Below are 116,441 nucleotides of genomic sequence, written 5' to 3'. Positions count from 1 at the left end.
TGGAGAATCCCCAATAAGCTCTGTTTTTTGGCCAACATCACACAGAATTAGTTCACACTGTGTGTGAAACATCTGACTTCCAGTTAGTAAAGCTCTTCTGTTCTGTTGTTAGGATACTCAGCTTCTTACCTGCAGCATGCAAAGGAACGCCAGGTCAGTTCAGCCCTTATTATTACTTACATTAATTTTTTCAGAAACACCAAAGGAAGCCAGTCATCATGTGTGACCATCTGATAGAGAAAATAAACGTATTGAAAACAATACATAAACGTGTAATATGAATGCAATCCCAATGGGGAAAAAATATGTTTCAAGCTGTGCCTTGTGAGGCAGTCATTGAGATAAGCGTGCCTTTCTGAGCATGCCTGATGAAGTCTCTGCTTTTAAGTCAGGTCATTCGATCAAATCCCACAGATGAACCCAAGTAAACTAGTGGATTTAAAACCAGGCATGGACATAAGCACTCTAAAGCAAAGGATGGTCTTTTTACATACATTGTGGTGTCCAGCAGAGATGCACTGAGACAGGGAAACATTAAAAACAATCAAAGCCCAACTGGAATACGCCAGTAAGGTTCTCATCTTGGTACATTTCTGACTTATTTTTCTGCTTTAGTTTAAAAGTTCAGGTCGTTCAATCAAAGCTGTGACAACAGCAATAACCAGCCTTGTGGTAATGGAAAAACTAGCTATTAGTTTGCTGACTGATTTCACTGAGCATTTTTGCCTCACTGTGCCACTGAGCCTTGCCTGAGACTGATTCGGACAGGGCTACTTCCACATCGTGTCCTTGGGCCCAGAGCTCCAGTATAATAGGCAGTAGAATTTAGGCACCTACGGCTGCAGAAACATGGAAGATTTCACTGTGGATTCAAGATCAGGCAAACATTTAAATCCCTTTCTTGTTTTAAGATATGAATACATATTTGTGGGATTCACTTCTTCTCTGAACTCAGTTGCCTACATAACTCAGAAATGGTTCTTTTTTCTTTTCCTGTAAGTTCAAGGAATCAAAATGCATTTTCTTGGCAAGTTTAACTTCAGATCTCTCTTCTGCATACACAGATTCTTCTCTAAAGAAATGAATACCTCTTCAGCAGATCAGAACAAAACCCAAGCCCCTCTTTGGATTCCAAATCCAGAAGTATTTGATTCTGTGATTCTGGGTCTTCCCATTTTGAGCGCTCCTTGTTCACGCTCATTTCATTCATTCATGTGTGCAATCTCCACGTTCTTGATTTGTACTGGAGCATGTTAGAAGAAATTCCTCATTTACAATACAAACAAATAACCACAACCCAGCCCAACAACAAATAGAAACAATTTTCAAAATCCACTATAGTACAGATTAATTCATTAGTACAAATTAGCATTCAGTGTAAATTGTGTCAGGCTCTTGAATTTCAGTGGAAGGAAGAATAGAAAAGACTTCCAGAAATCCAATGAATCCAGCAGATCTGCCTTCTTGCTCTCTATGCATTTTCTTTCCTATTTATCTGGTTAAAAGTAAGTCTTCATATCCAGATTTGATGAATCATTCTAGGTGAAAGCAATTCTAGGTCACGTTTTCCCTAAAGAACAAAACCCAACTGTTCAGACTGAGCTCACACACAGCTACTGATGGCACACTACCAATGCGCAGTCACAACAGAACCCAAAAAATGCTCCATTGTGAAAATGCTTTGACTCCAAGAACTTCCAACATTTTGCTACAGAAGTTATGCACACCTTCAAAGAAAAAAGCAGCTCCAGCAATCTGGTTGTACTTGTGTTTTTATTTTAAATAAATTCAAAAAATATAGCAATATTCACATATTTTATCAGATTACTCATCATCAAATACTTCTAAGTAGTAAAAAACAAAATATTCTTATAGCAATTATCAAAAGTTCTTACAATGCAGCATTTCTACATTTGAAAAAGCATTCAAATATCTGATGAACATCGAATCAGCATTCCCAAATCCACACAAGAGAACACTGTCTCTCCAGCATGGTATTCCTCTGTCTCCCCAAATGCAGCAGCATTTTCCAGATATTGGCAGCACTTTGCCATGGGTAAAGGATATCTTAGAAATACAGCAAATCGGAATGTCAGCTTTAAAGACACATTTTGTCTTCAATCACATCACTTTGCAGTTCTCTGAAAACATAACTGGAGAACTCCTAGTCCTGTCAAAGACAGGATTTCCAGGTAGACAGCATTTCCAGGTAAATTCACTTTATGTCTTTAAAGCCACACAAAGCACGTGTATAAAATGCTTTAAATTCAAATCTCATCTCTTCTTCCAAATGCTGCTACTCTTTCTGTGTCTCTTTTCCCAATCAGTCACGTCTTCTGAATTAAGAAGAATATTCTTATTCTTCTTATTCTGCTGCATCCTCACTAGAACCAACACAATCTGTATTTTCAGGTAAATACACCCCCATGCTCTGTAAAATGTTAGAGGTGGGTCCTGCCAGTCCAGCTTGAGCACTGTAAGATTCGAGCAGGTTAGTTACTAGGTTCATATCCACATCAACTGGTGTCAACTCAGCATCCTCCTCTTCAGAATCCAGGCCAGCATTTTGAGATGTAGTTGCTTTAGCAGAATATGCCTGTAGTAAGCACAAGGAAAAAGTTTCATCAAGACAAATCGTATACAAAAAAGAAAAAATAAAAAGAGAGAAAAAAAGAAAACAATTCTGTCACCAACAAAGTTCAGTATGTTCTAATCTGCCTTGAGAGAGAGGAATGTGGTCACCAAATACTCATGCCAGTTAGAAATCATCACTTTCCATTATGTGGATGATGTTCCAAGAGAAAGACACAGAGGGTTAGTGAGTCTTGGCTCAGTTTCCTACAGGAGCGACCCACAGTCGAAACACAAGACATGAAACCAAGTCTTGGCATCAACGTGCACGTTAAACCTGAGTTATGTTTTGGTTTCAAAAAAACACGGTGGTGCACCTGCAGTACATTTTGCCTGCGCACAGGATTCTTGTTTTCAGTAATCAGTACATGGCTAGAGGACAAACACTGCTGATCACATTGCTCAGGATGACTTCTTTTAGCATATTTCTTCTTTCATAACAAATCTCTCAAAACGATTATGCCACAAACTAATATTCAAGGCACACTTACCCCTTTCTTTTGAGTGGTAAAACTTTTCCCAACATTGGTTTGTGCCAGTTCATGGTCCATTTCATCCATATATGACTTAAGACTGCCTATAAGTTCCTTAGGTGATACCTCCTCGTCTTCCCTTTGATATTCGGCATCTAGGTCATCATCATCCTCATCTGAGAAGTTAAACTCCTCCTCTTCATCCAGATCATCAGAATCCAGCTCTTCTGAGTCTGCCCCTATGTGTTTTCATGTAAGCACAGACAGCAAGGAAATCAGCACAGTGCATGTGGATCAACAGAAAACCCACAGACATTAAATAAGCATGAGAAATTCCGACAAAAAAAGCAAGCAGTCTCACCCAAAATTCTGTCTAACGCTTTTGTAAAAGAATCTACATCAAAGGTAACGTTGGTTTCATCAGATGACCTGAAATAAAAAGTGTTTTCAATAAGCAAAGCTCCTATGCTTGCACAAGCCTAACACAGACAAGGACTGGGTGCCACACTGCTAAACGAAACAAAACAAGCCACAAAGCTAAGTAGCAGCTCTGGAAGATAAAGCATCCTCCACCACTTTTACCTGCACCAGAGCATGAGTGGTCACAGAGCCAGTTTAGAACCTATTCACTACTAATACAGATGTTTGCTTCAGGCCTCTACTAAAGAGAATACTTCCCAAATTTGAAAGATCACAGAATCACTGAGAGTGCTGTAAGTGAATGAAATCACATTCCACACTCGACTCCAAAAAATACCAGTACCATGGCATTTCTGCTCCTTTGTGCGTTGAGACTTTGGACACAAAAGCCTTCATACTTTCAGCAACTGCTTCCAAGTCGTATTTCTGCTCTTCTTCATTTGTGGAACGGTGGGATTCACCTGTTGCCTCCTTCAGCATCAGATCCAGAGCATCAGGAGAAATCTCCAGCCAACTGTCATCTAGAAGAATTTAGGACATATTTCCTATTTGAGCCCCAGCCTGTTAGCCCACAAGTCCCAATCTAGATGGCTGAGAGCACTGTTAGCATTTTGTAGCTCACTTCATTTGCACAATTAAGTTTTCAAGATGATACTTGATAACACAAGGTGCAAAGCAGGCGAGGAGCTGAGATAAACAGAAAACATTTTGTTTTAGTGCTTAAAAAATCATCCAGAAATACAGATGTGACCCATACTGAACACTGGCAACAGCTACAAGTCAGAAAGTATTAGAACAAAATTTATGCTGGTTTCATATAGGCCATTATAACGGACCATATACTGGTTAAGCTTTGCACTGTCAGTACTGGAATTGGTTTCATGACATAATCAAAGCTTTCTGTCTGGTGGACAGCTGACACAAAATACTTGACCTGGTGTGTGTGTATATGGTGCTCCTGACCTACTGCTATCAAATCAGAAACTGGATTGCATGTCTTGCAAATTAACAACATCAGACGCTGTGGTTTCTATAAATGAACTGGTTTTGCCAATCTAAAATGACTGCCCGTGAGTAACAACTCTAACAGCCACAGGACACAACAGAAGCAGGCAAAGAGATCGTACAGTTGTCCCTCCCTCACCACAAATAACTGTTTGTGATTGGAAGAATCCACCCCCCATCATCCTGCTCACCATCCTCTGCAGGAAGACAACTTGCTTCTGTCTCAAACTCTTTCACATCAAACGTTGTTGTCCGTAGCAGTGTCAAGATTTCATCGCCGGGACTCATTTCAACAGAGCTAAAAGGAAAAAATTTACTGCAATGGATTTTTGTTTGCATTGCCATGCTAATAGCACCTGACACTCCATACACATTTCCAGTGAAATTCCACATTATTCCTTCCATGCAAATAAGTAAAAAGATAACCAAAGTGTGGGGAACTACCAGCATACTACACAGACAGTACTAGCCAAAATAAGACAGAGTTAATTAGTGACATTCCTTGTTGTTGTCTCCAAAGCTCATTTCTCTTCTACTTCCTTTGTTCTTAGTGCTTATTTTGTCTTGGTAAATGTTCAGATAGGCAGACCCTAACAATGCATACAGGAACTTCAAGCAACTAACAGTCAAGATATTCTGAACACGTAAATCCTCAGATATTTTTCAATGATTTGGTTTTTTTGGATTGGATCTTTTGGAGATATTCATAGTCAGCTGTCCCATTGAGTAAAGGAGACAGATTACTTCTTATTTGCTATTCACTGAGATTGAATCATAGAATGGCCAGGATTGAAAGGGACCATAACAACCATCTGGTTCCAACCCCCTGCTATGCGCAGGGTCGCCAACCAGCAGACCAGGCTGCCCAGAGCCACATCCAGCCTGGCCTTGAATGCCTGCAGGGATGGGGCATCCACAACCTCCTTGGGCAACCTGTTCCAGAGCCTCACCACCCTCTGGGTGAAAAACTTCCTCCTAATATCTAACCTAAACCTGCCCTGTCTCAGTTTAAAATCATTCCCCCTTGTCCTGTCGTGATCTCCATAGCCAACCAACCAAGTGAATAACACTTTTTAGCCACCTCTTAACCCACTTGAAATAGCTTAATACTTTACAAAACCAAGATAAATAGTTACTCAAGCAATAACTTTTACTAATTGAGAGCATACTAGAGGAATTAATACTCACATGCCAGAGCCACAGCACCAATATTAAATGCACAAAGGAAAACGGCTTCAGACTTTTTTGAGAAAGTCTTAAAAACCAAACCAAACACACAAACTTAGTTGCAATGCTTGCAGGTGCTATGTATTCACCAAATATACACAGTTCTTACCTTTCTGGCTTGTTAACAGATTGCTGGAAGTAATGTTCTGCCATACGCAACAGTTCCAAGTACTTTGCAGAGCCTTCCATTTCTCCCTGTTTAATCCAGCACACAAGCAGAAATGTAAGCAATTCTCCCTCCACTTGCTTTTCACAGCCAGGTTTCAAAATGACAACTTCAAATAATTACTCAAATCCATTTTAATTTCCAAAAATAAATAGATTAATTTAGAAGGGGGACAAACCACACATGCCTCCTTTGAAGACATTCATGGATTTTCCATGGGTGGAAGCATTAGATTTCATGCCCTGCTAGAAATACTTACACAAGTTCAAGAGCTAAAAGATGTGCTGTTTTTTCTTCTGGATCATGTAAAATATACACACAGACACAACACTTCACCTTAAAATAATCTTTTTCCTTCAGGCTGCGGAGGTACCTCTCCCACAGGGAACCCCTGAACTCATTTCTCTTCACATCTGGAGACACTTTACTGCATTTGGAGCACAAAATTTCAAAGCCATGAGCCTGTAAATAAGAGACGCAACAAGAAGATATTCTCAAGATGTGACAAATTTAAGCACAGCTCTAAATGACTGCATCAACAACTCCTTATCACTGAGCACTCAATTCTGCCACTTAGGAAAGAGAAAGCAAAACTGATTGTGAGATCAAAATGGTTTATTACTGCTGGAGGAAGAGAGATTGCAACTTCCAGAGCAAGATACTGCAATCTGACATACAAAGTTTGTCTACAGGGAAAGCTGCTGAAAAAGCAAACTATAAGAGAGATCTATAACTCACCAACTCCTGCTCGCATAAGCACCAATACTTCAACTGTATTTATATTCTGTGCTGACCTGCAAAGCTGTGCAGTTCAGACAAAAATGCTGCAGTGAGGCGCAAACCTCAGGACAGGCAATTTCAGAAGAGAAAACTTGCTCTCAGATGTGGCTGTATTTCTGCTTGGAGCAGAGACCCAAGGGCACACTGAGCCTTCTGTACTTCCAAGAGACAAATCCCACCCTGTTCCCATCTCAGCTTTTGCCTGTGTTTTCTCTGTGCTGCAAGTTCTACATGTTTCATGCCAAATTTGAGGTGCAGGACAGCACCACCTGTTGTACCAGCCTTGAGGCTTCAATCCTGGTTAAAATGGTTTCTAGAGGTGGAAGCACAGGAGTGCTCTATTCTGTAAGTATCCCCCACAATACTGCATTTACAAAAAAGTCGCTGCCTGTTTGCTCATGCTTCTCTGTGCAAGCAGGCCACCTACAGGCAAAGAGTCACTTCTGAGATCAAACACCAAACAGAACAATCTGAGTACAAAATCCATACAAAGTAATTACCAGCTTCATGCCCAGCTCATGGGCTTTGTACTGTGGGTGGGATGGAGGGGGCAGTGTGTATCCACTGCGCCTGTCTGGGGCAAACTTCTGCTGCACGAGCTGTGCATACAAGCACTTGGTGAATGTAACCTGAAAAGGCCAAAGCAAGAGAAAAACACTCATTGTGGTATAACTGTGCTCTGCATGGGCATCAACTTTCCCGTAATTCCATTTAAATTTGGTTTTGAAGCATCAATATTACTGACCTTATCTGAGATAGTATTTTATATATATATATATAGATATAGATATAGATATAGATATTTGCCTAAGATCACAGAATCATGGAATGGCCTGGGTTGAAAAGGACCACAATGATCATCTGGTTCCAACCCCCTGCTATGCGCAGGGTCACCAACCAGCAGACCAGGCTGCCCAGGGCCACATCCAGCCTGGCCTTGAATGCCTCCAGGGATGGGGCATCCACAACCTCCTTGGGCAACCTGTTCCAGTGCCTCACCACCCTCTGGGTGAAAATCCCCTACCACCCTCTGAGTGAAGATGGGTCACTTTTCAGATTTCACAAAGAATACTCCAAGTTCCCAGCACCTCTAAACAAACATGAACTTAAATTAGAGGGATCACTTACCACAGTCATCACACGCTCCTCGGGAGGGAAGGTGTGAAAAGAGCGACATGCCCTCAGGTCGGTGGGATCCCGCAGGTAGAAGGCCTCGACTGCTGCAGCCACCAACGATGGGCGCTGCTTCAGCACTGCCACGATGCCTGCTGGGAGGTAGCAGTGTGCTCGGTGATAAGAGGCCTGGATTTTCTCAGGATATCTGTGTTCACACAATTGTAACGCTGTGTTCAGTGCACTGCAAGCCTCAAACGCTCCTTTTTAACTACTGCTGTCATCTACATCAGAGTATTAAAGAAGGACGGGAAGGAAGGTGATTCCTGCCATGGGTAGGGGTAGCATCCCAGCAGTGAACCACCACCAGAGTCCCCACATAACACAACAGCTCACAGGACAGAGGTCCCCCATTTGCACAATGCCCCAGGAAAACTGCTAGCTAAAAGAGAACCAGCTCTACTGCAGCTAACAAGAAAATGACTGAATACAATGAAATTCCCCAGACAGCCCAGAATCAGCACTCTCTGTCACAGAACACCAAATAAACCACACACATACCCATCGATACGTTTATACACAGCTCTTCGAATGGGTTCTGCAGCCAGGAACTCCTCCGAATGGGCAGATAACAATGCCAATGCTTCTGAGATGGTGAGGCTTTCAGCAGGCAGCTCCTCCCACTCCTGCTCTTCTGTCTCTGACAGCGGAATGATGTGCAACTCTCCCTTGTAAAAGAACACCTGGCAAACAGTAACATTTGCATCAGGTGGGAAAAGCACAGTCACACAAGCAATGCAAGGTTTTGTTTTGTACATCAGATAGCCACAGAATGGCTTAGGTTGGAAGGGACCTCAAAGCCTGTAAGTTCCAACTCCCTGCTGTGGACTGGCTGCCTCCCCAGCAGCTCAGGCTGCCCAGAGGCTCATCAACAGAATCATAGAATGTCCTGGGTTGAAAAGGACTACAATCACCATCTAGTTCCAACCCCCTGCTATGTGCAGGGTCACCAACCAGCAGACCAGGCTGCCCAGAGCCACATCCAGCCTAGCCTTGAATGCCTGCAGGGATGGGGCATCCACAACCTCCTTGGGCAACCTGTTCCAGTGCCTCACCACCCTCTGGGTGAACAATTACCTCCTAAAATCTAACCTAAACCTCCCCTGTCTCAGTTTAAGACCATTCCCCCTTGTCCTATCACTATCTACCCTTGTACACAGCCGTTCCCCCTCCTGTTTACGAGCTCCCTTCAAATACTGGAAGGCCACAATAAGGTCTTCCCAGAATTTCCAGGTTTGGCCAAATGTTTTCTTTACACCAGACAACACTGAAAGCTTCCCTTCAGCTGGAAATGTGCCTGAGAAGAAGCCTCCAGCAGACCCAAGGCTGCAGGCTGCAAACTCCCACATGTGAGCACTGAAGTACGCAGCAAAAAGAAGCGCAGTTTTCAGCAGCCGGAGTTGTGAGAGGGATCGAAAGTGGTGCCCAACACGCTCACCCTGTTCTCGCTGTTCTCAGGACTCAGCCACTTTGGGAGGAAATCGGCTGCCTCGATCAGCAGGAACTCCCCATCGTTGTCATCGATCCTGCTCAAGGAAAAGCCAGTTTTGTACACAGCGCAAGGCAGGGAGCTGCTGAAGGCACCCACTGGGTGCAGCCCGGCGCTGTGGGATAAGGCAGGACCCCACCTGGCCACCAGCTCCGGGAAGGTGCGGCTGATCTCCCGCACGAGGTACACGATGAACCACTCATCTTCCACGTTGTCCCCGAACAGCGTGGTGCCGCCGATGTGCTCCGGAGTGTCTCCTGCCGGAACAGAATCGCACAATTGTTCCTGATAGGGAAAGTCCTTCAGTTTGCCCATCCCATCCCATCCCATCCCATCCCATCCCATCCCATCCCATCCCATCCCATCCCATCCCAATCCATCCCATCCCATCCTGAAAGGTGAGAAGGACCCCATAAGCGAAAGTTAAAAGGCAAGAAGGCTTCACAGTGACTGAGAATAAGGGGGGTGAAGGAGAATAGTTAGAGATTGTTTACAGAAGCAAGAAGGTAGAGCTTGTTAGAAAATAAGGGATGGCAGACCACTGGGTCTGGGATAGCGAGGGGGATGAAGGCCATAAAGATAAACGTTTGAGAACAGCCTGAGGACATTTGGCAGGGAGGTGATTAGATGTCCACAGGGCAAGAAGAAACTGGTATGGGGGGATGCTCCCCGAAAGGTCAGAAGCCTTCACGAGGAAAACAACAAATCTTCATCCCATGACCCACTATGCAGGCGCAAGAGGGGTGGGTCTGCATGTGAATGAGCTCTCGGGCATGTAATGAATATGTATCTGAATTCCAGGAAAACTATTGATTATATATTAGTTTGGCCTATATCTGTAGTATGGCCTAAATCTGTAGCATTTTCCAGACGGTGAGCAAGTTAGGAGGAATGATCCCCCATGCACCCGGTATCTGTGCAGCATTGATTAAAACATAACTGCTTTTATAACTACTTTGTGGTTATAGAGTTTGATTCCGCATGTCAATCCCATCCCAATGCACCCTATCCCATCCCACCCCATGCCACGCCATCCCATGCCACGCCGTCCCATTCCACCCTACCCTACCCTACCCCACCCCACGCCATCCCATTCCATTCCACCCCACCCCACCCCACGCCATCCCATCCCATCCCATCCCATCCCATCCCATCCCATCCCATCCCATCCCATCCCATCCCATCCCATCCCCACACCATCCCATGCCGTCCCATGCCATGCCGTCCCATCCTATGCCATCCCATCCCATCCCATCCCATCCCACCCCACCCCATCCCATCCCATCCCATCCCTTCCCACCCCATCCCATTCCACCCCACGCCACCCCATCCCTGTCCCGCTCACCGCACGGCGGCACGTATCTCAGCCGGAAGCGCTGTCGCTGCCAGATGTAAGCGGCCAGCAGCGGCGCCAGGCGCACTGCGATGCCGTCGGCGCAGCGCCGCAGCCGCTCCTCGCCTCCCGCCCCCGGCACGGCGAACAGGCGGTAGCGCACGGCGTCCTCGGCCGCCGCGGCCTTCCCGCGGTTCTGCATCGCGCCGTGCGGTGCCGCGCGCGGCGCTCCGCCTCCCCGGGGCGCCGTGATGGCGGCGGGCCGTTCGGCGCGGCGCTAAGCGGCGCCCGGGAGGGCGGAGGATGATCTCGCGATACGCCAGGAAAGCGGTGCCCGCCGGCGCTCTGCAGCCGTGAGTGGCCGCCGCCGCTCGGGACGCGGGTGGGGCCGGGACGGGAGGGCGGCGCGGGCCAGGGAGTGCTTTCCCGTCTCTCTGAGGCCGCGCTCAGGGCTAGAAAATGCCAGCTCCGGCTGGAGGCCGCTCTCGTCCCGTTGGAGCGTGAGGCCCCGCGGGGCACGGCTGTGTCACGGCCGCTCTCGGGGCTCAGCCCCTCGCTGCGGGGTTTGGCCTTACGGGATGATGCTGGTTTCCAAACGGAGGCCTCTAATGCTGAGCCCAGCCTGGAGTTTGTCCTGGTATCTTAATTCGAACGTGAATGAGCCTAACAGGAATAAATGAGTTCGGAAAAAAACCCAAGAATAAATGAGTTCAGAAAAAACCCAGAAGTTCTGTTATGCAAGCTGGGGCATTCCTCAAAAACCAGAACACACATACAGCTTGGGAGCGACGCGCTCCCCACAGTAACGTCAGGCTCTGCTCTTGCTTGCAGACAAGGGCTGACGCAGCATGCCGTGCGGCACCACCCGCTGCCAGAACCCAGCCCTGTCACAGCTGCCTCTGAGAGATGCCCAGGGACTGCCAGGTACGTGGCACTGCAGAAGGCAGATCTCGCTCTGGAGACCAGGCCGGGTTGGATGGGGCTCTGGGCAGCCTGGTCTGGTATTAAATCGGGAGGTTGGTGGCCTTGCCTGTGGCAGGGGGGTTGGAGATTCATGATCCTTGAGGTCCCTTCCAGCCTGGGCCATTCTGTGATTCTGTGTGAGACCATGGGAAAAGCCATCAGCTTTGTGTTGAGTTGTACTGATGGCAGTCATGTGGTCAGTAGCTTGGGCTTCACTGCAGAACGGCATAATTTCAGAACACAGCCTCTGTATCTGCTTTTCTGTGACTGTTGTTGGCTTGTGTTTTCTTCCCCCTCCCCCCTATAACACGTGCATTTCAGTGCGTCTGGAATCTCAAAGGAATCAGATTACCCTTCTGTTACTTCAGCTGATGATGGGAATTCATGGTCTGCTAGTCCAAGTTATGCAGGCACCTCCACTGAGGACAGCTCCATCTTCTCTTGGGGCTATGATGTGAGTAGAACATCATCACCCCAAACAAACCTACCACTGTGAGTCAGAAGATGTTTGAAATACTATTGTAAACACATTGCAAGATAAAGGGGAGAACTGGCTCAAATCATGATGTTGGGGACAGAAAAAACATCCTGTTGGCCTTTTCCCCATCTTTACGTTATATCAAAACACAGTAGGCTTATTGCATTTCTGGTCTAAAACTTTGGAAATACAAATCCCTTAATGTGTAAAAATACTACAACATAGTAAATGCTGTTGTTGTGGAGTCCAAAACAGGAGTGGATGACTTTCAGATACGTGGTGTGAGTTTATTGGACTGCATTGAAAATATGTTACTAACATGCAGTAAGCTTCTCCATCACTTCTTCTTTGTTTCTTATTTCCTGTTTACCAAAACGAAGTGTGTTACTGCTTTCAGTGGAGTGAAAATGGAAACTGATTAGATTTAAAATACCCAAGAACTAGCCTAATTTTTTAGCTGTATGAGAACTTGTTATCTCACAATGTGAGAAGGTCACTTTCCTCGTCTTTCAGACCAGACTCATGTTGGGCACATGCAACAAGACACGTTCCATTAAAATATGTTCCACAAAAATATTGCTTTGAATTATCATTCGTGTTGTGGTTTATTTTACATAAATCACTGTCATTAAGTTTATATAATAATGCAGGCACTTCAAAACATTTTAACAGCTTTTCTTTTGTAAGCCTAAGTCCTACCATGAGTCCTAACAGCAGCCTGCATCATCTCCAGGGAACAGATTATTTAAATATAATGTCTTTCCATGCAAAAGATTGTATAAATCAGTCCTGCTAAGCTTTCAACAAACAGATGATCTTTTACAACTGAAAAAAATAAGTTTTAAATGATCTTTGAATGCTTTTTACTAGGTATTTGATGGATGGCTTTCCTTTCTAGGAATTTGATAAAGCTGCCACGCAACAAGTTCAGAACATGTTCAGGCAACTCGATGAGCTACTCTATGAACAAAAAGAAAATGTCCATGTTGAGGGACTGCAGGAGGAATGCCAACAGTGGACATCCAACTTTCCTCATCTCAGGTATTTCATTAACAGATTAATGTCAATAGCAACACAGTTACAAAGGGTAGGAATGGTAACAGTTGCTTTTAAAACAACTGCAGGGTGGTTTTATGCAATTATATAGCAAATAAAGAGATGACTCTGTTGGTCTGCCTGCTGTTGTCATTAAAAACATGCTGCTGGTGGAGTGGAAGCAGGAACGCGTTACCTGGGAGGACTACAAAGAAGCTGTTCCAGTAGCCAAGGATGGGTTAGGAAAGCTAAAACCCAGACAGAATGAAATCTAGACAGGGTCATAAAGGGGAACAAGAAGAAGTTCTACAGGTTTATCAGTGATAAAAGGAAGGCTGGGGAGGATGTGGGCCCTCTCTGGAAGGAAAATGGAGACCTTGTCACAAGGGATATGGAGGAAGCTGAAGTGCTCAATGACTTCTTTGCCTCAGTCTTCACCAGCATGGGCTCTAGCTGCGTTGCCCAGGCAGCAGAAAGCAAAGGTGAGAACTTAGAGAAGGTAGATCTGCCTGCTGTACATGAAGATCAGGCTCAAGACCATCTAAAGAACGTGAAGGAGCACAAACCTGACGAGATCCATTCTCAAGTTCTGAGGGCACTCCATCATATCCATTATCACTGGAACAGGCTGCCCAGGGAGGTGGTGGTCTCCTTCTCTGGAGATGTTCAAGACTGCCTGGATGCCTACCTGTGCGACCTGCTGTAGGGAACCTGCTTTGGCAGGGGGGTTGGACTCGATGATCTCTGGAGGTCCCTTCCAACCCCTACAATTCTGTGACTCTGTGATTCTGTGATATTTGAAATGTCATGGCAGTCTGGTGAGGTTCCTGCTGATTGGAAATGAGGAAACAGCCCCCATTTTTTCCCCCAAGGGAAAAAAAGAAGACCCACGGATCTGCAGGCCAGTCAGTCTTCTCACCTCTGTGCCTGGCAAGATTATGGAGCAGATCCTCCTGAAGGGCCTACTATGGCAGGTGGAAAATAAAGATGAGGTGATTGGTGGTAACCAACATGGCTTCACCAAAGGCAAGTCATGCCTGACACACTTGGTGACCTTTTATGATGGAATTACAGTGTGAGTGGGTAAAGGTAGACATCATCTGCTTGGACTTGTGCAAAGTGTTTCACACTGTCCCACATGACATCCTGGTTGCCAAATTGGAGAAAAAAGCGGATTTGATGGATGGAGCAGTCACTGGATAAGGAACTGTCTGGATGGTCACCCTCACAGAGTAGTGGTCAATGGCTCAGTGTCCAAGTGGAGACTGGTGATGAGTGGCATTCTTCAGGGATTGGTGCTGGGAGTGGTGTTTAACGTCTTTGTCAGTGACATAAGCAATGGGATCAAATGTACTCTCAGAATGTTTGCAGACGACACCAAGCTCCCTTCCAACCCAAACCATTTGATGATTATGATTCTATGGTCTCACATTCGATTCCTTGCCTGAGGTTTAGCGCTATTTGCAACTGATTTAGCTTCAACATAGCAAAATTTTCTTAGAAAAGATATATAGTATAGTTAAAATCCAGCTTAAAAATAATTTAAGAAATCCTCCCTAGCTCCACCAGTCCTTATGGCTTGAATGTTTTAAATCTTCATTACATGTACACAAACGGTTTTGTCTGTATTCAAGTCTTAGAATTAGCAGTGCCTGACAAAAATCAACAATATTCTTCTTAATGGATTTACCTGACACAAAGCAGTGTATAGTAGGGTAAACAACTAATACCATGCTTAACTATTACTAAGAAAATAGCATAGCTTCCCAATAGAATTTTTAAGATTTGCTTTTGCATGTTCTAATATTCTTCCATAATCCCACTTGGAACACTTTTTGATTTATTTATCCTCTGCTTTTGCCCTCGCAGGGTTGTGGGGAAACAGATAGTGATCCCCAAAGATGAAGGGTATGAATGGTATTCAAGTTCACCTTCTGCAAGTTTAGGTTCATCAGATGTAAGTCCATCACAGGAAGGAGGCTCTAATGAGTAAGTACCAACAGTTGATCCAGACTGTACCAGGGTGGGAAGGTGGTTTTTCCTTCAGTGGACTGCAGTAGTTGGCTTCTTAAATAGTGAGCAATATATGGAGTTATTGTTTAGCTTTTTGGTTATGCTGAGTTTTGAACATAGCATGTTATTTTCTTGTTGTTGTTTCTTTCTTTTTCATTTTTAACTGAAGAAAACTCCATTCAGAATAGCAAGGGCATCCAGCTGTCCTTGCTGCTCCCTGCAGTAAGCCAGTCAGTAAGTAGAAATACTCTTGCTACTGCTGATTTCTAAAGGACATATAGATATTGTGGCTGGTTTTATTGTTAGTCATTTATTAACTGGACACAAATTGACTGGCTCCCTAATATCTGATCTTACCTACAGTGTTGTTCCTCAGCTAACTCAGTGCTGCTATTGGAAGTGGAATAACAACTTCTTTTTCTTTCTGCTTTCTGAAAACTGTCACCTGTTCAGATTTAGTGTTTTTGGCAAGAAGGTGCCTCTTTCTGTTTCTCCTGTTCTCAAGAAGGCCGACCGTTCCAAGTCTCCGACCTTGTGTTCTCCAGACAGCGAAGAAGAAGATGGAGTAATTGTCTCTGAAGGCATAATGGAGGAATATTTTGCTTTTGACTGCAGAGATGTGTAAGTCTTGAGCATTAAGATAGTACCAGCATCCCACTTTTTTGGGGATTTTTTTCTTTGGGGATTTGTCTTCTTAAGATACAGGTATATTTGGTTTTGCTATTGATTGATTTTTAAAATGCTTTTTCCTCTAAAGAATTTTCAAAAGCCTGGGCTTGGTGGGGCATTGGAAATATTTCTTTATCCATCTTTTGTAATGATGTATTTTGCTCTATTTTTCTGAATTTAAGTAATTTCTCACAATAGCTCTTTTTGTTTGTGGCTTATATGAAGTCAATTGTGCTGTAACTAAGATCCTGCTACACATTGGTGTATTTAAGACTTATTTAAATGCTATGCATCTGTTGCACTAAGTCAAATTCATAGTTGTTTGTTATACACTAGCAGAGTGCTTTTCTGCTTTGTACTGCAGTGTACAGACAAACACCTTGGATAGAATTGTGCCTTCCCAGGTTTTTAGTGGTAAGTTAACGATCAGTGCTTGCTTATAAATAGAACCACTGTTTTTATCTTAAGAAGAAGGGATTGAGAGTGGCATAAAGAGGATTCCTTTTGTCTCTTTGCTTTATTCAACTGAACAGTATGAACATATGGCCTGGCTAAGAGCTCTGGGTGATAATGTCATTTACTGTCTGTTCATTGGTTTTAATAAATGAAGCCCCTTAGTTGCCTGGACCACGAGATTCAAGTCAGTAGGTGGCACGCTTTGACCAGGTCAAAGATACTGTTGCAGCAAACAATATCGCTGCATCTGTGAAATAGTGGTAAAATAGAGGTTATTTTATTTTTTCCAGCATTTTTATCTTTTTGATGGTAAGTACTAATTCAGGGAACAGATCCAAAAGCCTTAACGACTGTGCTCACATCAGTATTTTTTTCTCCCTTTTACAAAAGGTATTTTAGCAGATGAACACACACTTTTTGAAGCAATCATTTCGCATTCCTTCCACTCAACAATGCAGTGAAGAAGTATTACTGTAACTCTAATTTATTTCTAAATGCAACTTTGATCTCTGTTATAAAAGAGTAGCATATATAATTTATAGTGATTCTGTATGGGGGAACTAAGGCGTGTAGTTGAGAAGGTGATTGTCTCGGTCATTTCACATTTCAGTCAACAGTAAATTCTGGAAGGAATACAAATTCATGTACTCAAGCACTGGAAAAAGATTGCTTCTTTCAGTGTTGGACTAAATCATTTGATATTGCTATTTATCACACTGTCAGCTCTTGGAAAACAGACTGTGTGATACTGCGTGATGGTGGATGCACCATCCCTGGAGACATTCAAGGTCAGGCTGGATGAGGCTCTGAGCTCTGATGGAGCTGTGGGTGCCCCTGCTCATTGCAGAGGAGTTGGAAGAGATGACTTTTAAAAGTCACTTGCAACTGCTGCCTTGACTTGTTTCAGATTAGTAGAACATAGGGCAGAAGTGAAACAAAAATGCAGGAGACAAAGAATGTGTGTTTGTGATACATCTAACGCCCCTGTTTTTACAGGGAGGAGGAACTGCATGAGGGGAAAATTGGACTCTGCTCTGGTAGACGAAAATTGGGGTTTCCTCCTATCTCTCCATATTCCTGCATGAAGGATTCTGTGCTCACATTTGTGTTTGATGATGTGTGGAGTGAAGTGCTAGGCTGCATGGAAGAACTCATCAGCAGACACTGGGAAGTGTCAGCCTCTGGTAAGGATGGCAGTTAGACTGAAGATTCAGAGGGGTTTTAGTTACTGAGTTCTGCAAGGATGCAATGAGAGATGCATTTGGGAATAATCTCTTCAGGGCTGAAAAAGGTTATTTGCTAACAGTGTGATGTGCCTTTAAAAGATTTAACAGAGCTTCACGTTTAAGATGAGTCTCGTAGTACTGTGCACAAATAAGAGTGTCAGTAATCTGTACTGACAGGGATTCTCTCTTGCTTTATGAAGATGATGAGAAAAATATCATAAAAGTAGAAGCAATCCGAGCAGATTCTGGGAGCCCCCAGCAGTTTGATCCTCTTCCAGTGCTATTACCTCGTGTGCCACAAACTAAAATGCCCTCAGTAACATCAAATCTGGTAAGTACTTCTAGCCAGCTGGTTTGTGAAGGGTTGACTCGCTACAATACTACAGAAGTGAAGATTCAAAAGTCAGAAACTCTTCAGCTGCATGACTAGTGTGGATTGTGCATGGATGCTGACTGTCCTTGCTAACCGGTGAAGTCCTGTGCAATCCTCAGCTGCAAGTTTTCTTATTTTTCTCTTTAATATTAAAATCGACTGTTTTACATGTGTATTGGGATGCCTCGTGGTGACTGCTCATTAATGATGCAGCTCTTTCCACATTTAGCAGCTTTGGAACTAAATTGTAAGATGCAGGATTGTGTGTGAGATCCCGCTCTCACTAGCCTATTTGTAATTTGCTGATGAGGGAAGAGAGAATAAGTCTTGGTGAATTTGTACAACAGTTGTTTTTTTTTCCCCCCAGACTCTGAATTTGACTGCTTTAGATTATATGCTCCTAGAGTGGTGAGCACCAAGCGTTATCTCTGTTCATTCCATTTTAATTCAACTCTTTTATTTCTTTTTACTTCTCCTTTATTTCTACCCCCTGCATCTTCCTCACATTCCTGTTACTGTATGTGTAGTGCCCAAAACCCAGATGTGGCCGCAAAACCAAAAAGAGGAGAAAACCACCTCAAGTATGTATGCTGGAGAGATTTAAGCTCTTTTCTTTTCTGTTTGCTGTTGTTATGGTGGGAAGAATGTCATGTTTTTCAAGATCAATCTGTATTCCAGGAGAGGAGTATCCAGGTCTGTCCTTGACATAAAGTAAATGCCAACATACACTGAAAAAAATAGTTGTGTACAACTCCCAGTTACAGCCGCTGTTGTAAGATCACGTTGTGCAAACAAGAGGCTCAGTTGGGAATTACTAAAGGTCACATAGCAGCATCTGAGACTGTCTAAGCACTGCCATTTGCAAGAAGAATGAAATGCTATCTTAGATGGAGGAAATTGTATAAATGAGGATATATGTATATGGATTTCTTGGATGAAATAGGTTTCTTTCCTTCAAAAGATTTAGAGAGGACAAAACGTACAAATATGGGTGCATGTCATTGCCAAACAGTAATTTTTTTTTTTTTTTTTTAAATTCATCTTTTAGGTAAATCAAGGGTCAAACAGTGGGTCTCAACGTAACCTAAATGGCTTGATAGTGATACACGGGATCCACTTACAGCAAAGGAATCTGCCTGTAATGGAGAAAACACTGTAAGGGCTATAGATTCTGTCTGTTTTAAAGCAGAGCACTCTCACAGTGAAAGGGTTCAATCCAAAACAGTACGAGATAATTTTCTACCCCAGTGAAATTAATTCTCATTTATTTTCTTGCTTGTTTGTGTATTGTCCCTTATCAAATGTTATACTTCTAGTGTGGTCTTTATATTTAATTACTGCTGATGTGCCCTCTAGTGAATGGCACGAGGGTGGATAGTGATAGGACAAGGGGGAATGGTTGTAAACTGAGACAGGGAAGGTTCAGGTTGGATATTAGGAGGAAGTTTTTCACCCAGAGGGTGGTGAGGCTCTGGAGCAGGTTGCCCAAGGAGGTTGTGGATGCCCCATCCCTGCAGGCATTCAAGGCCAGGCTGGATGTGGCTCTGGGCAGCCTGGTCTGCTGGTTGGCGACCCTGCACATAGCAGGGGGTTGGAAGCAGATGATCATTGTGGTCCTTTTCAACCCAGGCCATTCTATGATTCTGTAATGTTGTGAAAAGAGCTGAAGCTCAGAGTGGGATGCAGACCCACTCTGCATTTGCTCACTTCCTAGAAATGGACTTCTGTTACATCTAGGCAAAGGCTATGAGAACTGCTGGTCGCAGTGTTTTTACATATATGCCATGGAGAATTACAACTTTCATGCTGACATGTTCAATCAAAAAGTTAATAGTTCAGTAAATACATATATGTGTGTGTATGTGCATATGCACATGTTATAAATAGGCTTGTTTCTTTCTTACTTATTATCGTTTTCTAATTTCAAAGTACGGTACTGAGAACCAGAAAAAGACCCCAGATCACCTCTACGTTACTAACATCACACACAGATGAATAATGCAGTGACAAGGTGGCTATCAGTCACGGCAAAATTATCTCCTTTTGTTCTGTGATTCTTTTCTTAGGGACCTGGATGACAAACGCCCAGGCTCCAGTTCCATCCTCTCAAACAAAGCACGGCCAAATTGTCCTCCTCTGGAGCTCAGCACATCACCTCTGTCTCACAACTCCAAGAGGCGAAACCCACCACCACGTACCCTGCATCCCATCGGCACCAGTCAGTCCCGCACCGCGACCCCGCGCTCTGTGGACGATGTCTTCAGGGGAACCCGACTGTATGTTTCCAAACCAGTTTCTCATGGCAAATTACCACAACTAGAGAACCCATCTTACACAAGGAGCATTCAGTTGAATTGAAAGAATGTGAATTTTTTCATTTAAGAAAAAATGGATAGTATTTTTTTATATTTATCAAGAGAAGTTGTTAGTTTACTGTCCTACAATCTATGATTCAGTTTACCTATAATCTCATCTTGTCTGTCACATTAATGGACAGGAACAAGTGTCTAAACAGTACAAGTTATGCTTCTACGTTCGTCCAGTCTGTCATAAACATTTCTGTCCCTTTTCCTTACACTTCCATCCATTTAGCAGTTCTTACCATCTCCCCTTCATACTAGCAAATGTGTTTAAATGCATGTAGAAAAGCATGAGGAAATTCTTTTTTAAAATGCTAACTGTGGTTTGAAGCTTTTCTAATACATTTTTAAAGAACAGCTTTCCTTCAGTCAGTGTGCATAGAACTATGGCCTCCTGATCATAGAATGGCCTGAGTTGAAAAGGACCACAATGATCATCCAGTTCCAAACCCTGCTATGTGCAGGGTTGCCAACCAGCAGACCAGGCTGCCCAGAGCCACATCCAGCCTGGCCTTGAATGCCTCCAGGGATGGGGCATCCACAACCTCCTTGGGCAACCTGTTCCAGTGCCTCACCACCCTCTGGGTGAAAAACTTCCTCCTAATATCCAACCTGAACCTTCCCTGTCTCAGTTTAAAATCATTCCCCCTTGTCCTAAATTAAAACAAAACAAAACAAAAAACAACCTAGATTATTTCCATCACTTCTCAAATGGAAAACGCACAGTAATAACACGGATAACTTTCAGGTGAAAGGAGTCTAGCTATAAAGACTTTATAATATGGACGGTGGCTGCTTTCTAGACTTTGTGCAGCAGTGGTCCATAGAGACACCTTTATATAGCTTTCATTCTGCTGTACCAGCCACACAACATGCCCCTTCAAACTGTGCTACGTGATGTGCAGTTCATCTACCACCTGGTCTGCGTACACTCCCACCACCAGAGTATTCATTCTGAGACTTGCTTTTACCCGCAAGCTGAATATTAAACACCCTAACAAGTAGAAAGTCTTAAAGAGTTTTCTGCCAAACTTCACCTCACTTTTTAAAGTCAGTCTCCACAGTTAGCCCTAAAGCCAGCATTTCACAGCAGATGTTCTGCACCCATTGCTCTTATTTAACATTGTTAGCTTACACAATGCCAAACAAACTTACAATACTGTATGTCTACACACTGTCAAGCATACCGACTCTGTTTTCCTATCCTTCCCTGTACTTTGCAGCCTGACTGCACACGAGCAGCTGACCTCACCCTCCCCACTGCTGCTAAACCGAAATCACCTCCTACCACCGATTGGTAGCACTGATGTGGCAGAACACACGAGCACCGCAGGATCGCAGAGGCAAACGGTAACAGGCAGAACCATTTGATTTTCCTACTGGACATGCTAAAATTGTAGTTAGTGCTGATGAAATTACCAAGCACAGGAGTTGCAGTTTGTTTATCTTGTGACAGCAGCTGAAATAGATGCGCTAAAATTCTGCACGTTTTTTGACCAACAGCATCATCCAGAGTTGAATGCTGCAAGTCCAATAAGTGCCAAAATTTTCTTCCTCCCAAAAAGAAGGTGTGGAACGTTTTGTCTTGGAAAACTAGCTTTAATTCCTAGGGTAATTAAATTCAATGTACTGCTGCAATAAGGAAAAGTAATAATGCTATTATTCTTTCACGCAGAAATCTCGAGGAAACTCAAGTCGAGCTCACAGCGTAACAACACACGAAGATACTCACCAGCACCTACACGAGAGGCTCTTCTTACCTGATCATTTCTCCAGGCCTAAAACAACCAGCATATTCTTGGTAAAGCATATGATACCAACTCATCCTCTGTTACTGACTACGGGGCTTTGACAGTTATCACAGACAGTGATTGGCCATCTGGTTTGTTAGTTTCCGTGTAAACTTCAACATCCTTGGCTCTCCAGATACCAACGGACAAACTTTCTATAAACCCATTTTGAAAGAGAACAATTTTCAGAAGTGTTAAGAACCCCTCTAAATTGTCCCACAGTCTATCTAAGGGTGTAAGAAGAGTATTTTCTTCTCCTGAAATTGATCTAACTCTCCTTAAACACATAAAATCTCTACTTAGAACATCACAGCATCTTGCAAATTTGCTCTTTTAGGAAATAAGTACAATCAAGTTGTTTTTAGGTGCTTTATAGTCTTGTTAGCCTTTTTTTTCTTGCAAACATAAAGATCTTGAACTGTCTTTTCAGCCAGATCCACAGCATCGCCGTTCTTGCACTGTTATTGATTATGGCAATCATCCTTGGACAAGCAGAGCATCAACAGGTTCAGGTAAGCTCATCAGGAAATCAAGGGAGAAGAAGGCTTTTCACCACTGTGTTTTGGGGCCCTCAATTGAGTTATGAGGATTTCTCACATAAGAAGAGTATGTATAGTAAAAAGATGGAATTAAAGCTGCAAAAGATAACAGCAGCTGCAAAGGATAAGGGGTAACAAGCGTTTAAGTGCTGATGAGGAGACTGCAGGGGACTTCTAGCTTGTTTAACAGCTGAATGACCTACATTAATGTTAATAGAGATGTATTAGAGGCAGCCAGAGTTTTATTTAATAAAAGTACTAAATTGAAATAACTTCTTTTTAATTGAAGAAAGGAGGATTTCCAATTAGTGCAGAATTGAGTTCCTCCTCCTTTCTCCCCTCCAGCCAGCATATTTAAATAGGAGTTTTATGACTGTTGTGTTGACAGAAAAAACATTGAAATTACAAAAGCTTTGTAGACATAAATGATGTGTAGACAGAAGATCAAGAAGCAGAGTAGATCCCAGCAATGAAGTGGTCCTACCTTTCACCCCTTTGAGAAGGACAGTCATATCTAAAACTTAAGGTTCCAGCTGATGACATGGTTTGATAACTGATTACTTTCCTCTTAAGAAGGCCTCAGGCTGAAAGAAACAGCAAATTACCTTGAAAGTTACATGAAATAGTTTTCAAGTTACTGATGAACTGACTGACAGCTGGAATAAGAAGCAAGAAAACCCCACCATCTTAGTATTAAGCGAAAGGAGCTGCATTTAAGTACTTAGCTTCAGTAACTTCTAAAAGTCTTAATGTTGTCTGCAATGTCTTTCTCAGGTCTGCAGCCACACGGTTCTGTGAAAGGCCAAAGTCGAAGTGGATCAGTCACAAAAAACAAACAGGGCTTCTAATGTGTCATGAGAAGCAGTGTACAGCCACCTCCAGAAAAGTCACGGGCGACCTCTCAGCAACGTCAGGGCTGTTTACAGAGAGTCTTCAAGCACCCTTCCTTACGAACAATCTTATTTTTATACAGTCAAAGAAGCAACTGCCAAAGATTAGGAGGGATATACTTGCACATTCCATTTTCTACCAATACAAAAGGCTATCCTCCAACGCCTACGAAACCTAGCAAGTACTTTAAATCACTGCTGTTTTCTATTAATTATTACTGTTTTGTGACTGGTTCATGTTACAGGCTTGTACTGCAGGACCTGCTGATTTTTCCATCAGCTCTACAAAAGGTTAATCACACATTCCATAGCAGTAGTTTTGAAAATTACCTTTAAAGCTCTATTTATACACTTAAAGCAATATTATACTATCAAAAGGAAGCTTTGTATATGATACTGCTTCTACAACTCTGTAGAAGTTTCTGTAGTAGTTGCAGCAGATGTTAACACAGTTGTGTAAAAATAAGGTAGCAAAACAGATGAAGGGAACTGACAGCTTTAAGGGTAGCATACCACTGAACCCTCCTGTGTTATATGCTTACATATAAACCTCCTTCTGTGTCTGAAGAAAGTTTAAGGGACAAAAAGGACTCTTACTACAAGCAGTTCCAGAGAATATTCCAAGGAAGTATGTTGTCTTCCTGGCAAAATGTTTTATGTAATTTCACAGAACAGGTCAGTCTCATTTCCCAAAAACAAAAACCAAACAATGGCACAAGAAACTCGCACTGCAATTCTGTAGGTATTTCTACACTCCATCCTGAAGGTCCCCACTCACACCATGTGGGAGACGTGGTGGAGGGACCAGCTTAGCTGCTCTTGTGGCTCCCAGTGAAATGAAAACACAGAATACAGACTTTTCAACATAAATGATTAGTTGAAGGTCTTGCTCCCAAGCAGTAAGCAACAGATGACTAGCAAGTGTAAAGACAAGCTGAAGATAACAACATTCCTGCATTTTCCTGCAAGAAAACAGTTGATCCTTTATAATTCCATTTAAAAACATTTTTTGTAAGTTCCCTTACTCTTAGTATTTTCCAAGTTACAATTCAGAATGGAAACAACTTGTCAGGATTTTTTAATGAAGTGGCTCCTGTACTTTCCACTGTAAGCTATGCAATCTACTAAGTGTTAGCAGTACCTACACAACAACTAATGATTTTTGAACTAGACTGAAGTTCTGCTGATCAAAGCATGCAGTTGATTCAAGCATGCTCTGATCAAAAAGAATGGAAAACAAAGCAAAGCAGAAATGTACAAATGGAAGGTTAACTCCTTCCTTTGCATTTCCAGACGAAAAAGCAGCTTTGGACTCAATCAACATCTCTTTAAGTTAGGATAGAGATAAGTGGATGCCTAAAAGCAGCCAGTGATCACTAAACTGTTTCAAAATACAGTTTCTCTAATGGTTAAGACTAGCAGAACGCCGTGCAGTGTATCATTTAGTTATCTCAAGCAGCCTGGAGATAAGCATCCTCTTTAAAACAGTGCCATTCCTCAGGGACCAACACAGTGCTTACAAGTACAAAACTACACAAACTTGAACAGGCTTTTCTAGAACCATAACGCAGTATTTTGTAGCCTAGGGGAGGAAACAAGGCATTAAAAAAAATGAAAGCCATCTGGTCATAAGGTAACTTTTGATTTCTATACAAATGGTTGAGAGATTTGTCTATACTGTTTGATATCTGTTTTGTATAGCAAGAGTTATGTTCAAGTCCCGTGTGTTAACCAACACGGTGACCTACTGAACTCTTTCTGAATCAGGATAACTGTTCAAAGCAGCTAAAAGGGAACTCATTTCCCATTCTACCTCTGGCTTCCCCTTAGGAAGCTCTAGTAAATAGTTGCTGAATTCTATCACTGAAGTGGTAGGGACCTTCAACTCACAAGTAGGTGTTAGTCATGTGGCCTTTGAAGAATGATCCATAAATAAAGGCAGCCTCATTTCTTTCAGCTACAGCAAGTTACCCTTCAAATTCATACCCTGAATATACACTACATAAAGCAGTTTTAAAAGAGCAGCAATAATAAAAAAAAAAAAAACAAGTTATGTATACTTACACATATTAGAAGAGCACTTCTGAAATAACAGAGCTGTTGACAAACACGGAGCACACTAAAGCAGGAGTCAGAAGTAATCCCTATCATCCTATAGCAGGAGTGTGATGCCACTAAAATAAGTGTTTTGCTAGGCTTTGGAAGTCCTCATCATGGGACATCACCAATCCTAGACACACACAAAGCCAGTGTTCTGTGGGTTTACTAGTTTATTGCATCACATCTGCACGTTAGAAGGTGTTAGGAGATTTACTGCCAAGTCACTCACCTACTTGCTGCAGTCTCATTTTCTTAAGGCAACTGCTTACACGCCACTGTGAAAGATCAGTTTATAAATACGTGGTCCTTTTGTTTAACTCCATAACACCAGCACATTTACCAGTGCAAATGTCTTCTCAGCTGCTAAAAAAGTATGCAGTATTTACTTCAATAAAAATAAGTACCAACATGATCAGTGTGTTTTGAATGATTAGATAACATAGAGGACGTGGGGAAGCAAGATACCACAAAGTTCTGCAAAATCATTTATTAAATTTTCTGTTATCGTAAGTTTTTATAAAACCCGTGGAATCTCTGAAAAATACCTGTGGTGCAGAGATCTCTAAAAACTGCACGAGATTGGTTAGAAAAGTGAACAACATAAGGATAAGGTTTCTAACTCAAAAGCGACAGGAATGAGTGGCAAAGACTCAGGTGCAGGACCACATTCTTTCACCATCAGCAGTACTGATAGTCCTGAGCGTGAATCAGCACAGGTTGAATAAACAGGCAGCCATCCCAGGCGTCTCAGCACTTCCTTACCGTAACAAAACTTCTAAACTAGAATTGGTTTGACCTTAACTAAAAACCACCCAAAAGATTTTAAACAGTAGCACTAGAATGCTTTGTCTTTCTTGTTTGCAATGCGCCATGCTCCTCAGTCACATCAAGTCGATGCACACACACTCTGAAACTCCTCAATCCATGTGTTCCCAACTAAAAAGATACCTGACACTTTAGCATACACAGTCCTTTATTTCTTTCCTTTCTTGGCTGCAGTCTTCTTTCCTCCCTTTTTAGCGTTACTCCCGTATTTTGCTTCCATTTGGGCCAAAAAGTCATCCATCTGCTTTTTTCGGGCTTTATTTCTGCTCTGGAGAAGGAAAAACAAAACAAAACCAACTTTTCTTACTGCTCAATATGGAATATTCTAGTGAAGTTAGGTAGCTGATTCTAACTCTGGAATATATTCAGTAGGAAATACAAGCTACAGAAGGTAGAGTTCTGAAAAGTCAAAGCCTACCTTCTACTCTAGACTCCATACTTCTGTGAAGTATTGAGACAGAGGTGAAGAGGGGCATTGAAAATTCACAACATACAGCTATGAAAACAACCAATTTATTGTTTAGACCCAAAACTCTAATACAATCTGAGGAATCATTTAATTTTAACATCCCATTTTAAGCCCACTGGACATTAAGAAAGGCAAGACTGAAAAACAGAACCTAGATAGACTATTTTCTTCCTCACTGCCCAAAACACAAAAGCAGAATACTAAGACTGATCAAGTTTTACATTCTTGTGGAATCCCTCAGAAAGAAATAAGCATTAACACTTCCTGTCCAACCGCCTAAAACTAGAAAAGTTAAAAGAGTTGAAATGTGTATGAAGTAAAAAAATTATAACAACTCATTTAAAAAAGATACAGGTAATAAAATCTATACTCTGAATATTAACTAAGTAGAGAAGCTGCTTTGGCAGGGGGGTTGGTCTCGACGATCTCTAGAGGTCCCTTCCAACCCCTACAACTCTGTGATTCCCTACCATCAGGAAGCTTTTACGGAAGAAGAGCTGCAAAGATCCTACATGTAAAGATGCTCAGGGATAACACGATTTGAAGTGAGGAACAATTATCTTCAATGGATGCTTAAGGCCTTACTTGAATCAGTGCTTTCAGGTCATCTTCTCCATCACCAAGGCCCAGTTCTTTTCTGCTCTCTTCTGCCTCCTTAGCTTCTTTTTCAGCCTGAAGTAGCAAATTAGCCTTTAGAAAAGTATTTTGCATGCGTCCACATCTTAGAATAGTTACTAAACACTTAACTTTTGCATTGATACACTAAGAGCCACAATGAAATGCAGTTTCCAAGTTTGGCCACCAATGAATAATCACAGAGAGACAGTTTGGTAGAGTGGGGCAGCTCCTTGCTGTTTGGCAGTGCTGAACATCACCTGATGTCCATTCCCATCCTTGTTCCCTGTACCTACGCTTTTTTTTTTTTGTCCTAGCAGCCATTCTATTTTCTTTGAGTTAAAGGTGACTGTTATGTGCAGGGCACAAAGTGTCAAAATAAAACAAAAACAAAACACAAGTTGGAAAGAATTTAGCCCAGGCTGTTATTTTAGAGTCATCAATAAGCAATGTAAATTATATATTTCCCCCACGTATTCTTAGCTCCACTGACTGTAGCTTTGTAACTGAATGAAGGGACATTCTGAGCTGTAATAAGTTGCTGTGGATAATACTGAAATAGAAGAAAGAAGGTACAAGCAGCAGCAGCCTGTTACTACTTGAACCCTCTCAACCATTTGACTGGAATTTGTGTAAGCAATAGTTATGGAGAGAGGAGGGAGGTGGAAAATAAAGGCGATGAAATGTGGAAGAGGAAGGTACCAAGCAAGTCTGCAACCCTGTGGCAAATACACATCCTAAGCTTCCACCAATGGAGATGAGAAGCTCATTGTGCACACACAGCTTTCTTTTGGTCTCTGGTTGGTACCTACCCGCCTCTTTCTTGCCATCATTTTCTGCTTGGACTCTTTCACAAAAGCTTTGTAGGATGGGAGTTCTCCAGCATCAATGGCTCTTTCTATGATCTTCCTCACTCTTGGCTCATCCGTGTAGTCCACACACAGCACTGACTCCATTATTCTGTCCATGTCACCCTCAAAATCCATGTAAGCTGATTTAATATCCGCTAGCTCTTGCTCTGAATCTTTGTAGTTCTTCTCAAAGTCTTGAATATCTTTGACGGTGATCTGAAGCCAAGAGAGCACACCACACGAGTTAGGCCGTTCGTTCTCAAGACGAAGGGAGGGCAGAAAAAAGCGGGCAGCAAGAAGCAGGCAGCGTGCCAGCCCGCAGCACAGCAGCGCTCACCTTCTTGAAGAGCAGCCTCCAGTATTCCTGCCAGTCCCGCTCGGCCCGCAGCGCCTCGCCCTCCTCGTCCACCGTGCCCTGCTCGTCGTACACGGCGCGCTGCTCCGCATCGCTCAGCACGGCGTAGGCTTTGCCCAGGATCTGTGGGGCCGGTCGGCCAGTTAGTCGGTCCGTCAGTCGGTCCGTCAGTCAGTCAGTCAGTCAGTCTGTCGGTCGGTCAGTCAGCCGCCCGCCCGCCCGCTCGCACTCACCTGGAAGCGCCGCGTCGCCTCCTCCTTGACTTCGGGCTCGGCCCGGTCGGGGTGGACGCGGAGCGAGGCGCGGTGATAGGCGCGGCGGATCTCCTCAGGCGAGGCCTCCCGGCGGACACCCAGCGCGCCGTACAGGTCGGCGGCACCGAAGGCGGCCTGGCAGTCCTGCAGCAGCCCCATCCCGCCCGCAGCCCGCCAACCGCCCCGCGGCACGGCGCATGCGCGAGGTGGGGCAGGCGGGAAGCACCGCCCCCCCGCCCTCACCGAGGCGCTGCTCAAGCGGCTGCTCCGCCGAGTAACTCGGAGTGGTACCCGCCTCTTCCTCAGGGAAACCTGGAGCGGCTCTGCGTATATAAAATACGCGCGGCGACTCGTAATTAGCTCCCGACGTGAAACCCCCCAAACCAATCCCTCAAAATTGCCTCCCTGCTAAAAATACGGATTCTCCACAATTCTCCACTAAAGCAGCAAGAGGTCCTAGAAAAAATAAATAAAGCAGCAGGCCTTCACATCATTGGTGTTCGTAGCATCTAAAGCCAACGTGCACACGTTCCCTTCTCCCTGAAGGTGACTTCACACCAACGTGAAAGCAGAAGGGTCGGTGTTCCAGCAGAGAAAAGCACTCCAATGGAGATACATTCATACAAAATTCATATGGTCTTTAATGAAACACAAGGTAAGTGGTATACACAGACAGATACATACAAAAAGACAAACCAGAAGTTAGCATGTGGCATTCCCTGCGCCTTGAAATGTTTGCCTTCTCTATCACTACCACGGAGGGAATAAAACACAGCAGTGTATCGCAGGTTTCAGCTCCTAGTTACAGAATTCAAATGGTAACATAGTAGAATATTCTTGCTTTCATAAAAAAAAAAAATCTCTTACAAAAGCTAGCTGGTATCTACCATTGTAGGAGAGCTCTGCTGATGTCAGTGAGTCCACCATTCACAGCCTGATTAACTGATTCTTGCTGCACAGCTCAGGTTACACCTGCCATGATTAAGTCAGTTCCAAGAGACACCAAATTCTCTTTCCCCATCACTTCCCTTTCCAATCTCTCCAGCGGCCCCCAGTGAGTTTGCCAAACTTCAGCCCTAGCCCTGACTGCAGCATTAGCACAGCAGGATAGAGACATTACATACATAACCGTTTTATTCTTCAGATTTTTTCAACTTCAGTTTTGCCAGACTTTCACGCAGCGAAGCTTTGGAGCCTTCCTGGGCACTGTCAGTCTTCTTTTTTGGCCGCTGTTCTCTGGAACGTATCAAATCTTCACGTCCAAGTTCAAGCATTTTTGCTTCCCATGATTTCATTTCATTTTGATACCGAACCTTATCATCTTGAGCAAGCTGCAGGTATGGCTGAAAGAAAAGCACATTTCTACAGTCATCTAAGGGGCTGTATCTGGGTAAGTGCCATGCCACATCCTCCCCTTTGACAAAGAAAGGGAGAAAGGGAACTAACTACAAAACCTGTGCAGTACTCATCCCAGGTGTCCATTTTTAACCTCCAGCGAACTGAAAAAACTTCCAACTTGAACAAAACCACAAAATGCTAACAATGAACAATAATCACTCCCAAAGAGGAAGTTAATTCAGTATTGTTACTAACAACTAAGGCATCTTATTTGTGTGCTGGTCTGAGAGAGCAGGCTTCTGTAAAGAACACAAATAGGTATTTCTGCACAAGTTGGTTATTTCTACAGAAGGAATACGAACTTCACACATATTCTCAGTACACATTCAAAACACTCTGGAAAAAAGGCATTCAAGAGAAAGGACAGAAAGGTCCTCACAAGAAAGACATAGTGGCCCTGGAACGTGTCTAGAGAAGGGCAATGTAACTGTGAAGGGTCTGGAGCACATTTCTTATAGGGAGCAGCTGAGGGAGCTGGGGTGGTTCAGGCTGGAGAACAGGAGGCACAGGGGAAGCCTTATCGCTCTCTACAACTGCTTGAAAGGAGGTGGTGATGAGGTGGGGGTCTGCTCCCAAATACCAGCAATAGAACAAGAGGTTACAGCCTCAAGTTGTGTCAGGGGAAGTTCTGGTTGGGTATTAAGAAGAGTGGTGAGGTATTAGAACAGGCTGCTCGGGGAGATGGGGGAATCACTGTCCCTGGAAGTTTTGAAGAAAAGGATAAAAGTGGCCATGAGGAACAGAGGATAGTGGGCATGGTGGGCTGACAACTGAACTAGATGGTCTTTGGAGTCTTTTCCAACTTAATAATTCTATGAAAACTTGAAAAAATATGAAGATTTAATATCAGAATAGCATTCCTCCCTTTCCAAATAATGATCTGCAAATTCGTATTTAAATACACTTTCAAAAGCTGGCAGAAAAGTATCCAAGATAAAATTTAAAAATTATGTGCAAAATTGCTTTTACTGTGCATAATTAAAGGCCACAGACATACCTGCTTTTGAGAACTGGATAGATTTTTCCATGTTTCAAATAACTGCTTCAGCTTTGCCTGCGGGACATTGAACACACAATACATGAACATTATTTTAATGCCAGATGTCACAGAGGGTTACAGCTGAAAGCCAGGTGTAAAACAGTGTAAAAAAGCAAGTCAAGTCATGAAGGCTTATTACCCCACACTTTTGATATAGGTAAATAATTGAAGACGTGGTTTGACAGCTTGCTGGGCATCATTTTAGACACTTCTACAATGATACTGGCATAGATACTTGAAGTTAATAAGGCTGCAGCAAAAGCAGGCATACCTAACAGATTAAGTAACTTTAGTTAACATGGCTACCTCTGATCCTTCCTATTGGCTTAATTTCAAACAAAGCCACACAAGAATTAATCACATCCAAGGAAATTCTGCATCACTTAAGAAGTACTGAGCTACACGCTTGTCAAACTGGACCTCAGCTGACTGGAGATACCTGTCTTGTAAACAGAAAGCAGAGCAACACAATTATTTCTATCATCCGGATTTAACTGCTGTGAAAGATATCAACATCCTCATTAAACTGGCATTAATTAACACAGAAAAGTGTTCCTGCAAACAAACTCCATCTTTCCACAGTAAAACTGGTAGCAGACAACTGTAACCATCTGATTAACTCATGTATTTCTAGGTCAAAGCAAAGTAGAACTGCATGCATGAAATGTTTAGCTCTGATGTGTACAAAGTAAAGGAAGAACTTTAAGCCTCTACCTCCACACAGGAGTTTATACAGGATGTGCCAGATCACCACAGTGGTATATTAAAATAAAATAATAAAAAAAAACCTCCAACAAAACCAACACAAAATACCCACTCAAGCATAGGAATATTCAGATACTGAAATGTTAGTTCAAAGCACTACTTCGAAAGCAACAGAATCCAAGACACACTGAATAGTTACTGCACTCACCATATTTTTTACGACAGCTATCACTACTATACCTAAGTACTATTCAAATAAACCCTTCCTAGCTTACTTACCGTAGGTGAAAGTCCTTTGCTCTGCTGAAAGTTTTCTGATACAAAAATGTTGAAGCCACTTCGAGGTCTTTTAGGTTTTCCAAGCACAGTCAATTCCTTCAAAAACAATAAAAGCTATTCAATCCGTCCAAAAAACCTTTTTCCACAAAACTTCCCATCAGTGTTCATATTTCAACCAAAAGGTATATACAGACTGATTCTTCAGATAAGTCTGGTTCTGGAAACCCAAGACTGTTATTAAATTCTACTCTGCAAGAAAGTAATGATGGTAAGTTTTCTTAGTTTTCTTTTTTTTTTTTATTCTTTTCATACAGTTTTGTTTATGGTGCGAAATACTGTATGCTTGCAGAGAAAAGAGCAGGTGGGTAACTTTGTGGGAGGCAGGACTGAACAGAATGAGCAAATCCCCAGGGGGAAAAAAAGGTAATTTCTGCAATGAGAATCCTTTGTATACAGGGAAGTCAAAGACAAAGCACTTACTACTGTTTTTTTTCCTCCAGCCTTAACATGTTCTCATGGCAGCCCAAGGTTCTGTAAGTTACCTGAAAACACTTACTCTCTTTATCCTGAAGGATCTTCTTTTTGCCAGCCGTTTTCTCCTTTCTTCTTTCAAAGCTGCAACCTGGGCTGGAGTTAGCTGTGCTTTGTATGCAGCCAACTGCTCTTCGTATTTTTGCCAGTCTGTCTTCCTTGCTTCCTCGTAAACCTACAGTACAACTACCAGCCTTAACAACATACTTTCATTCAGCTAAGCACGGTGCCTTGCATCCTCAAATCCATGCACTTGAACATCAAAAGCCAACACTTCTAACCCACTAGTTTAGTTCCAGACTACTGCACAACATAAGTTTGCAGACTGCCGTATCACATTTAGGTCTGAGTAGCAGAACAAATTCAAAAGAATGGATTTAAAAGCTGGATGCACCCATTAATTACCTTAGTTAATCTGATGACACAGCATCTGACATCAGGCAAACCAGATGCAGCTCAATGAAATAGTAATCTCCCACAGACGGAGGGAAAGCTGAAGCTCAGTTGAAGTAATGCCTTTTCACCCACGGCAACACACAAGTGCTTTGGTCCCCAAACGCACTCTCACAGCCACCAGCACTGAGCACTGCAGCATCCTAAAATCACGGCCTTGTTATCAGAGCACCAAGCTCTGGACCAGCACCATCTCTCCCTCCATTTTCTGACACACAAAGGAGAAGACAAACCTTGTTGTAACAGCCACAAGTTCAGAAAGGATGTCAGCACTCAGCTGCTCACGACAAAGGAACTCACTGCTAACAGGTATCACGGCAAATCACTAAGTTGCTATAATTGGCACTTACAGCAATGAACGGCAGCTGAGTTTGTGAAGATGTTTCACATCATTATTTGAAACTCTCAGTGCAACTTAACGACCTCTAACAAGAAATAAGGTAAGCAGAGAAGACCGAAAGACAGTTGCTTCAAGAAGCCAGGTCTGTGATAACATGTAAGCAGCCAAAGGCAGCAGGCGCTGGGTCGCACACCCCGATGAGCACTGACCTGCTTCTGCGAGGCCGGCAGCTCCCTCCAAACACCGGCCAGCTTCTTTACCAGCTCCAAGGTGTTCAGATCTGCGCGTCAGAGAGCAGAAAGGAAACCGCTGTATTTTCAGCTAGCTTTCCTCGAGGAAAAGCTGCCACCAGCACCTTTCTCCCGCACAATTTCCGTACGCCCGTCGCTCGCCGCCCTACCTGGGTTCTGCTGGCGAAAGGCGGGCTGGTTGTCCCTCAGGAAGCGGAAATAGGCGCTGAGGGGCCGCTTCGGGCGCTCGGCCGAGCTCATGGCCCGACACCGGCCCGCCTCCGCCGCGCGTCCAACGCCGCAGCCCCTGCGCGCAACACCAACAGTCAGCACCGAGGGGAGACCCGATCCAGCCCGCCCCTCCGTCCCCAGCCCCATCCCGCCGCACCTGAGCAGCCGCCGCGCTCCGTCAGCGAGGCCCGCAGCCCGGCCCAGCAGCGCCAGCGCCGCCGCCATGCCGCAGCCCGCCCGCCCGCCGCCGCGGGGCACCACGGGATGGCGGCGGCCGCACCGCCCAGCAGCGCCTACGCGAGGGGAGGGGCCGCCTCGCGCCGCGCCAAGGTGACCCCGCGGGGCGGGAGCTGCTCTGCGCTCGGAGCGGCGCTCCGCCTCGCGGAAGAAACGAGCTCTAAGAAAGCGATGCCAGTTGGCTTCTGCCCGCACGGAGAGCTCGGAGCGCTCCTTTCATAGCAACGCGAAACATTCCATCCGTTTACAATCCGAAGTGAACAGCGCTATTTTCAGAGCTCGTTTCAGAGTTGGTTGATACAGCGCAGATGTAACACCAGCACGACAGCTGCTTATGCGGACATAGCTGAAAGCCTACACGCGTGCAGGCAAGGAGGACTCTGCCGGCAGAACCACAGCTCCCACGTGAAAGCTGCCACCCAGCATTCATCACTGTGAAATACACTTCCATCATCTGAGCTTGTTTATTTTGACAGCTGCCTCGAGTCACTTCTAGTTTCAGCTGCAAGGTACAGAAGAAAACTAATCCTCTTTCTACAGCTGATATTTGCGAGCAATCTACAATAGGAAAGGAGTTGTTCTTTCATCTATTTAACCAGACATCCCTCTCCAACACCACTGGCTTTATACAATCTGTGGCAATTCAAGCAATAATCAATGGATAAGCAAGCTTCAACTGTGAGACGAGCACTGTAACATTTGGACATTGCAAATATACCCTGTTAAGTGGCACACTAAATTTCAAATATTGTGGTATTTGCTCCAAAATGATGCATGTAAAACAAGTCAAATTCTTGGTATCCTACAGAAAGGAGCAGGTACAACACACTAAGCAAATTAGGCTGAACCTGCATGGAAGTTAATTGCAACACAGGTCTAAGGAGTTTCTGACAGAGGGTTTGATTTTTTCTGTTGACAGTAAACATACACTTCAAATTCTCGTGTTCTAACATGAGAAAAGATTTTGAGGACAGGCATTGAAAAAGACGAACAACAGCCAGCACAGATAGTAGAAAATTCATTTTATTTATATGGAAAAGGCTACATTTAGATCTGTAAAAGGTCTGAGTGTTATGTTGCCCACATGTCAAAAATCAGTCGTGAAACGCAACAAAAAGGTTACATATTTCTCTACCTAGCAGTGCAATTAGTTCACATTGCAATAAAATTAAGTCAAGTATGCAACAGAATCAAACCCAAGTGTTTCTCCATAATCAGCATACAAAGAATTACAGTGCAAAGATCATTTTAGGTTTTAAGAAATCTGCAGTCAGTCTTTAGAGCATCCCAGTGGGCAGGATATCCCAATTACTTTCATTACTAGCAGTTGTATCTTGTCAATACTGTGCACGAGAAAGTCAGTCTTAAATGAAATGACTTACACCGTAAATAAAATATATTTAGTCTATATAATTAAAAACAAATTATATAAGTGAACTAGCAAAATGAAATCCAAACACACTTATGAAACAGACAATATATCTTAAAGACACACATACAGTATTCATCACTTAAAAACAGCTACTTTTCTCCAGCAAAAATAATTTGGCTGCTTTACAACTGCAATAAGGATCTTGTAGTCTGAAGATGCAGATGTCCAACTCTTAAAAACCATAATAAATGTCTTCTGCAAAGCATACAAAGAGGATAAATATTCTCATCACAGTCCAAAGGTTATTTTTGGAACTTTTCCCCTGCTCCAGAAACACACTTACATGGGTGGAAAAATAAAATATTCAAGGGGCACAATGGTAGGTTGAAACAGTAAACTGTGCTCCATTTCCTTCTAAGTTTGAAAAAACTAGAATTTACAGTACTCTGTGGTATATGAAAAAGTCTTCACAAGTTTACATTGCATATTTCTGAGTCCATTCCCTTGCGTGTCTGTTGTATCTGTATGTGCAGAAAGAAGGCATGACAGTGAGTGAAGAGCTGTTAGTGAGACATAGACAAAGTCTCAAAGGCCATTTTACTTCATGCAGATACCACTGAACTTTTCACTTAACATTCACTTGATGTTAACATTTCTAAGAGCAAAGCAGCACACAAAGGCTATGTTTGGTTTTCAAGGCTAGCTATCAAAGCTACTTAGACTCAAACTCAAAACTAATCTCACAGGTTTGCACTGAAAAACCCATCTTTGTGCATACTCAACTTGTATTTCACAACTGGTTCCCTTACTTGTACGTTAAGTGGAATCCCAAATGTGTATGCCGTTAGCAGACTGACAAAGTTCACACATTTGGGTAGAATTCAATATAATTAATGGAATAATTAATGGAAAGGGTGGGGATGGAAGGCACCATGATTATTACCATTATTCTCCATTCTGTATTTTCATCTGTTCAGCACCTGAAGACCCCAGAGCAAAAGCTTACATTGATTCATAACATCCCAATTCTAAGTCAGTTGTGGTCCACAAGCATGTAGCACTTCAGTTACCTGCTGCCCATGTTACCCTCCCGAGATCAGAAACTTCCTTTATGTTCTACAGTGTTCCAGAAAGTAAGGAGAGGTTCTTTCTCTCCACAAGGTGTTGTAGAATATGACAACAATCCTTATTACAAAGTAAAGCAAAGCACTATTCTGTCCCACATTTATAAAACTGTGTCCAAAACATAAGTTCACTGTTCATACCTGGACATCATACTACATGCATAGGATTCATACCTATAAGACTGCAGTAACAAGTACTTCCTAGACGGAAAACTAATCTTTTCATGTGATAAAAAAATAAATGACCCTAACATTATGATGGTTTTATGCAAATAGGAACAAAATAATATCTAATAGTTGCATATGCCTACAGGTTCCTGGTTGTCATTTTACTAATAGATTTTTTCAATATTTCAATATCCAATACTCTACTATAGATATGTATAGAGATTTCTCAAGGAAGTTGGACAGGTTGCATAGCGAAAAATCAAGCCACCATCTGTAAGTACCACACAAATATGTCTGTGTTATACTCACTTTTCCTTGTCTGACTTGTAGATCTGTGCAATATCCGGTACTAAAGGATCATCTGGATTAGGATCACAAAGTAAGGAGCATATGGACAATAAAACTAAATAGAAGAGACAAAAGTTAGTTCACTTGGTTTCTGTAATCCTTTATATATTCCAGCACACAAAGTGAAGAAAGGAAGATTGGAAAGCAAGTGCACGAATATCAAGATTTCTGACAGCAGTTCTGCTCAGGAATATTTACACAGCATCATTTCTCTAGGTCTAACACACTATCTGATAACAGCCCAGAGAACTCACAATCTACACACCTGTACTTTTTGTAGTCATTTTTTCCCCATGTTTTATAGCCTATCAACACAGAACATACTACAGATGACTGAAGAACAAAATGTTTTTCCAAGAAAGCCCTTCTAGCTGCAATTAACATTATCATTAATATTAGGCTATCATGCAAATCCTTCTCCACTTCTGTGCTGACCATTGTTTTCCTTCAATGAACATTTCACTTATTTGATACATGCCCGACTTTCATTTGGGGAAATACTCTATTACTCACTCATGGTTCCATTTCAATTCCTGCTACTGCACCAGAGATACTTGATTTTTCTAATACTTTCCACACAAGAACATCAGGTCATTTCTTTTTAGCACTCTGTGTAAAATTATTAAGAGCACGGCTAAGAATTTTGGAGATGGCTGAGAAAAACAGTGACAGCAGCCACACTTGAAGAAGCTTTTGATGTGACACAAAAAGCCTACAAAAAAGGCTATAGCCTCAACATTCCAAAAAAAAAATCCAGAGTATCAGCTTGAGGAAATTCAACAAGATAGAATATAGCTCTGACCGATGACTGAGAGAACAGCTACATCTTAAAATTCATCTTAGAGAAATGCAAATCAGACCAATTTAGTGCCTGTTAAAATACGCTGTGATTAAGATCTCTGCCTACACAAGTACATTCAAACAACCAAAAGCCACCTTGAAAACTCAATAAGCAATCAAAGAGGCTCCTCCACATAGCAGTATCTAGTCATGCCCATTTACATTCAAATTTGTTTGGTTTTACAGCTCTGTTCACAGATTTCTCCTCCCTTCTGCATGCACAGTCAGCTGTAAAAGAGAAGCTGCACTTCAGACTAATTGCACTTGATCTCACTCAACTTGCTTCAGAACATTTCCTTGTTATGTACATAATGCATGATACCATCTGACACTCCAAACAGATACTGGTTCATAACAAGGATTCCAATAGACTTAACCCCTTCTGTAACAGGCAGGATAGATGAGCTCCCATCGGCCCCCAGGACAGTGCAGCAACACAGGGAAAAAAACACTAGTGTGTGCAATGACATAAATCCATTAGCACATCTGTGAGCTTACCTTTAGATACAGTCAGAGCTGGTGACCATTGTGACCTCAGGATATCAAGACAAATACTCCCATTACTGTTTATGTTTGGATGGTATATTTTTGTTGTAAAAGCAATCTGAAATTAAACAAAGTAAAATTTGCAGCTAACATCAAAATGTTTATTACATTTGGAATCCTTGACGCTCTCTTCAGTTCCAGACATCTTAGATCTTCCATATGCAACACAACCTGTTGTGAAGTCGTGCACTTTATCATTCAGTTTTAGGATTCAGTCCTATCTGTTCATCCATTGTACATGTACTCTCCCCTTATCTTTCTGGTTTTTACTTAGAGAAGCGAGCCCCAAACAGCAAGGACATAGATACAAAGCTCTGACCTAAGAACTGCTTCAGTTTGCAGAGAAAGCACTTACCTTTGGGGGTTTGAAAGGATAGTCTGTTGGAAAGTGCACTGTGAGGAAGAACACTCCCCCTTGATACGCGCTATCGGGCTGGAAAAAAACAAAAGAAAAGCCATTAATACATTTCAGCTATTTTGGAGCTTCTCTTCAGATGGCAGAGAACCTCCCAAAGCAATGAATATCGCAGTCAACTTTTTTATCCCCAGTACACAGTCCATACTGAGGATGCTGAACGCTCCCATTGGAAAGCAAAGCTACAGCAGAGTCAGCCATGGCTACTACTGCAGTAGCCCAACGCGGCTACTGAGTGCTGCCCTTTTCACGGAGGCTAAAGGAGGGAGCAGCGTTCGACCGCTGGAGCTACAAAACCGTCGGTCCATCAGCTCCAAACCAGCTCTCTCCTCACTGTCTGGGCTGCAAGGCGCTGCTGGAGCTCAGCTCCCTGACACTGAGGGGAACACAAAGATCACAGCAGGTCTTCTACATCCCGCCTCCGTGCAACGCCACAGCCGCTCTGCTATACTCAGGATCTTCCTCCATCATTAAGCTACAAATATACTCACCTCGAGAAGTGGTTTCTCTTTGCAGATGCAAAGAGTAGGATTTTCCAACATAATTCAGTTGATCATGATGACATCAGGGAGTTTTAAAACACACAACATCTTTGTGACCTGCACAAATCTGTGAACATGCATTTTGTTAGAGAACATGTGCACAGGTTTACGGCCAGGCTGCACACAGTTAATAGATAGAAATAACTTTGTTGCAGTCATCTGTTGAAGAGATTTTTCATTCTTATTTTCTAGAAAAGTTGGGAAAAGAAGTCTCAATGCTAAATGACAAAGAGCTGTGCTTCAAGTTCAAATTAAGGGAAGAAGAATACCTGAAAATCTCTTATTGCTTGAGAAGTTCAAAACGGCAAGAGAGGAATCCAGCCTCAGCAAAGCTGAGGGAGAAGTTTGTGGTTTGTCTTATGGGAACAAATGCAGGCTTTTTTTTTTTTTTAATATTATGTTCACACCTTAGAAGTCAACAGAAATTGCAGTTCTAGAGATGAATAGAAGATGCAAAAACAACAATGGTCGCTATGAAAGTCTCCTTATGCATTCAAAATGCAGACTGTCATAATGTAAGGCAACCTATATATAGTACTGTTAAGAAGCCAGCGTGAAGTAACATCAGAAGAGACTGTCACTGTACCTAAAATTAGGTTTGAAGTGGCTGCTTGCATGCATACTAAGTTCATTTGTCAAAGTTAAAATAAGCTAAGATCAGACAAGATTCACACTCTTAGTAGGTAAGGTATATAAAATGGATGATGCCAATAGACAGAAGAAGTCACACACATCATATGTGAGTTCTCAAATAAGTTTTGGTCCTATGCTTCTCTCAGCCCCTCAGAAGACATGCAGGACAGATGCGCACCCCTCTTTCCTTACATTATTGAGACAAAGGATAACATGCTGATAATTGTGGCAGAGAAAGGCTGCTCATTCTTACTCTAAGCTACAGAAATGTGAGGAACTTGAAGCCAAGACAATATTTTCCACTACAGGACATGAAAAGTAAATTGTGATCTAAAAACTATAGAAAGAATAATAATTTTAGTTGGAATTCAAACACTAGTATTTCCATTAATGGGGTCATTCAGGACAGACATACAAATACTGGCAACAAAGCTTTTTTTTTTAACCCTATGTTCTTGGATATTCTTTGCTGCTCTGCCATTCACCTTTCAGTAGTGCAAGTAGGTCAAGAGCAGAATGACTGGGTATGTGAAGGAGTGTGGTTGTAAAAGAACAATGGCAAAAGCATTACTATCTATAGAAACGCTTTTCATGGTCACCAGAGCTCCTGCTGTGTCATCACAACAGATTCCAGCCTGCCACTGACAAAACACCCACTGATCTTCCACTGCTTCAGAACAACTGTGATGAAAATGCAGAAATAGCCCCAAATGAGTCACAATTTCACTTTTCTCCACCACTGCATCTCACTGGTTTAAGTCCTGTCCCAATTTCCCAGCTCTCAATCAGAACCAGAAGCTTTTTCCTCCAAAATTACTGCATCCATAAGAAAAACACCTGGAATACCAGCTTCTTGCCATTGTATTTGTAAACACCCTCTCAGGTCATGTTTTCATTCATTCTTCTTGCTCACAGCCTTGCTCATTTTTCTTTAGAACTTCTGTTCTTAAGCTACGTTACCCTTTCTTGTGTCATTAATCATAAATCACATCATTCAGAGATTTTCTTTGGGTTGAGCAACATCTTTCTCACACAAACACCAGAAGTACTCACAGTCTCTGGCCTCGGGTTCCCAAAAACCACCCTGTTTTGCCAGAGCCACATCACACTGCCTAGATTCCAAAAGTCCCCAGATCAACAACACCAATCTTGTTTACAGTTATCAACTTAAAAGTTTGGATTATGTTAACTATTTCTCCTTTCAGAGAATATCTTTCTATTTCTATAATGTTTCTATGTCTATATCTTTCACAATTGAAATGATCTTTGAAAAGATCTTTCAACTAACTCAAGCATTGCAATTGACTGATTAAGCATCCCTAATTTCAGGCAGAAGACAGACTTTTTTGACCAGTTAAAAGAAGAGTAGTACCAGACTACCAAAACCAACAAAGTAAACCCCAAATCGTCAGCCAGCACACAGTACAGCTGAATTTGACTGCCACATTAACAGAAACCCAAATGAAAACTTCCATCATGTAAATGAAAACAAGTCTGCTTTTTAAGGGGGAATGAGTTATTATACTTACAGGTCCCATAATAGTGGCTTGCCAATGAAACACTGCAAGTCAAAAAGATAAAATAATGAGAGCTTTTCTAAGCTTTTTCTTAAGTGAAATAAGGTGAGCCATGGCAATGTCCCAGGAGGAGCTTACAGTCATCTCCAACAGGTCCAGCAGAACAGTGGGCTGGGGGGTCTCGCTGCAGGTCACTCAGTTCCTGTAAGAAACACAAGATATACAAGATATGTAAGATATATTTAATACCTTAAAGCATTAAAGTGTTGCAACCAAGCTCATAATAGGTGTGGATCTACAGAAGCATTGATGGAAAGAAAGAAATGGATTTCTCTGTAAAATCAGTGCTCAATATAGAAATCCAACTGTTCCTTTAGCTTTTGATCTGACAAAATAGTCATGTATTCACCTCATCCATGCACATTCACTGAGTAAAACCAGCTCATAAAGTGACTGCAGAGTGCCTATCAAGTATGAAAGGACGCTAAGTGAACTAGAGAAACAACAGAAATAGGAGCTATACACCTTAATGTACCTTGATGCAATTACCTACGTGCTTATTTCCAAGTGGCTAACATAAAATCCTGAAGGAAGCTGGAATTTCAGAAGTGCTCAGAGCAGCTTTGCTACATCAGCTGACTTTCATTTCTACACAAGCTCACACTGCCTTATGTAATTTAGAATTTTTATTTAATCATACAGAAGCAGCTCAATTTTTCATCTAAGTCACCTTTACCAAATGTAAAATAGGTCAGGCATTAATACAGCTCATTCTCCTCGTTTAACTCAATATATTACTTTTGATATCTGAAGTTTTACTACACTAAGAACAAGCTACACACTCCAACTCCAAGCTGCTAGGAACTGCTCTGCTGCGAGTTTTAACAGTCCTATTTAAATACTTGCATTGCAATAAGCTAAAAAGATGAATGCTAAATTACTGTTCTTAAGTCACCCAACCAATAACCAAGACCATACATATTTAAACCAGTAACAAACATGAGCAAGTCTGAAAATGCCCCCCTCAAGTTTATTTGAAGGAATAACAGGAAGCATTTCCATCTCCCAAAAAATCATTCAAGAACACTATTGCAAAATGAAAATCAAGGCTTAAAGAGGCACCAAGGTGACATCAAGTAAAACCAGTGTATGCACTATGCTCAGATCTCCTGCACAAGGTGAAGGGTCAAAACTGGACTGCAACTGCTGGGATATATTTATAATTTTACAACTTCCAGTGAACGACTCACAGTGCCCTTCTCCAGACAGCTCAAACACCAAGGACAAGGCGCCCAGCGCCACAACTCAGGCACACTTCTGACAGCTAACTTCTGGCCCCACATAGACAGACATGCAGCATACTGAGCCTCTTCAGTGCCAGTTCGAAGTTACAGCTTCGCTAAGTCACTCCTTCAACTACATGATTGAAAACACAGTTCTTTGCTACACTGACACAGCTCAGGCTAGCTAGGGTGAACTGCCAGCTCCCAGCTTCATTGCTAGGGTGGAAACCCTAAGCTGTACCCAAAGCAGCACCCAGCCTAGGCTCAGCCTAAGACACAAGAGCAGAATCCTGTCCAAGTGCAGCTGCCTTTTTATCTGTGGATTCAAATGTCATGAAGGAGCAGTACACAGAAGGGTAACCAAGTCACTGCCTGCACAAGAAGTCAACCAGTCTCAAATTTCCAGGCATCACGAGACTCAGCTGTGAACAGCTCCTGCCACTGCTCCAACTTGCAACACAAGGTCCAACAAGAGAAGACCGAGTTAATATGCAAAAAGCAAGAACAAGGAAGTTACCTGCACAAGGCAGGTGGCCAAAAGGGACAACAGAAAAGCTAAAAAACCCATCTTAAAGCAATTATATCTGACTGCTTAAGGCAACAATGGGGAAAAAGGGTTCAATTCAACATCTCTAAAATACATGCACACATTTCCTCGTGCATGTGCCCCACCACCACAGCTGCCAGGCAGGCACCTCATCTTGGAGTCTTAAGTCTACAACACCACTTCTATTTGTTGGATACTTTCATTAAGACCTTCGCACATCCCAAAAATCACACTAGTTCTTCATTCACATCAACACTCGTACTGCCAAACTGCTAGGAACTAGAAAGGTGTACGCTTCCAGCTTCTTCAGGCTGAAGACACTGATAGTTGTCCACAATAAAAACATGTTTTTAAATCACAGCTTGACGAGACCTAGGTCAATGCAATCCTGTTACTTCCCAACTGGGAGGAAGAAAATCTCCCTTCAACCTAACATGTTAAGCACAAGCCATGTTCAGACACAAAGAAAGATTTTATACCTTAAAAAAAAACAGCCAGTCCAAACTCACGCCACATTCTCCATTCGAAAAATGACAAACTGACACTAATGTGCTTTAGGAATACAAATGTGATCAAACTTAGTAAATTAAACTTGACAGCATAGCAGTTTGAGACTTTGCATAAAGCAGCTCAGATCAAGTAGAGATAAGAGTCAAAGAACTATTCTGTGCTGTACTGTTAATTATGCTGCTGAAGCTTTGCACTCCAAGCAAATCATCTGGAGAGCTGTACAACTTGGGTAGGCTTCAAGCTTTCATACACTTTCTGAAATGCTGGGGAGAGAAATTCTGACTGCCTCCTTGCTAGTCAGAGCAATTCACCAGCGTCCAGAGCTGAACTCCAGAACAGCTGTGATGGCTCCATAGAATCATGAGATGTTTCATGACTTACATAAACTCTGGTTGCCCCGAGGCTTCAACTACATCCATATTTTTAAGTCAGTGGTATAGAAAATGCTGGTTCAAGACTTGGATGTATGCATGCTAAAAACAGGAGTTGTAACTCATAGCTTTACAGATCCCACTTTTATAAGGCAAACTCAACACCATGAATTACAGCACACAACAGAGCAACATCTTCTGTGTGAGTACACAAAAGCAACACAATTTCAGCAGTGAGTGTCCATTAAAACCAGCACGCCGTGCTTTATCCCAGTAGAGCCATAATCAACTTGGATAGAGAAGACAACTAAGCTGAGAACACTGCTGGCAATAAGTCTTCTAATCCTCTCAAGCACTGAAAAAATTACTGAGCAGAATAAAATATCACTAATTCTATGCCACAAACTGGCTGCAATTAGCAAGTGCAACAAACTATTTCTCCTGTTCCAAACTACAGAACCTGAAAGTAAGCAGGATCCAGCACCGGGGCTGCTAATGAGGGAACAGCCGCACAATGATAGAGATGTTAACCATTAGCTACTGAAAAGGGACGCAGCAAAGCCTCCAGATGAACATCTTTTTTCATCACAACACACACACTGTAGTAGATCTGTGGACAAGGTGAGGCAAAAAATTGTAAGTCAAGTTGAACTGACGTAAAACTACGTTAAATTGTAAAAGGTGGAAGTACATCTGAATGTACAGACAAGGGCTCACTGCTGAAGTGTATTACAGAATGCACTTCAGAATTGTAAAGCTGGTGAAGACAGCAGCTGCTCAAGCAGTTGTGTGCCTCATTAAATACAGTTAGATATTGGCTCTTCCAAAGCCACTGGAATGAGATTGGAAAGGATACTTTGACAATAGGGAGACGGACATACTAAGCACAGTACTTATGGATACTCAGGAAGCAGGGGTACTAATAAGAGAGTCCTAAAAATATGCCTCATTTTTATTGCTAAACAAGCCTGCGGGCTATCAGGAGACAGAAATAGACTGTGAGCAGCATCACCAAAAGCTATTTTAATTCTTTAAGCTACATGAAATCACATCCAGAGCCCTTTCCCACACCATTATTTAAAACAGAGTTTTTTCAGTTTCTCAGCTATGTTCCTCATCTCTTGCATAAAATGCACTGTACTTCCTACTAAGAGCATACATCCACCTCTGCTCCTGTATTAATAGTGATTGGAATTATCTGAAGAAAAGCAACTAAAGCCCAGATTGTACAGAAGTTAAAGGAGTCTCTTTTCTTTCTAAGTTCAGCGAACACAAAACAAATACTTAATCACAACATCCTTCAAGCTTTGTTCCAGTAACAAAGGAGTTAACCTATTTTTACATACTGTGTAAGGCAAAATCTATTCTCTAATGTCACAAGTGATGTTTTGGAAGCAAATGGAAACATTTCATATTAAGGATTCAAAAGTTTCCTTAGTGTGTTTATTACTACCCGAAGAAAGCACGCAGCTCAACAGTTCGTGGGCAGAACCCAAGTTAGTTTCAACATAAAGATGTAAGCTGGCATGTCCTGTCCATCTATGCATACGAAACACATACTGAAACAAACAGACTTTCAGTTCAACAGCATATCTGAATGTTGGAACGCCTCCATTCTTACTGAGTGGCAGGAGAAAAACAATCAAGCACTATGCTGACAAGACGAAAAACAACAGCTATTTTCAAACCAGTCTTCAAATGTGTCAGAGGAGATGTTGCTGCTTTCAAAATCTCCAACTGAAGAAGCCCAATTTTTTAATGCTGGTAACAAGAGCAAGTGAATACAGGTTTTGTAAGCAGTTCACAATTTGATTAAGCACAGGAAAAAAAATCAGCTTTTCATTAATAGTAGAGGGGCATCCAGAGTTACAGGACATAGGATGAAAACCATCCCACCAGCTGTAACACAGAACTGACAGGATAACAAACTCACAACTACGTAAGTAAAGAGAGAACTCAGAGCAGGAATAATGAGAAATGCTCCCATACAGGTCCAATAAGCAGAGGCTGACCTATACAACTTACATAACCCAGCAGCCTGAATGATCTCCTCCTTGGCACAAAAATGGCATTGTATCCATTTTGCAGAGGCAGTAACCATAAGGACTCATTTGAAAAATATCCCTCCCAACTAAAACCTACAGTATTGGTTTTCTTTTACATAATTGCTAACATCCACCAAGCAGCGGGTTGTTCTTTCACAGCCTTCCATTATCGCTGTACAGACCTCAAGTCCACAGGGGTCCTTTACGGAGTCCCTCAAAGCAGACCAGTGAAAGAAGTCACAAAACAACACAGGCCACAGAAGCAGTACTGTTTAAATATCAGTCCCAAATCCCAGTCCGTCCCCAGTGTGCAAAGCAAGGACAGATACTTGTGCCCTGCAGTTGTGCTTCCTCCATAGGCGCTATCATTCTGACAAGGCAAACTACCACACTGCCAACACTCAGGCTTGCACCCAAAGCCCCTCAGCTGTGTTAAAGCACAGTTATGAACCACCCTCAAACTACCCAACCTTGGTTAAGGAGATTACATGTCTGGACTAAAAAGTTCCCAAGCAGTATCACTGTGCTGACAGCACTCAGTATTCAACAGAGTTCCCCCAGGAACCAGCAGGGACCAGCAAACTGTCATACAAATACATTTAATCTAGCATGAGTTTTTCCCAGTTCCACCATTTTTAGGACTGCCCTATGTGCAGCAGTGACATGAAGATACTTGATCTTTTCTATCTTTTTTCTCCTCACTACAGCTTTCCATTGGAAACAATCCTATTTCTTTGCCACTTTCCATTTCCACAGCAAGTGACTTCTTACAAAACTGCCCTGGAGTCAGGCTGCTGGCAAATTAGTTCAGCACTGGTTTTTATTTTTCCTGGAATAACAGCAGAAGGTGATGAAGAGTCATTGGGAAGTAACCCAGAAGTAGTCGTTCCTGCAGCAAATTAGAAGCAAGAAGCAGCTAGGTTTGGATCTAAGCTCAACTCTTTCAGTAGCTCCTTCTCCAGTACCACTCCACATTTCAGATGAAAGCAATTGCATAACCAGGAAATCTTACACAACCTTGAAGTCAGCACTTCTTCACTTTCAAAGAACAGAAAAGCAATGTAGAAAGACTAACAGGACATGAAACGCTCTCTCCCAAGGATAAATTTCACAGCTGTTGAATACAGAGCTTGTAAACATCACACTAAAGAAAGTTGTGGCTTTCCAGTACAAATGGAGGTGATTAAAGCAGAAAGAAAATCTACACAGGCAAAGTGTAAGAAAAATACAGCAAATCACCCCATGGTATGAAGGTCTCATTTGGAAGATTTGCTTTGTCTGCTCATCCTGACAGAACAAAAATAAGCAGGTATTCAGAACAATCCCCCTTTCCAAACACATAACTAGAGAAGTTCTTGAAGAAAAAGTGAGAAAATAAGAAGCTGAGAAAATGCCAAGCATTCCCAAGTCACACAGGGGCACAACAGAGCTTACTGCTAGGAAAAAAACAGTCATTGACGCCTTGGTTGCTCCAAAAGTAACGCCTCCTGTTAATTCCACAGAAACTACTACAGACACAAGAAGCACAAAGACGCTATTTGATAGAGCACGTTCTCAGCTACAAAACACTGTTTTTTTCCACACGCTCACCCACCAGCTTTGTACCTCAGGCAGCGATGACCAGCAGGCTGCGTGCTGTGCTCCTGTACACCCACACAGCCGCACCGTGCTCACACCCCGCTGGGCTCAGTAAAAGTTCAGCAAGCATCGCTGAACGCCAACGGGTGCCATTTTATCCGCATGGAAAAACTCAGAGACACACCTTCGCCTCACGAGCCTTCCCCTGACTGACCCCATGTCGTAAGGCCGCCCCTCTGCTGCCATCTGTCGCGATACAACGGCGTATCGGTAGGAGCCCTGTGGCCGCAATATCCCTCCCCCCCCCGCCCACTCCCCTCAGAGCACGAAGAGGGGCCGCGGCGCTCCGACAAACCCAGCCCACCCCTCCACCCGGAGACAATTGCATAATCGCCCTCCCAGCAGCAGCACAGCTCGGCAGCCTCCCTCAGCCCCGCTCACTTTCTGTATCCGTTTCAGCGCCATGGGAGCGCAAGGCGACAGCAGCGAGGAGCGCGGCAGGGGGCGGGGCGGGCAGCTAACGGCATCCGCACGCACCGACGGAACGGGAAATAACAGCGCGGGGAGGGGCGCCGGGCTCTTTGTGTCCGCTTTTCGCGGGGCACGCTGGGTAGCGTGGGCGGTGAACAGAGCGACTGCACGGCGACCGCTGCCCCCGTGCGGCCTGGAGGTGTTCGCCTCCGCCGCCCGCTCATCAGCCTTGACGCCTGCGGATTCCGCGAGCCTTCGTCGCTCCTCCCCTCGCGCCTTTCAGGGCGCAAAGCATTCAAAAGGGGCGGGGCGCGGCGCATGTGCGCTGCGGAACTGCGTGCGTCCTCTGCGGAGCGGGAGCAATGGGGCTGGGGCAGAATGGCGCCGTGCGGGGTGGGTAGGGGCACGCGCGGGGCTGAGGGGCTGCACGGGGGAGGAGGGGATGGCGCCCTGCCCGTTAGAGCTCAGCCGACAAAATGGCGGCGAGGTCCCCTGAGGGGTTGGCTGTAAGGGGAGGGGTCCGCGGGTCGAGGCGTGGGAGGCTCCGTGAACGACCGTCGTGTTTGTGGGAGCAGGGTGTGGCTCTGAGGGTTCGTGGGTATCAATTCGTGTGGCTTCTGTACGTCGGTGAAGGAGCAGCGGCCTGCTCTGCGCTGCGGGATGTGCTGGGAGCGGCGGGCGGGGCTCCGCCTGGCGGCTGAGGCGCGGGCTGCCGCCTAACGGCGCGGGGCGGCGGGCGGTTAGCGGTGCGTGTGGGGAGTAGTGCCGCCGGGTGCCTCCTGTCCTGCGTGGTACTGCTCTGCTACTAAGCTCTGCTTACGAAGAGAATGAACTTCAGAAGATTACTGTATCTCGTTCTGTCCTAGTGAGACGCTTAGCGAAGTTGCCTGTCCCCTTTCCCAAGTCTTACAGGGCTGCTTTCATAATACAGGCGTTTGACTGGTTGCACTTAGTGTTACATCCAGACCCTTGTGCGTCAGTATGGTGAGCTGCCCTTGGAAAGCAGTGAGAGCTGATATATGCTTTTGATTCCTTAGCCTAGATCCAATGCAGTAGTGTCTCTTGCTCCGGTGAGACCTTCTGGCTTGGTATCTTTCTAATGCAGTATGACTTTGGGGGGTAAAAGAGAAATTCCCAGTGGAAGACTGTTCTAGTTTTCTTTATCTGTGTAAATGTGCTAAAACTTAAATTCCTGTCTCATGTTTTTGTCTATGGAGTGAACTGGACTCTTTTTATACATGTCAGGAACACACATGCGCACAGAAGTGGTGGATAAAAAAAAAAAAAAAAGCAGGTGCTGTTAGGATAGCCAGAACTGTTAGGCCAAAGTCCAGGATACTGGCATGAGGCCACAAAAAGTAGGGAAGGTCTTTGTAGAAAAGGAAACGATAACAATTGAGCAAAACCTCAGAGTTATCAGAGATTCCAAGAGGGGAAAAAAGTGCAGGTGGGAGGTAGTGGTGGTTTTAATGGCAATTGTCTTTCATAGAGCCAGGATCTAACATGGTTAAATTTGTGCCATTAAATATAATTCTTCTGGATCCATGTTCTTTTCCATACCACCACAGCAGACTTTTAATCTAAGCTGATTTTTTCTTACCCTTGTGGAGTGCTAGTAAATTAAACAATTTCCCCATTGCCAAACACCTGTTAAGCTCTTTTAGTTGCAGCATGCATTATATAAAGAATTTACTCAGTACCTGTACTCTGGAGGGGTCTGTTTGGGTTGCTGATGCTGTGTGTTTGTCTTTAGTGACCTTCTTAGAACTGAAACAATAAACAGGTTTTTTTGGCTTATAGTTTAGTGTGCTGAGCTTGGAAACACTGTACTTTCCAGTGTTGACCGGGTTGATGAAGAAAAAGTTAAAAACCAACCAACCAAAAACCAAACAAACAATCCAGCCACTTTAATCCTCGCTGTTATATAGAAGGGACTGAGGTGAGAGAGTGCTCTGGTCAGTGGAAAAGAGCAGATTAACTCAGTGTGTGTCAAAATAAAAAATGCTGTGTTTTGCCTGGAGAACAGAAAGATCTCTTCGAATGTTAGAGGTGTTGTCTTGAGCATGGAGACATTACCTGTTGGGAGGAGTTTTAATAGAATATTGTGGTCAGCAAACTGAGTCTTTTTTCTTCTTTTTGTTCTAGTTGAATGGATTGCTGCAGTCTCTTTAGCTGCTGGAGCAGCTGCTGTTGGGTATCTAGCTTACAAAAAATTTATCTCTAAAGACAAATGCTGCAAGGCAATGGTGAATCTCCATATCCAGAAGGATAACCCCAAGGTAGTTCATGCATTTGATATGGAAGATCTGGGAGACAAGGCTGTGTACTGTCGTTGCTGGAGATCTAAGAAGGTAAGAGAAACATGCATATCAGTAGCATTGGGAAACTTATTCATTTTTCAGTACAACCATTTTACTGCTTCATTTAGCAGAAACTAGCTTCTTTTCACATTGGCTCACATTCTGCAATGAGATGTAGCAATAATTCAGTCCTTGGAGCTATGTAGATTTATGGAGAGCGAAACCTTCAGATCAGCACTAATAGTGAAAACAGTGTTTCTGTGGCTGTGAAGAAGCAGTTTCACTGAAGAGTACAGCTACTCTTCAGACTAATCAATCATAAATATCAGATATTATTTTGCCACTGAAGTTTATCCAAAATTCTTGGTCTTTCAGTAGATGAAGGAGAACCCAGGAATCATAGCCCGAGGGCCAGGTTGGATGGGGCCCTGGGCAGCCTGGTCTAATATTAAATGGGGCGGTTGGTGGCCCTGCATGTGGTGGGGGGGTTGGAGGTTAATGATCCTTGAGGTCCCTTCCAACCCTGGCCATTCTGTGTGATTCTGTGGAGCTGGAAGCTTACTTTGTCAGTCAGAAGATGTCTTGCTACTAGTTTGCATAGGGAAAAGCAAGACATTAAGAAGTCTCTTAGTATACTAGAGCTGGTGTCAAATGGTTGCTTGACATGCTTGAGCTCACCACTAAATCACATGGATGGAGAGAATACAGAATTGGTTTTGGAAGAACCTTGCTTGTGCACATGGAGCTGTCCTGCATTTATTGCTGTGTGCAATGCCTTTTGCCACATTAATGAGTACAGCAGCAGGTTTGTTTCCAGTGGTGGTGGAGGTAATCCAAAAGCAAATCCAGAAGTTTTTGAAGAATCTAAACGGATGAACTTAAAGCATTTGTCTTTGCAACCCGTAGTTTTGTGGTTAATCTTACAGAATAGCCAGTGAAACCATGCTAGCACACTTAGAAAATTGACCTAGACGTGGGTTTGTCCAATTTGGTTGCATATGAAGATGCCTCAGTTGCTTAACGTCAGTGTTAAGCATGATACCTAACCTTTCAGAAATGCTGTTAAGATCAGCTTTAAATCTGAGTTAGAGGAGAGACCTTTGATGCTATTGAGATCAACTTAATACATGGATAGTGCTAGTTCCGAGTTCTGTAATGAGAGAAAGTGGAGTGAGTAGTCTGTTTACAACTAGCATGCATTTAAAAGCTGTTTTGAAGTCGAGGTGCTAATGTGTGGGTTAAATCTCAACTGAGAGCCAGAAGTAGAAGCTGCTCTGAATGCTACAGCTTCAGAAAAGAGAAAGGTGAAGAAAAAAAGCTGTGCTAAGTATTTGCAATTGGTAGTATCTGAACTGGAGTTTAATTCAGGTCAGAATACTGTAGGCATCTCCTTCAGTACTTGTGTGTATAATAAATGGATATCAAGATGTTACAATCACAATATAAACAAGAGAGTTAGGCGAAGTAGACTATGATAACAAAAGAGAATAAATGGAAGGCTTACCCTTATGCTGGGCTCACCACAAAGCACCAGAAGGAGGGATCTCCAGACAAGATCCTTCCCCACTGGTAGCCAGCTCTTAAATAGGCCTAGGAGGGGTGGAGCCTGGCTCCACCCCTTCTGGCAGCACAGCTGAATTGCCTTCAGCTGTGCTCCTCTGGCTGGCTCATGGCTTGCCTCAGGTGATCAATCAGAGGTTCAGGCCGTGACTTAGTAGTTCCCATACATTGTGATAAAAGAAATTGTAACTTGATGCATGGTATTTATACTTAACTATCTCCTCTAGAAAATAGAAGGGATGTCTGGATGTAGGGTTTGCGTTGCAGCTCTTGCCATTATTCTAGCTATTGTCTGATACTGTCTTTTTTTGTGTGAAATCAGAATCTGATTGAGCGTTGTATAATCAAGATGCTATAATCGCAATATAGTTGTTTAATCAACAGATATCAAGATGTTGTAATCACAATATAATCAAAAGAATCAAGCAAGGTAGACAGTGATCACAAAGAGAATAAGCGGAAGAGCTTACCCTTCGGCTGAGCTCACCAGAAGACACCAAGAGAGGGGATCTCCAGAAGAGATCCTTCCCCTCTGGTAGCCAGCTCTTAAATAGGTCTAGGAATTGCCTTCACCTGTGCTCCTCTGGCTGGCTCATGGCTCGCCTCAGGTGATTAATCAGAGGTTCAGGCCGTGACTCAGCAGTTCCCATACAAGTGTATTTTGCCATGCATTGAAGGGTGTTGTAGCTCAGGAACATACTGCCCTGCATAGGCTGCTGTAATCTCATGCTAAAAGGAAGTAGATGAGGGATATGATATAATGAGTCTGTTCTTAGAATGTGCATTATTTGACTGTGTAAGCTTGTCTCAGCAGACTAAGCCTGATCTGAGGCACAAGTCTGTTAATGGAACCTGTAGCATTATGCACCACAGGTTATTTCAGTTGCTGATGGTGTGTGTGCACTCCAGCTGGCTTCATACTGGGAAGAAACAGTTGGACTGCATGAGGAGAGTGTTTTTGGGAAGCTTAAAAAAAAAAGTTAATCCTCAGTTGTGTGGGTTTTCTTACTTGATCCTTTGTGGGGAGCATTTATTTATTGGAAACCGGGTACCTTCAGATAAGTCTGCTTTGGGTTGTAGTAACCTATCAAAGTGGGTGGTAGGTGGCTTTTTTTAAATGGCCCTTTCCTATTCGGCATTGTGCTTTGCAAGGGCTTCATAGCATTGCTTTTGAACTTTTATGCAAAAGTCCTCTGTTAAAAAGTATTGGTATAGAGGCAAGAGTTTTTTCTTAAAACCAGACAGCAATTCATCTACAGTTAGAGCATCTGTTTTCTTCAGCTTTTTTTAATTGAGGAGAGGGGGATGGGCATCTTAATTGGTTTACTTGTAATTATCTGCAATCTGTGCGTCTTCCAGAGCACTGTTAGTCTGCAGGCTGCAGGCTGAGAGCTGCTGCAGAGCGTTGGAAGAAACAAACTTGTTTGGTGTCAAGGGAAATAAACTGAGCTGTCCAGAACGCTGCACAATTCCCTCAGGGCTTGAGCTCTGATCGCTGTTGCTAGCCTGCTGTATCTTAAACAAGGATAAACATGCTGCGTCAGGCCCAGCTTCAGTCTTGAAGATGACCAAGTAGATGCCCTAAAAAAAAATGCAGTGTTCTCTGTGTTGTATGCAGCTTGCTTTTTTGTGCCTGGTGTTCCATCCTCTGGGAGCTAGCGGCTTGGAGATCAGCTGGCCCAGAGGATGCAAAGCTGTCAAAGTTGGTAGCTGTTAAAGACACTTTGATGCTAGCTAACGACTATGAATTCCACCATCTTTGTCACCTGCAGATTTCAAGTGACGTTGCTGCAGCTGGACCGTGGGCCTGTCTTTTTGGGGCGTGTGAGATGTGTGTTCTGTAAGCTGAGTAGGTGCTTCTGCAGAGGCAGATAGACTGTGGTGCTGTATGGAGAAACAGCTGGCCCAGGAACATTTGGGTGAGAAGCTGATGAATATCCTATGAATTAGGATATAATTTCTGCCAAGTGTCTGTCAGTACCTACTCAGTGAGTCACTAATAACTGATTTGACAATGAAGTTCCTGTGTGAATTGGCCTATGTGATTGTTCTCCAAAATCTGGGGGTTCTTAATTTAGAAGACTCACCTGCCATTTATAGCATGGCTTTTGACATTTTGTAACTGTGGTAAAACAAAACTTTCACCACTCCCTCTGCTTCCACCCTACCCTGCAGGCCTTTATTTTAAGTACCGAGAACGTTTCTTTCTCACTAGTATGTTGTCTTAGGGATATTGCTTTTATGCGATACTTGGAAGGCTCTTAAGCATGGGTGATTTGGCATCAATTTTAATCAAGGACTTTGACTGGGCAATGAATATTGGGATCACCAGAATGTCAGAGTTGGTTTGGTGGTTACTGTGAGGGAATATCGGTGTTCTAAGGGCACGAGCTTAATAATGCCCAACTTGGATTCCAGTTATTCCAAAGCAAACACGATAGAAACTGAATACAAATACGGGTGTGATGTATGTGATTGTCTCTAGAACTTCCTCTGCAGAAAGGGCACAGCCCTGAAGACATATCCTTGAGAAGTGGTGGGGTCTGATCTAACTCTCTTTCCTTCACAATATCCTTTGGCTCTTGCATATGAAAAGAGCTGTCCAGGAGCAGAGTTGTTTTAAACAGTCCAGGACCTGGGCAGTTACAGCTGGTTAAAGGAGTCCCTCTGGGTCTTGCTCTGACCAGGCTGTTCCAGTTTTGTTGATGGAACAAACATTTCTTTGAATTACTTCCTTAGTATTACTCTCACAAGCCCCTGATGAGTAACCATGTCAGCAGGAAGTGTGTTTTATTTCCATTGTCAGGTCAAAATCCTGATGTAGAATCCAGCTTTTGCAAATGGACATTTGTGCTGGTGAGACAAGCTGGCTACGTCAGATGAAGCAAAGAAGGCCTGCCACTCTAGCTGTCTGGTGGCAGGACTAATCTGTCAGTGTCTCTCTTAAGTAAGAGATGAGGTGGGAAGCAGTCCTTTTACTTGAGAAAATTGAGTGGGGAAAAAAGCTTAGGATCTAATTCTTTTGCTTTTCCTCTCCCCACTTGACTTCTGTAACTGCACTCAGTTCTGGCTGTGGCTCAGGAAAATAGAGTGTCGGGCAATGTTGGGAGCAAATAACTTCACGTAGTCTGAGTTAACCTTCAACTGTAACCTGCATTTTCACTTTGCTGACCTGAGGCTGGAATACCAAATGCAGTGGAGTCAAGTTGCTTTGTTTTTTGACAAGCTTCTTGTCCACTCTGAGCTCACATGGGCAGAACTAAGTGTACAGCCAAAATTCAGGGTCACCTGAAATGCCGGTGTGAAAGTTCAAGTCTGCAATCACAGCAGATTTAATGAGAAGACATTCCATTGAACTTTCAGTGTAGGTTCCTAATTCTGACTGTACTTCATATGCACTTAATGTGTGTCTGTTCTTTCTCTTCCAGTTCCCGCTGTGTGATGGCTCTCACACACAGCACAACGACGAAACTGGCGACAACGTTGGGCCTCTGATCATCAAGAGGAAGGAGGCGTAGACTGGACAGTAGAAGTTGCAAAATGAATGTCTGACAAATCCTCTGCTTGCTTGTAATTGGGGGAGAAACCACAAATTCTTTGTCATGTCACTGAAGAATTTCCCATGTAGTTTATACATCAGGCATGTTTATTATTTCTGGGGCTTGTCTTGTTTTAATCACTACAGTGCATAATTTACTGAATAGTCATAGTTGGAATTTTTTGTCTTGTAATGTGTGTGTACCCTGTCATTGAATATGAAGCTAAACTGACGCGCAGAATGTATGAGGCCATTCAGCAGAAGTCATATTCAGAAGGTAGATCTTGTTTCTGAGAGCTTTGCAAGTTATATGGCTGGATAGAGTTCCGCAGTAGCAAGAAATCGTGGTGCCAAAATGCAGCTTAACTTGTAATAATGCTGCATTTTCTGCAGATGGCACGTTTGGCCTATTACACTACAGTTTTGTGTGGGCTCTGTGAAAGAACACATTTAAAATTGCTAATTAGGAACAGACATTGTAAAATGCTTATAGCACGATGGAGCTGAGGGACAACTTTGCCTTTGATTTTACAGCAGTGTTGAAACTTGACCCTATTACCATGTGGTATCATGAATGTACTACCAGAACTGCAGACCTGTATTGAGAGCAGGATTAGGAAGATCATCTCTGTGAGAGCTTTCTCAATAAACAAGTGGAAGGATATGAAGTGCTCAGAGTGATGGGTGAGGGGTCGCAGGGTTGTTTTTACTGCTAGAAAGCCTTAGTTTCCTTTGCAGTCTCTGACAGTGGAGCTCACTTCCCCAGACCACAGGACAGGGAGGCTATGCTGATTTATTCCAGAAGCTGAAAGAATAAGTAAAACCCCACCCGCTTCTTCATTGCTATGGCTGGTTCCAGATGATGCTTCCTGCTGTTGCACAGAGAGCAGGCGCACCTTTCCTTATTAAGTGGTCTTAGGCTCTATGTGTCTTAAGTGGCTCCTGCCTTCCTGGGCTCACTGCTCTTGTGGATCAGCTATTTTTACCCAAAGGAACAAACTTGGACAGGCTTTGGTGACAGGTAGAAACATGGAGAAAAGGAAGGATGAGAAGGAGGACTCGTGTTCTCCTTTTGTATGGCACTTGTCTGCCTTATTTAACAGTTGCATTAATGGCCACATCTCCTTAATTAGCTTTAGATTTATCAACATACAAATGGCTACAAAGCAAAACCCAAAGAGTGTGATGGCGGAGGGCAGTTCTGTATTAAACCTGGTCTGCAAGCATAATTGCAGCTTGTGTAAGATTGAGCTCTTAAAACAGAGAGAAAGGCTACCTCAAAACTAGAGAAAATGTCTTCTCAAGAAGTTGAAATCTTAACCGTAAAGGTTCTTCCAGATAATTGGGACTATAGGAATTGTATTTTTGTTAAGGTCATGTTTGCTACAACTGGTTAAGACAAAAAAAAAAAAAAAAAATCATTTCCTTATCCTCAGTGTGAGAATTTCTGAGGCTGAGGTCTTAGCTGAGCACTTTGAACTTTGGCAGAAAGCAGAGAAAGCAGAGTAGGTAGGCAGCACAGACCTAAAGGAAGGAGGGTTTGCATGTAGAGTACTTGAGTGGAGTCAACTACTGTCTGAGAGACCTGCTCTTGTAAGAAATTGCAGTCAAATATATTTAGTCTCTCTCTTCCTGTATTGTAAAGGTACCTGTTTTGGTTTTTTTTTTTTTTTACTTGCCCAAATACTGATACATATGGAAAATTGTTTTAATCTTAAATTATCAAATATATTTGGTTTATCCAAAACCAAGTTCTCTCTGTATTACTAGAATGTGGCACTGGATATTTCTGTATTTTTTTCATATACACACATTTGAGCTCATCTTGATCTCAAGGTAATGTTTGAGTTCTCATAGGTGTGCTGTTTGTTCCGAGGAAGATTTGTGCTGTAAGTAGTGCTGTAATCCAGTGCTGCTGTGATCATAAACCTGTGTCTGGGTTGGATTTTCCTTCTGAGACTTCCTGTTAGCAGTAAAGCCTGGCTTCTTTAGAAGGAATGAAAGTTCACTGAAAACAGCATTTGTGTTTTAAGATACAAAGTCCTGAAATCTCTCATGGATCTTCTGATTCATAAGACTGTTTCCTGCTGTTGGACAGGAAAACACTTTGTGGTGCTTGAGCATCAGGAAAGTGGGCTCCGTGAGAAGCTCTTCTTCCTGCAAGGAGAAGATGCAGAAGCAGAATCTTTGTTGATTTACATCCTGGTGAGTTTGTTTTGGAGAAGCGTCACATTGAAAAATGTTGACATCAAGTGTTTATGGTTTATTTCGATGCACATACAGTTTTCTGTACTGTACCTAAAAGTTGTGCTACTTGTATATGTGAGCTGTTAGAACACAATAATGAAAAGAGAAGCCTGGATTTGAGTAAATAAAATTGCCAGTAGTCTTGAAGAGCACCAGAAGGTACTACTTTTTTTTTTTTTTGCCTTCCTAGCAGAGTAGGTTATAATCTCATGATAGTCTGAGTGCTTGTCTGATCCAGTGTTCTCTGAAATCAGTGCTTTCCTTAACAAAACTTGAGAATATTGTTGGTTACGCCTTCACCAAGATTAAACCATCAAGCAATTGCTCTGCAAATGTGCATCTTCACATCACATGGCAACTCTTATTTGAAAATATGGTCACAGTCTTTCACAGTTAGAAATAGCAAAGAACTTGTCTAAGAGTAAAAGCGTATTTCTACTCCGCATCATTATTTTCCAACATGTTTATTAGAAAAGTAAACAAATCCAAGAATTGATTTTTGTAGCCGTTAATTCTGACTTCTCAAAATAGTGTGATGGCCGAATACTGAAGTGTTTTTAGAATCGGAATTCTTGAAGAGAAGGCAGCTACAGGTTATGAGGTACTTCCTGCACATTGTAATTCGAGCACCATGAAGCTTAGTGGATTTCAGAGGCCAGCATTGCGATGACACTCTGCTCCGCTAGGAGGAGCCGAACGCTGTGCAATTGGTGGGGCTTGGAGTTGGCAATGCTGCTCTGCAGGTGAAAACCTGGGAGCTACCTTAGCAATTCGGACCTCTTTCTGGTGGTGATGGGGCAGCCAGCAGCAGAAATAGTGGTCTGTGAGATTGATTTTCACTCAGTTATGTAGCAGTTGCACTGGGATTTTCCTTAAGTGTAATACAGCTAGTGAAGGCGTTGAAATGTCCATCAGTGCTGCATCACCACTTGCTCCAAAAACAGAACATTTTATAACAGCGGGAAGGATAACAGGATAGATGTGAAACTAAACACTGGCATTGCACAGTAACTATGTCAGTTGGCTTTTCCCATTCTGAACACACACATCTCTTAACTTATTTGGCTTTTCTTTCAACTCCTGGAGCAACAGACAATAAATTAAAATGAAAGCAGTGTATTGCATTTCACTATGCTTCTTATTAGAGTGAAACATAAACTACAGAAGTGCCTCTTTTTTAGCTTTGGTGACGGAGTGGTTTTGTTAGCCAAGAACTTGCTCTTGGAGCTCAAGGAGTTACATGTCTTAAGCAGACATCTGTTAGTTACTGTGTTTTCTCCTCTTGAACTGTTTGTGAAATCTTTACTTTTCTCAAATAGTTTTCTATAGCAGGCAAGTGTAACCATACATAGATAAAACACTGTGATTGCAGCTGGTGCTCCTGCTCTAGACAATGGCCAGAGCAGGCTTACACTTCAGTAATGATTAAATCTCTGGTTGCTCTTTTCCAACAGCGTGGTCACGATCTTTCAATCCCTTCTTGGCACCAGCATTTGTGCAGGTTAAATGGCTTTGTAAGGGTTGAAATCTGTTGACAAACCAAAGGAGCAAAATACTGTTTAATAGAAGAGGGTTTTTTTGTTGTTTTTTTTTTTTTTTAAATGCAGGTTGGCAGTGGGTGTAGTCAATAAAGATGTGTTCAGTTTTACTGCAGATGGAAGCAATGTAACTAGCCTCTAGGGAAAGACATAAATGCACTTGAATTAAACTTCTTGGCATGTTAGTCATCTTAAATCAAGTACTGAGGTTATCCTAAAGCATGAGGATGCGACTGGTAAAATGCCATCATGCATTTGTAAAACCTGAGCAACAGCCTGATAGAGATACAAGGCTGTACTTGTAAAGTATTTGTTTAGAAAGGCAAAAGGGGTAATCTTTGGCTACCTGTAATCCATGAGATCAGGAGATAGTGCTAAAGACATGAGTTAATGCCACTATTTCAGAAGGAAGTGGAACTTGTTGCCCCAGGATGTCTATGTTACATCTCTTTCATTGCTGTTTTCTGGGGGTTGGAGGCAGCAAAAACATGTTTCACCAATTCAGGCTCATCACAAATCATGGTTTAATTCTAACATCTGCACTGATTAATCAAGGGTGTGTTCCCATTCCCTGTGAGAGACCAAGTGCACAAGCTGGACTTGGTACGTGGCACGCCAAGGCGATACAAAGCAGCCAAATGATGCCTTTTGTCTTTCTCAGCACTCTTTCTCATGTTGCCCAACACTTTGTTGGCTTTTTTTGCCTGTTGACCCACGCTCAGCTGATGATCTCAGACTACTGTCAACAGTGACTTCAGGATCTCTTCTGTGGGCTGTGGCAGCTACTTCCAGGTTCAGCATCGAGGAGCTTTGGTTTGGATTACTTTCCCATGCATGTGTTATCTTACATTGATCCACAGGGAAGTTCTTCTGCCAACAGCAGAAGGTTGTCAAACAATTAACAAATGTCTAACTTTGAGGAAGGAAGAAACTATTGAAATGAGCTCTGTGAGTCCTCGTCTGCAGCTATATGAGGTTATGTTAGAAAACCTGTTGATTTCTAGCACAAAACAGATTTCTCAGAATCCAAAGCTGTGGCTCAGTTTGTAGAAAAGATGATCCAGAAAATGCACAAATGTAGCAAATTAATGTCAAAGTAGTTTTTGAAGTGTTCTGTATTATCTCTGGAGAGTGTAGGCTGTTGTATGACAACACTGCTCTGTTTTCAAACTGCAAAACCCCAGGCATACCTGGTTGCTAGGGTGGAGAGGTTGCATTAGTCACGACCAAGTAAAATATTTATGAGAGAGGCTCCTATTGCGGGACTTGATGCTGAAGTGAAGAGGCGATAGCTAGGAAAGAAAATGGGGTAGTGCAATGAGTTTTGGAGTTACCACAGACAAGGACAATTGAGATTTCAGAACAGAAAAGAGCATAGAAGTACTATAAATTCACCAAAGGATTAAAAACCCTAATATATTTTAAGAGGGTGTGCTTTGCTGTGAAAGAGAGATGAAATTCATTGCGGCTACAACTTCCACGCTGGTGCAGCAATGTCTACATTATGAGCAGGCTGGGCCCTCCTGCTGACAGAAGCACTGCCACAGATCCTCTCATCTGTCTACAAGTGTTGCTTTCGCAGATGGACATTTTTTATCAGGAGCACACGTTCACTCAGTCCTTGTCATCTCTGTTGCAATCTGGCTGCCAGAAGCTATGCAAGCTGCAGCCGCGTGCTGCAGGAAGTGGCTCTGCGGGCAGCAGGATTTGCTTCTCTTGTTCAGACCTTGCCATGAATACACGGCCCTGGTAGAGGAGTGGTGGTTTGGGCTAACAGAGGACAAGTGGCAGTGAGCCGTGCCAGCGAAAAACCCAGTGGTCAGCATGCCTGTAGAGCGTGAGCGTTTGGGCCAAAATCCAACGACATCAATCTGTTTACTTCATGTCCCCCTGCTCTTCCACGGAGAATGAGCTTATTTCCTGTACTAACCTACCATGCATCTTGCGGTTAGTTATTAACTAGCTGTTCTGAAGGGCTTTATTTCAGCAGGAAGCAGTTCTCTGCTCCTCCTTACACAGTTTAGGGGAGCTTTGCAATCTACAGACCCTCTTGCAGCGCACAGCAGCTTGTGCAAAATCAACGCATGTGTAATGTTTTCTAAACGTTATTGGTATGTACATTTCACCTGGCCGAGTGAGGTAAGATTGTTCTCCAGCAAAAGAGGAGAGCAGTCCAGAATTAAGCGTACTTTATGCCACATGCATTTGGTTGCTGGTGGATTCCTAATCTCCTGCCCACGTTTTGTTTTCTCTTTGAGTGCACTTGCAGAGCCCTGAGCTGAAAAGATTCCCTGGGAATCTTGCTGGTAGGTTCAGCTTTTAGGGCAAGCTGTTACAGAAATTGTGCTTTGTGAACTAGTTTATTATTTCCCTTTTCTGATACTCTCTTGGTTTCACTTGTTTTATTTTAGGATAAGCTTCCAGATTAGATTAGCAAACTCCATGTGCTGAAGTGTGAGGGTGGAATGAGTGAGCTCAGTCCCACGTCACTTTTCTATATGCACAAATCTGACTAAAGCAAACACCAGGAAAAATGAACTAGTCAGTGTTTACTTATTCCAATTACTCATGCTTTTGTATTTCTTTCATCCCCTCCAGCTCCACTTCTGTTAGCTCCAAGGATATGCAGAAGGTGTTCATTCAGGACTAGATTTCTGAAGAGCCTTGCAATTCCAATTTTTTAACCTTTTAATGCTACTTTTTGTTTTTTCCCACTAAGACTTCAAGCTCATGTAGATCACACTCTTAGATGGGCACCACCAGAAGTCTGAAATTGCCAGATGTGTTTTTTCTCTCTGCATTGAGATCCAGATCAGCCAAAGCATCTTGTACAGCAAGGGAGATCTTTCTGGAGGCTCAAGTCAACATCTGAGCCTTATGGCAGCTGCTGTAGCCATAGCCAGGGCTGTTCTTCCTATCAGACACCAACCACTTGTGCCTTTTTTTTCACAGTGCCCATCAGTACATTTCTTTCTGTGCAAGGGCTGACCAAGCTGCAGCAGGTGTTTCTCTCCTCCCTCTGCATCCCCTGAGAAAATCCAACGCTGAGGAAACAAAGCTGGGAGCTTGCCCTTGCAGCTGTCTGACTCCTGATCTTAAAAGCTGGATGCTACTGAGTGATGAGAGAGAAACATAACTTTCCTGTGTCTTGTTGCATCAGAAAGGACCTTGCTTTTTTGGCCAATGAAGACAGTGAAACAAATCAGTCCATGGGGCTGATGAAGCTTGACTTTCACACATTGACACTCCATCCTCCTTCCTCTCTGTCAGCTTACTTCAGCACTCTCACTTCCACTGTGACCTTCCTGTTCCTCTGATACTCGAACTTCCTCAGCAGATCCCCCAGTCCCCCAGCAAGCTCTCCCAGTCCCCTGCCACATCTCCCAGCTATGTGATGGGAAAGATGTGGCGTGTGCTACCTGAGCTCAGCACACCGCCCCTTCTCTAAATGTCAGTGCCGATCCTCTGTGCATCAGTTTGGATAAGACCAGTAGGAATGACGTTCATCTGCTTTGTATCTCTGGCCTTGTTTTCCCACTCCCGTGTCCTACTAATACTAAACACTGGCAAAAGTGCAAGCATAATATTTGTAAAGTTCAATACCATTTATAAAGGAAACAAATGGCAAAAAGGAACATCAGGAATGACAGGGTGGCAAACAGTTGATGTAAGCACCGGTGAGGAGAGACGCTCAGTAAAGCCTTGGGCTCAGGGCTGCATCTACCCACGGGGGTAACGTTCAGAATGGAGATTAAACCTTTATCTGTGCCTCGAGCCTGACGAACCCCCAGAGTTCTCCAAGCCATTTTAAAGGTTCTCATCCACTTGAGAGGCACGATACCATCTGCGTGCTTCGGTTTGCCTGGAGCTCCGTGGGCCCATCGAAAACAAGCTTTGAGAGGCATCCTCGTCAGCAGCACGATCCAGAGAGGGCTTTGCGGCGCGTTTCTGCTCGGAGAGCCGTTGAGGCGGGGCTGCAGCACGGACCGCGGCCTTCCCCTCGCGGCGGCGACCCCTGGCGGCCCCCGGCGCTCCTCTGGGTGGAGGCGGAGCGGCGCGGGGCGGATCGGGGCGGCGCCGCCGCCAGTCGCTGCCTCAGCGCCGGGGTGGGCGGCACGGCTCGGCGCGGCCGGCGCGGAGCGGAGCGGGGCGATGGAGCCGCGGGCCCTCGCCGCTCGCGCCCCGACACGCGACGCCCGCTGAGTCCCGGCCGCCGCAACCCCGCGGCCGCTCGCCTCCCCCTCGGGAAATGGCCACGGAGCCCCCGCGGCCGGCGCCGCCCGCGGCCGGGCACCCCGAGGGCGGGTGCGGGCGCTGCGCGGGCGGCGGGCGCGGCGAGGCGGAGGAGGCCGCGGCCCAGCAGGCGGGAGGCGCCGCCCCGAGCCCCGCGGTGGCCGTGCTGCCGGCGGCGGCGGGGGGCCGGCGGCGGGGTCTGAACGGCTGCGTGCCGCTGTCGCACCAGGTGGCCGGGCACATGTACGGCAAAGATAAAGGCGGTGAGCGGGGCCGGGGGGCGGCGGGCCGTCGTTCTCCTCGCGTCGGTGCCCACCTGCGGCCGGGAGCGGCGCGGCATCTCGGGGTCGGTGCTGCGCGCGGTTACGTAACGGCGGCGGGGCGGTCGGGCCGCGGGGTGCCGGCGCTGCTGCCTCCGGTGGGGGGATCCGAGCGCGCCGGGCTGGTTCCCCGCTCTTCTGGTCGTTCTGCAGAGCTGGCGGGCTCCTGGCGGCCGTGGTTCGGCTCGCGTTGAGCTGATGCCTTAACAGGTGGAAGCGAGGGGAGACATGCTGCAGGCCTGCTAGATGTGAACGGCGGCCGCAGGCGGCCTCCGGGCCGGAGCGTGTCCAGAGTGGCTGAGCTGCTTCCAAGCGCTGCTCTGCGAACGTGTGTGTGAGTTCAGGTGAAAAGGGACGACTTGTGAGGTGCTTACCAAGTCGGTGCTGTGAGCAAACCCAGAGCAGCACAGTGGTACAGATGCTGTGATGATATAGTGTTTACTGAAGCATATTTCCACCGGCTCTTGATTTTCATTCTGATTTCAGAGGCGCTGGCCCTTCCGATAAAGGTTCTTTTCAGCAGAGGCAGCGGTCTATGCAGAGCCAGCATTGTCAAAGGGTGCTCTCACCCTTCCCAGACATCACGTCGGGTATAACTCCTGCCTTTGAGCCACTTTGGAGTGGAGTACGCGCTACGCGTCCATTCAGCTTCCAGGGTGACCTTTGAAAACAGCTGTAAGGGGAACACGCTGTTAGGCTGTCTCTGAACCCTGCCCGTAGAAGCTGAGCAGGCCAAGTGCTGAACTTTCCGGCCCTTTGCTGTCATTGGGTGGAATTGCAGCACTGATGGCACCGTGAGCTGGCCTTATCTGCAGCTTATGCTCAAGGCACATCCAGTAATTTGCACAGCTGGGTAATTCTCGTCCCCTGCCTCTTCTGCAATAGATGTCAAGGGGGTACAGAGGTTCCTGTACATCTGCTTCACTTATTGTATTCTGTAGTGTGGGGTGGGGTCGGGCAAAAAGGACTCACCTTAGGCACGTCACTTCTTATCACTGTTGTTGCCTGGGTGGTGCGGTAACTATACTGTGGACACAGCTCAAATGAATCAGATAAAGCCACAGCCTAAGAGCTGGGCTCACATTTCCTTGCAGGGGTACTACCCCCACTGATCTCACCTTAGGAACTTGAGTTTCATGTTTTAGTGAAGATCAAAGCTGCTCTGTGATATGCACAACCCTCTTATTTTTGTAACCGAATCTTCTCATTCTATGTCTTCACAGATGATGTTTGTAGGAGTACAGGCAGTCAAGATGCTAAAGATACAAGGTCATATATAATTCCACAGTGCTGCTCCCATAGTGTCTTTGTTATGAAGCTAGTGGCCAGATGTGTGGATATGTGTAGTTACTGATAGCACTGACAAAGAACATCACAGATGATCACAGAATGGCCTGGGTTGGAAGGGACCTCAAGGATCATGTGTGTCTAGTTTCCCTACCACACGCAGGGCCACAATGATCTGGGCCGTGATCTGTGCACTGGAATCTGTGATGATTGAAAGCCTGTGTAAGGAGACCAGTGTGTATTGTACCTTCTCCGTTACTTTTTTTTTTTGTCTTTTCCTGCAGTAGTTGCCCTTCCTATAGTTTTCTGTTCTGCTGTTTCCTACCCCATTAAAACTTCACCATTTTAAAAAATGAAAAATATAAAACCAGTACTCCTCTTCATTTGGATACCTCTGTTACTACAAAACATGGCAAATGTGCCTTGAAGGATGTACCCCTGTCAGTTGTCTTTGAACTGTTTGCTGGTTGAAACTCGGAGCCTTCCTTCTTTTGCCAAGCTTCTTCCTGTGTGTCACTGTTGTTCTCTGTGGTTGACTTCCCTGCTGTCCCCACATACAAACATATGGAGGACTTAAAGGTATCCACAGTGTTTATTTGTTGTTAGTTTGTTTGTTGAAGTACACCTTAAAAAGTCTCAGCCATCAGTTCTCTTCCTTTCTAATAACCTTTCCCTTTTCCATTTACTTTCTGTGGCTGTAACTGTCATTGCTGTGCAAAAGAAGAGCTCCAGCATCCTCCCAGCACCACATGTATCAGACTTTTGGGCATTAGGAGTGACTTGTGGCTGAACGCACTGTTCAATACTGCCTTCTCCAAAGAGAGCAAATCTTGTAGTACCTAAGCTACCGGGCTTTGGGCTGTGGCTTTATTCCATAGGCAGGAAGAAGGAGGCAGGAGCTGATGAGATAAGCTACCTTTTAGAGTGCATATGTGCAAAACAGGTGGAGCCACAACCGGTGTGCTTATGTTACCATGATCTGCAGGTGGTGGTATCTCTTGTTGTAGATCAGGAGAAGTTTTGAATTTTGAGGGGGGTGCTGAAAGATGAGTTTTTGATTTCCAGCATGTCTCTCTTGCAGATGCAGGGAAGGAGCTCTGTTCTTCTGTCAAGAAATGCAGAGTATGAGGGGACTTCAGCCAACATCATGTTACATTAATCTCTTGTCATCCACCTGGATCCAAAGCACAGTGTTCTGGTGGAAAGTGCTTAGACTAATTTGTCTTCAGAGTCTGAGTTTCTCTTTGCCAATAGGGCAGTGTAGGGGTTCTACTTCTAGAAACATTTGCCTGGTCTTTCTGCCTTGTCTTATCACTAGTGCTAATGTTTGAGGTGTGTTATAAAACCTTTTTTAGCACTGTGATTTTAAGTAACTCATTCAAAACATGTCATGTCATGCAGAAACTTTGTGCACTTTGCTAAGTGCTTTCTGGCACATGTGGAAGGGTGCAGGGTGAAGCTGTTGTGTCTTGAAGATGTGACAGTGTTGTATGGTTTCCAGAACTGAAAAAACAGTACAAAGCCCAGCTTTTGGCAAGCGACTTGAGTGTCATTCTACACAAATTCTTAAAACCACTCTGTTGGTTGGCTTAGCCAACTAATGAACAACTTCTGTATGTTGCGGTTGTTTTACAGTAAGTATCTGGGGCTCTGCAGATCTTGTTTTGTTTGCAAGACTGCACAACAGAGGCCATTCAGATATTACGTTTTCCAAAAGGTGAAAACAATTGCTGTTACAAGTGCAAACTGTTTTTGGGGGCATTAAGTGCCTGGCTTGTTGTGCTGCTTCTCAAATGGTAAGCTGGAGACGAAACTTATTTTGGATACAGTTGACGTATATTTATCTTCCTTTTAAACAAAATAAATTACTCTATGAAAAGCTATGGTTAAATCCAAGGAGGAAATTTCTATTCCAGAAGTGGATTTTCCTTTTCCCTTGTGCCTCGTGATGCTGAAACTTAGAATGTTTCATGGAGATGCAATTGCTTTTCTCCAGTGTTGTCCGTCTCTTCCAATACTGAGTTTCTCATGCAGCAGAGTGGCCAAGGCTGGCTGGGGAGGATGTTGTACTTCTTTGGGGTCGTGAAGAAAATGGTTGCCTGGCTGAGATGAAGCTCTCAATGTTGTGTTCTAAGTATGGGTGATAGAAACGGTAGTATCTAGCTAGTGTGAAGTGCTACAGGGATGTTACTTCCATTAAGGTAGAAGTGCTCTTTCAATGCTGCTTGTATAGAAATATGTCTGTGGGCCATGTAGTGTAAGCTTGTGAGAAATGTGTTAAACTTAGTACCAGCTCCTTTAACTTCTAAGTGTTGCTGGAAAAGGAACTTATCAGTTATTTAAAAAGGGAGTGTCTGTATAATCTTCCATAGTCAACTGAATGTTTTTTTTGGGTGGAACTGTTCATGTCAGTTCCCTGTTACTGTGTTGGCCTTGAGCAGAGTTAGATGCGGAAAGTCATCTGATGGCTAGAAAAAGAGGAATGCAAGCAAACCTCTGCTAAGGGTTTTGTGTGGAAGCTGCCAATTTCTTCTCTACTGTGCTGTTCTCTACTGAATACAGTACAACTGAACAAATAGGCTGTCTGTGATCTGCGTTTGCCATTTCTGAAAGAAATGAAAGCTCTCTCTCTTAAAACCTGTCCCTAAAGGAAGTGCTTCTCTTCTAGGTATACTGCAGCATCCAGATGGGACTGTTCTGAAGCAACTGCAGCCCCCACCTCGAGGTCCCAGAGAGCAGGAGTTCTACAACAAGGTGAGGGTCCACCTGGTTGAGGTGGATGTTATTCATGTTGAGTCTATTTTATTGCTGCTGTTGTAGAAGTGTAATCTGAATATCTGAATGGTACATCACTGACAGTCTTGTCACAGTGTCTACGCTGTCTAGAACTTTGTCCTTTCAATCTATATCCCTGTGCTTATTTGCTCATGGGACATCAGAGTTTTCATAATATCCGAGACTTGATTAAAAAGCCTCGTGTGATCTTCATCTGTGAATAAGGAGTGGTGTGTGGGATCCCATTGTTTTCTTTCTCATGTTGCTGACTGTCTTGGATTTGGTTGCATCTAAAATCTAGTCTTTTACCTGCCCATCCAGTCTGATTTTATTGCTTTAAGTATTGCCTGTTCACCGTGTTAAAACCCAGTTCCTTTAAAATGTCAATAAAAAGAGCAATTCTCCAACTGCTTCAACTTCAGTTTGTTGTATTTTCCTTGTGAACCAAGTCTGTTGCTCATCTCCAGTTGGCTTTATCAGTAACTTGGATAGCACACACCAGGAAAGCTGTTGCTGGTTATCTTACTTGCAGGTGAACTGTTTTTACGGTCTTGTTTCCTTACCAGCCATCTGCCCATTGCAGTTTATCATGTTTTTTTATTATTATCTTGATATGTCATCCCTTTTTACATGTACAAATAACTGCAGAAATCTTCATGCAAGATGAAAGAGGAGCCTTGAGACTCTCTTTTTGTTCTGTGTTTTTTTTTTTTTGTTGTTTGTTTTTTTTTTTTTTTTTGAAGGTTATTGATGTAAGCTACTGAAGATGTTATGTGTTTTGTGGAAATATCTCACATAAAACTGGCTGAGCTACATACTGTAAGCTAACGGTGTGTTTGCATAGTAGTGTTACTTGATAATTCCCAAGATAGGACTGTTAGACAAAACAGCAGCTCTTGAGTTAGTAAGGAGCTCAGCGGGAGCCAGTTAAACCTAGAAGTAAATATTTCTCTGAGGTTTCCTGGTGACTCTCATTTAGGTCAGGTTGAGAATCATACAATCCAGGTTGAATGGCAACTCTTGAGTAGAAGAAGAAAGCTTAAACAGATGCCTCTGAGTGCCAGGATGGTTACTAATCTGTGGAATCCTTAAGTACTATTGCTATCTAAAGCCAGAGAGCAAGAGCAGTAAGCTTGACCATGACTTAGATGTTAACCTCTCTCAGCACAAGCTTTGTTGCTTGCCTGTTGCTTAGATCAAGTGACAAGCTGTGAGCAAGACCCTTGACAAAAACTTGAAGTAAGGGTACCATTGTTACTAGAGCCTGTTGTAGGGGAAGGAATCGGGTCTTAATGCTACTGAGAGTTTCTCTTCTGGAGCCTTGCCGTGTCACTTCTGACACTGAATGTTTTTTGTTTGTGAGCCATCTGGAAAAGGGGCAATTCTTGAGGAATGATGGGGAGAGGAAAGGCTGTGTGCACGATTGCTTGTGCAAGGACTAGGATGCCGTTCTGTGGGAGAAGGGAAGGAGAGAAAATACTTATGTGCTGTATAGGTGAAAGTACAGGAGAAAGATCTTGGGGATTTCCAGCTCCTCAATGATTAATTGCTTTCATGTTTGCTCTCAGGCTAGAACCACATGGTGCCAAGTGTAGATACCTAAGCACTCCATATATTTCTAACGAGATGAGGATTACTCCAGGTTGTGGGTTTCAGTGTAAGGTATGCAGTCTTGCATTCAGCTTGTGTTGATACAATAGTTTATTGCTGCCGAGAGGGAAAGGCTTTTCCTCCTGTTCAGCCATTTATCTTACGCTGTGCTGGTGCTTTCCAGATGTGGATGAATACTTGTTGACTTGTTGGAAGTTTTCTGTCAGTTAAGCAGTTAAGAACAGCAGCAGGACTGCCCCATTTTGGTGACTTAGCTCACTGCACTTCTGGTCTGTGAGGAGACTTGATTACCCTGGGATAGGCTAATGAGCCTCCAGAGAATGGGGGAAGGAAAATTTTACCACTCTTTGAGACAAGGAGTTGTTTACAAGGCAGTCAGGTAGAGAATGTAATGAGAAGCAGTGCAGAAATGAAACAAGAGCGCTTCTAGATAAACTTACGTTGAGGTTATCTTCTGGAAGCAGGTGGAATAGAAATAGTGTCAAGTTGGAGGGCAAAATCTTTCTAGATTGTTTAAAGCCTGCTGGGGTGGGGGAGTTGATGTGTTCTGTGAGGGCAGAGCTGGAGTAGATCTGAAAGTTGTTCCTCAGGTCTTCTCTGCTGGAGCCTTCATTAGTTGTATCTATTGCACCATGAGGTGTGTGAACCAAAAGAGTCCCGGACTGTCACTTCACCAGGACTAGACGGCGAGTCTGTTGATAACATCACACCAGAAAGTTCCCTCTGACTGTATGCAGGTTAATCATGCTATCTTTTCACTTCAGCACCTATGGCTTCATAGGCGCATTTAACTATTTTCTCTGTATTGATGTGATCAGTTACCTGGGCCAGAAAGAAGCCCTTCTTCACTTGTAGGTAAAGCAAACCACCTCATCTGGAGCCATTGGGAACCGTTGCAGTTCATGTAGCAAGATGATGCTGCCTGCATCAGCAAAACACCAGGAGTTTGTTTCTGTTGGGCACATGAGGGATATTGTCTTCTGAGCACAGAGCGGAGTGCTAGCCGGTACAGCCCAACAGAATGAGCTCCCTGCAGTATTGTGTGCTTGAGCTATGGGAAACTTCAGCAAAACTCTGTGGTGCAGAATGCTAATAGTGATCTGAATCTATGATGCTTATGGCAGCCTGCTCAGAAGTGGATGGCATTGGAAGAATCTGTCTCTGTCAGAGTGGAAAACTGGAGAATCTCTAATAATCCCTACTCAGACTGCCATTAATTTATCCTTCTGTTTCCCTGATGTTTTCAGTTCGGCAGTTAAAAAAAAGGTGAGGGAGGAGGGAAAAAAAAAAAAAAAAAAAAAAAAAAAAAAAAAAAAGAGAGAGAGAGAGAAAAATGTAAATGTAAATACTGTTCTTCTTCCTTAGAAGGTTATTTGATCAAATATACCAAATTTTTCCTCTACTAGAGGAATACAGACATTCTCTACTGATGGGGAAATCACAGAATCGTAGAATGGTTATATTTGGAAGGGACCCTGAAAGGCCATCTGGTCCAACTCCCTGCAGTGAACAGGTACACCCACAGCTCCATCAGGAGCTCAGAGCCTCATCCAGCCTGATCCCTCTGCAGGGACACCACTTCTCTGGGCAGCCTGTATCAATGCTTTGCCACCCTTATAATAAAAAAAAAATGTAATTAATTCTGTGTTGTGAGGTAGGGGAAAAATAGACTATAACAAGTTTATCATCATGAGTTGCTCTTGTGATAAAATGAGAGTAAAAAGCTGTTTGTAGCTGTTGCTAATAATTTGATAAATATAGTAAGCTTAACTTATCATTGGAGCTTGATTTTCCAGTAGTAATGGCCACTTTGTATTGAATTCTGTAAATATCAATAATTATCAGATTAATAACATCTGTTTTTGCTCCTGCAAACTCCCTTCCTGTACCTGAAGGTGTGAACTTAGTATGCTGCATAGCCACTAAGTGTTTTAGCAAGTCTTCTAGTACCATTACCTGGTTAAAGAATTGATTGAATTTATTTTTTTTTAAGCCTTGAATAGCCACCAAATACTTTGTTTTCTGTAGACACGAGCAAGAAGTAATTGTAAGAGAGTGGTTGCAGTTTTTTTGAGGAGTGTCTGCACCGATGATGGGTTGTTTCCGTCTAATGTAGACTGCTTGCTGAGGAGGTGTAGGCAGAGGTGCTGCAAAGGACTGCTTTTAGAGGAGTTTTGGGAGGCTGCAGCACACAGATGTGGAGGCAGAAACACAGTGGTGCTTGAAAATTCGTCCTAATAGATGATGTAGTGGTGACCTGTTTCCAGGAAAGAAAGTGAATTGCTGCAAGGCACCGTGTGATTGTGCTGGCTGCCCACACGTGCGTACCTAGGAATCCATAAAAGCAGGCTACTTCTCAGTCTATTTCAGTATTTTAATTCAGCCTGCTTTATGCCAGTGCATGTGTACGTGCTGAAACAGTCTGATTTAATTCAGCAGTGTTAGCAGAGGGAAGGGAAGAAGCCTGTTGAACCTCTGACTGCATCCCTTCAGGCAGGTGAGTTGGGATCTGTGAACCAAGCATGCTTGGGAAAGGTCAACACAGTCTCTGGGTGAGGTGAAATCTTTGTGCTCTGCTCAGAACGCAGCTCTTGTTTCAAAGTGCCAGGCTGTACCCAAGAGCACTGTGTGCTAACATAACTATCCTCTACTATTTAAGAGCTATCATGTTCAGTAGAGGGTTTTTATTCATTTGTCACATCAAGAATGTAGCTCTGCAGAATCTGCTGTCCCGTTGGTGCCGTGAAGAGGGGGAGGAAGCTGGAATGTCGTGCTTTAAATAGGGCAGCTGCTTCTGTAGGCTCACAAGGATAGATCTTGGACAGCAAATATTTAAAGCTGAGGAAGAGAATTTACAGTTGTTGAAGCTAGCTTCCCAGCTACGCTTTCCTAGAAGCTCTGTGTTTAGCAGTATGAGATGGAGAGCTTCTCTTCTTGCATGCAACAGGACAAAGGAAGGTTGCTGGGCGATTTAAAGTGAGAGCTCCTTCAGTTCTGATTTCTGACATTGGCTTCATGTGGCCATAGACCTCTGTTACCATGTGTACCTGCTTTGAACGTGGTGTACTGAAGTTTTAAAGGTTGGTAACTGACTAGCTAATAAACAAGGGTTTTATAGTCAACGGATCAATAAATGTGCCCATAAACTTTTATTTGAAGTGCCCTTTTGCTCTCCTACAGTAACTGCATGGTGCTTGGGGTTCAAGAAGTATACCTTCCTCCCCTTGTTCTGCTTTTTGAAAATTGTCCTATCTGATAAAGTTCTTGCAGCTTGGACAACTTCCAACAGTTAACATTCTTTTTCCTCTTTGCTAGCAGATGCATGTCAGAATTGTCATAGCTGGTGCTTGTGATGTTGCCACATCATGGCTCCATATAACATTACCTACATTACATATGTTTCCAAGGCTGTGGTAAGGCAAGTCCTACCGTAATTCTCACATGCTCTTGTCCCAGAGGTCACGTCTGTGATTTTGGGGGATTGGAGTAAAAGGCAGACTGGGCTCTCCTTTTCCCAGCTCCAATCCGGTTGCCTCTTTACCTCTACCTGATTGACTGGGAACTGAGAGCTGATTGACCCCATGTAGAGTTGGAAAAAGGTAATTGCAGCGGTTATCCGGCCCTTCTGGAGAACAGATCTTCATCCCATTGCTAGTTCAAGACTCTGCTAACTGCTCTGGCAGTTGTCTGGAAGTTCAGAGTTCAAGCCCTGCTATCATATAATGTGAATGCAAGGAAGCATTTACCACTGTAGATAATAGAAATTGTTTTTCACTCTTGTTACATGTCTTGAAAACAAAGCCAGGATGTAAAAGACGCAAATAACTCCAACATGTAACAGAAGTTTATGTTAGAGTCGGGCGCTTGAAAGCTAGGAAGTCATGGTTTCATGGTTGCCTGCACAATTGTTATTGTGAACTTTTGTTGGGTGCATTATAGTGTAACTTTCAGTAGGGTGATGACCTGTCTTTGTGTGCTCTTTCCTCTACAGAACTTAGTAACTCATTTTTACAGCCTAGACACAAGGAAGAATTGATACTGTTTATGCAGCTTTTTTGTCTCCCTTGTAACTGTTAGTCTGAGTTTGTGAGCAGAGGATAACGCTTGAGTGTTAGAGAATTAGCGAGTGCCTGAATATTCCTCATGCTCTTGTGGTTACAGAGAAGGAGAAGCAGGAATTTTGCCCGTTCGGACCACCATCAATAATCTTATCCTTATTTAATTCTCAATAACCTGATAGAGCTCTTCATTGCAGCTTGATGCTTTTTTTTTTTTTTTTTTTTTTTTTTTTTTTTTTTTTCATTGCCTAATTTTAATTAGCATTCACGCAGCTTCAGGCAGTGCAGAAGACTTCTAGCAACTTCCCTCCCCCTCCATGGCATAAAGTCAAGCCAGCAGCCTGAAAGATGTGTTTTGGCCTGGAAGCTTTTGCACGGAGTTGCAAGAACTGACTCATAATGCTCAGCCTTCTTCCAGCCTATCTAGCACAAATCACGATAAGGCAGCCTGTGTTCTGTAAACTGTTCTCTGCTAGTGACAGAAGATGACGGGGATCGGGAGGGAAACTATGCCTTGCTTCAGGATGAATTACCCTGTTTTGTAAACTCAGCTAACTGGTTTTATAGTCTTGATTCAGATGATAACTCTTGACTGAAAAAGGAGTGGGTGATGGCTGTAGTGCAGCTATTGTGTACTAAAATATCCTTATCCTGTGATCGAGTCTCCAGCTAAGGTTCTGGTTGCAAGTTCTGTATGGACAAAGCTTCAAGAAATAGCATGCACAGTTCTCTTAATGTTGCATTTGAGCAACACAGTGCCTTGCTCAAACCTTTCATTATTGCATTTAGAGCTGAAGCTCAGTATCCTGAGCTGTTATCCTTGGCCTCATTTGGGTCTTCTGTGTCTTTTGAAGAGGTGATTTGTAATACTGGAGTATTACAAATTAGCTACTTGCAAATATAGTGGACGTGTTCTGATACACTTCCTTTCTGCCTTTGGCATCATCTCCAGCTGTGAAGCTGTCCAGGAGGCATTCTGTTTTGTTGGGGATATAAGCAAATTTAGGTTTCCCAGCCAGTGTGTGAAACTGACCTGACTGTGTCCATCTCTTCTGCACTCGAAACCATGAGCCTAGGCAGAGGCATTGTAGTAAGAGGAAGGACATGCAGTACTCTTGACCTAATGTGAAGGAAATGACTTTTTGACCAAATTATGAACTACTTGCCACTTGTATTTGTTTGTTTTCTAAATAACAACAAATAAAGGAGAACAAAGGATGAGCACAGAGAGTCTGCTGAGTTCCTCCCACTATCTTATGAGCTCTCAGATTTTTTTGTATTTCAGATCACTCATAGCCTCCTATACTAGGACAGTAAGAATTACTAAGTGTGACAAACTTTTGTGAGTCTTGGACCCTGAAGCAAAAACAAGTCCGGGAGGGACATGCTCTGCAGTAGAAAAAGAACCCAGGAGAGTCTGCTGAGCATCTGTTCTTTGTACTCCTTGTACATTGTGTGTCACGCAATAATCTACAATTCCCTTTAATAAATCTAAGAAAGACTCATAACGGGAGACAGTAAGAGGCCATTATTGCAATTTGATGCTAGCAAGGCACTACTGGGTGGAGTTAGTAACAGACCAAGTAGTCTGCAGTCCATGCAGCGTGAGCAAGCAGGAAAATAAGTCCTGTTCTCTCATCAACTTGATTTTAAGGGAGATTTCTGCAGAGAGTAGATAATGCTGGAAATGAAGCAACAAAGTATGGTTTTAATGTGCATATCCACAGGATATTAAATTGGGTTAAGTTGCAGTATGATGTTCTTGCTGTGCTAGAGGGCTGTGCAAGCAGGAACTTTTTCAGACTTAATGAAATATTTCAGAGAAGTTTCAATTCATTTATGATGAATCACAGAATCACAGAATTGTAGGGGTTGGAAGGGATCTCCAGAGATCATCGAGTCCAACCCCCCTGCCAAAGCAGGTTCCCTACAGCAGGTCGCACAGGTAGGCATCCAGGCAGGTCTTGAACATCTCCAGAGAAGGAGACTCCACCACCTCCCTGGGCAGCCTGTTCCAGTGCTCCGTCACCCTCACTGTAAAGAAGTTCTTGCGCATGTTTGTGCGGAACTTCCTATGCTGCAGTTTCCAGCCGTTTCCCCTTGTCCTGTCTCCACTCACCACTGAAAACAGTCTGGCCTCGCCATTCTGCCTCCCACACCTTAGATATTTATAGACCTGGATCAGGTCCCCTCTTAGTCTTCTCTTCTCGAGGCTGAACAGACCCAGTTCACTCAGCCTTTCCTCATAGGAGAGATGCTCCAGGCCCTTCACCATCTTCGTGGCCCTCCGCTGGACTCTTTCCAAGAGATCCTTGTCTTTTTTGTACTGGGGAGCCCAGAACTGGACGCAGTACTCCAGATGAGGCCTCACCAGGGCAGAGTAGAGGGGGAGGATCACCTCCCTCGACATGAACAGAGCCCTTCTTCTTGAAGACAGAGCAAAGTGAATTACTTGGCTTACCATGTACCTGGATTTTGTTTTCCCTCTGCCTTACTGTAACAGACTATGCTGGAAGGCTTGCTGGGGTTTTTAAATGCTGTTATTACTGGGTTTTTTTGGTTTTATATCCCCCTTCCTGTTGTGTTCTGTCCCAGGTGCAGCGCTGCTTCTTTCCTTTCTTGCCAGTGGTGAGCAGGGGTTTGTTTGGAGGCTGGGGAAGCAGCTGATGAGCTCATCCAGCAGATGAGTGAAAGGAGCACGTGGGCTGGTTCTGTAACTTCCAGTTTCGCATAGGGCAGAAGTGTGTGGGACTCCAAATGCTGCTATAGGGATGGGATGAAAATGATTCTGGGGTTGTGGCAGCCCAGGCCTGATTTGGTTATACTGTGAAGCTTCACCTTCAGGGCAGTGCTACTGTAAGCTCTTTGCAAGGGCTGCCTCTTGCAGTGTTAGAGAAATCCAACTTACGACTGTCGGGACTTGTCTTCCCTTTCTGTCTCTTTGAAATGCAAAATTAAATTTTGCCTATGTAACTGCTCCGGGGTTCCTCCCACCCCTAGTTATCTGTCACTGCCTAGCGTGGCTGTTCAGCTATGATCAGACTGCTTTTCAGAAACAAAGGGTGATGCTTGGTAGTGTTCACAGAAAGCAGGGCAGTGATGCTGGCTTTTTTTCTTTTTAGTCCTGTTCTATCATTTTACTTTTGTTTCAGTACTCCCAGTGATAAACTCATTAAGTAGTTGGATTTACTCCAACAAAAATCTTGGAGCAAAGCCTCTCGCTACCATCATTTCAGCTTGGTTTTGCACCTAGCAGCATTTAGATGCCTCAAGGTCTTGGTTTCTCACCAGGTCGGTATCTTCCCTTAATACACAAAGCAGTAATCATGTTGTGCTGCTTCATGTGTTGCAGTAACAGAGCTGTAATAGCTGTAAAGATAGATGAGAAACTGCTTGTACCAGCCTCCTTCAAAGGAAGTCTGAATTAGCTGAGGGACTGACTGGCCTTAAGATTTGCTGGATTTCTCTGGCTGCTGGTGGCTTGAGTAACTCCAGAACAGCATCACTGCAGTGCTGTTGAGCAAATAGTAAATGTTGAGTAGGACTGTAGAATCATAGAATGGTTTGGGTTGGAAGGGACCTTTAAGATCGTGTAGTTCCAACCCCCTGCTATAGGCAGGGACACCTCCCTCTAGACCAGGTTGCTCACGCTCCATCCAGCCTGGCCTTGAGTGCTTCCAGGAAGAGGGCATTCCCAGCCTCATGGGCAGCCTGTTCCAGTGTCTCACCACCCTCACATAAAGGATTTCTTCCTAATGTCTAGTCTAAATCTACTCTCTTCCAGATTAAAACCATTTCCCTTCATCCTGTTGCTACATGCCCTTGTAAAAAGTCCCTCCCCAGAGGGAGAAGTATTTAGTGTGTTAGATTTGAAACTTCCTTATCAGATTATCAGCTAGGCAATGTTTGTTGTTGTTGTTTTTTAATTTCAGCTTCTGGTGGGGAGTGCCAAGTGTGAATTCTGTTCCAGTCTCTGTTGTATATGAACTGGTTTTGGAGTAGTGAACTTCATATCCATTTTGCTACGTATTTTTGAACTATATTCAATGTGAGAGTCTCTTGACCTACTTAGAAAGCTTACCAGATGTTCATGATGTTAATGCAAATACTACCATCTCTACTTTTCTGTATATCTTCTTTAAGAGCGTGAAATACAGCCAAAAGCTGTGTTTCGTTACAGTGCTTGAGAAATTGAGTGCCATGTCCTGAAAGAAGAATTATCTCTGACTTCAGAGAGCTCTCTAGTTCATTGACTGCAACTCCTCCTCAAGAGACATTGAACTTAACATCTAGTTGTGTTAAGGAGTTTTGAACTTGAGAGGGCAGAGGGAAGCTCAGCTCTGTTGCAAGAGGTCTGTGAGGAAACACAACCTCTAATTTTGCAGTTCTCATTGCAAAGGTCCTGATGCCCACTGCCCAGTTCTGTGCTCAGTTGGTGGCTTGCAGCAGATGCAAAGAGTACAGGGGGGGTAAAGTAAATAATTTAATCTTGCTTTATTGTTAATCTTTTATTGCCTGGGAATCTTGTGGGTTGAAAGACAAGATGGAGGTTTGCTGTCTGGTGAAGAGGGAAGTAACCTTTCTTGCCTTGCCTCTGTAAGAAGTGCTCACTGGGAAGAAAAGGGGACCAGGCAGTCTGTCTACATCCAGTTCACCTCCCATGGGTTTGGAGCACCTTGTTGCATGTGGCATCCACTGCTGTTTGTCATGGCTCTGCTGTGGGGTTTGTTCAGCTTTGCCATTGAGTCTGACTGGTGCCTGTCAGCTTCTGCTGCCTGCTGAAGGTTTGAAGCTCTGCTGCAGCCTCAGAAACTGGTCAGGGTTTGCTTCATTTCTTGTGAAGATTATTCTGTACCCAAGGCTGCACATCTTGCTAGGGTCAGCCTAGTTTTGACTATGTAAAACATGTGGAGGTGGATAAAATATGACTAATTCTTTTTTGGCATTGCTAGAAAATGGCCAGCTTGACAAACATCACCAAATAAATATATTTTGGGGGAGATTTCAAAGCTCATTTTCATAGCCTTCATTTTGTGGAAGTTAAGGAGGCTGACTGCTGTCTGTAACTCTTTTCTTTTTTTCCTTGAATGTGAGGAGAAGAATATAATTGTTGTGGGTGTACACTGTTCTTATTTGCAAATTCATTTGCGTGGTCAGATTGTAGAAATTTAAATATGTCCTGGTTTGTTTTATGTCCTGATTTTCTTTCTTCAGGCATCTTCTGCGAATAATTATAATATAATGTATAGGACAGCCCTATTTTGAATAGTAAAATAAGCAACTCACTATAATAGCATGTAGCGTAACAGCATTTGTAAATGCTTTACTTTTGGTATTCTGGTATCAGAATTTTTGAACATAAACAGAGCTGGCTCAGATCCATTGGTAGTGAAGGAAAGAAATCCTGCAGACACAAGTCCAAGTGTGGTGCTGCTACTTTGAAGAAGTGGGAGCTTTGAGTTGTGAAGCCATGCAGTTAAGGATTGCTCAATTAACAGTTGCTGTTTCAACCTCGATTTTCTGGCCCTCGTGCTCGCCTGGTATAACTGGGTGATGCCGGAGTCCGAAGGGAAATGCTGTGTGCACTCAGGTAATTAAAGTTAGTGTTCTAATGCGTACACACAGGGAGACAGAATTAAGGCTGCACTATCATCTGTAAGTCTTACACTTGCTAATTTGAGCATGTGACTCCTTTTGCTCTGCTGTCTGGGAGCCCTCAAAAACTGCTTGTGAAGCTGAGCTGTGTGTGCACCCTGGGGCTCTGCAGGCAGCAGCACTGCTGCCTCTGGGACAGCTGGTGGCAGAGAGCAAGAAGAAAAGGTGCTGTGTCACACTGATGTGCCTGCTTTCACTTCATGGTTTCTGTTCAAGTGGCTTGAAAATAAATGCACGTTTAAAAATAAATCTTTTCTAAATCAACTCTTTTACGGTCTTCAGCAAACTGCGCTGAAACTGCGTTTCTGTCATGGTGGTGTCTTTCTGCCTGGGCACTTGGAGCCAGGTCTGTACAGCCAGAAGGCGTTTCCTGTTGGAATTTCAACATTGGTTCTGCCCTCCCTCAGCCAGTTGTGTGATTAGCAGTCTTTGCAAAACAGAAGAGCCGATGTCGTGCTGCTGTGTTAAGTAAGGAAGAGAACATTCGCGTTCTTCCAAGCAGCCCCTGTTTGCATTAAAAAGCAGATGAATCTGTTGGATCAGATTTACCAAAACAGAATGTACTTTGGATTAAAAGTTAAGGGATGGTGAATTTGCCTCGGAATTAAAACATTCTGAGTGGCTGGAAATTATGACTTCATGGTGTCTATTGGACTATTGAACACCATGGAACGTATCTGGGGCACGTTCTTGCTATGAGCTGGCTGCAGCAATTTGTAATGGTCATGTTGTGAGCCCTCCAAATGTCAGCATCCTGTTTACTTGCTTTTTAGCCCAGAGGCGATTACGTTTTATGTCTCCAGTTTGTGCTATTGAAAGAATGTAGCCTGTGTAGGAGGGATACCTACCCTGGCTGAGCTGACACTGAAGAGTTGTGCAGTTCTGGATCTGCTGGATGAAGATATTATGTGCAATAAAGCAACAAATAGCATATGTTTATCAGTGTATGCTCAAGAAACGGGCGTTCTTACGTTCAGAAAACAGCAGCTGCTTTTCTAGTAATGTTGGAGTATTGCTGATATAAACAAGTACAGTGGTTCACTTCTAAAGGTTGTCCTGGGGTGGGTGATAGCCTTTCTTCTCCAACAAGTTTCTCAGCTCTGCCAGCAGCAATACCTTCTGGGGTCTGGGATGCATGATTCTTTTCTTGTGTAGTCATAAATCCACTTACGTTTGTCATTCTGAATGACATGTGAATGTGCAGCTTGCTGCTGGGTTGGGTGCAGGGAGCAGAAATGCCCGTTGTTGCTGTCTGAGGCCCTTTCTCATCAGCAGAAGTTCTTTTCTCCTGCACAAGATCAGGTGTAATTCCTGAAAGGCCTGTTTTCCTTGCTTTTGCCCATGCTAAATGACTTGCTCTGATCTTTATTAGCTGAGTGCTTATTCCTGTTTGACATGTAAATATATTACGGGCTGAGATTGAGGTCTATATTAAGGTCAAATAAGTGCTTTGTGTATGTTATGTCAAACTTATAAAGAGAGTTTATTACTGCTTCCGGGGGCAAGATAACTTCTTGAGAGACTGAGGTTATGTACTTCATTCTGTTATGCCGAAGTGATGATACTGAAGGAATAATTACTGTTTTCCTTCTTTAAAAATGTTTGATATCAGTGTATTAAGGATGGTCTATTTAGAAGATAGCAGCTTTTTCCTCCGTTTGACCTTGACTTTGGGCAGTTAAACCCAGTTGTCTGGCAGTCTTTATCATATCCTACTGCTTGAAGTGCCCAGGAGCATACTGTTAGTTGTTTGTTCAGTCTTTAGTAACTGAACCCTGCTGTTGGGGAGAGAATTAAAAAGTAATTTGGAGCAGGAGTCTTTCCTCTTTCTTGTCCTGTTCTAAATCTATGTGCAGTTTCCCTGTCAGGACTGTGCCTTGGTGATATCTAAATTCACCTCGGAGAAGAGCATTAGTGCTGGGTGCAGTGCAATCCCCATCAGCTGGCTGAGCTGCTGCCACACTGAGCTCCTGCAGTGGGCAGAAGTGGGGCTTGCGATGTTGTCTGAAAATAAGCACGGCACGAAGTTGCTTTTGTGCTCTGTGCTGGGAGTCCTGACCCAGAAATGGGATCAGTGTGGCTGTTGTGAAAGGTGGTATTGGCTGGGGCTATGCCTCGCCATCTGTCTGGGGCTGTTCTCCTTCAACTCAATTGTTTTCTTCCTTTGCCTCTTCAAGATGGTAAGAGCGAGGTATGCTGTGGTCTCCCAGGGAGAGCACTGACTTCTGCTGGCAGCACCTGACACTTATCAAAGGTGTGTTGTGTCACTGAGGAGAAGCAGCAGTGCTGAGCTCAGAGGCAAGCAAAGTTTTCTGCCTTAATGTCCAGGAATATCAGCATACCAGCTTGTGTTAACCCACAGCCTGTGCGCTTGAGATAGCGGCTGTCAGAGGGTGTGGTGATAGTGTGCCCGTGCTCTGTGTCATAATGTGTGTGTTGGTGTGCTTTGGAGGTTCTGCCTGCTCTCTAGGTTCTCTGAGATGGGACTGACACCAGGAGGCAGTCACAGAATCACCAGGGTTGGAAAAGACCAACAAGATCATCCAGTGCAACCATCCACCCATCACTAAACCATATCCCTCAGCACAACATCCAGCCTTTTCTTGAACACCCCCAGGGTCGGAGACTCCACCATCTCCCTGGGCAGCCCATTCCAGTGCCTGACCACCCTTTCAGAAAAATAATATTTCCTAACATCCAGCTGAAATCTCCCCTGGTACAGCTTGAAGCCATTCCCTCTGGTTCTATCACCAGTTACATGAGAGAAGAGGCCAACCCCCAGTTCACTACAACCTCCCTTTAGGTAATTATGGAGAGCAGTGAGGTCTCCCCTGGGCCTCCAGTCCAAGCAATGGGTGCTGTTGGATGATTCAGTGTAAGTCAGTGCACGTGTGGTTGTGCCAGCCCGGTCACTGCGCGGTGCTGGTGGTATGGCAGCACCCCGAGTCGGGCTGGTCACTGGGCCAGCAGAGCCTGTAGGCATACTGAGTGCAGCACCTTGTGTTTGTAGCGTGGTGCTGGTTGGAGTTGGCCCTGCCTGAGGTTTCTGTGCTGAAAACTAAATTTAGCACTAACCTGCATTGCCTAATTTTAGCATATTGCTGCTGTGTGAGGCTCCGCCTGGAGTTATGCTGCAGCAGTGCTGGTGGCTGGGGCTGTGTGGGATAAAACAGTGACAGGAGCACAGCTCTGGGGCTTCCCCCCTCCTCCCCCCCGAAGTGTCAAAATGCAAACCCTTAGATTTCTAATATTGATATGTGCACTGCTTCTGTCACGCGGTATTCTCCCACCATGACTAACTTCTGGTTGTGAAGCAGTGAGCTGAGCCAATGCTGCAGCGCTCTGTTCAGGCGCTTGGTTTTGCATTGCTTCTGACTTTGCGGCATGTTCTAACCACACTTCCAGTGGTTAGAACTACCCTTCACCATTGAATGCTGAAGTGGGAGCAGAACTGGGGGCTGCTGTGTGCAACTGCTGCAGGGTGGGACGCCAGTCTGATAGCATCAGAGCAGAGGGAGCAGCACAGAGATGGCTCCTACGTGCCATAATAATATTGCAGCCTGCACTTGTATGGGTACAGATCTGTTCATCTGGAAACCACATTAGTCAGAACTGCTCTGGGCTATCTCCAGTATCTGTTACCTGACCTTCTGCGGGGTAAAAATAATGTCCAGGGAAGGAGTTTGAAACCCTCCAAACAACAGCATTGAGAGCTGGTGGAAGTAATTCTGTAACAGTGTCCAGAGCTGCATTTGAATGGTGACGAAACAGTTAGGCAGCTGCTAAGCCCACAGTGTTCTTGTTTTTCCTACAGTAATTGTAAACAAGTAAATAAGTAAAAAGTTAAGCAAATGAAAACAAGCACGTTGGAGTTTTTCTTAGAGTTGACGTATCTTTTCCACTTAAAAAACTGAAAGGATTCTGCTCGCTTATCTCAGACTGATAACTCTCATCTTGTTTGTTTTTTAAAGGCAAAAGAGAAACCCTAAAAGTTTGGAAAACAAAGGCTGTAAGAAATGGTAATTCTGGGACAACAGGAAGTATAAAATGAACGTTATAATCTCATTATCTGCCCCCCCTTCTCTAATTTATTTCAGGTTTATGACTCTGACTGTTGCGACAGCGTTCTTCTGGAGCTGCGGGAGTATCTGCCAAAATACTTCGGTGTCTGGTCACCACCTACTGCACCAAATGGTACTGTTCTAATTTTATCTGTTAATCTAAACCTCCTGGAAAAATCCTCTGGAGCCTGATTTTTGGCAGTTACAAGCTCTGTAGGCTTCTCTCCTTCCGACGCTGCGTTCCAGTTTGCAGTCCTCTGGCTGGATTTGGTCTTTAGGGCCATTCCAGTTTGCAATCCCCTGGCTGGATTTGGTCTTTGGGATCATTCCACTTTGCAGTCCTCTGGCTGGATTTGGTCTTTGGGATCATCCCTGTGGGCCGAGAGTGATGGGGCACGGCTGTTCACATGGCACGTTTCCTAATTAGCTGAACCTGATGCTGTGGCCCTAGAGCTGCTGCTTTGGTCTGGACCATGCTGGAGGGGTGGGCTGGGTGCCTGTTTGTGTCTGGTCAGTTTACCAGAGCCAGAGTCTGATAAACTGACTCTAGGAAGAAAAGGGATGGTCTAAAAGCAAGGCATTCAAACTGGGATCTGATGCCACATCTCATAAGGCATCTCCCATTGCCTTGCCATATAACAGAAAAACATTTTTTTTGGTAGGTTCATTGTTTAAGAGTGCTTCTGGTCATGCTGTTTTACTGCTTGGAGTGGAACAAAGTCCTGGTATCTGGTATTCTTCAAGGAAAGATGGATATTCTCAATGTGCATTTAAAATAGCAATATTTTTTTTCTGCTGTTCTTTCTTACACTGGGAAAGTGGAGCTTCAGGAACATACAGAAATAAAAGATGCCAGCAAGTCTATTTAAATGCAAACACACCAAAATTAGAAGCTGTGCTCCTTTACAGTGTAACTCTATCTTCTTTTGCATATGCTGTCCCTGATAGACTTGTTATCCAAAGACAGCAGTAAGTTGGCATCCAAAGGCACTGTCTGAACTGTGCAAAAAGAAGTGCAGTGAGGACTGTGGTAGCACCTAACGTGTTCTTGGCTCAAATTTGCCTTCACACTTTCATATTTGGCATGAACTCAAATAGCCTTACCAGAGCTATCTTTTTCCTGCCCTCCTAATTTTATATGTGTTGTGGAGCTCACTTAGTGTTCCCTCCAAGTTGCAAATTGCATTTTCTTACTCACAGTATGATCTTAAAATATTAAGTGTGGTCTAGCTGAGATATGGCAATTCAACACATCCCTAGTTTACACAGGGAATCATAGAATCATTAAGGTTGAAAAAGACCTCTAAGATCATCTAGTCCAACCATCTATCTATCACCACCAGGATTAAGTAGCACTGTGCGCCGTGGGGCCAGGCATCCCTGGAGGTGTTCAAGGCCAGGTTGGTTGGGCCCTGGGAAGCCTGGTCTGGTATTAAATGGAGAGGTTGGTGGCCCTGCCTGTGGCAGAGGGGTTGGAGATTCTTAATCCTTGAAGTCCCTTCCAACTCTGGCCCTTCTGTGATTCTGTGAAGCAGGAGCTACTGTGGGTGAGGTGGATTTATTTTCCTAGAGTGACATTTAGGTGGAAATGTGAGGAAGCTGTGCTATAAAATGTAGGTGGGTGGATGGAATTGCCATCTGAATGGGATTAAGTGCAAATCAGAAACTAGGAAGGGTGACCTCAACCCTTCATGAGATTCAGTTAGGGTTTGCTGACTGGCACAGAGCAAGAGCACGTACCCAAATATGCAGGAGGGTTCTGCTGCTTATTTTACTTCTGCTGAACTTCAGTCCTCTCTGCAGAAAAGGTGGAGTGATTCAAAACACTTATCAGTAGAAGCTTGTGAAAGTACTGTGCTGTTACGAAGGGACTATGTAGCTGGTGCTACTGCATGGGAGCCAGTGAGAGATGTATGATTGATGTATGATGACGTATGACTGTCTTTCCTGAAGTGAATCTAAAATTGAAGAGAGGCAATTGGATTTCAACTTTGGGTTTTGTGGCATTGTCGGCGTCTGGAATTTATTTATCAACAAGTGGAAGAGTTGAGAAGTTGTTTTAAAGATATGTAGGAGCATGTTATGCTTCTTGTATCTTCTGCTGAGAGTTCTGTCATTGCTGTGTACTTGTTGCTCCTGTGTATTCTTGTAAGCAGCTTCTTGTGGCTCACTGAGTGCTGGGCTATAGTTTCTGTTGCCAAAGCTGAGAACAGGGTAGATAAATAGCAAGCAACATCAAACTTTTCTCTCGTTGCTGAGAGCAACTGAAGCTTTTTCCTGCTTATTCGTATGTTTTGAGAGATGTCTTGTGAATTATGAAACGAAGGCAGATGCCTGGAGTTATTTTCTCACTTCTGACTCCAGCAATGGCTGAATGCTCCTGCACGTACGTACTGACGTCTGCAGTGCTTCGTGCCATGCATACTTTGTAAATTCTGGTGGTCTTTTGCTTTGTCTCCTTTGGGGCTGTAATAAATTATGTAAATAATATGTCAGACCACATCTTCCTGCCTCTCTGCACTGCAAAATTAGGAAGAGGGGAAGAGAAGCTCTGAGGAATGATTTGTTTAAATGCCTTGAAATATATCTTCAGGATTTTCTCCCAGAGCCTAGATCCTTATTATGAATTCTTTTTTCTGCTGAGGATTTTAATTTAACTTATTTTTGATAGCTTGAAACTTAATTCATTGGTACAAAGCATATCTGCATCAGAGATTTTTATCCACTTGTGCAGTAGAATGTTATTTTTCTTGGTGAATATATGATTTTCAGAAGCACTTTGAGCTGGTAGCATTCTACATAATTATATAAAAGAGCTGAAGTGCATGAAAAATAGGCAGTTTTCTTTTTAACAAGTGAGGAAGAGGAGCTCTCTGATTATCTCTACTCAGCTGCACGCTTGCTATAGACCTTGGGAAAGATAACTTGGCCTTAAGTTCTTGAAGAGCAGGTGAGCAATGAGCTTCCTTTACAAGAGGTGAAGCAACAGTACCCGTGTGTATCTGAATCTGTCCATATTTTAGCTCAGCCTTAGTATACTCCACAAGGTACTGTAGGGCTGTATCCAGAGCTGTGGTGTACCACAGTCTTGTAGATTTAGGGTTAGTTGACTGTAGATATCAAATGCAATGCAAAATAGAGCCCTTCCCACAAGACAGAAAGCTATTTAAGCATGGGGGTGTGCACTGAGCAGATAGAGCTGAATCCTAACTGAGCTAGCACCTAGCTAAAGATGAACCCTTGAATTATAATTCCAGCATATGTGCGAGAGAGGAGTCATTTCTGAATAATACGCAGGCTTTTCCAAGTAATCAGTATTTCCCAGGGTTAGTGTTAGCTCCAAAGTTATTTTAGTGCTTAATTTTTTAAAAATAGTCGTTATGTTTTTAGCAGCACTTAGGGGTATACTCTAGCTTAACAGCCCTGAGATGGAAGGAGGAATAAAAAGTTAAATATCTTGAGAGAGGCTGAATTTTGGTGCAGTGTGCTTAAAAAGAAGAATTTGGGCAAGTGGAGCTGATGACAAACTCCCGTGAGATTTTCCGTGTGCCTTTGCTGAAAGGAGCTCAATGGAAACACGTTTTGCAGGACTTTGTATACATGGACTTCAGGATTGATGAAACAGCATGGAGATAACCTGTGTCGTTTGTGGTAACCTACACTTCTTATAGTTTGATAAGTTTGAGTCTGGAGCAGCTCCCAGTGTAACGTCTGGAGTCAGAACAGAAGGGCTGCAGGCAGTTTGAGGTGTTCTTGTATCCCCTGCCCCTATCCCATGCCCTATCTCTGGCTCTGTGCTTTGGAGAGCTAAGTTCTGAAAACCTTGCATTTCATTTTGTTGCTGTTTCCTGAATTGATTTAGAGTGTTGGCACAGGTGTACTGGATCCAGTAATGCAAGTAATACGCAAAAAGGGCAGGTGTGAAGCATGATGCTTACATAAGTACAGTTCTAGTTGTAATAATGAAGAGGTGAGAGGTTGTATGGACACTCCTGCATTTCAGCAGTGGTTCTCATAAGCCTGAAAAAAGCATTGATGCTATCTGGCTGAATATGACCTGCACATTAAAATTTGGAATAGAAGAATTGTCCAGGTGATACAGTGCGCTCCCTGGCAGGGAGAGTATTGGTCTCCTGGCTCCTTAGGAGCATCTAATGAGCAAATGTTGTGTTTGTTTGCGGCCTGTGGCTACTGCAAGTTAAACCTGAGTTGTTTTGGCCTCTGTATCCCTGTGGTTACAGTTAACAGACCTGTTACATGGGTGAGCTGGTCAGTAACTAAGCTATTTGCTGTGGATATACATTGATTCTGTAGCCCTAAGGACGTGGAAAAGTAATGTAAGTCCAGGCAGTGAGTTAGTACAAGGCTGGGTTTTTACAATAGTGTATTGATTTAACTGAGTTTTTTGAGCATGGTTATACATTTAAAAACATGCTTAGTCCCATTTATAGACAGAGAAGTATCTAGGGATTAAATGGAATCTATTTCTCAGATTGATGTTTGTGTGCTTTGGGGAATTTGATCGTTTCATCATCATGATAATGGCGTAAAAATTGAAGCTCTAAATAGAACTTATTAAAGTAATAAACGCCAATTTCATTCATTATCCTGAAGGAGCTTCTGCCTACTGAGTGGGAATGGAACGTTGTTGGTTCCCTTTTTCTGGACTCCATCTTGTTTGTTACCTATCTGTACAGCTGTGAAATCAAAGCACTTTGTCCCTCTTTACTCTTTACATTTTAACAGCAGAGTTTCTGGCTTTCTTGTGTGATCCCATTTTAGATTATTCTAAAGGAATGGAGAAGAAGACAGTGTTCATGTGCATTCAGACCTCATTAATGCAGAAAACCCCCAACAACAATAACAAAAAGCTCATGGGATAGGCAGCACTGAAAAGAAAAATGGATGTTTCCGTAAAGTTTGTGGGTGATTAAAGCTGGCTTTCAGAAGCTGATATGAAGAAGGAGAAGGGCGTTGATGCTCTGTCTTCTCTTAGCACATGGGGTGTCCTGGCAATGGCTGGAGACCCATGCAAGCTTTCTGCCTGCAAATTGAATGCAGTCACTGGAGGAATTGGCTTTCCTGCTGTGCTTTGATAATCAGTGACATAAATCATGTTGGAAAACCTCTTACCCATGTTGGAGAAAAACATAAACCTGTTTGACCAGGTCTTCAGCACTGATTTAAGTCTTCAGGTGCTCGGAGGGATTGGGGGTTTTTGATTCTGCCTCCGCTCCCCCCCCCAGGGCCTGGGGAAATGGTTTAGAGGCAGCTAGGGTGTGAGGAGCATTCTCCTCAATAGGTGTGCTCTGAGGGGGGAGGAAAGAAGAAAAATGAGCGCATTTCTGCCTTTCCAGAGAGGCACTGTGGAACATTGGTTCTTTTTAAAATGACAAACAAAAAAATCAGGCAACCAGGGGGTTGAATTCTAGCCTTCTCACAAATAAAAAGAGATCACCATCTGTACTGCAGAGACTGTTTGTATGTGCTTGTTAATGTGATTTAAAATATGCTAATGGCTTAATAAAAGGTACTCATGAGTTTCATCCGGGCAGTAATTTGAATTTGAGTGCTAGGCTAGCACACTTAAATTATACGATATTTTCTGAACCAGAAGGCATTTAGGACTTAATGCTAACAGTCTGTGGCTGCCAGCGGCTGTGGCTTAGGCTGTGTTCGGAGGCAAGCCCTGACATCACACGAGTCCTTTGACTGTTCTCCCTGCTGCACAGAAACTCAGCAGAAACTATTTTGCTGCTTCTTTTGCTTTGACCCACCGCTAACCCAGGTTTTGTTTTTCCAACAGATACGTATCTGAAACTGGAAGACGTGACCCGTAAATTTAATAAGCCGTGCATAATGGATGTAAAAATAGGGCAGAAAAGTTATGATCCGTATGCTTCAGCAGAGAAGATCCAGCAGCAGGTCAGCAAGTACCCGCTGATGGAAGAGATTGGCTTCCTGGTACTCGGCATGAGGGTGAGAACTTGCTTTGGTTTCAAATTCAGCTTGTGCTCTGGCCTGTTGTCCAATACCAGATACAGCAGCTAGTTTACCTGGCAAGTGACAATATCTGGAGTTCTGTGTAAATAAAGTGTTACCTGAGTGTGTTGGTGGGAGCGACATCAAACGTCCTGCGAAGTATGTTTGAAAACACTGCTCTCCTTTATTGTAAATAGCTGCTTACATTCTGCACTGAGCAAAGCTTTGCATCCAAAGAAAACACCTTGGACGCAAGCAACAAATGTCAGCATGAGGTTACTGGGAGATGGTTGAGGACCCTTAGAGGCCCACAGTAACTCTGTTATGTTTCCTCGTGTTTTACATGTGAAGAATGATGAAGATTCAGTGTTTGTGTCTTGGCTGCTCTAAAGCTTAAACATAAAAGCTGTACAAAATGTTTTTGAGTTGGTAACACGGATGTGTTAATGTCAGTAATTAATTTCTGATGCAGTGCATTTGAAGTATTTTTTTTCTGCCTCAACTGACACAGGATAACTTTGGTTTTGACATTGAAACTAGATGACCATTATGGTCCTTTTCAACCCAGGCCATTCTGTGATTCTGTGACATGAGGTTTGTTGCTGTTCTCACATAGATGCAGCCAGGGCTTCTCGAGCTCTGCACCAGCAAAGAGAAATGGCTGAAGTCTTAGATAAGGCTCTGCATCACTCAGATAGCAACAGCACCTAGATTGCACCATTGTCTGAAATAATTCTAATATCTCTGTAATGTTTTTCAGTTAATTGCCTAGGCTCCCAGCCGTAACTCTGTCTTGAGATAAGCTTTTACAGCTATAAATTATAGTGGTCATGAATAGTAATTATGTAAGCCTATGAGAGAGAACGTGGGAGTCAAGTAAAAAACCAGTCCAACAGTTTAGATCGAGAGGAAAGGCTGAAGATTACAGCTTTGGATTTGGCTTATATCATTACATAACCTTCCTTATCACATCTGTACAGCAGCGTACTTCACGTTCCCTGTGTCTTCACATAAAATAAATGCTTGCATCTATGTTATTTGTGCTTGTAACTGTTGTTTGCAACGTGCTCATTTATTGGTAAGTCTGTCCTGTTGCAGCAAATTCATCTGATTCTCTTATTAAAACCCTCTTTATAATGATGATTTTCCCATGCACTGCAGTTTTCCATCCGGTGTTTAACTAGATGAGATTTGTCATGTGAATTTAGAACCAAATTGTGTGCTGAAGTCAGTTTCCAGAAAGATTTCAGAAGCTTCCTCCTCCCCTCACACAGCACTTAGCAAAGCGCGTGCTTGACAAACAAGGGCTTTTCTTTGCTTAGCTTGCCTCCTTCTGGTTGTGGGGTGCTCTCTGCCTGCTTGCTTTCCTTTTGCAAGATTCAGGCTATAATGTGAAAACCTTCCTGTCCAGGTGCTGTCTGCCCATCACAGTGTATGTGCTAGGTAAGGGATGCTGGTGTTTGCTGGACAGAATGTGGTGTAGCACAATCCAGAATGTAGAGATCTTAGTTGTAGTCTCTTCATTATTTTGAATATATGGGGTTACTTGTTATATTTCTATTTCAGAAAAGCTGTAAAGTGAGAGAGCCAGCAAAAATAAAATATAGAAAAGAAATGCAGTTACAGAATCACACACAGAATCACAGAATCACCCGGGTTGGAAGGGACCTCAAGGATCATGTAGTTCCAACCCCCCTGCCTAGCAGGGCCACCAAACATACACACTTAGATCAGGTTGCCCAGGACCCCGTCCAACCTGGCCTTGAACACGTCCAAGGACGGGGCATCCACAACCTCCCTGGGCAGCCCGTTCCAGGGCCTAACCACTCTCCTTGTAAAGAACTTCCCCCTAACATCCAACCTAAATCTTCCCTCCTTCAACTTGGATCCATTTCCCCTAGTCCTGCTATTGTCAGCCCTTTTGAAGAGTTTACTCCCCTCCTGGGTGTAGGTTCCCTTCAGGTATTGATAGGCTGCAATGAGGTCACCCCGCAGCCTTCTCTTCTCCAGGCTGAACAAGCCCAACTCCCTCAGCCTGTCCTCATAGGGGAGGTGCTCCAGCCCCCTGATCATCTTAGTCGCCCTCCTCTGGACCCTTTCCAAAATCTCCATGTCTTTCTTGTACTGAGGGCTCCACACCTGGACACAGTACTCCAGATGGGGCCTCACAAGAGCCGAGTAGAGAGGGACAATCACCTCCCTGTCCCTGCTGACCACCCCTCTCCTGATGGAGCCCAGGATCCCATTTGCCTTTCGAGCTGCCAGAGCGCACTGCTGGCTCATGTTAAGTCTCTCGTCCATCAGGACCCCCAGGTCCTTCTCTGCTGAGCTGCTCGCAAGGACCACTCCTCCCAGCCTGTACAGGTGCCTGGGGTTCTTCCGGCCCAAATGCAAAACCTTGCACTTTGCCGTGTTGAACCTCATTAGGTTCACCCGAGCCCAGCTTTCCAGCCTGTCGAGGTCCCTCTGAATGGCATCCCTTCCTTCCACCGTATCGACTGCACCACTCAGCTTGGTGTCGTCAGCAAACTTGCTGAGGGTGCACTCAATTCCCTCATCGATGTCATTGATAAAGATGTTATCTTTGTTTTTTAATGTGTGAGTCATAAAAACTGTCATGAAGAAAGATACAAGCAAAAATGTGTTAGTTTTTTGTTGTAATAAACACCATGTGGGGAAACAAGCCAAGTGCAGGTTGAGAAAGACCAAAAAGAATCTTCCTTGCTAGTTAATTACCAGGATTGCTCGACAAACTGCCTATACAGACTAACAACTAACAGGTAGAAAAAATTAACATGGTAACGTGCTGGATTCCAGTTGTGCTTATGCAGAAAACTCAGTTAAGTGCTTGTAGGCACATGGAGGAGCCCATGTGCTGCCCTCTTCTCTACTGGTGAGGATGTTCAGGGTCACGCAGGAGTTTTCTTGAAGGTGTTGCTTGGTGGGTCGCATAAAGAGTTTTCTTTGTCTCGTGCTGTGCAGTGAGACTTGTATGAATGCAGACCAAACATGTAATGAGCTATGGCAGGTGGACAAGAAATGTGATTTTCCTGTCTAATAGTTTCTTGGCTGCTGCTGAGGTTACAGATTTGAGTTACTTGACTTGTCATCGCTTTGACAGAAATGGGCTAGTGCAGGCAGTTGCAACAACAGGGATACAGAAAAAAAATGCTTTGAAGGCAAGCATCCTTTTGGGAAGGGTGAGCAGCAGATGAGCAGCAGTGACGATGTGAGTGAAGCACGGTGCAGCAAGAAGCTTAGCACCTCGTGAGCTGCTCAGCCTTCTCTCCTCCATCTCTGTGTTTGGGGGGTAGGTGAGGATCCAGAAGGGGCTGCACACTGAACTTGGGTTCCTGTTCTCTGCTTTCAGCACAGGGATGAAGGTATTGATGTTTCTGCATGGTTTTCCAGGAATGGCTCAGGCAGCCTCTTCTGTGCTGCTGAGAAAAGGCTTTGAGGGGAATGAGGAGACAGCTCTTTGCTTAATGTGGGGAATAGTTTCATCATTACTTAAATATGCTGTCCTTCAGTGCCGTCGTCCTGAAGAAAAAACTGCCTAAGAACTGCAACCAGGTCTCTGGGTAACCAGGGGTGTCTTGACTGCTTGCTTATTCATGAGATAGTTAAATATGTGCAATGTGGGGTTGGTAGTTTGTGCAGAGCGGGGTTTGGGGCCTGCGTTTTCATACTGGGGCTGTGTAGGGCTGGGTGGTCTGAGTGAGCGCCAGGCAGAAAGCTTCTGCCAGAGTTATTGCTGCCAATAGGAATTGTCTGCGCTCTCATAAACAAGTCAGTCTTCGGCGTGGCTGGCTGGCACGCCTCTACAATGGAAATTATTTTGGGTAGAGAGAAAATGTGTCTCTGCGGAAAGCACTTTTGAATTAAGTTGTTAAGCTTGTGCAATTCCTGATATGGACAAAGCTGTGCCCGTGTGAGCTGCCTTCCTGCCAGGCAAGTAGCAAGCACTGGGTGCTGCCATGCTTTACTTCGTGTAACCTCACTCACACCCTGAGCTCTCATTGCACATGTGCCTCGTGTTGCTGGGCCCTCCTGGGCACATCACAGCATTGCTTGCTGTTTTACTGTTGCAGTATATGTTTCTATAGTTTTAAGAACTGAAAAACACTAGCAGTGAGTTCCTCTGAGTGTGCTCAGTCTGACTGATGGAATCCTTGTAGTAACACTGCTAGGAACATGGTGGTTTCAGGTCTTAGCATTGATTTGCAAGGCATGTGCTGTGCAAATTGCTTCCTGCTATGAACAGGTTGATCTGTTTTTAGCCGATACAATGGTGTCTTTCTGATGCCAGAAAATATGAAAGTTGTAGCTTAAAACCCCAAGATGTGCAGCGATGTTGTGCAGAGCACTAGAGGGCAGTGCTGACTTACCTAAGTAGCTGTTCAGCTACCGGAGGGATGGATGGGGCCAGAAAGCATCACCTGTGTGAGAGGTGTCTCCTAGCTCTGCAGAAAACCATGGTTGCTCTGAAGTACATAATTGCCTTTTTGTTCCCTGCAGGTTTACCATGTCTCTTCTGACAGCTACGAGACGCAAAACCAGCACTACGGGAGGAGCTTGACAAAGGAAACAGTGAAGGATGGTAAGGGAGTGTGTGTGCCAGAATTTAGTACTCTTGGCTATTATTGTTGTGATTTTAGAACTGTATGTAAAAGTAGTCTGTGTGCCCCCATGGTAAAAATCCCGCTCTCTCCTGTCCCAGATGGGTCTGAGGCTGCCTCCTCTATCCCTTGAATCAATTGCTGTTGACTCAAAGTTAAGTTGGCAGTTGGCTGTAACAGCTGTGTGTCTCAAAGGAATTTTGTCATCACATGCCTTTTACTACTGATAAGGGAGTAGTTGTGGTAGAATAGAACTTCCTTGCAGGTTTGAGGTTTGATAGTGTAATGAGGTAGAAATCCCTTAGAGGCATTTATGTTTTTAATTTGCTTTGTATTATCTCTGATTGTATTCTGTGAATAAACGCTGTCTTTTAGATTAAAAATACATCTTTCTCTGACCTCCTCAGTTAAATCTGTCCTTACGTTGCTCAAGACTAACAAGAAATAAAAGTGCTGCCCTCATATGGCTGTTTAGTGATAAATATTTCCCGCTAGTCATTAACTGGCATCTGGGACAGAAGGAAAACAGACAAGCCCTTAGAGCTGGTACTGACTTGTCAGTTCTGCCACTCACGATAAACAAACTGCTTCAGCTTGTTTATCCCTGAAGAGTTCAGTGGGTCCCTGCCCATCACAGCTGGGTTACTTGCTTTAAATGACATGAGGAGCAGGAACCTTGTTTATCTGCAGTTTGGTACATTGATTCGCTGGATTCCTGTGCAATCCAACACCAACCTGTATTTCTGTAAGGTGTACTGAAGGTACCTGAGTTCTTCGGTTTGGTTCTGATTTGTTTAGTAATTGTGCTTGAAACTCAACACTGCCTTTTTTTCATAGGAGAGTTATTCTTATCCTCAGATGTTGAACAGCATTTGATTTCTTTTCCAGAGATGAAAATAATCCTCAAAAATGTCTATTTCTTGTAGGCGTCTCCAAGTTCTTCCACAACGGGTACTGCTTGAGAAAAGATGCAATCGCTGCCAGCATTCAGAAGATTGAAAAGATTTTGAAGTGGTTTGAGGGCCAAAAGCAGCTCAACTTCTATGCGAGCTCCTTGCTGTTTGTTTATGAGGGCTCAAGTCAGGCCCCAAGCGTGCGGCTGAGCGACGTCACCTTGGCAGAGAAGAGAGGAGTGCCCAGAGGACTGTTATCAGGTGGAGACATACTGGAGTATAATAACAATATTCATGTCATAACTTCTACAGAGAATGGAAAAATTGAGGCCTCTGTCAGTAAAGGCTTGTCCAAATTTTATGCACTTCACAAAAAGGCATACTCAAAGAGGCACCACAGCCAGATCTCTCTAAAAGTTGAAAGCTTGGAACAAGACAACATGTGGAAAAGCAGCACTTGCATTGCACAGGAGCATCTGAATGGGAACGTTATACCGCAACTGGAAAAAGTTTTCTGTCATATGCCAGCAGAGATCAAGGAAAGTGCAAACGTGGAAGTCCGAATGATAGATTTTGCTCACGTGTTTCCCAGCAACACAAAGGATGAGGGCTACGTTTATGGTTTGAAAAATTTAATCACAGTACTTAAAAATATTTTGGATAACTAGATTCTTTGCTATGGTTTTTACTGGGGGCCAATGATAAAGAAGAGCAACAACGTGAAGAATTTCTGCACTTGTAATGCTGTATAACTGGGTTTGTATTGTTCTACTATATCTAATTTGTCTTTGTACTTTTGGTAGAAGGGTTTAACTTTTTATAATCTCACTCAGGAAAATAAATGATAGTGAACCGGGGAGTGTGAAAGGGTGAAGATACTTGTGATTGATCAGGATAGTAAATTAGCAGGGTGAAGTGTGTGTGGTTGGCTTAAATCCAAGCAGCACTATTGTACAATAGGCAGGGGTTGTGTTAGTTCCCATATGGACTTGAACTTAGATAACGTTTTCCCACTTAGCCTTGACACTGAGCCATATCTCCATTAACAGGTCTTTAAAAAACAGACTGAAAACTGTGCAGTACAGGACTGACATCCTCAGTACTGCCCTCTTGTGTTTACTACATTGGAATAACTGGAGTTAACCCTACTTGGAGAGAAATCCCATTTAGATTCAGTTGTCTGACCCAGGAACCAGCGTATCCAAAAGCATTTCTGGATGTAGCAGGTGGTAGTGCTGTGCTTTTGCACTGCTGTGGGTGCTTCCCCTTCTGGTGGCTGTTTGTAGCTGATGGTCATTGCAGACAAGCTGCAGAGTTATTTGTGTGAGGTGCTAAGAAAATGCTGGACTAAACTGTGGTAACAGGCTTAAGCTGCACAACTGCTAGAGAGACTTTGTTTTGAGAAAGGGTGAAGGAAAAAAAAAAAAAGAAATGAATGTGAGATATTCCAGGAGATAATTTGGTTTAGGAGAGAAAGTCTATCTATTAATGGAGTGTGTGATGTTGCAACTAAGGGAAATGCTCTTTTGTTCTGATGGTCCTTTTTCAAAAACATTGCTTCTAGAAGCAAATTAACTGAATGGAGAGACGAAGCATTTGGCTAAGCATACAGAGATGTCCTCAAGCTGTTTGCCACTTGTGTTTTTGCAAGAAGCAATTCAGATTTCCACTGCCATGGAGCACCAGCTGGGAGCAACGCCGCGAGGGGCCGTGTGCTGCCAAGAGCCAGCACAGCCCGGAGCAGCCCAATAAACCCTGAGCTCAAGCCATCTTCATTTATTTTTTTATTCATTTTATTTTATTTTTTCCCCCACTTTGCATACAGACAAGTTGTACAATTTGAAAACTGTCCCACTTCCTTCTTGATTTTTCTTTTTTGTCCTCCCCACGGGAACAAATAAGAGAGGCTTTCATGTAGAATGAGATTGGGATGGTGGTGTGTCTCCTCTCTGTACTTTGCACATGGCTGTCCTAATGTGCACATACAGGCAGCTATACCAAAGTGATGATGGAGACGTCATGCCAGGTATAAAGATAGATTTTAATGCTTTCAGCAAGCCCCACAAGTCAAACTTTCTAGAATGGATTTAGTCCTTGGAAACACGAATCTTTTAAATGTGGGCTCGACGTGACGGTGTGGCCTTGCTGCTCTCTCTGTATGACGTTCTGCACTGTGTATGTGTCCTTACAAGTTCTTGTTTTGACATCTTGGTTTCTTTTTTTGAACAAACGCGCTGCTTTAAATGAAGTTGAAGCTAAAGCTCCATTTTAGATCCTGGGTTAATTGGAAAGAAACAGGGTATTGTGTAGAAATAATGTGACTTGTAACATTTTTTTAAATGTCAGAGGTAACACTGGCCAATACATGGAAGAATCAAGACAGCAAGGTGATGATTTTGAAGGATGGGGAGGATGCTTGCAGGATGGGCAGTAAAATTGTCTTAACATTTTCCTGCAAATTTTGGTGGTGGCAGAGGGGAAAATATGGGGATGATCAAGTGTTTCTTCCAGATAGTATTTCCATTGCATCGTGTGTTCCCAACTCTTTGTGGACTAATTTAGCCATATTCTAGAAAGAATTTGTGGTTTTGTTGGCTTTAATGCTGGTTTCTGTATTATGGTTTAGATGTTTTATCCCACGAACAGTCAACACTAGGGTAGGCTAGGCTGGTAGTGGCCGTGCAACTGTAATCTCACAATGCTTTAATAGAAAATACAGGGAAAAACCTTTATACTCCTGATTTTTTTTTTTTCCTCCGTAATTCATCTCTACTGGATTTGAATCCATTTTTGTGCCAGAGAAATTGGACATCTGCCTCAAAGGAGTCAGTTATTGAAAGTGATCTAAATGCTCTCAGTGTAAGCGTGTTCTCCTGTCTCTGCGTTAAGATAAATGTCTTCAGTGTTTGAATGCTCTTTAAGTATTGATTGTTGTGTTGACTATGGCAGTGTTTGTAATGCACCTGGAATATTGTTAAACTGTCAGATTATTTTGAATAAAAAAAGTAAAATAATTTTATCAGGTTTTTTTTTTTTTTAGTTATTATGGATGTATTTCTGTTAATTTAAAGCGTAGCTCGAGAGATAACAGCATTTTTAATTGGAAGTTGTATAAATAAAGCTTGCTGTAGAGGTGTTTTGGCATAGTACCAAATGTGAGTTTAAGCCCACAGCGGTGTTCTATTGCCGTTGTTCTTGTACACTTCAGATTTGGTGTATGTAGTGTCTTGTATCTGCTCAGATCGGATTGTTTTCGGTTGCAGTTGGAGCTGTATGCACAGAAGTGATAGGAAAATGCAACCTTAGCACTAAACATCCTCATTGCCACTGAGCTCTCTCCATGCCAGTGACACCTCTTGTTTGTTTTCCGTGTGACATGGACAGGACTGGCGACAGATCTGTGGTCTGTCCACAGGCTCTTGGGTATTTCTGTCCAACAGAACTGAAAGCAAGTCCCTTCCCTGGGCTGCTGTGCGATTCGAGTGCTGTCGTCGCTGATGAAAGCTGTCTGTTTTCATTTTAAGCAATAAGAGATTGATGGAGTAGAATCAACTGTGAGAAGGGAAGATTCGTCTAAGTGTCGTCGTTCATGTGTTCTCTAAGAATATACTTTTTCTGAAGACTTTCTACATAGGTGACGATGAGAACTGTGCATAGGATTTTAGGCTCCTTAGGCATTACCTAAGGAGAGTTTGAATTGTATGCATTTTTATTTAAAAAAAAAAAAAAAAGCATTTACATATATGGTATTTTTGGATATGGGTGGAATTTGCTGCATAAATTACATTGGAAAATTCTTACACCATTATGAAACGTCGGAATCATTTTAACCAAGACACTGTAAGAACAAAAATGGAGACTTTACGTATATGTGTGGTTCGCTTTGAACTTGTACCATTTTCTGTTTCTCTGCTGTCATGCGTAGTCAGGCTGTTCTTTTCTGTAACTCACTTTTGTGGAGGATTTTTCAAGTCTCAGTCAGTACATAAGGAATTAGCTAATTCCCTTTAGTCTCATTCACAGAGTGCTTGTGGGTTTGTTCTTAAAAGGAATTTCAGTGTGTTATTCCTCTGGAGCCCCGAGAGAACCATTCCCCACCTGCAAAGAGCTCCTGATGGGATGAGTGTGGGCCATGCAGGGCCAAGAGTGGGACTCGTCACATGTAGCAGCAGCAAAGGGAAGGCATGACCTGCTCTGCCACATCACCACTGGCATTTACAGCCTGAACTAGAAACCTTTGCCACTGTTTTTTCACTTCACAGTGTGAAGTATTGTCAAGTACAAGAAGACGGCAGTAGGCTAGAGACTCGTGCCTGCTGTTCCAAGTTCAGTTGTTTGTTCTCTCCCCCATGGCTTTTTCCATTAAGCTTTCCTCTGGAGTGCCTTCTTGAGCCCTGGGATCATGGGTGACCTCCTGTAGCGTCTTTGTGGAGTGATTTAAAACAAGACTACTGCCCCGTCACTGCTCTTCAAAGTGCAGATATTGAAAAACACTGTTAAAATGCCTCAGATAATGTGGGAAACGCTATTTCCATTTTGTCCTTGTTAGCATGGAAAAGTAGGAGTGACATTTTAGCACAGAACGTGCTTGGATTGGAGAGTGGGTTGTAGGATTTGTGAAATTTGCTTGCGTGTGTGAATATACTGGGGGCAAGGTGAGTGACTGCCAGACTGGGCACGACTTTTTTACTGCAATCAGTGCTGGGGTTTGGTTTAAGAAGGGGACATGGGGAGCGTGCTGCCTTCAGTGTGTTTGAGGCCATCTGCAAGTGAAAGCTGCAGAACAGGTTGTCTACAGAAGGGCAGACGTAATTGTTTGCAAGGGGAAAAATGAAAAAAAGCTAAGGCAGAAACAGACTTCAGGAAACATCTTTTACCTTGGTCTTGTTTGATGGAGATGGGCCCCGTGTATTGGAATTTAATTTCTGTGTGTTGTGCGACATTCAATAGAAAATAGTCCCTGAGATCAAAGGTACTTCAAGAAAATGAAACGCCTTAGTTTGGATTGTGCACATTGGTTCAAAACAAAACAAAACAAAAAAAGCTTTTTTTTTTCTGAATAAAATAACTCAAGTGACTTATGAACTGACTTCTCAACATATGTATTGCACCTGACTACGATGAAACCAGAGTGCACAAAGGCACTTTATGCTCTGGGAACTGTACTGGAAGATAAACGAAAGCATGTGAAATTGCACCTGATGCTGTGTCGTTAATTGTTTTTAAAATCTAAAGTTCTACATTTATTATGCTTGATGGATGAATGTATCGAGTCTGGTCTCAGTTTCTTTGGTTGAAGAGTCTAATGCCGTCACTCCGACTCCTCTGATTTTTGTGTTGGACTGTGATTTCATTTGCTATCATTGCCATTATTGGTCTGCAGGGGGTATTGTTAATATTACATGTCTTCATTTTATAGAATATTGTTCTATGCTATCTACCAACTTTTGTAATTTAATTCTAATTGATACTTAGGGTAATTCTAATAGCTGTATATTTGGCAAAATATTAAAATTTTCTGCAAGTGACTTGCAAGAAGAATTGGTTTCTTTTCAATATAGGAAGGCCATTGAGAAAGTGTTTTCTTGGACGTACCCACAGTGACTGATTCCTCTTTCTTGATCCGCTTTCCTATGTGCTGTGTGTGTACATTGGATCTAGTAGGTTTGGGTTAGCGCCATGCTGTGGCACCCATTGCCGTTGGTTGTTGGGAATATCTGCCTTAGTACCTAAGAGTTGTCACTTAACATGAGATGACTCTCTAAATGAGCAAGAAAAACAGAAATTTTTAGAAATTTGGGGCAGTTCAGGCCGTGGTGAGTGAGTAAGAAGTGGCTGTTTTACTCCAGAGGAATAAAACCTGAAGTTTACCTTTTATGTTTGATTGAAAGCAGTTAAAAACTCCCACGTTACGCAGCTTTAGGCTGGCTTGATTTTCTTCTTGTCCTTGGAAAAGAGGGCAAATAATCAGCAAAAGAAACAGAGATGGTAATGGGGAGAAGCTCCACCTCATCTTTGTGCTGTGGATTGTAAGAGCAAGAGCACGTGGGTTGTCCTCAGAGGGCTTAATCTGAGCTGAGTGTGAGAGGAAAATGAGTCAGGGATTCAAAGCAGGCAGATCCTTGCTGCACATCACAGGGCCACGATTGTGAAAATGAAACGGTCTGTGGGTGGAACTTTCCACGTTAGCCATAGGGGATGGGGCAGTAGTGCTGTTTGCCTTCTGTCTGATAGCAGAATTCACAGGAAGGAATTTGCTGCCTGTGTCAGGGCAGTTATTGCTTTGCAGATGTGAAAAACAAGTGAGTCAACTGATGGGTGTTGTGGCTGTAATTATATTTGAACAGTTGGTGCCAATTAATAGTATTTTCCAGCTAAGGGATACTTGCAGACAATGCCTGCTAGTTATTCTGGAATATAGAACACAGTGCTCTGACTTCACACTATCCCTTTGTGTAAACTAATTAAATTGTTTGTGCAGGATACCAGTGGGGGAAGAGACAGGAAAATAAATCTGTGGGCACACAGCTGATTTCTGCTGAAGTTATAACCCTTTATTGTCTCTGAAAGGATATCACAGTTCCTCATATCAAGGGGCTGTGAAGAGGCATCAGTATGCAACACTTCTGCAATGCTGTAAGAAGCCATGCTGGAAAACACACACAGGTCCAGGAGAGGGATGGCGTACGCTGTTGATTACAGACTCTTTTGGTGGCTGAGGAAGGGGAGCAGGGTTGCTAGAGAGCCACTAAAAAGGCTTAACTTAACATCAGACATTGAATCTCCTGCGGCCAATCTTCTATCTCTGCACGAGATTTTAGGGTAAGTGTCATCCAGAACAGGAACTGTAAAATATCTGCTGTCAGGATGTATTTTCCTTTAGTTGTTACGTTTAGTTTGTCTCTCAGCAGAGTGAATGCTACCTATATGCTGTGCAGAGGACCTGAAGGGCATCTGGCAGCCTGCTGCCCTGCCTGTACCCACTGCTAGCAGCAGGGACATGGGAGCTGCATCCAGCTCATGCTTGGACTGATGAAGTGTAAGGAGAAATGGAGTGCAGCCCATTTTCCTACAGCTATGTAAGCTTTGCAACATGGCTAGCAATAAAGACTTGATTTTGTTAGCAAATGGACTGGATATAAATTGAGCAAGCAAATGGGAACCTATCAAATATATACTGTGCCAAAGTAGCAATTTTTCAAAATTGCTTTATAAAAGAAAAGCCAGAAACAAGCCAGGAAGTGCTACCATGAAAATACTGACTTCTTGGGCTTTGGTCAACACAAACCTTTCATTCTCAAATACTGGGGCTCTGCAACAGGAGCAAAGTCTGCTTTGGGATGTTTTAGCATTCTCTTCATGGACAAAAGCCATTCCTATGGTCTCCAGCTCCTCCAATACCCGTTTGTGTAACTCAGTGGGCATGAGAGGTAATTCTAGGAGCACATCACGTTTAGTAGCAATCAAAAGCTCTTGGTAATTTGTATCGAACAAATAGAGATCCAAGCAGAAAACAGCATTGAGCTACTGTGTAAGTATGTAAGAGCAATGGGTTTCCTTTTGCTTGAATGTTCTGTTTTCAAAATACTGGCAGAAAGCAGAGCTGGATGGACCCTCGTGCAGTCACACTCCCTCTCTTTAGGTCTTACCCCATTTAAAGCTGTGGTGTCTCGGCTGAGGATGCTGCATCTCCCAGGATCCTGCTCAGCTCATCTCTCTGCTCTTGTGTTTCTGCAGGTAGATCATAACATTCATGTAGACTAAGTGGCTTCTCCATATCACTGCTCTAGTCCACCTGTTGGGAAGAAAAATACAATATTTTTATTCTGTAAAGCGCTCTGAGGTGCTCTGGGATGTAGGCAGTTGGATTGACTACCAGAGACCTTTTCCAGTACTAGGCACAAGCTTAAGTAATGACTGTTAATAGTGCAAGCTTCAGAAAGAAGAATAATGTTGTGAAATGACAGCGTGGCCTCAGCCTTCCTGCTTTCTTCTCTTAAACCTGATATTGACTTAACTTGTGTATTAGACCCATATTTTTAAGTTTAATGGAGAAAGGTAAAAGTTTTCATCAGCTCAACTGATCTTGTGGTCTGTAGGAGGAAAATGAAAACAATAAAATGGAAGAATATCAACGCGGGTGTCAAAGCAGCAGTAATGGTAAGTCTGGGTCAACAGATGTATTTTTATGAGCTTGTGATTATCACAGCAAATTAGAAAAATGGGCTGCATTACCGAGAGACCATGAGCTGGGCCCTTTGCACAAGTGCTTCTCTTTGTGCTTGTGTTGTAAAACAAATGAAACCAAAATCATGACCCGCGTGCATACTTCCCATTAAACCAGTTATTCTTAAAGCTAATCAAAACACAGATAGCTAGATTCTGGGGACTGATCCAATCCTGGCAGCTCACACAGGTTTTAGTAGGGACTTCTGGCTGCTCCCCATGGGGCTTTTTGCCTGTGGCCTAAAATATTTCAATTGAAAATAATTCTAAGGCATTTTTCATAGTCAGTGTTTTGTGTGGTTCCTTCAGCTGCCCTGTGAGATGGCCCCAAACCAGTGCTGTGGTTACTGGGGCAGGGAGTGATGAAGTTGTCCTGTGTGCTTCCCTTGGGTTACAGCAGAGATCTGGTTAAACAAGGACAACAATTTGAATATCAGTCACCAGTCCATGATTCCCAAATAGATTTGGATTTTAAAATTAAGATCTGGGATGGCTATGCTACCTTGCAAATTCAGATAGCTAAAAAGAGATCTTCTGGAAGCCAGAAAAATGAATATAGGACGTGGCAGCTTCTCCATGGGGGAAACCCTGTGGCCTTTGAGTGAGATGTGAATGAGAACAAAGCCCCCAAATCCTCCGTGCATCCTCACGAGGTTAGAGGCAATGAGGGAATGGTGGTGAGGGAGGGGAGTGCTGCGGCCTCTGGACACGTTTGGCAGATGTGATGTGGCACAGATCCCAGATTTTGCTTCCGATTGAGCCTTCATCCTCTCAGCCCTCCAGATGAAACTCCTTAATCAGTTTCTTCAGTAAACTGGCCCTCCAAAGCAGCTTAGAGATGAGTCGATAACCAGCTGCATTGCCAGGGTCAAGAAAGAAAGGATTCTGTGCAGGAGGGCACCAGCAGTGATTTCTCTTGGCCCTGAGGATGGCAGCAGTGATTGCTGTCAGCGGCAGGCACAGCTGTGCGGTGGGAATTCAACCACAAACCTCACCAGAGCACCTGAGAGCATCGCATTAACCTGTTGGTGTACTGAAAATGAAGGAAATGGCCGTTTTCATCAAAATCTCGTTATTGATTTAATACTGTAATCATTGGTGGGAGAGCTTCATCCAGACAGCATAGAACGGGTTCATGAAAGGCAGGTTGTGCTTGACCAACCTCATCTCCTTCCATGACTGGGTGACCAGTCTGGTAGATAAAGGAAGGGCTGTTGATGTAGTCTTCCTAGACTTCAGCAAAGCCTTTGACACGGTCCCTCACAGCCTTCTTCTGGGGAAACTGGCTGCCTGTGGCCTGGACAGATCATACCCTTCTTTGGGTAAGGAACTGGCTGGAGGGCTGTGCTCAGTGGGTCGTGGTGAATGAAGTCCAGCTGGCAACCCGTTTCAAGTGGTGTCCCCCAGGGGTTGGTACTGGGGCTCATCTTGTTTAATATCTTTATTGATGACCTAGATTAGGGGATTGAGTGCACCCTCAGTAAGTTTGCAGATGACACCAAGCTGGGAGGTGGTGTTGATCTGCCTGAGGGTAGGGTGGCCCTTCAGAGGGATTTAGACAGGCTGGATCACTGGGCTGAGGTGAATGGGATGAGGTTCAACAAGGCCAAGTGCCGGGTCCTGCACTTTGGGCACAACAACCCCATGCAGTGTTATAGGCTTGCGTATGAGTGGCTGGGTGAATGTGAAAAAGAGAAGGACCTGGGGGTGTTGGTTGATGCTCGCTGAACATGAACCGACAATGTGCCCAGGTGGCCAAGAAGGCCAACAGCATCCTGGCCTGCGTTAGAAATAGTGTGGCCAGCAGGAGCAGGGAGGTGATCATCCCCCTGTAGTCAACACTGGTGAGGCCTCACCTCGAGTACCGTGTTCAGTTTTGGGCCCCCTCACTACAAAAAAGACCCCTTCCCTTCCCTTCCCTTCCCTTCCCTTCCCTTCCCTTCCCTTCCCTTCCCTTCCCTTCCCTTCCCTTCCCTTCCCTTCCCTTCCCTTCCCTTCCCTTCCCTTCCCTTCCCTTCCCTTCCCTTCCCTTCCCTTCCCTTCCCTTCCCTTCCCTTCCCTTCCCTTCCCTTCCCTTCCCTTCCCTCCATGAATGGCTGCTGTGTGTCTGCAGTCCTGATACCTCCTCCTGCTTCCCCATGGGCCGCTTTGTCCTTGAGAAGAGGTGTCTTCTTTTGCTTTCAGTCACATCCAATTGAGCTGGTGCCACTCTGACATGTGCACCGTTATGACATATGTGGTAATTTTTATGGAAAAGAAGCTCCCAGACAGCATTCTGATCTCACTTTTATGACGTGAAGCATGCTGACATCATAATGTTCCTCCTTCACCTGAAGGAGGAGCAGTAGTGTCTCCCATGAGTCACTGTGGGCCAAGCAGTACACCTGTAGGAATGATCACTTGTCCAAAATCTCAATGGAACAAAACTTTTTGGTGTGGAGGAGCCAGATCTGATCTGAATTCATTCCAAAGTGATCAGGTTTTCTAGATTTTGTCCAGTTGTTTTGGGGAATGGCTACCTTGGCGTCAGGATAAAGAGCAGTAATGTGTGCTTGTAACTGGCTACTGGCTGTTACTCCATGAGATAGAAAGCAGTAGCAGGGCAATATCAAGGCTAGCAAGGATGCTAGAGATGCAAAAGTGCTCTCAAAGTGAGTGCTGTAACTCCTACGCAGGGTGTGACACCTGGGAAGGCCCTGCCTTTGGTTCTGAAATATCTTAAAATCTCCTTCTAGCATTATCTCAGATCTAGTTTTGACCCTCGGGGGCTGAAATTGAAAGAGCTTTGAAATTGAAAGAGTTTGCAGAGATCAGTTCAATGCTAACAAACAGCAGTGTAGCACTAGATGTCAGTAGTGCTTTGCTAGTTTCTGTGCCCAACCATAAAGGCTTTATTTGCTGCTGGCCTGAGGTGCACAGATGTGCTCTCCTTGCTGCATGTTTCACAGGTTTAACATGCTCAAATACGTTGTCCTTCAGAATTGCATTTTCTCTTCCGTTGGTGTCCTTGGTGAATGGCCATGTTGGGTTACTGACTCGCACAAATGATGCATTTTGTCATTTCAGTACATTATATATGGCTGTTCTCATTCATTAATCTATAAAAATGAAGTTGATTTTAGGCTTATAATCTGGCAAACGTGACTCTTGTTGGAGCTGCTTATTGAAACTCAGATGTGAAAGCTTCAAAAGTGCTTCAAACACTTTCAAAGAACCCCTTTCTAAAGAGATACTCCTTGTCTGAAAGCTCTGGGCCAGCTGCGTGCCTTTATTAAACTCAAACCAGATCCTCTCTCAGATGGATGCTTTAATGAAGCGTCTTAACTCAGGAGAGCACACGTTGAAAGGAAGTAACATAATTGGCTGAAGGACTTGGCGTTCTGTCTTATGGAATACTGTAAGCAGGAGATATCTTCATGGTGTTCCTGGGCTGTTCTCCAGCTCACACCAAATAAAAAGTACTGTAGCTGATGTTAGGACAGAAGCCAAGTTATACTGCTGCTGCTTGCTTCCCTAATGAATATCTCATACGTTAACATTAAAACTTATCAAACCAAACCTTCTTTACTGAAGAGTTCCTGGAGGTTATAGTTGTTTCTCAGGGGAAAAGTGATGTAGTTATTCCATCTGTATCAAATAGTTATGCTGCTCAGCTTTCAGGAGAAAGAGAAAAATCTAGGTATTTCCTCTGCTGCTTATTTTCTTCACCTTTTAATTAATTTCTGGGATTTTTAAAATGGTGTTTCTGCGTACCAGGCTTGCTTTGCTCTTCTGGTTAGGTTAATTTCTGCGTTTACTCTTGGATGGCATCCTTTGTGTTCTGTAAAGAAGTGTGAAAAAACATTAGAATGTGTGTGGTGTCTTAGCACGATGAAGTACTGTTGGCTGCAGTCTGAGCCTAAAGAGTGATTAATTCAGGGGTGGGTACTGCCCATTTATGAAGTGGCTTAAGGCAACCTTAGAAAACTTTGTAAGAGAAGAATTAATTCACATGAACGTGATGCAAAGCGGTGGGTAAATTTCAATTATTTTTTTTTTTTTAATTTACTTAAGAATGGATTATGTATCAAATAATATTAAGAAAGTATGCTCAGCTGGTTGTATTACAGGAGCTGCTATCTGTAGGGGAACTGTAAGGTGATGGCTTGAACTGGTGATCAAGCACCTGGTGAAGGGCTCAGGCCTGCCCAGGGAGCTCATGCAGATTGCTTGCACCTGTGCTCCCCAGGTGACCAGAAGGTCTGGGCTCTATGACTCTATGATTCTATGCTATGACTCACAGTAGGGCCCCCAGGGCTCATTTGAGGGCCAGCCACTGAAGAGAGAGCATTGCTTGGGCTGCTTGGGAGGAGTGCTGTGCGGCCAGAGATCCACGTTACCGGTTGGGTGAGTTCAGCTCTTCTTTCTGTATATGATAATAAAAATATGTAGAGAATATAAAGTGCCATGTTGTTCATGGAGATAATGTTAGAAGTATACTTCTTTTTGTATTGGAGATGAGTTGGAGAACAGGTTGGTACTCTGGGTATCTTGTGTAACTCAGCTGGGTTAAACCCCTCTCAAAACATCCTCAAGTAAAATATTGGGCTTGCTGTTCATTGTGTAAACATAGATGTATATGACATGGAATGCCTATTTGTGTTTCTGTGAAGAACAACCTATTGCTATTGAAGTAGGTGTATGTAGGAGTGGTCAGAGTTACTGTCCTTTCCTATTCTGAGAACTGTCTTACTGATGAATAAGACCAGCATTGCAGATATGATATTTGAGTTAACTGGTACAAATAGATTTGCAGTTATGTTGAGCAGAACTGTGTTTTGGTATAAGATACTGTTAGCTGTATGAGTTGATGGCATGGGTAGCTGATTGCTAGATGCTAATAAAACTAGATTCTGAAACACAGCTCAGCGAAATTACTTGCTTATTTTTTTTGTTACTTTATTTTCCCATCCTAGTGTTTCTACACTTATAACTTAGTAGATGTGAGTGGAAGCAGCAGGCTAGCTAAACCTCAGAAACAGGAAACAAAGATCTAGATCCTGTATATAGTTTTAAATTGTTCCCTGGATGGTGAGTAGTTGGATTTTCTCCTTAAAATTAGGATTAAATATTTTAGATCTCTTACGGATTGTGGTTGGCTCAATTTTGATTTTTCAGAGAAATAACTACAGAGGTAGGAACGTTTTCAAATGTGGGCTGCTAGGACTGGATCCTCTGAGCAGCAGGTCTGGCCATCAGGGACACATAGTGGTCTGTGCAGCTGTGGTCAGTGCCACTGAGACCTTGTCAATGCTATAATCTTATTATCCCTTTGGTGCGTTTCCTACTGCTAACTGGTGGTTTTCTTCTCATATGGGGGAAATGGGATGCATTATATGATGAGGCAAGAACGGAATAGGCATAAGTTCTTCGAAAAACCCTTGTGTTGGTGCTGGAACATGGAAGGGGATTGACTCCCATTTTGTGTATAACTTCCTCTTCCCCCATAAGGGTTAAGTGGTGAAATCAAATCTGATGAAGTTTGCTTTGGTACTGTGCTAATGACTTCCAGAATTAGTCCTAGGGCCTGCCTGCTATTTCTGAGCACAGCTCCCTTGCCTGTGCCCCATTCCTCCTGTTCTGTTGTACAGTTTCTGGTGGGCTTTCCCATAGCCACACCAGAATCAATCTGGGTGTGCTACCTGCATTCAGCAACAATGTCAGCCTGCTGTTAACGCTACTTTGGCTGCTATGAGGATAAAAAGAGTTTTAAGACCTTCTGCCAGCTAATGACCTGGAAGTAGTTATACAGAAGAGAGGCATCTATCCTCAAAAGGAGAATTTGAGGGAGAAGGAACGAACTGTGCTATGAGAATTTTTTTGGTTTGGAATGAGGCTGCAAAGAGGTTAGTGATGCATAGATGGTGGCAGGTTTTCTCCCTGGCTTTGCTGCTGACTTCCCATCTCTCTTCTCCTCTTATCTTCTGCCTTATGTAGTTAGTATTCCTTTGTATTGGGGCCAGCCTGCCCAAAGGCACATGTTCATCCCTGGCCTCAGCCAGAGACTGCAGGCACATTTGTCTTAGAAATAAATGGCATATAAAATGCACAGGAAAGGTGTAGGGGCTATGATGAAGGTGATGCTCTTCAGTGTTTTTTTCTTTTTTAATAAGCTGGCAGCAGCTTTCTGCATGTAAAGAATTATTATTTTGCAAAGCAACTTGCTGTGCAGGGGGAGAGTGAAGAACAGAGGCAAGAGAAATTTGGAAGAGGTTCATTAGTAGCATAACGTCTAGCAAAGGAGTGTTTGGGAGCCAGTCCAGCAGTAAGAGCCAAACAAGTATTATCCAGGAGGGCTGTGGGGCTGTGCTAATGAAGCATCTGATGAATGGCTATCTCAATTCACTGTGCTGCAGCACCTGTGAGTGAAGGCAGGTGAGGAAAGGCTCAACTGTAAAATATGCTGTTTTTATAGTTTCAGATCTGCTACTTTTGCTAGATAAGAGTGAAAAAGGTAGCAATCTCCACAGTGCTGGATGGGTATAACCAAACCTGTCTGCATTGTAGACAAAAGATAACTAGGTATCTCATCAGGTGATGCTGCTCCAAGACCCAAGTGGTATTGCTTTGCCTTGAGCTTGGAAGAGTCAAAATCAGCCCAAGAAAAAACAAGCACAGATCCTTGTGCTGAAACCCAGGCTGCTCAGTTAGCAGTCATCTGCTGTTTGTTACCAACCCTTTCCTGCTGTGGGATCTTGAGACTTAAAAGCCATTTTACTGTTGGGGTCTCTCTGTACAACAGAACAGACTGCCTGTAAAGCACAGAGCAGCCTTTTTGACAGCTACTGTAGGAAAAATTACTAGGAAATGTAGCCTGAGGGGCTGAGTGCTCAGGGAGTTTTTTTGTAGCAGTGTTATTTCCAGAATAAAGCTATTAATTTTGCCTCCTGACTCTACTTGTGTTCACTAGGCAGATTCTGTGCCTTGAAATGTGTCTTCTTAACTAAGAAAAGGATAAGAAAGGTCAGTGGGGTAAATGTGAGAAGAGAAAAACGAGGAAAAATACATCAGATAGAGAGGGAGAGGGGAGATGGTGCTTAGGTGGTAGAGCCACCTGCTGTTTTCAACCTGAGGTGGTTGTGCTGGGGACTGGTTGGGAAGTGGGGAGCAGCAGGAAAATGAACACAAGCAGTGCAGCAGCTGAGGTGGTCAGGGTGGAAATCTCACAGTGAAGTCCATGATGCAGGAGATGACAGTGGATGGAAACATCTCCCTGCCTGGGGGTGAAGAAGGAAAACCTGCACTGGGAGTGAGCAGGAGAGAAGACCAGCTTTTTCCACTCTGGCAAATAATTATTGGGCTGAGTTCTTAATTCTCACCTTTTCATGAACTGACTGAGAGATGTGAAAGGACTGTGTGGGATTTGCCATGGCACCTGCTGTTGATTAGCAGTGAAATGCAGTCCTGTGCCTGCCCCTGTGGGCTTCACCTGCTGATTCTGAGTCAGTCTGTGTGGTGGTGTATTAAGGAAAGGCCATGTGCTATACCTTTGTGTGGGCTTGCTTTTTTTTTTTTCCTTGTTGTCTTTCTGCCTTTTTTTTTTAATCAGTGTGGAAATGTGGGCAGCAATCTGTGTAGGAAAACTGTAACCAAAAGCAATGGAATTATTTTCACTTAGAGGATGGTGAGGCACTGGAACAGGTTGCCCAAGGAGGTTGTGGATGCCTCATCCCTGGAGGCATTCAAGGCCAGGCTGGATGTGGCTCTGGGCAGCCTGGTCTGCTGGTTGGCGACCCTGCACATAGCAGGGGATTGGAACCAGATGAGCATTGTGGTCCTTTTCAACCCAGGACATTCTAGAATTCTATTTTAAGATTTGTTTCTTGAACTTCACAGCAAGGTTATAGCTTCAGGGTCTGAATCCAGCTGGTTTTCATTTTAGGGGTGGACTTGTGGCTTTAAAGCCATTACTGCAAGCATGGAGATAGCAGGTTTTGCTCTACAGGCTGGAGAAAATTATAGAAAATCCTCTGAACTGGTACTTGGCAAACAATGCCACAAACAGCGCTGAATGTGTGCTATGTGTTAGTTCTTAGGGATTCGTCTGCTATTCACTTAAATATGCCACGATCTTAACACAAAATGATTTTTTTAGGGAGAAGCTCTTGCAAGTGTAGGGATTAGCAGCAGCACTGTCCCTGCTGTAGCTGGGATAGGAGGGCATACCCTTAAGCTGCTTACTCAACCTCTATCCCCATGCCTCGTGGTTGCAGGACTGCTAACAGGAAGGTTTATATTTTTTTTTTTTTCCCCAAAGACCAAATGTTTAGCTTTAATCAATAAAATGATAATAAACTATGCCTGCCAGACTTGAAGGGTTCCCTAGAAAATATTGTGGTCTAAAGAAAATGAACTCCCTAACTGGCTTGTATTAAGTTTAGGATGTTGTGAAACAGCATTGAGATGTCTAAGTGTAGTTTGGGATTGTTGCATTGCTCACCAGCAGTGACCTCAAGGCATGTTTATACCAAGGCTTCACCAGGTAGCTGGAGAGTCACTGGGCATTAAATGTAAGCTGAAGGGTTACATTTTATACAATAATTTAACTGTGGCAGTCTGGAATGTGTTTGTCAGAATTTCCTGTTTTGTTTCAGTATTATGAACCTGTCATGCTTGTAGGCTAGTTATCTGTTAACAGACATCATAGTTAACAGATCAGATTTAGCTGAGTCTGTTACACATCCACTGCTGCTTTTTAATACAATGTGGGACCCTGTCTGCACATGAAATGGAGAGAGAGATTGAATCCAAAATTATAGGGTGGCCCTCTAGAGAGAAGTGAAATTGGTCTTTCCTCTACCAGATGTTTATTATAAACCCGAGTCTATCAAAAGCAGTAAAAATGCTTCCTGAACAACATTGCATCAGATGCATGCATTGTTGTACTTAATGTTTGTACCCCTTTGGGGACCTGTTTGAGGTTTTTAGTGTCCTGGGAGTGTTGCAGCATGGGTCTTATCTGTAGTGTCATTTGTCACTTGGAGCTGGTGGTAGTGGATGTGAAATGGCTGTTTTTGGTCTTAAAAGGAAAAAAACAAATTCTTGTTGTGGGGGGGCGAGGGGGAGATGACAAGATGTTACCTTGCAGGCAGTCTCACATGGTTCCTTAGGAACTTGAATACATACAGTAACTCCTGCTTCTGCAGTGTGTTTTGTCTTGGTATGCAGTCTGTCTGTACCTTAGTGCCTGTAGCATTAGGCCTGCGGACTATCATGTGCCACTTAATGGAAGGAATAATATCAGGGAATCTGTCTTCAGTTCTGCAGAACATAGGGCTTGTAGCTGAAAGAAGAAAAACTACAATCAAGCATTTAATGAGATATTTAAAGGCAGCAACTAGTCAACTATTTGGTTGTCCTGGGTGCACTGCTTTGTTTGTTTTCTGACATCCTTGCTTTGTTGGCCACTTTGTGTGGTTGGTGTTGATTTGGTGCTGCTTTTGGTTATAGGAATTGAGAGTCCTATGCAACCATATGCTTTTGGAGGGTTCAGACCTGCTTTAGACCATATGCTGTGGTTTCTGCTAGGGTACGTGTGTTCCCCTCTGTTCCTGTGCAGAGATTTGGTGCAGGCAGCTAATAGAGAACTCTCTGTGTGTTTGAAATGCATCCTTGAAGAGCCATTTTCAAACTGCAAATTGACATTGGCTTTACACTGCTTAGAAGCCACTGATGTATGTGCCATATGCTTTGTCCTTATCACACCTTGCCTGAATCGTGCACAGGTTAGTTAGAAAGCTCTTGAAATTCCGGTTTTGTGCTTATCTGCCTTAAACTAATATAACTACTTCTCCCACCCCGCAGAGCATGCCAATGACAATGCCCCTCAATGCTTCTTAGAGCAAAATTGAGGATTTATAAATGCCAATTGTAGAATCATAGAATCCTTAGAGTTGGAAGGGACCTAAACAATCAGAGAAGAAATTCAGGAACCAAATGCACAGTGGAGATGGGAATAAGAACATTAGCTACTTTATTTCTTTGTTTTAGCCAACACAGAAAGCTGCATGTTGATGCTGTGGTATTGAGACAGAGCTTTATTTGTAGGATGCTTTCCTGCAGGACCCACTGACATCTGAACTCATCTCAAAAATTTAGGATCCTGCTTTGGGGGCAGTCCTGGTTTTAGAACTATTTCTCTTGGTGGAGTGCTGAAAGGTAAAACCTGAGGCTGAAGCACTGTTACGCAGCATAGCTCATTGGATTTCCTTCAGTGATGACTTCAATGAATATTGTTTATTACAGATTTTTTCGAGGTAGGGGACAGCAGAGAATCCTTCATTCGTCTTTCCCACCTATAGTGGTTGTAGAAGGAGTCTCAGATGAGAAGTGTCAGGGTTTCCTTGTTCCATGCTGCATATAGGGGAGAGCAGCGGGTAATGAGAAGCATACTGAGGAACTGATGACTGGCAGAACAATTAATCTGTAAGGAGGTAATAATGACGGGGACAGACGTTTTGACATTGCAGATGTGACAAATCAAGAGAAACTGGTTTTGAAAAGATGTGATTTGTGTCAAATGGACTCCATGCATCTGCCTTAGTGTAAGAAGGGTGTGCAGGAGCGTCGTGTCATGTCAGCAGACCTCAGTACTGTCTGGTCTCATTTTGTTAGCTTTTATGAGAGCCTGTTAAAATAATGGAGAGCAAGAATGATCTCCCTGGAAGCAGAGATGGCTGCTGAACACTAATTTTTTCTTAATGCCCTATACGAAAGAGAGCTTAATATTAAAGCAAAGCAAAAAGTCAATTGAAAATCCTTGTAAAATTAATTATGCTGAACTTATTAGCATTGTACTTTGGCTGAATAGTATATATTTTTCTTTATCTCCAGCCACAGGCGTTGTCTGTTTCAGCTTGCTTTCCTCAAGGTGTTTATTGGTTAGCTCAGCAGAGGTGTTAGCAGAGCTGAAGTGGAGGGGATCTAATCAGGAATGAGGGGGCTGAGCTGCCAGGATGTGCTTCAGGAGTGCTCCTGGACTGCTGAGCTATGAAGTAAATCAGCAGAGAAAGTGAATTGGCATTTTGCTGTTAGTCTGGCTGATGTTTCCAGGGACTGGTCAGTTTTTCTACAGCGGAACTCCTAGTTCAGCCCATTCATTCTGTTGCATAAACAGAAGCCATTGCACTGAGCTTCAGGGGTGGATGTTTGATAAAAGCATGTTAAAAAGAGTTGCACTTGATTTTCAGGCCCTAGGGGCTGAGAATATACATATTCCTTGGGCAGTTCCCAACTGCTTCTGCCGTCATCTTGTGGACAGAGCTGCCACCCCCAAGAGGAGATAAAGGTCCTGTGGTTCTTCCACAGGACCTTTGAGAGCTTCTGCAGAGGTGTTGGCAGTTCCCATCTGAAGTGCTACCCTTGTGTGTTGCCAAAAAAGCCCTGAAAACAACCGAAAACTTCTCAGTGCAATTTTTCTTTGCCAAACAAACCGAGCAATTAACCCAGCATCTTTGCCTTTCAAAATATTCACAAAGGTAGAGTCAAAGAAAACACTTGTTAAGAAGGCACACAAAATGATCAGGTTCTGATCTGTTTTCATAGGTGCTCAGAGGATGTAAAAGAAAAAGGCAGTGTTGCTCTGAAGGGACACAGGAATGAGAAACAGAGGGGCTTTGTGTGACACTAGATGGTGCTCCATATCCGTGTGGTTGTCCAGATGCTTGTGGCAATCCTCTTAATTCTTTTGGCCTTATTTAAGTCTTTTTAATCTAAATCAGGTTTAGTTGTGTTCAGGAAGGACAGCGTTTGTTGTTCTGGGAAATATCATAGGTAGAATTCCAGCTTAAATACTCATGCAGCCACGTGAAGATTGACAGGTAATAGGGTATACTTCAAATATTTTTTGAATATTAACTGACTTCACTGGGTGACAGTGAAGCTAACTGAGCAATATATCCACTTTATAGATCATTAAATTAAAGCACAGTTAGATTTATTGACTGCTGGAAGTCATGCAGCGAGGCAGTGGCAGGGCTGGGAATAAAACCCAGTCGTGCTGGCTTGCACTCACCTCTTGTGTTGCTTTGCTGATGATTCATCTGAGCACAGATTTGTGACTAGAACTAGGATGGATGCTGACAGATCTATGCAAGTTAAATTGTTGCTTATTGTGATGGATGTGCTGGCCTAGGTGTGAGAATGTGATATCATGTTTTTTGGTATAAGATGCCTTAGCTGGATGTAGCTGAATGATCTCTAATTGAATGGTTTTGATCTGTGGAGTGTGGTTGTACCTGGCAGCACCCAAATCCAGGCAATCCATGCATCTCTCTTCATCTTCACATGCAAAGCTCTTTTCCTATTGCTTGTCCAATCTGAATAGAAATAAGTTTATCCTCAAGTTATCTATCTCTATCTGCTAGAGTCACCTTACCTGCTGTCCTTTGGTCTCCTGAGGGCTTTCCTGACTTCTGTCACCAGGAACCCATAACCACAATGCTGCTCTTAGGGAGTTGATACCAGGGTAGCTGGGAACATTGCTTTCCTTCTGAAGAGATAACTAGCTCTGTTAAGTACTGAAAGCTGCTGCTCAGTTATTCAGTATTAATTCAGAGCAAGATGAGAGAGGCAGAGTACTTCCTCTTGACTCCTTGGCTTCCTCTGATGGCCATGCCATCTTCAGTGGTTTTTATTTTGAATTTAAATCCTTCATAGGGAAGGCTTGTTTGGCACTGATCTTCCCAGCTAAATAAGTGGGAGCACATCTGTGAGTTGAAAACCTTGTCTTAAACGTTCTCATCAAGATTTCTGTACAGGGTTATGCTGAGGGATTGAAAAAGGAACCC

At 43.5% G+C, this 116,441-nt stretch overlaps 7 protein-coding genes across 7 annotated transcripts; 3 read left to right on the top strand and 4 right to left on the bottom strand.

The window, feature by feature from the left end:
- Nucleotides 1-2,365: 2,365 nt before the first annotated feature.
- On the bottom strand, nucleotides 2,366-10,899 carry ECD (ecdysoneless cell cycle regulator; the record flags this gene model as incomplete). Its single annotated transcript, XM_079535874.1, has 13 exons — nucleotides 2,366-2,596; nucleotides 3,123-3,343; nucleotides 3,466-3,533; nucleotides 3,868-4,045; nucleotides 4,721-4,827; nucleotides 5,866-5,951; nucleotides 6,259-6,384; nucleotides 7,203-7,331; nucleotides 7,831-8,023; nucleotides 8,377-8,558; nucleotides 9,314-9,401; nucleotides 9,504-9,621; nucleotides 10,710-10,899. The coding sequence occupies 13 exons, from the start codon at nucleotides 10,897-10,899 to the stop codon at nucleotides 2,366-2,368; spliced, it is 1,917 nt and encodes a 638-aa protein (XP_079392000.1).
- A 101-nt stretch (nucleotides 10,900-11,000) lies between these two features.
- FAM149B1 (family with sequence similarity 149 member B1) lies at nucleotides 11,001-23,447 on the top strand (the record flags this gene model as incomplete). The annotated part of the gene is made up of 15 exons (XM_079535821.1): nucleotides 11,001-11,050; nucleotides 11,529-11,621; nucleotides 11,982-12,114; nucleotides 13,037-13,179; nucleotides 15,043-15,162; nucleotides 15,640-15,807; nucleotides 17,308-17,495; nucleotides 17,738-17,868; nucleotides 18,438-18,491; nucleotides 18,959-19,065; nucleotides 19,977-20,186; nucleotides 21,494-21,620; nucleotides 21,946-22,071; nucleotides 22,491-22,572; nucleotides 23,374-23,447. 15 exons carry the CDS (start codon nucleotides 11,001-11,003, stop codon nucleotides 23,445-23,447), a joined length of 1,806 nt encoding a protein of 601 aa, XP_079391947.1.
- A 3,115-nt stretch (nucleotides 23,448-26,562) lies between these two features.
- DNAJC9 (DnaJ heat shock protein family (Hsp40) member C9) lies at nucleotides 26,563-29,117 on the bottom strand (the record flags this gene model as incomplete). Its single annotated transcript, XM_079535654.1, has 5 exons — nucleotides 26,563-26,682; nucleotides 27,469-27,555; nucleotides 28,311-28,565; nucleotides 28,687-28,827; nucleotides 28,938-29,117. 5 exons carry the CDS (start codon nucleotides 29,115-29,117, stop codon nucleotides 26,563-26,565), a joined length of 783 nt encoding a protein of 260 aa, XP_079391780.1.
- Nucleotides 29,118-30,091: 974 nt separating this feature from the next.
- On the bottom strand, nucleotides 30,092-34,389 carry TFAM (transcription factor A, mitochondrial; the record flags this gene model as incomplete). Its single annotated transcript, XM_079536151.1, has 7 exons — nucleotides 30,092-30,301; nucleotides 31,354-31,410; nucleotides 32,380-32,475; nucleotides 32,936-33,085; nucleotides 33,913-33,983; nucleotides 34,104-34,240; nucleotides 34,322-34,389. The coding sequence occupies 7 exons, from the start codon at nucleotides 34,387-34,389 to the stop codon at nucleotides 30,092-30,094; spliced, it is 789 nt and encodes a 262-aa protein (XP_079392277.1).
- Nucleotides 34,390-36,248: 1,859 nt separating this feature from the next.
- UBE2D1 (ubiquitin conjugating enzyme E2 D1) lies at nucleotides 36,249-48,705 on the bottom strand (the record flags this gene model as incomplete). Its single annotated transcript, XM_079536505.1, has 7 exons — nucleotides 36,249-36,294; nucleotides 37,375-37,468; nucleotides 38,752-38,857; nucleotides 39,155-39,232; nucleotides 41,919-41,950; nucleotides 42,045-42,108; nucleotides 48,682-48,705. The coding sequence occupies 7 exons, from the start codon at nucleotides 48,703-48,705 to the stop codon at nucleotides 36,249-36,251; spliced, it is 444 nt and encodes a 147-aa protein (XP_079392631.1).
- Nucleotides 48,706-49,067: 362 nt separating this feature from the next.
- Nucleotides 49,068-56,206, top strand: CISD1 (CDGSH iron sulfur domain 1). Its single transcript, XM_079535968.1, has 3 exons — nucleotides 49,068-49,104; nucleotides 50,857-51,062; nucleotides 56,000-56,206. Exons 1-3 carry the CDS (start codon nucleotides 49,074-49,076, stop codon nucleotides 56,087-56,089), a joined length of 327 nt encoding a protein of 108 aa, XP_079392094.1. The 5' UTR covers nucleotides 49,068-49,073; the 3' UTR covers nucleotides 56,090-56,206.
- Nucleotides 56,207-64,143: 7,937 nt separating this feature from the next.
- On the top strand, nucleotides 64,144-96,056 carry IPMK (inositol polyphosphate multikinase; the record flags this gene model as incomplete). The annotated part of the gene is made up of 6 exons (XM_079535420.1): nucleotides 64,144-64,390; nucleotides 68,403-68,488; nucleotides 83,931-84,027; nucleotides 89,701-89,873; nucleotides 94,395-94,476; nucleotides 95,422-96,056. The coding sequence occupies 6 exons, from the start codon at nucleotides 64,144-64,146 to the stop codon at nucleotides 96,054-96,056; spliced, it is 1,320 nt and encodes a 439-aa protein (XP_079391546.1).
- Between the last annotated feature and the right edge of the window lie 20,385 nt (nucleotides 96,057-116,441).

Source organism: Tetrao urogallus (assembly GCF_951394365.1).
Source record: "Tetrao urogallus genome assembly, chromosome: 5".
NCBI lineage: Eukaryota > Metazoa > Chordata > Aves > Galliformes > Phasianidae > Tetrao > Tetrao urogallus.
The sequence above is the reverse complement of the archived record's forward strand: the minus strand, read 5'-3'. Positions and strand labels throughout refer to the sequence as shown.

Coding starts and splice junctions, on each gene's coding strand:
- CISD1 (XM_079535968.1), top strand. CDS start 49,074: ATGGGGCTGGGGCAGAATGGCGCCGTGCGGG. Junction 49,105..50,856: donor GCAGAATGGCGCCGTGCGGG/GTGGGTAGGGGC, acceptor TTTTTGTTCTAG/TTGAATGGATTGCTGCAGTC. Junction 51,063..55,999: donor GTTGCTGGAGATCTAAGAAG/GTAAGAGAAACA, acceptor TTTCTCTTCCAG/TTCCCGCTGTGTGATGGCTC.